Source organism: Rhinoderma darwinii, chromosome 2, assembly GCF_050947455.1.
Source record: "Rhinoderma darwinii isolate aRhiDar2 chromosome 2, aRhiDar2.hap1, whole genome shotgun sequence".
NCBI classification, from domain to species: Eukaryota; Metazoa; Chordata; class Amphibia; order Anura; family Rhinodermatidae; genus Rhinoderma; species Rhinoderma darwinii.
This window is the reverse complement of record NC_134688.1, coordinates 321,871,361-322,015,539: the sequence shown is the minus strand read 5'-3', so window position 1 is coordinate 322,015,539 and position 144,179 is coordinate 321,871,361. Positions and strand designations below refer to the sequence as shown.

General features: G+C 44.2%; 1 protein-coding gene across 1 annotated transcript; it reads right to left on the bottom strand.

Annotated features, from left to right (window-relative positions):
* Window positions 1-48,784: 48,784 nt before the first annotated feature.
* On the bottom strand, window positions 48,785-141,292 carry OPTC (opticin). Its single transcript, XM_075850648.1, has 6 exons — window positions 141,071-141,292; window positions 107,924-108,059; window positions 102,738-102,896; window positions 100,338-100,540; window positions 100,086-100,181; window positions 48,785-48,889 (listed from the first exon to the last, which is right to left on the bottom strand). Exons 1-6 carry the CDS (start codon window positions 141,290-141,292, stop codon window positions 48,785-48,787), a joined length of 921 nt encoding a protein of 306 aa, XP_075706763.1.
* Between the last annotated feature and the right edge of the window lie 2,887 nt (window positions 141,293-144,179).

The window sequence follows — 144,179 nt, the reverse complement described above, 5'->3', positions numbered from 1 at the left end:
ATCAACTCCTTGAGGCTGTAAACTCCATCATGGTCCGACTGGAGAAACTCCCTGTTCCACCTCCGGTTACTCCTCCTGAGACTGCTGCCATTCCACTACCAGCTACTCCTCCTGTTTGTTCTGGATCCACAGTTTCACTGCCTCTTCCTCCTCACTATGATGGTGACCCTAGAGCTTGTAGAGGGTTCATCAATCAATGCACTATTCATTTTAGACTCCGAGCTCATCTCTTCCCCTCTGAGGAGGCCAAAGTAGCATTTATTATCCCCCTCCTCTCTGGCAAAGGCCCTTGCATGGGCAAACACCATCGCGGAACAACAGAGAACTGAATCCTCGGACCTAGCCTTGTTCCTGCAATCGTTCCGTGCTGTGTTCGAGGAGCCGGGCCGAACATCTTCTGCCGCAGCAGCACTGCTAACCCTCAAGCCAGGAGGCTCCACAGTAGGAGATTATGCCATCTCCTTTCGTACCCTGGCAGCAGAGTTGGCATGAAACAATGAGGCGTTAGTGGCGACCTTTTGGCAGGTACTGTCCTCACACATCAAGGACGAGCTAGCAGCTCGCGATCTTCCTTCTACCTTGGATGCCCTCATCCTGTTGGCCACCCGGGTCGACATGAGGATCCAGGAACGCACTCAGGAGGTTCGACAGGAGAGCCGGTTTCACAGACAAGCACTCTTGGCCCAGAGACCACTATTGCCTTTCCCTGTTGTGCTATGTGAAGAACCGATGCAGGTAAACAGAGTCAAGTGGTCCGAGCAGGAGAAACAGCGCAGACGCTCTTCTGGTTTATGTCTGCATTGCGGCCTTAAGGGTCATTTCGTGCGCCAATGTCCACAGAAGTCTGGAAACTCCAGCACCTATGGTTGGTTGGAGAGGCAACTCTACGGACGACGACTCCAAGCATAAAAACCTCTTCCAAATGATCTATTCCTGTGACCATCGTCTCTGGAGAGAAATCACATTCCTCCTCTGCCTATCTTAAATCCGGAGCAGCTGCATATTTTATCCAGCAGGATTTAGTGGATCGTCTACAGCTGCCCACAGTTCTTCTAGAGAGACCCCTGGCTGTTGCCTCTGTAAATGGACTACCATTGCCCGATCCTATATATTTGGATGGGTATTACCCCCGTACAATTTATATATAATATATGTCGGAGTAACTCACACTAGGTGTACACCACCGATTGTCAATGTATGATTGAAGGAACAGGGGGAGTAGGAAAAGTAGTGTGTTTCATAGATATAAAAAATAAAAAATACTTTATTATTAAATTGTTATTAAAAACAATGTTGGATGTAATTTACGTTGCGCCAAAGTCCCCTAGATTGGCACAATATGACAATTTATGTCTAAATTAAATTGCTCCAATTCTATAGTAGTATATTGATTTATATAGACGACTGACCTCTCAGTGTTGGTGAGAAAACAGTCAATTGCAAGCAAAAAATTATTATTAAGGTTCCTCCAACGGGCTGTAGATAAAGCCCAGCGATGGGGAAACCCCTACATCAATCTTGCTGCAATGGGTTCCATGTACATGCATATAACTGCATAGATTGCATGCACAAATATCCTGTGTGAGCAGACACGACACAGCAGAGTCGAAACTGCTGCGTGCCAGCAACTACACAGGAGTAGGAAAGGAACAAGCCCCAACAAGTGACAGCACTGTTGAATTGCCTAGATAGTGACCTGTGAATGATGTATCAGCAAATACTCTGCCCTGTCAGGCAGTCAATGACTTGCGAATCACAGCTTGTGTGTTATCATGTATGTGTATCTCGGCATAGCAGATTTGAAACTGCTATGCTGTGACAGCTCTGCAAGGGGGAGTAACAGATCGGCCGTGCTCCCGGACGGGCGGCCACACAGGCAGTGTGCCTGAACAACGAGCTCCAGTGCCTTGCAGGGGTGAGTACTCTGCCTGTCAGGCAGTTAGTATACTGAAGCACAGTTTCTTTATTATTTGTTATGTAAGTTGAGCTGCCAGGTCATTCACACACACGTGGTGAGGGCTGGGGGAAGGAGAGCCGCTATCAGCTGTCTGTGTACGGACTTTACTCAGACACAGCTCGGCTCCGTTCCACTGTGCAGAGCAAACTAAATCAGCTGCTCAGCGTGCAGCCTCGGCAGGCCATTGTCCCTAACTAAAGCAGATATTCTGCAGGGTAGATGGTGAATAGAACTGCTAGTAGGCAGTACGGAGCAATATTAAGCATCCAACATTGACAGTGGTATTTAAAAGAACACCCGACGCGCGTTTCGCCGGTACTTCCGGCTTCTTCCAGGGGTGGTGACCGCCGGAATCAGAGGCCAGATATGCAAAAAAATTCCTGATTGACAGGAATGGTGACCAATCCAAACAGTTTAGGAGTGGAGACAAAGTAACAGTGCAACATGATACTTCCGTTTAGTTCCAGGATTGTATCCATGCTAGAATAACATTGCCCAAGCTCAAACCTATCTAGTTGTAACAAGAAGCTAAGTTAGAAGTTAGATCCAGACACTATAATATATAATTAGAGTACACACAGTGTTATACTGCAGGATCGATAGTTTGAATGTGAATATAATAACGATGTGACAGAAAAGGTGGAAGGGAGAAAAGGGGAAAGGGAAATGCATGACAAAAATCATCACCATAAGCCATCCCTGGATAATGCCAGAACATATTGTATAAATATAGTCCATTAGTCATTTTATTGATGACAAAAACAGTACTAAAAAGATCAATCTCAATCACTCATAACCATGGGTGAGACGAGAAAATGAATGAGTTTCAAAAAGAGACTACTGTCAATGGGTATAACCATATCGGGTAAGGATAAACTCATAGATCCATAGTACTGAACTATGTTAATAATTCGGTATGTATCCCAAGGTACAAATTATGGGTATAAAGCTCAGTAGGTTCATAATTAAATAATTAAAGATCTTCCTTATCAGAGATCCTAGATAGTTCCGGGTTCAAAGGAAGCAACCAAAGTTGAAATTTTCGTTTAAACCAGATGGTTTAACGGAATTCATACGGAATATCCACTCGCTTTCTCTCTTCAATAGGGCCTCATCGAGGTTGCCCCCTCTAATACCCATATTGAGTTTGCAAATGGCCCAACCTTTCAAGGTCTGCCATTCCAGATTGTGTCTCTTTTTAAAATGTTTGGCAATTGGAGTGGGTGTGAATATTTTATTTTGGAATTTGCATTCTCTCTCAGTTTTGTCATAATTTACGATTGTCCTGATATGTTCTCCCATACGTATTTTGAGTGCTCTGATCGTTTTACCCACATACCTCAAGCCGCAGGGGCACTCCAAACAATACACAACTCCTTCAGAGCCACAATTCATATGTTCTTTGATCTTATACAGTACTCCAAAACCATCAGTGAACTGCTTGGTTGTGGTCAAAATTCTACACGCCTTGCATAGCTTGCAAGGGAAAAACCCTGCATTTTGGACCCTCCTGTTACCTTCACCCCGCGTGAAATGGCTTGCAACCAGAAGATTCGAAATACTGGTTCCTTTACGATACCCTGAAAGGGCCCTCTCTCCCAAAATTGTGTTAAGATTAGGGTCAGATTTAAGTACATGCCAATGTTTGTTTATGATCTGCATCATACTGTCCCAGTCTGCATGGTAGTCCGTGATGAATCTAGGCTGTGTTGGAAATTCACAAGTTGAGACAGCTTTCACAGATTGTGTCTTTTTAGAAGTGAGCAATTCTTCACGGTTAGTTCTTAATGCTATGTTATAGGCCTCCTTGATGTTACGATTAGAATAGTGTCTCGCCTGCAGCCTAGCCTTCAATTCAACTGCTCGTTTTTTGAAGTTGATAAAGGTTGAGCAATTGCGTCTCAATCTCAAAAATTCCCCCTTTGGTATTGCCCTGATTGTGTTTTTTGAGTGTGCACTTTCAGCAGCTAATAGGCTGTTGGTGGCAGTCACCTTTCTATAAAGATCCGTGTGTAGATTCCTCTCTGAATCTGTGTAAATGAGGACATCCAAAAACGGAATCGACTGCTGATTATAGTCAAGGGTCAACTTCAGATTAAATTCATTGTCATTCAATTTATGAATGAAATTTTCCAAATCCAGAACGGAACCCCCCCATATGACGAATATGTCGTCAATGAAACGCCTCCAAAGACAGACACTATCCGTCAGGATTTTTAGCTCATCACAAAAAACAATTGCCTCTTCCCACCAACCAAGATAGATGTTAGCGAATGTAGGGGCCACAGCTGCTCCCATCACCGTGCCCCTAATCTGCAGGTAAAACCGCCCATCAAATATAAAATAGTTCCGTGTGAGGATAAATCTCAATGCTTGAAGAATAAAGTCCTTCCTCACAGGGTTCAGACTCAAGTTTCTAGATAGATAGTAGTCTACCGCTAAACAACCTCTAGAGTGATTAATGCTGGTATAAAGGCTTTCCACGTCACAGGTTACTAAAATTTCATCTTGGTTGAGACTGATTCCATCCAATTCTTTAAGTATTTGCATAGTGTCTCTGGTGTGGGAAGGTAAGTTGGACACAATATCACGGAGTTCATTATCAAGCCACTTGTTGCACTTTTCCGTGAGATTTCCCACACCAGAGACAATAGGCCTACCTGGAGGGTTCACAAGATTTTTGTGAACCTTGGGGAGCATATAGAAGGTGGAAACCCTAGGATCCTTGATGGAGAGAAAGCTTTTTTCATTGGGAGTGATCGCTCCCACTGTGAGAGCTTCTGAAATCATTAAATTATATTCACTCAAGAATTGAGCTGTCGGATCCCCCCATAATGGTTTGTAGCACTGTTTGTCAAGTAACTGCCTCTTTGCTTCACGTATATATTGATTCTTAGGCCAGATAACAATATTACCCCCCTTGTCCGATTGTTTAAAGACAACGTCATGCCACAATCGGAGTTGCTGTAATGCATGACGTTCCTCTTCAGTGATGTTGTTCTCTATTCTATGATATGGGAGTGACAATAGGTCTTGACTCACCAAGTCTAGAAAAACTTTCACCGCTGGACAAGTGTCCATAGGGGGCATAGTGATTGATTTTGCTTTAAGATGTTTTCTGCTCTGAGGTTCTGACATGTGTACATCTCCATCGGTCATGTTGTCTGATAACAGTGCTTCAAGATCTCTCAAGGTTGCTGCCTCCTGTCCTGTAAAGTCCAGTGAATCTGGAAAATATGGTGTCAGTTCTTCTGCAGGGTTACTGGGGTAAGTATCTCTTGCTGAAAATATCTTTTTATATATCAATTTCCTACCAAAAAGGTGCAAGTCTTTGATCACTGTAAATTTATTAAGACGCGTCGTGAGACAAAAATTAAGACCCTTCTGCAGGACTTGTGTTTGTGTGTCAGTAAGGGAATGTTGCGATAAGTTGATCACTCTCATGGAATCTCCCAGAGAATTGGTCATTTGTGAGGTCATCTTCTCTGTTGATCTTTTCTCTTCCCTTTCCCTCTCTGGGACCCTCTGAAGCCCCATCTCCCTCTGTCCCGTAAAAAAGGGACTTCCGGGACGGTATTGTAATCAGTCCTTGAGGCTGAGTGTCTCCTCGGGGAATTTGCCTGACCTTTGTCCTGGTCAAAATTTCTGATTTCTGTATCTGACCCAGAGGCCTCAGTTAGATCAGTGTCAGTATCTGAGAAATCATGGGTTCTCTTGGTTTTGGACTGTGGGTGCATGTTTTTAGTGTCTAAGCGGTTGGATTTCATCTTGCCCCAATTATATACCTCGCCCTTTGTATAGTCTAGTTTGTCTCTCATGTATTTCTTCTTTTTCCTATTTCTAACCTTAGATTCCACTGTATCTATGTGTTCCAACGTTTTTGAGAAGGCCTCCTCAAAGCCATACGATGTCTCTTGGGCTGTCAGTTTAGGGGTTAGGACTTCCAATTCTCTTTCCACATTATCTAAGATATGTGATTCATCATCAATAAGGACAGCCATAAGTGCCCTGGAACAATCTGTCAATATCGTTTCCCATCTATCTTTAAGGCCTGGTTTGGACAATTCATAGGATGGAAAAAGGGGTACACGGAGCCCCCTAGAGATAAGATCTTGTTCTAAGTATTGTTCCAGGGTTGACTTCGTCCAAGTTGATTGTATCTGTCTTATCTGTAGATCTTTAAAACGTCTAAGGAGGTCCCCCACATCTTCACTCCCATTTTGTCCTGATGATTCAACCTCTTTTGTGGCCGTGAACACATTAGAAAGTTCTTGTTTCTGCCGTAAATTTCTTGACTGTAACTTTTCTGTTATCATAGATTGAGCCATCTGAAAGGCTTGTGCACTGATAGATGAGGGTAAAGACCCAGAGTTGTCCAAGCAGGACAAAAAGTAACGTTATATATTTGGATGGGTATTACCCCCGTACAATTTATATATAATATATGTCGGAGTAACTCACACTAGGTGTACACCACCGATTGTCAATGTATGATTGAAGGAACAGGGGGAGTAGGAAAAGTAGTGTGTTTCATAGATATAAAAAATAAAAAATACTTTATTATTAAATTGTTATTAAAAACAATGTTGGATGTAATTTACGTTGCGCCAAAGTCCCCTAGATTGGCACAATATGACAATTTATGTCTAAATTAAATTGCTCCAATTCTATAGTAGTATATTGATTTATATAGACGACTGACCTCTCAGTGTTGGTGAGAAAACAGTCAATTGCAAGCAAAAAATTATTATTAAGGTTCCTCCAACGGGCTGTAGATAAAGCCCAGCGATGGGGAAACCCCTACATTTTAATAACAATTTAATAATAAAGTATTTTTTATTTTTTATATCTATGAAACACACTACATTGCCCGATCCTGTTGTGTCCATCACAAAACTATTGACCTTACAAATCGGAGTTCTTCACTCATAACAGAACACCATCCTTGTCCTGCCTAAAGCCATCAATCCTGTCCTGTTGGGCCTGACTTGGCTCCGACTACATGCTCCAGTTCTCGACTGGAGCTCCGGTGAAGTCCTCCAATGGGGTCCCAAGTGCCTTGTCCCCTGCATGCCACAGGTTCGTCCTGTTTTGCTGCCACTGCCTCAGTTACTCTCCGATCTACCAACCCAGTATGCCAGTTTTGCAGACGTCTTCAGTAAGAAGGAGGCAGAGACGCTTCCCCCCATCATATCTACGATTGCCCTGTTGAATTACTTCCTGACCCCTTGCCACCTCGAGGTTGAGTTTATCCTCTGTTCCTGCCAGAGACCCTAGCCATGTCTGCCTACGTTCAAGAGAACCTCGAGAGAGGGTTCATTCGGAAGTCATCCTCCCCGGCAGGAGCCGGATTCTTCTTCGTGAAGAAAAAGGACAGATCTCTTCATCCATGCATCAACTACCCGGGGTCTGAACCAAATAACGGTCAAGAATAAGTACCCCCTGCCACTCATCTCCAAACTTTTTCATAGAATTTGTGGGGCCAAGGTGTTCACCGAGCTGGATCTACGCGGAGCTTATAACTTAATCCGTATCCGCAAGGGTAACGAGTAGGAAACGGCATTTAACACTCCAGACGGCCATTATGAATACCTCGAGAATAACACGACAATTGGGTGCAACTTCTGCCTTGGGTGGAGATCTCGTACAATAATCAAATGAGTCTACTGCCTCGTCTCCCTTCTACATCGTGTACAGCCAGCATCCTCGAGTTCCTCTTCCTGTGCCAGCCATGACTCAAGTAACTGCAGCGAATTCCTAATTTGGGACTTTTATTCACATCTGGCAGCAAACTAAGTCTGCGATCCTCCAGGCAGTGGAACGCATGAAAAAGCATGCCGATAAAAGAAGAAAAAGTTCCTCCTCAGTACTCTCCTGGATCCAAGGCCTGGCTTTCCTCAAGGAACATCCGTTTTAAGGTGCCCTCATACAAATTTGCCCCAGGTTCCTCGGACCCTTTGAAATCCTACAACAATTAAATTCTGTCTCCTATAAGCTCCGGCTGCTTTCTAGCCTCAGAATCCACAACTCCTTTCACGTGTCCCTCCTGAAACCTGTGGTTCTGAACTGCTACAGTAAGACTCCTAGACCTGCAGTGGCTCCCAGTGGTTCATCTGATGTGTTTGAGGTGAAGGAGATACTGGACTGCAAGAGGGTAGGAGAAAGGACACTCTATTTGGTGGACTAGAGAGGGTTTGGTCCTGAGAAGAGGTCTTGGGAACCAGAAGAGAACCTTAATGCCCCTACACTCATTAAGAAATTCCTCTCTCGCTCTGGTCCCATGAAGAGGGGGCATAAGAGGGGGGATACTGTAACGTCCATGGCCGAGAAACTTAATGCCCTTACCCTTGTTAAAAAATTCCTCTCACGCTTTGGATTCAAGAAGAGGGTGTAAGGAGGGTACTGTAATGGCCACGGTCACAGACCGCAGCCTTCCCTGACCTGCAGACCTCCTCTCTATGGCCAACATCTCCTTCGCCAGCCGCTATGTCTTGCAATGGCCGAGAGAGGGCGCGCGCAAGCGATGTTTCCCGGCATTAAAGGGCCAGCGTGCACATATGTAATTAATTATTTCCCATACCACCGTGGACTATAAAAAGTGTATTTTTCCCATGTATGTATTGCAAATGGTCCCTTAGTGTTTTCCTACTTCTAGTGTTCCCTTGTTCTGCCTCCTCTATCCTGTATCCCATGCTGTGCCTTGTTCCCGAGCCTGTATAGTACCTGAGCTGTGCCTTGCTCCACCTGCTGCAATACTCCACGTCTGCTGTTGCCGGTCATCCCGGATACCATCCGCTATATCTGGCGCAACCCACCAGCCCCGTATGTGCTAGAGCCCTTGCCGCCATCCAGAGTATCCCAGGTACCCTTGTGCTATACTCCTACCATAGACTTTGTGCATAGACTATGAGTTGGTCCGCTACGGCGGAGCGGCTTAGTGGGTCCACATACCCCTAGATCATGACAATATCTTTACCTATGTATTTTATATAATAAATAAGCATTTTATTCACATCATTGTGAGGAAGCTTTTTCATCACCAACAATCTGGTAACTCGACGTGCGGGAGCGCCTTCATCAAGGAGTATTTCTTTCACCCTTGTACTTTAAACATTATGTCGTTTTTTTACACTTTTACTAAATAAAACCCCAAGAAAGTGGTTTTATTTTATTTTTACTGTAATCTTTGTATTATTTTTTTTTTTTCATAAACTATATTTAACTGCTCTACATTTTTTTTAGTCCCACTAGGGAACTTCACTTTGCAATCTTCTAAGATTGCATGAAGCTGATTGGTCACTGATTGGTCAGCCTCATACACTTCTTTACAACACCCACTTGGTCAAAAGTAAAAACACGCCCAGTTGGGCATTAAGAAACTAAATCTAAAATTGCTCATAACTTGCTCAAAAATGATCGTTTTTCAAAATAAAAACCACTGCTGTTATCTACATTCCAGCGCCGATCAGATTATGTAGTAGATAGAGCACTTATAATCTGGTGACAGAGCCTCTTTAAAGGGGTTTGCCAGCCATTAAAAATTGATGGCCATTTTTCAGGATAGGCCATCAAAATCTGATGGGGCGGGGTCCGACTCCCTGGACCCCCGCTGATCAGCTGTTTTGAAGGGGCCGCAGCGTTCGTACGAGCGCTGCTTCCCCTTCATTTCTGCTTGCTAACTGTGAATTGTCGAGAAAGAAATTAAGTGGCGGTACACAGTATTACAGCCTTTTCTCCTATTCACTTCAATGGGAGAAGGCGGCTAAAATACCTGTGGATCGCCACTAAATGCGTGTCGACGATTCACAATGAGCAAGTAGAAATGAAGGGGAGTCAGTGCACTCCCATTGCGTCACTGAAGTGCCTGGCAGTGCCGTGGACCCCGCTGCAGCATGAGAATTCCCCCTAGCCCGGCACATAACATTTATGTGCCGGGCGGCCTGGTTGCGTCTATAGCACCGGGGTGGCGGGGTGTTAGTAACTGCCACATTCACTGGTCTCTGCATCCTCGGGACGCAGATACAATCGAATAGTATAGGCTCCAGGCCACGTTAGGCCTGCAGCCAATAAGACACTGGGACAGAGTCCCTGCACAGGCCGGAGTGATGATGTCACTGTATCATGCTGTTCTGCGCATATGTCCTGTCTGGAGGCCGTGAAGCGGAGCACGGGAACTAAGCTGGGTAAGTAAAAAAAATCTGGGGGCGGCACCAAGCAGTTAATCTAAAACAGGAGGAAATTCTGTGTGCCACTATCTACAAGGGGGGCTGTGTATCTAAAACGGGGGTGGGGGAGAATTGCTGTGTGGCACTATCTACAAGGAGGGACTGTACGGCACTACACAGCGAGGAGTGCTGTCTGGCACTATCTACAAAAGGGCTGTCTGGCATTATCTACAAGCGGGGTGTGTGCCACTTTACAGGGGAAGGGCTGTTTGGCAATATCTAGGGGTACTGTATGGCACTATCTACAAGGGGGGATGTGACACTATCTACATGGTGTGGCTGTGTGGCACTATCTACAAAGGGGGGCTGTGTGTGGCGGTAGCTACAGGGGCTCTGTGTGTGGTGCTATCTACAGGGGACGCAGTGGCACTATCAACGGGATACAAAGGGGGCATTATTACTTTGTGAGGGCACAATGGGGGCACGGTTACTGATGGGGCACTTTTAATGTGTTGAGCACTGAGGGATCATTATTACCATCAGGGGCACTGTGGATTACGAGTTTGTTCACAGGATGGAGTATAGGTGTGGACAGGGGTGGGATTTAAATTTTTAACAGATTCCCTGTTTTTCGGACAAAGACATGCGGATTGGTTCACGGTGTTTTGTGTTGTATTGCACCATTGAAAATGATTCTAATAATAAAATAAAAAAATTATGATATTCCAAATACCCCCTACATTAACCTCTACCCGCCGCAGCCCTTTTTCAGATTTTCACTTTCGTTTTTTCCTCCCCACCTTCCAAATGCCATAATGTCTTTCTTTTTCCGTCGATATAGTACTATGAGGGCTGGATTTTTGTGGGACGAGTTGTAGTTTTTTGTCGCACCATTTATTTTGCCATATAATGTACTAGGAAATGGTAAAAAAATTATTTGTGGGGTAGAATATGAAAAAAAACAGCGATTCCTCCATGTTTTTTTGCGCGCCGTTTTTACGGAATTCACCGTGCAATTAAAACAACATGTTAACTTTATTCTGTGGGTCAATACAATTATGGCGATACCAAATATATATAGTTTTTTCTATAATTTACTACTTTTACAAGTAAAACCTAAGTGTAAAAAAGAAAATTTATTTTGTGTTGCCAAATTCCGAGAGCCATAACGTTTTTATTTTTCCGTCAATTAAGTGGTATGAAGGCTTATTTTTTGCGTGACAAGCTGTAGTTTAGATTCTGGAGTTTAGAATTATATTTTTTTTTACGGCGTTCACCGTGCAGGTTAAATAATGGTATATTGTAATAGTTCAGACTTTTACGGACGCGGCGATACCAATTATGTTTATTTATAAAAAAATTTACTATGCTCTAGGGGGAAAATGGGGAAATGTTTTTATTTTTTATTTTTAATATATATATATATATATATATATAGAAGATCCAAACATAGGAGCAGCACTGTGTCAATAGCCAGAAACGGTTGGTGCTAGCTTCAAAATATCAAGGAGTGACGAGCTCCTCATGCATATATCCAAGAAAAAGAGACTGGAAGCAGCACTCAGCAAAAAAATGTGAATTTATTCACCCAACACAGCAACGTTTCACTTCCTCCATGGAAGCATTTTCAAGCTTGAAAATGCTTCCATGGAGGAAGTGAAACGTTGCTGTGTTGGGTGAATAAATTCACATTTTTTTGCTGAGTGCTGCTTCCAGTCTCTTTTTCTTGGATATATATATATATATATATATATATATATATATATATATATTTTTACACAAATAAAACTTTATTTAACTTATTTTTACTTTTTGTATTAGTCCCCCTAGGGGACTTCAACCAGCGATCGTTAGATCACTTGCACCATATACTGCAATACTAATGTATTGCAGTATGTCGTGATTCTGACAAGGCATTTATTAAGCCCTGCCGGAGGCGCACAAAGATGGCGGACCTGGGGGCATTCATTAAGCCCCCAGGCAGCCATATCAACTATCGCCCCCCCCCGCAATTGCGTTGCGGGGGGCGCGATGAGCTGTTAGAGTGGATCGCCCCCCTCTTTCTAACGATTTAAATGCTGCGGTCGCAATTGACCGCAGCATTTAACTAGTTAAACGAGTGGGATCACGCTCGAGCGCGATGCCGCTCATTACTCTGAAGTGTCGGCTGTAACAAACAGCCGATACCGGCATCATATGGAGCGGGTTCACTCCGTGAGCCCGCTCCATACTTCCCCTAGCCGACTTTGCCGTATGGATACGTCAAATGTCGGGAAGGGGTTAAAGTGAACTCTAAATAAAGAAATTCCCAGTCCAGAATGTTTTAGTATGGATTGCCACACTATTTATATAATTACATAAGCGTACAGACCTACCCACACATTATATTAAACTCATCCATTACGTATAGGTCTATATGCGCACAATCAATATCCTAAGCGTGCTGAGCCCATTTAGTTAGGCTGTGCACATGAGAAGGGTGGAGGACACTGCGGCGTGTGCAGTAAGCCGCAACAACTCTCCCAGCTAATGCACAGATACAGTGCCAGGAGCAAGCTCAGTACATATATACAGCACCAGAACCAGGCTCAGTACATACATACAGCACCAGAACAAAGCTCAGTACAAATATACAGCACCAGAACCAAGCTCAGTAGATAAATACAACACCAGAGCAAAGCTCAGTACATATATACAACACCAGAACCAAGCTCAGTACATATATACAACACCAGAACCAAGCTCAGTACATATATACAGCACCAGAACAAAGCTCAGTACATATAAAGAGCACCAGAACAAAGCTCAGTATATATATATATATATATATATATACATATATATATATACATATATACAGCACCAGAGCAAAGCTCAGTACATATACACAACCCCAGAACCAAGCTGCTCAGAACATATATACAACTCCAGAACTAAGCTCTGCATATAAATACAGAACCAAGCTCAGTACATATATACAGCACCACAACAGTGTTTAGTACATATATACAGCACCAAAACCAAGCTCAGTACATAAATACAGCCCCAGAACAAACCTCAGTACATATATACAGCACCAGAATAAAGCTCAGTACATATATACCAAAAAGACCAAGCTCAAAACATATATATATATATATATATATATATATATATATATATATATATATATATATATTTATATATATATATATGTTTTGAGCTTGGTTGTTTTGGTATATATGTACTGAGCTTTATTCTGGTGCTGTATATATGTACTGAGGTTTGTTCTGGGGCTGTATTTATGTACTGAGCTTGGTTCTGGTGCTGTATATATGTACTAAACAGTTTTTAGCTTCTCTTTGGTGCTGTATATATGTATTGAGCTTGGATGTTATGATGAATACAACTCCAGATCCAAGCTCAGTACATATATACAGCACCAGTACAAATACAGCTCAGTGCAGAGATAATTTGAAAATTTAGTTTAACCCCTGCCATATAAGTTTTTATGGCATAAAACTACAGTTCCCAGTATAGCCAGAACGATGGTAAGGATATGCTGGGAGTTGCTGTTTCACAAAAACGAACGATACACACATCACCTCGCTGCAGATCATACAGTGACTACAGTACTGAGGAGTCACAGGGAGAATAAACATTTACATTTAGTGACTCACCGGTGACGACTTTTCAGATTCTAGTCGTTCTTTTTATTTTTCCGTCTGGTCCAGAACGCTATGATGCCTCCTGGCCATGACCCATTACTGCGGAAATGGATAAATTTGCTGCTCATATGTCTTCGGAAGCTCACTTTTCAACATTTCTGCACCTATAAACGAAGAGCAAATTCTTATGGTACCACACTCTATGCCCCCAAATATAATAGTATCATACACTATGTCCCCGAATATAATAGCACTACACACTGTCCCCTAGAATATAATAGTAACATACACTGTGCCCCTGAATAAAATTGTGTCAAACACTGTAAAGTAATGCACTACACACAGTGCCCCCTGTAGATAGTGCCCCCTGTAGATAGTGCTCCCAGTAGAGTCCTTTGTAGATAGTGCTCCCAGTAGAGCCCTCTATAGATAGTTCTCCCCATAGAGCCCTCTGTAGGTAGTAGCGTTCCATGTAGCTAGTGCCCCCTGTAGCATTCCCTGTAGATAGTGCCCCCTGTGGCATTTACTGTAGCGTTCCCTGTATAGTGTACACTGTAGCGTTCCCTGTAGAGTGCCCCCTGTAGCGTTTCCCTGTATAGTGCCCCCTGTAGCATTCCCTGTATAGTGCCCCCTGTAGATAGGTCCCCCTGTGGTGATCCCTGTGGATAGAGCCCCCTGTGGCGTTCCCTGTAGATAGAGCCCCCTGTGGCGTTCCCTGTAGATGGAGCCCCCTGTGGCGTTCCCTGTAGATAGAGCCCCCTGTGGCGTTCCCTGTAGATAGAGCCCCTTGTGGCATTCCCTGTAGATAGAGCACCCTGTGGCGTTACCTGTAGATAGAGCCCCCAATGCCCCTGTGGCGGTCCCTTTAGATAGGGCCCCATGTGGCGTTCCCTGTAGATAGAACCCCCTGTGGCATTTCCTGTAGATAGAGCCCCCTGTGGCCTTCCTGTAGATAGAGCCCCTTGTGGCGTTCCCTGTAGATAAAGCCCCCTGTGGCGTTCCCTGTAGATAGAACCCCTTGTGGCCCTGTGGCAGTCCCTGTAGATAGGGCCCCATGTGGCATTCCCTGTAGATAGAGCCCCCTGTGACATTCCCTGTAGATAGAGCCCCCTGTGGCGTTTCCTGTAGATAGAGCCCCTTGTGCCCCTGTCGCGGTCCCTGTAGATAGGGCCCATTGTGTTGTTCCCTGTAGATGGGGTCCCCTGTGGCGTTCCCTGTAGATAAGGGCCCCCCTGAGGCATTCCTTGTAGATAAGGGCCCCTATATAGTCCCCTATAGTTAGTTCCCTATATAGTCTTCTGTAGTTCTCATTCCCTGTATAGTCTCCTTTGTAGTGCCATATAGTGCCCACAGTAGAAGGAAAAAAAACCACATTTTCTTACCCTCACCTGGTTCTGCGAACCGACAGTCATTTTAACAACCGGTTCGGGAGAACCGGGGCAAACCGGCCGGATCCCACCCCTGGGTGTGGAGGATGCTGGAAAAGTGAGAAACCAACATGTCTGTTTGTCAAATTCTGCAGAGATGAGTCGTGGCTGGAATCAATCGCCAGAGTGGTCTGAGCCAGGTGGAGAAAAAAGGGAAAGTGAACGACTCTAATCAGAGAAAACATCACCTGTGAGTCACTAGATATAAATGTGCTGTAATCACTTATATCGTCTGCAGAGCTTCTGTGTATAACTGGCATCTACCACTATATGTTCGCTATGTAGTATTAATATTATATGGTCTGCAGAGCTCCTGTGTATAACTGGCATCTACCACTATATGGTCACAATATGGTGGTAATATTGATCTTTGTTTAGTGTTTTTTATTCAGTAACAGTATGGGGGTATTATTTAGTCACTATGTGGTTATGGTGTGGTGGTATTATTCAGTAACATTATGGGGGTATTATTAAGTCTATGTGGTTATGGTGTGTCGGTATTATTCAGTAATTGTATGGTGGTATTATTCAGTCACTATGCGATTATACTGTGGCTGTATTATTCAGTCACTATGTTGTTATCGTGTGGTGGTATTATTCAGTAACACTATAGTGGTATTTTTCAATCACTATGTGATTATGGCGTGGAAGTATTATTCAGTAACAGTATAAGGGTATTATTTAGTAACAGTATGAGGGTATTATTCAGTCACTATGTGGTTATGATCTGGTGGTATTATTCAGTAACAGTATATATATATTTATGTGTGAGAGGGGGGAAATATGCTTTGGGGCTTGCAACACTCCTAGACAAGCTATAAATCAGTGATGCAGTTCTCTGCACACCGCCTTCTGAATTGATTGCATTATTGATACAATAATTTAGCATTTTGGGTCCTAATTTTATCTTCGCCCTTTAAGAAAAAAAAAAGATGTTCAATAGGATGCAAAAACGTGATGCAAACCCAGGCTAATTCAGACAAACGATCTGTAAGCTTTTTCTACTTGGACCATCAACTCAGATATATATTGTAGGAGTACAGAGAAAACATGTCCAGTAAGCCAAACGTAATGTAGGCGCAGCCGTAATGGAGAGAGCGCATGACAACGTGGTTTGGGGTTTTAGGCTATTACGTTTGAGGCTATGTGTATAGGGAGTTAAAGGGTTAAGTACAGGGGGGCTGGTGTGAAAATATAGCTATATGTGGTGGGAGGAGTATAGTGTATATAAGTCCATGCGGGATAGAGGCAGTCCTCTTTCCCGCTGGACAACAGGAGAAAAGATTTGTGTGTGATACTTTAAAGGATCTGGTAGACACCACTTCTGTGTCGACGCCCATAGGTAATCAGTCTGCACCTGCTTCTATGTCTGTGACACTGACTCCATCTTCCACCACTCAGGATGGCAGGCTTAGGAGTGGGAGAGCCTATCACAGCCTGGCCAGATGGAGCTAGCTCCCGCCCTCTGTCTATTTATACCTGCCTTTCCTGTTCCTCCTTTGCTTGTGATTCTTCTCTGCTGGTTTCCTGGCCCTGCTGCAGCTTCTTGAACTACTGATCCTCTGCTTGTGATTGACCTTGGCTTTACTGACCACTCTTCTGCTCTGTGTTTTTGTACCTCGCTCATCTCCTGGTTTGACTCGGCTCGTTCACTTCGCTTGTTGCTCACGGTTTCCCCGTGGGCAACTTCCCCATTTCCCTGGCTTCTTTGTACCCTTGTCTGTTTGTCTGTCGTGCACCTATTGAGTGTAGGGACCGTCGCCCAGTTGTACCCCGTCGCCTAGGGCAGGTCGTTGCAAGTAGGCAGGGACTGAGTGGCGGGTAGATTAGGGCCCACCTGTCTGTCTCCCTACCCCGACATTACAGATACTGTTTTAAAAAAATAAAAAAAAAGACAGTTTATTCACTTACCTTATCATGGAGGCTTCACTTGAGACCATGATGGCCAGGATCACAGACGCAGCGCTGCAGCACGGTCCTGGATGGCTGGAGCAGCTGTTCTCTGGGGCTCTTCCTCCGGATACAGCGGCAGGAGTGGAGAGTGTGGAAGGACGCGGCAGCAGGCGTTCCAGGCCTCCGGAGATGAATGAAAAAGTGGAAAGAAGGATGGATCTTTAGGAGGCGCTGCTGCGTGGTCTGATCAAGGAGATATCAAGCAGGTTATTTGGAAATAAAATCTCTTTCATTCGAGAAGTAGGTGGCTACGCGTTTCGACGCTGCACTAGCGTCTTCCTCAGGCCTCCGGAGAGGCCTTCACCTGAGGTAATGCCTCAGTCCCGTCGGTGCCGTGGGAGCCCCTCCAGGGACCCTCCTCCTCCAGGTCCTGAGCGATCGCCATGCACAGGGCCTCGAAGGTCGGAGAGGAATCCCGGCAGGCGGGCGGGATTGGAGGTGACAGGAGGGGGGGCGTGGCCATCTTCTCTCCTCCTGTCTTCAACGACAAGACCGGAAGTGACGGCGGGACCGGAAGTGACGGCTCTCTCCGGCGCCGAGGTTCCTGGTGCCGGAGGAGCTTATCAGAAGGACGAGCGGACGCCAGGCCCGACTCGCAGGAAAAGGCGGGGCGAGCTCCAATTGGAGGATGTGGTCGCCTCCTGCTGGAGCAGGGAGGCGTGCGGCGGGGACCGGAAGTACCCGGTCCAGGTCTGTCGGTGACGTCGGGGACCCTTCCGGGAGGGAGGGGGCAGCGGCCATCTTGCACGCATTGGACGGGCCGGCTTCTGCTGGGCCTAGGGCGTCATCGGCCAGGATATCAGGCAGTTACGGGGAGCGAGGGGTGCAGGAGCAACAATCCCCTGGATCGAGGAGATTGACAGCGGGATCGTCTGGATCGGTGGATACGGCTGCTGGGAGGCCCCCCCCCCGCACGGACGGCCGGGTGAGTCTACCACTGTTGTGGTGCCGGGGATGGGTGGGGGGGATGTGGGGGGGATGTTTTCTGTGTCTCATATGCAACTGTTTTTTAGGGGTATGCAGGAATATTTTACTAAAGGTTTGGGGGGTGGAGAGCAGTCTCCAGCGAGGGTGGGGGGCGCTGTTAGTGAGGTGTGTGGAAGTGCGGCTGCGTCAGGGGTTGCGGTGGCTAATGACATGGTGCCGGCTGCGGGCGTCGTGGTGGAGGTGGATAAGGCTGTTGATGCGGGGGCTGGTACTCCAAAAAAGTGGTGGAGGATGTGCGTTTGGCTGACGCTGCGAAGGGCGAAGTATATGTGTGTTCTGAGGGCCCGCTTGGGGAGCATTTGAAGGCTGAGATTAGGGAGAAAATCTGGAAGGATGAATATGTGGAGATTTTTTCTTTATTGCCGTTGGAAAAGTTTAACCTGGACAGGTGGAAACCGGATGAGAGTAAGAAGGAGGAGGAGGAGCGGCGTCGTTATCACTTGATTCATCGGACGTTTGCAAACTGGCTGCAGGGCTTCGCTATTTTGGCTAGCGTGGTGGGTGAAAAGGCGCCAGAGAATTGTTCGGCGCTGTTTTGCTACATGGATTCAGTGGGAGAGGCGTACCAGGTATACAGCGGTAATGCCTGGTTGCGGTATGACGAGCAGTTTCGTTAGCGTAAGTCGGTGCGCCCTTCGTTACGATGGGATCACAAGGACATTAGTCTGTGGATGCGATTAATGTCGGCTCCAAAACAGGGTTATTAGCGGCCGGCGGGCAGGGGTCAGCAACGGGTCGGTCAGCTTCCTCGGGAAAAGGATGTTGCTGGCAGTTCAACGAGGGGCATTGTAAGTTTGGACCAGACTGTCGGTACATGCACGAGTGCTCCGGTTGTGGAGGCGCCCATGGTTTGTCCAGATGCTTCAAGAAGCATAAGGGCAGGCAGGGAGATGCTAAGCAGAAGAGGGGCGATGCCGGTGAGGGTGGAAAGGATGCTTGCGTTTTTAACCCCTTAATGACCGGGCATGTTTGTACCTTAATGACCAAGCCAGATTTGTCAAATCTGGTATGTCTGACTTTATCAGAGAATAACTCTGTGAAAGTTTTGAATATCCAAGTAATTCTGACATTGTTTTTTCGTCACATGTTGTACTTTATTTTAGTGGTAAAAGTAGACTGATACGATTTGCGGAAATTAATTAAAAAATAGAAAAATGGAAGAAATTTTGTAAAAATTACCATTTTCCCCTATTTTTAACTGCAATATGTCACATATGTACACACATACTGTACAATTTTTTTAATTAAATATATATTTCTATCTCTTTACTCCATTTTGGCAGCACTTTTGAAAAAATTAAATAAATTTTCAGCAATTTAGAGGACTTACAAATTGAATAATAATTTTATAAATTTTGAAGTACATTTTGTTTTCCTGCACCAAGCCAGGTTTTCAGAGGCTCATAGGTGTCAGAATGGTGGAAACCCCCACAAATGACCCCATTTAGAAAACTAGACCCCTTAAGGTATTTACCTAAGGGTATAGTAAGTATTTTGACCCCACAGTTTTTTGCTAAATTTAATACATAGCAGGTGAAAAAAAAAATAATTTCAGTTTTTTTCATAAAAGTATCAGTTTGAAGACCAATTTCTTTGTAAAGCGACCATGAGAATGAAGAAACACACCACAAAATCTATCACCCTGTTTCTCCTGTTTTCAAAAATACCAACATTGTGGCCCTAATGCGCTGCCTGGACACACGGCAGGACCCAAAAGGAAGGGAGCACCCGGAGGCTTTCAGGACTCATATTTTGCGTGAAAATGTTTTAGGCCCCACTGTACATTTGGAGAGGCTTTGAGCTGCCAGAACGATAGAAACTCCCCATAAACGACCCCATTTAGAAAACTAGACCCCATAAGGTATTTATTTAGGGGTATAGTAATTATTTTGACCCCACAGTTCTTTGCTAAATTTAATGCATATCAGGTGAAAAAAATAATAATTTCACTTTTTTCATAAAAGTATTTGTTTGAAGACCGATTTCTTTGTAAAGCGACCATGAAAATGAAGAAACACACCCCAAAATCTATCACCCTCTTTCTCCTGTTTTCAAAAATACCAACATTGTGGCCCTAATGCGTTGTTTGGACACACGGCAGGGCCCCAAAGGAAGGGAACACCCGGAGGCTTTCAGGACTCATATTTTGCTTGAAAATATTTTAGGCCCCAATGTACATTTGGAGAAGCTTTGAGCTGCCAGAATGATAGAAACTCCCCATAAACGACCCCATTTCGAAAACTAGACCCCTTAAGGTATTTATCTAGGGGTATAGTTAGCATTTTGACCACACAGGTTTTTCGCTAAATATATTGAAATTAGTCTGTAAGAATTAAAATGTACTTTTTTTCTGAAACAACATAGAAATTTTTATTATTTACAAGGAATAACGAAGAAAATGCACCCCAACATTTGTAAAGCAATGTCTCCTGATTACGACAATACCCCATATGTGGTAATAAACTGCTGTTTGGACCCACAGCAGGGCTCAGAAGGGAAGGATCGCCATTTGGATTTATGATTTTGCTGGAATGGTTTTCGGTGCCATGTCGCATTTGCAATGCACTGGAGGGACCAAAACAGTGGAAACCCCCCAAAAGTGACCCCATTTTGGAAAAACCTTCAAGGAATTTTTCTAGGGGTATAGTGAGCATTTAGACCCCACGGGTCTTTTGCAGAGTTTATTAGAATTAGGGCGCGAAAATTAATATCAACATTTTTTCCACTAAAATGTTGCATTTTCTCATTTTCACAAGGGATAAAGGAGGAAAAAAACAACCATTTTTTTATAAAGCAATTTCTCCCGAGTACGGAAATACCCAACATGTTGTCATACGTTTTTTCATTAGAAATGAATTAACCCTTTCAGGACTGATCCATTTTTTGCTTTCATATTTTAGATTTTCACTCCTCGCTTTCCAAGAGCCATAACTTTTTTATTTTTCCATCAATAGAGTGGTGTGAAGGCTTATTTGTTGCGGGACAATCTGTAGTTTTCATTGGTACCATTTTGGGGTACATGCGATTTTTTTTGATCACTTTTTATTCAATTTTTTTGCAATCCTGAGCAAAAAACAGGAATTCTGACACAGTTTTTTAGGTTTTCTTTTTGCGGCGCTCACCGTACGCTATAAATGACATTTTTACTTTATTCTGCAGGTTGGTACGATTACGGCGATACCATATGTATATAGGTTTGGTTCTTTTTTTTTGCGTTTGCGCAATAAAATGACTTATTTATAAAAAAAAAAATTTCTGTGTCACCATATTCTGAGAGCCATAATTTTTTAATTTTTTAGTCAAAAAAGCTGTGTAAGGGCTTGTTTTTTGCGGGACGGATAGAAGTTTTTATTGGTACTATTTTCGGGTACATGCGACTTTTTGATCACTTTTTATTCTTTATTTAGGGAGCGGTGGTGACCCAAAAAATTGCGATTCTGTCGTAGTTTTTTATTGATTTTTTTTGGGGTGTTCATCGTGCGGGAAAAATAACATTACAGTTTTATAGTTGGGTTCGTTACGAACGCGGTGATACCAGATATGTGTACTTTTTTAACGTGTTCATTTTTTTTCTATAATAAAAGTCTTATTATAGGAAAAAAAGCATTTAGTGTTTATAGAACTTATAACTTTTATTTTTACACTTTCTAAAACATTTTTATTACTTTTTTTTACTTTTTTAACTTGTCCCACTAGAGGACACTTAGTCTTGCAGCTTTGATCGCTGCTAGAGTACATTACACTACACACGTAGTGTAATGTACTCTAACTGTCATTGTGACGTGACTGTCACACTGACAGGAAGCAGAGGAGGAACGGCCGGACGCTGTTCCTCCGAGGCTTCCGTGCATGGCAACCCGGAGGTCATTATCTGACCTCCGATTGCCGTGACAAGCATCGGTAGCCCCCACGATCACTTCGTGGGGGCTGCTGATGTGCTTCAAACCACTTAAATGCGGCGACGGCAATCCGTCGCCGCACTTAAGGGGTTAACTGCCGAAATCAGCGGCGATGGTCCGCTGTCCGGCAAGACTGATGTCTCAGCTGTCGGGGACAACTGTCAGCGCGGGTCTGTCACTCTGTGTTTACACAGAGTGACAGTTTGAAATGCGGACGAAAATGAACGTCATGGTGCGGGAACTAGCAGCCGACCATGACGTTCATTTTCGTCCTTGGTCGTTAAGGGGTTAAAGGAGTATCCAAATAAAAAAGAGTTGTTGTTTTGGGGTTTTTCGGAGGGTTTTAGGATTCCTTGTATGTCGGCCGGACGTGATGGGGTGGTCCGTAATTTGTCGTCTGCTTTGGCGCGTCCTGATCTGGTTACAGATAAGTTGATGAAGGAGGTGGCATTGGGCCGCATGGCTGGCCCATTTTCTTGCCCACCGTTGCCTGGTTTGCGGGTTTCCCCGCTGGGTTTGGTTCCTAAAAAGGAGGTTAATAAGTTCCGCCTTATTCATCCCTTATCTTATCCGGAAGGGGAGTCGGTGAATGATGGCATTGATCCTGCCCTGTGCGCGGTTAGTTACACTTCCTTTGATGCAGCGGTTGTTTGGGTTTGCAAGTACGGGAAGGGATCCCTGTTAGCAAAAACAGACATTGAGGCCGCGTTTCGTTTATTGCCGGTGCACCCAGACAGTTTTTGTTTGTAAGGTTTTTTATTGGCAGGATGGATATTTTATGGATTGTTGCCTTCAGATGGGCTACTCCATTTCCTGCGCCTATTTTGAAATGTTTAGCACATCTCTGGAGTGGGTGGTTCGGCGTGAGGCGCAAGTGCAATCAGCGCTGCATTATTAAGATGATTTTTTGTTTATTGGTACGCCGGCTACCTATGTGTGTGCAAGATTGCTACATACTATGAACGAGTGGCTAAGGAGATTGGGGTACCTCTGGCGCCCGAGAAAACTGAAGGTCCTACAACGGTAATCAAGTTTTTGGGGATAATTATTGATTCGGACAAAATGGAATGTCGCTTGCCAGAGGACAAATTGCTGCAGTTGAGAGAGTTGGTGGCGAGTGCGTTGCGCAGGAAAAAGATACAGTTGCGGGATTTGCAATCATTGTTGGGTCATTTGAATTTCGCATGTAGGATTATGCCCATGGGGCGGGTGTTTTGTAGGCGGTTGGCTAGTGCTACCGCAGGGGTTCATTCTCCACATCATTTTATTAGGTTGTCAGGGGAGTTGAAAGCGGATTTGTTGGTATGGGGAGAGTTTTTGCAGAGCTATAATGGGCGGTCTGTGCTCATGTATCGGCCGGTGTCTAGTGTGGACTTGGAGCTATTTACAGATGCGTCAGGTGCTTGTGGATTTTGGGCATAATTCCAGGGGCAGTGGTGTGCGGAGGTTTGGCCAAGTGTATGGCATGAATGTGGTTTCGTCCGTAACTTGAACGGTAATCAAGTTTTTGGGGATAATTATTGATTCGGACAAAATGGAATGTCGCTTGCCAGAGGACAAATTGCTGCAGTTGAGAGAGTTGGTGGCGAGTGCGTTGCGCAGGAAAAAGATACAGTTGCGGGATTTGCAATCATTGTTGGGTCATTTGAATTTCGCATGTAGGATTATGCCCATGGGGCGGGTGTTTTGTAGGCGGTTGGCTAGTGCTACCGCAGGGGTTCATTCTCCACATCATTTTATTAGGTTGTCAGGGGAGTTGAAAGCGGATTTGTTGGTATGGGGAGAGTTTTTGCAGATCTATAATGGGCGGTCTGTGCTCATGTATCGGCCGGTGTCTAGTGTGGACTTGGAGCTATTTACAGATGCGTCAGGTGCTTGTGGATTTTGGGCATAATTCCAGGGGCAGTGGTGTGCGGAGGTTTGGCCAAGTGTATGGCATGAATGTGGTTTTGTCCGTAACTTGGCTTTGTTGGAATTGTTCCCGATTGTGGTGGCTGCAGAGTTGTGGGGGCATTGTCTGAGGGACCGGCGAGTGCGTTTCGTGTGTGATAACTTGGGTGTGGTTCAGGCCGTTAATGCCCAGACGGCTAAATCTCCGCCGGTCGCGCGACTGTTGAGACATTTGGTTTTGAAAGGATTGGTTTTGAATTCGCATTTTGTGGCAGTTCATGTTCCAGGGGTGCTTAATTCAGTGGCTGATTCCCTTTCTCGTCAACAGTGGGACAGGTTTCGTCTGCTGGCGCCGGGGGCGGAGATTCATGGCCTGGCTTGCCATCTTTGGAAGGTGGTATGACGATGGCGATGTCGCTCGTTGGGAAGTCAGTTAGTGCGGTTATGTGGAAGAGGTACGGTGCGGTATGGCAAGCATGGGAAGCTTTGTTGGAGGATGCGCAGGTGGGTATTTCGGATCGGCCGGCGTGCTTGTTATACTATATAGGGAATGCTTACAGTGCGGGGGCGTCTGCGGCAACTGTCGCTCAGAGTTTGTCTGCCCTGGCTTTTTGGTTTAAAATCAGAGGAGAAGAGGACGTAACTAAGTCCTTCCTGGTCCGGCAGGCAATGAAGGGTTTCAGGAGAGGTTCCGCTGTTAGGGATCATAGGAAGCCGGTATTCTTTTGAGATCTTGGAAGCGATTTGTGAGCTAATGAAGTCTGTTTGTGTGTCAGGGTTTGAGGTGCGTTTATTTAAGCTGGCTTTTTCTTTAGCTTTTTTTTTGGTGCTTTCAGGATATCGTAGTTGGTGTTGGCCAGTAAGTGTGTGGCGGGGGGCTTATTGTACGCGGTCGTTGAATTCGATGGCTCCTGCTTATCTTGTTGCTACGTAGATCAAAGACGGATCAGGAGGGAAAAGGTTTTTTGGTGCGCTTGTATGAATTACAAGGATCTATGGTGTGCCCGGTTCACTGTTTTCAGGATTTTGTCCCGGTGAGGCCGAAGGGGTCGGCATCCTTGTTGGTTCATGCAGATGGTCTGTCTTTTTCGAAATTTCAGTTTTCACAAGTTTTCAAAAAATGTATCCTGTTGTCGGGCAGGGGTGGAGCAGGGTTTAGCTCTCATTCGTTTAGGATTGGTGCGGCTACTGAAGCAGCTAGGTGGGGTTTATCCCCGGGGATGGTCAAGAAGATCGGTAGGTGGGAGTCAGACAGATATAGGCTTTATGTGCGGCCTCATTTGCTTTGAGGCGGTGGGGGGTAAATTGGGATAGAGGTGGAAAATGGAGTTATTACCTTACTATTTTGTTTTGTTCTATGTGCGGGCCCCTGCTTGGTCTGGATAATGGGGCATTCCTACGTGCACTGGGGAGGTGTTCGGGCTGATGTTCGTCCGGCTGGACAGCAGTTGGGTTTGGACCAATCGGAGGTTCAGATTGTTGCCAGAGCTCCAGTTCTACGCAGGGTTGGATAGAGCGCCTGATATTTTGTTCGTGCACCTTGGAGGCAATGATTTGGGTATACGGTCGTCTAGGGATTTGATGCGGGACGTTAAGCTGGATTTGTTCCGGTTATGGTCATCATTTCCAGGATTGATTATTATTTGGTCAGATATTGTTGCTCGCAGGGTGTGGCGTCAGGCCCGTTCGGTACACAGTTTGAATAAGGCCAGAGCAAAGGTTAACAAAGTGGTTGCAAAATTTGTGGCGCGCAATGGTGGTATTGTGGTGCGGCATAGAGAGTTGGAGGGAGGTGAGGTTGGTTTTCTGCGAGCGGAGGGCGTTCATTTGAATGAAGTAGGGTTGGATATGTGGACCCTGGGCATCAAGGACGGCCTGGAAAAAGCCCTGCGGTTGTGGAGGGACGTTCATGTGTAAGGTGTCACACATGAATGTCGTGGCGGCAGGAGGAGGGGTCTTTGAAGGCACGTAATGGGAAGAAGGTGAACAACATAGAAGATTGTTGAAAAAGAACTCGGGGCGTTTAACCCTGGGTAGTATTGGAGGGGCTGGGGAGTGGTTACCCAGCTGGTTTTGCATACATTCCTGATGGGCAGGGTCCCCAGGAAGGGAGGTCTTGGAGATGGTTGGTGCCCTCGGGTCAGGTGCAGTACGGCTGTAGGGCAATAAGTCCAGACCTGACAAAGAAAAGGATAGAGTTTTTGAAATATGATGCCTGAAGTGCCTTCAAGGATCCTTTAACTGGAGAATTTTGGAAGAATTGTGCAGGATGTTAATTTATGGAGTGTTTTTTATGATATGTAATGATTATACTATTTTATTGCATAAAAAGTTGTGTATTTAATAAATGGCTGCTGTGGCCTTTAATTCACTGAGTGTTTGAAATAACTAGTTTGTTTTCCCTAGTAAGGTTTTGATTTGTCACTGGTTTATGTCTTTAGGGATATATACTGCTGTGGCCTTTACACCAATTTCAAGTTGTGGTCTCCTATTGGTATTGGGTGGTGGGAGGTCATAGATTGCAAAGGCATCAAACATACCTTAAGTCAAGTAAGCCCAACGTAATGTAGGCGCAGCCGTAATGGAGAGAGCGCATGATAAGGTGGTTTGGGGTTTTAGGCTATTACGTTTGAGGCTATGTGTATAGGGAGTTAAAGGGTTAAGTACAAGGGGGCTGGTGTGAAAATGTAGCTATATGTGGTGGGAGGAGTATAGTGTATATAAGTCCATGCGGGATAAAGGCAGCCCTCTTTACCGCTGGACAACAGGAGAAAAGATTTTTCCGATATTTTTACCTCGAGTTAGCCATCTGCAACCACCACCAACTATTTACCTCCAGCCGTAAACCAGCTCGGAGGCACCGCTCACCTCTGCAGATGGCTCCAACCACCAGAAGATCACTTCAAAGGGAGAACACCCTATGAAGTCTTCAAATAATATACCTTTTTTGGGAGACACATACCCCCGATGCGACCCCCCCCCACCATTTCGTACTGACCAACCTCAAGGACTCCCCCCGCCAGCCGCTATGACACCTGGACCTGCTCCTAAATTTGAAAACAACAAGTTACATGAGAATAGACCATAAGTACGAATGAGCATAGACAAACACACACATAAAAGACAAAACACAAAGGACACAACCCAATTAAGGGCGGGAGGGTGGGAGCTTGTATTTTTCTTGTTCTTCCTACCGCTGCTTACGGCTCAATGCCGAAAGCAGCGGGAAGAACAGATACCCGTCCCCTAACTCCTCCCTTCCCCAACTCCTCCTTGTACTCCCTCACTTCCCTAACTAATTAACACTTTCCCTCCTATGTCAGTCATGGAGGCTTCCCCTTAAGCCCTCCATGCTGCGTCCAGCTTCTTCTTGACTTGCCTAAGTAGAGTCATGTATTATTGAACATTTTCTTTCCCCTTTTCCCACCCATTCACCCAAGAAAAAGACATGTGACAACCGAGGTTGGATGTGAAATGGCCACAGCAGCCGTTTATTAATTTACATTGTTTATAAAATGCAATTTAATCTGAAACATTCGGATAACTACTTAGGATTTCAACCAGAGAATTCCTCCTATAATTCACATGACCCAACATGTGAATCAGTAATAACAATCAACATTAACACTAAATCAGAGCAGGGGAAGTCCTTGAAGCCCTTTTTCCGATATTTTTACCTCGAGTTAGCCATCTGCAACCACCACCAACTATTTACCTCCAGCCGTAAACCAGCTCGGAGGCACGGCTCACCTCTGCAGATAGCTCCAATCACCAGAAGACCACTTCAAAGGGATAACACTCTATGAAGTCTTCAAATAATATACCTTTTTTGGGGGACACAAACCCCCGATGCGACCCCCCACCATTTCGTACTGACCAACCTCAAGGACTCCCCTCGCCACAGCGAAACCGGCCTTGACCACCTTAAGCCTGTGAGTTCTGCCACACCACCACCGCCCTTTCAATTCCTTCTGCTAGTGCCAGGCTCCACAAATCAATCCCAACCTCGGTCAAATGCACTCCATCACTCCTCCAGTAATTTCCCTCTCCTGACTCCAAATCCCTGTGCCGCACACAAATACCCCCATTCTTGGCCACAAAACGTGACACCGCCCGGTTCACTTTAATGCGGACTTTGTTAAGCCTCTCCACAGACTGTGCCAGCCGCCAATGCTTCCTCGCAACTATGTCGGACCAAACTATCACTAGGCATGGATAAGATGCCCATAAACACAACATATCGTGTTTGATATCCTGCACCAACTCCCGAAAGGGGCGCACCCCCAAATCATTTCCCCCCACGTGCAATACCAGGTCCTCCGGAACCCTATCCAGCTGAGAGTATTTCTGAAACTCGGTCAAAAACACGGAATGCGCAGCTGACGGCCATCGGGGCGAACGTCTGCCCGCAGGGCCCCCCAATGCACATAAGAGTGTCCTAACAGCCACACCAGGCAAGGACGCTGATCTGAAACGAAAAGAAAGACAAGCACACACGCATTTACCACCTCCAACAAGCAAATAACAACACGACTCATAACAAATGAGGGCGCATGTAAGTCCGAAACCTGTTGGACTCCCAACGGCCAATGCGACGCACACCGTCGTCATCCAACCCCCAACGCCCAGCCTCAGTCAATCCGAAATGAGTGAGAAGAGTAATGACCCACACCGACTCCGTCCGCAGCTAAGCATTTTTGAAATACTGCGCCAAATTGATATCTGGACAAAAACGATCCATTCTCGTGATGCAGCAACGGCAACTCGGGCACCCCCACCCGTGACTTGAAAGCAAGCATACAAGCGACCGGAAACATCGCCGACCCCGGGAGGGCAAACAGAACTATGTGCTTCCCCCTTCCCATTTGGTCAGTTTTTGACCGCCGCAAAAACAACTCGAGTTTGTCCCCATATAGACCCACATCTTCCAGTCTCAATCCCCCTGCCCACACTGTACTAGGAGAAACCAACTCCCCAATTCGAAGTGCTCCAAAGAACACTAGGGAAAAGCTAGCTGAAGCAACTCCACCTCAAAAGGAGAATGACAAACAGACGTGTCGCTGCAGAATTTACATTGTCCATTAACGTTGGACATAATCTGCATTTGTCTATGAGGTCCAAATTAATGAATGCTCTCTCAATAGTGGATCGGAGAGAGGCCGGCCGGGGAGACCATGACACGCAGCTTCAGTGTTCAAACAGTCTCTGCCATGGGGGGCAGATGCATTTTTATTTATAATGAAGAGAGAGAAGGTGTTACCCTCATGCTTACACATATACATACCACATATGGTAAAACATAGAGTTCCAAGCTTATCTTAATATATATATTTAGTAAATGGATTGCAAGTGTTATTGGGTTTTGTCATGTCAGCCCTTGTATCAGCTGAACACAAGGTCATTAGGTCATAAAGCAGAAGTCTTAGAATAGAATACTCATCCCCCTCTGTAGGCTGTTGTGTCAGGAGATCTTTGAGCTTCAGTGACAACGGTCCATGTAAAGCAATATATGTTCACACATATAAAGATAGTTAAAATATTTTTGACAATTCCCTTCTTTTGAACATAAAATTGCTTAGCCATGTATTAGAATATTCATCCGAGATTACGTTCTGGTCAGCTCCCCTGATCCAGGGCACCATGTGCCATTCACTGCGACATGAATACTCAGTATACGTGTCTAGCAATAGGTGCGCGTACAGCGTTACATACTGTACACACCTGAAGATTTAGGGAGTTACAGGTTTCACAATTCGGGCAATACCATCTATCTCGCTGGTTTTCTATGACTTGACAGATAACTTTATCAGGTGTGGAAGCATTTAGTGTCACATAAACAGGTGGCTCTGAATGTTTCCTTACTCCTCGGTTCTTTGGGTGGTCTGGAACTCATGCACTTTAATATTGTGTGATGTTTTCTTAACTGCTGATACTTTTGCAATCAAACATATTACAAGTTTAAGGGCTTATTCAGACGAACGTTGCGTTTTTGCGCACGCAACAAACGCTGCGTTTTGCGCGCGTGTCAGCAGCGTGTGACATGCGTATTTGGGCCATGTGTGCGTGTATTACGCGCGTAAGACATGCGTTTTTCCTGCGCGTGTAAAAAACGCAGGCAGGTGTTCTGTTTTCGCCAGCCTACAAAAAGGCCAAGAATGCAACTCCCCTGCTTGATGTGCGCACCTGTGGTGCTGAATTTGTGAGCTTTTGGTGCAACAGAGTGTTCGAACGAGTATTTGCGGTTACTTTGTATGCCCCACTGCATTGATGCCACCTAGCTCTCTGGCCCGTGTCCTCTTAGCATGGATGATTTCCCGGAGGTTTGGCCAACGCCGTAGCATGCTACTGCCACACCGGCGGAGATCAGGTAGGATGTGGGTTTACCCAATACTGGCCCAACGCACCTCTAAAGGGCATTTTCATACCCTGTATGCTGACCTCCGTCGTCACCCAGATAAATTTCGCTCCTTTTGTCGCCTGTCTGTGCCTGCCTTTGATATGCTGCTGGAGCTGGTTCGGCCAGGAATAACCAGGACACCAACATGCGGCACTGTATTTCCCCAGAGGAGCGTCTCCTTGTCACCTTACGGTATGTGCTGTTTCTTAATCCAGGTTACACATTGTTTTATGTGCTTCATGTCCTACCTAACATGTTGGCTTTGTGGTTTGTGTTCCTGTAGATTTTTGGCGACAGGCAATAGCTACCATTCCCTTCATTTCGAATTCCTTCTTGGAGTGTCCACTATTTCCGGCATTGTCCCATCAACCTGTGTGGTCCTGTGGCTGAGATTGAAGAGCAGCGTGATGCCTCAGCCTACGGCCCAACACTGGCTTCGAATAGCCTTACTGTTTGAAACCAACACTCAATTTCCCCACTGTATTGGTGCACTCGATGGGAAGCACATCCGTGTCCAGAAACCTCCCCACTCTGGGTCTCGATACTTCAACTACAAGCAGTTTTTTTCCATAGTCTTGCTGGCCTTGTCGGACTGTAATTTGTGCTTTACCATCGTCGACATCGGGTCCTATGGAAGCTCTGCGGATGCCCGCATATTTCGCTCGTCCAGAATGGGCCAGCGTCTAATGTCTAACCAACTTGATGTTCCCGAGCCTAACATCCTCCCTGGCACCAGCGGTCCACCCGTTCCTTATGTTATGGTTGCAGATGAGGGTTTTGCCCTCAGCAGACAAGTCATGCGTCCATATGCGCGGAGGGGCATGGATAACCATAGGCGCATTTTCAATAACCGGCTAGGCAGAGCACGGAAATTGGTGGAAAGCGCCTTTGGCATCATGTGCAGCAAGTGGGGGTCCTGATGACAGCAATGCAAATGTCGCCGGCCAATGTGACATCTGTGATCAAAGCCTGTGTTGTGCTGCACAACTTTACCCGCATCCATGATGCCGCTCATGATTGGCCGACATCTGGCCTGCGAGTGCGCAATTTGCAGAGTACTTTGACAGCCAGCCTGGAGATGTACCCTGGCAGAACGTAGCCATTTGAGGTGTGGTGAAGTTAGTATTCTTTTGTCGAACGTCTATTTATCCCTCTAGTCCTTTTTTGGTTTGGGGGGGGGGGGGGTAGGGTAGGGTTAGGGACTCGCAATACTTGAGGCCCCTTGACGTGGGTTGCGAGCTTAAACCTCGGGAGGAGTTTGGAATTCCCTTTTTTTAAGCCACCAATTCCTTGACATAACATCCTCTTGTGTAGACAAAGGATTTCCTGCCCTATGTCAGTGCCCCTTTCTGCGTGAGTGAAGCTAGGTATGGCCAAACAATAACTATACTAATAACACCTCAGTTCCTGGTATTCCAAACCCCTTCCGATCAACGAAGGCCTCAACGATGTGGTGGAGAAATGTCATACCGTCCAAACCTCTTACGCCATGGCACCTCATAGAAATCGGTGAGCTATGTAACAGAAGGATTGTCCACACGGGAGTGAAATATATAACTTTGGCGTTTATGTTATTTGCACATACACTCCATAACACAAAAAAAGAGACGGGGGATTACATATCCCAACAAAAATTGGCACCAACATGATGCATTGCAGATAGTAACCAGGAATGATTACAAGGCTGTCATGGCTTTTGGACATTTGGCCTTAGTATACACGCGCCCCTACAGATTGTGATAGGCATGGGGCGGCGATGTGTATGCAGACATATCAGCACCACTATGCTGTCCCCAGGCCTGATGTGGATGTTCCTGAGCAGCATAGTGGTGCTGATACTGTGGCTGGTAGCCGTGAGGCTGGATGGGAGCCTGAAAACTTGGGGCAGGTAGGGAGTAGGGAGGGAAGTGACGGACAGGGCCAGCCATTGGGCCAGGGGAAAGGTATCTTGGCCCTGGAGGATATTGCGGCATCTGCGATATGGCAGGTGCAGGTTGTGAGTGCCGTGGCAAATGGACCCCCGCGGAGGGCATAAACACACTACGCCACTGCTCGATAGCAGTGAAGCGCCGCCCTGGACTAAGCGGGGGTGTAGCACTGTCGAGGAGCGACAGCATGTTCGATTGCAGGCGCGCCAGCCTATGCTCTGGTACCCAGCGCATTAAAGGTGCAATGCTGCGACAAAAGTAGTCGCAGTTGTTCTCATCAGCTGCACGCCGCAGGTACTCCAGAACACGCACGTCCACCTGTGCACCTGAGGACGGGTTCACAGGGCGTCTGCGGCGGGGTGTTGCATGGGTAGGTGCCACTTGGTCCGGTGGGCCCGCTTCTGGCGCTGAGGCGACTGGGACAGGATCCTCTCTGGTGGGGTCCGGGGTTAGGGTGACCAGGGGAGCGGCGGCTTCGGACGCCTGGGTAGACTCGGCCCGTGCCTCCTCTTCCGACGCGTCAAGATTATCGCTAGTTCTAGAATATAGGGGAGACGTCAGTTGAGGAACACAATTTACTGTTCAAACAAAAAGCATATTTGGCGTATATGACATTTTTGGGAGGTCACGTTTGCAAAAAGGGCCAACAACGAGTACTTACGGTCGCATGTCCATTATTTCCCGCAGGAACAACAGCTGATCGTAATATATATAGCGGCGCTTCCTGGTGCCACCTTCTCCGCTGCGGCCACTGGAACCATATTCTCTCCGGAACTGGTCCCTGGAACTTCGCCACCGTCTCTTTACATCGTCCACTGTATAAATAATAAAGAACACATCATTCAAGCAACACACCAGATGTTACTGCGCACACAGACACTGCATATAAAACGACAGTACGACACCACCACACAAGAACACACCTTACTTTCAGCTACTATAAAGATGCCACTGAACCGAAACGTTGCCCATGACAGGCATTGTTTCAACAGTGACGCAATAGGCAATATGGATGGCATCATACACGTATATGTCGACACACATATATACACTCACCAATGCATTGGCGGTCACGGGTGCGGCTGTCGGCCCACTCCTGCTCAAACAGCGCCTCGGCAATATGCTCCCATGCAGCCTCCTTGAGTGTGCGGTCATGGTATGACTTCGCATGGGTGTTCCATACCTCCGGCCGCTCCTGAACTAATACGATTAGCGAGGCATGGCTGCAAGCTGCTTGTGGTGCAGGAGTAAACGGTTTGGCCTCTTTTTGAAAACCTGGTCTCTAAGCTACTTCCTGCTTTTCTGCTGGTTTCGACTAGTTAGCTCAAACTCCTTAGCATAGAGACAACGTGTCCTGCGTGAAAAACGCTCGTTCCACGCAGGTGCCTCCGTATGACATGCGTGATTTTCACTCACCCATTGACTTTAATGGGTGCGTGATGCGCGAAATACGCAGAGATATTGAACTTGTCGCGTTTTGTACGCAGCGAACAAACGCTGCGCAAAAATCACGGACTGTCTGTACTGCCCCATTGACTTCTATTGGCCTGTGCGTGGCGCGCAAAAACAACGCGCCCTGCACGGACGCAAATCACGCTCGTGTGAATCCGTCCTAAACCTAATATGTCTCTATCTAAGTAGCTGATTGTAGTCTGGCTCGGGTACATACTCCTGGTCTCCTGGGTGGCAACCACTTATATGCTTTACAACCACTTATATGAAGTATATGTTGGGTTGAAGCACATCGCTGGAGTGATTTAACACTCCTGCAATCCAGTAGAACAAGATCATGTCCCGTCCAGTGGCATTCATCGATGCCACCCCCTTTATTAGTTAGATTACCTCGTGTTACACCCTCTAGACCCTGCGTCATCCATTTTCTAGCTGTCTCGGAGCACTGGGAGCTGCCGGCTGCTTTTATCCCCACACAATATACAGATTTTGTGTAATTTCCCTCACAATCGGTGAGGTTTACAGCATCAAACAACAGGACATTCTTATTAACCTGACCCATGTTTACACATCACATGGTGTCATTGGGGTAACATCTAATCATGGACGGCAGTATTCCAGGACTGAGATCTGTTTTTCACAGCGCTTCCCTCTTTGAATATCTTACACGGTTAAACAGCCAGGGAACCAATGCCCCAATTCTGCTATTACACGAGGGACAACTCCAGGAGAGTAAGGGTTAAGCGCTAGAGAAAAGAGATGGGGCTGCAGGGCCAAGCAATAACTTCATCTATCTTCAGATATGGCATCGTCTTTGAATAGAGACATATACAACAGTCCAGAAATTCAGTCAATACTGATATCACTTGATGTTTGATAAACTTGTCATTAAACTCTTCTTCTAGCTCATAATTTAGACAATAGGTAAAGTAGAGATGACGGAGAAGATGAAGGTCAGCTGGAGCTTGACGAGACCCACAGTTCAGCCTCGTGATTGAGGACCTGTCAACAGTGACTGGCGTTTGTCCAAGTTCTTTCCTTCCAATTTAACGGATGTGGAAGTTGTGAGTCGGACTTGGTGCGGACGTCACAGTGCGGCTGTGGTGCTTTACGGTGTCTCTTTAAACAGGCCCAGTCCCTGGCTGTAAATAATGTCCTCCTATCACTTAGGATCTGGAATGGAATCATAAACATATTTATACATCTGTGTGAGCTCCCACATAACTGGTGAGGTCAGAGGGCAATAGGCAGGCGCTCAGTCCATAGTTTATGGGTTTCAGCCATGACCTTCTACCTTCCCACTGCTCTTGGTATACGGGGTGTGAAAAGCTGCTCTCTGCCCAGGACATGCACGATTTGTTGGAGTTCCTCTCCAGTAAAGTGAGTTCCTCTATCACTTTCTATTGTCTCAGGGACCCCATATCTACATACCACTTCTGAGAGCCATCTTTTACTTTTGCTGTGGCCCACGTTACTGGCCATGCCTCAGGCCACCCAGAGAACAGATCTACACAGACCGGTACATGTTCATACTGTCCCACCTTTGGTAACTGAGTCAATCTGCAGTCGCTGATATGGGTAGTCTGCCTTTACCATATGCCTTTTTGCAACCCGCATAGTTTTGCCTATGTTATGGCAGACACATATCATGCACCTCTGGACTAATCTGGCAGCAGCACTTGCTGAACCCCGGGGGTACCCACCATTTGGTCACCATTGCACTCATTCCTTCTCTTGACACCTGCGTTGGTCCGTGCATTAGTTGGGTTATCATGGGGAAGAGGACTTTGGGTAGGCACATCCTGTTACCCACCTTCCAAATTCCATCCTCCCCTTCACTGGCACCTTTTGTCTGCCAATGTCCTTTTTGCTTTGTGGCTAGACTTTGTAGTCGACTTAATATTATCATGTCTACGGCACCAGATGCTTTGCTGGTCAGGAATACTACATCCTCCTCTATGAGGGACATGAGAGCCGCAGCTTTCACAGCCTCGTTTACTAGTCTATTTCCCCTCGCTTCGAGGGTAGCTTGCATTTTAGTAAGAGCTGGCATTTTGAGTATACCTACATGCTTTGGCAGTGTCAGAGCCTCAAACAATTCTCTCACTCTCTCAACATTATGGGTCTACCCGTGGATCCAGAAAAATCCCTGCTCCTCCAGATTAGGCCATAATCATGTGCAATACCAAAAGCATATCTAGAGTCAGTATATATATTTGCGGTTTTACCTTCAGTCAGTCTACACACCTCAGCGAGTACCTTCACCTCCACCTCCTTTGTGGACACGGAGGATGGGAGTGGTTGTTACTTTATTACCTCTGTTTCGGTAGTGACAGTACATACCCAGTCTTGTAGCATGGTGGTACCTGGAACCATCTACAAAAGAAACTCAAAAGCTGGATTAGATATTGGATCCCCTGTTACATTTTCATCTCTATTTTCATTAATTCAAGACAATTATGTTGATGATCTTTGTACTAGGGAATCAAATCACTGTCTACTATTTCCTGCGACCAGGGGCGTAACTAGGAATGACTGGGCCCCATAGCAAACTTTTGACTGGGACCCTCCCTCCCCCGGGTGTTACACAACCCCCCCTTGTAGATAGTGCCTTTTTTACAAACCCCCCCTTTTGATAACGCCATACAGCCCCCTTTGTAGATATCTACAGAGGGGGCTGTATGGCGCTATCTACAGAGGGGGCTGTATGGCGTTATCTACGGGGGGGGGGAGCTGTGTGGCGTTATCTACGGGGGGCTGTATGGCGTTCCCTACAGGGGGGGTGTATGGTGTTCCCTACAGGGGGGACTGTATGGCGTTCCCTACAGGGGGGGAGTATGGCATTCCCTACAGGGGGGGACTGTATGGCGTTCCCTACAGGGGGGGACTGTATGGCATTCCCTACAGGGGGGGACTGTATGGCACTATCTACAGGGGGGGCTGTATGGCGCTATCTACAGGGGGGCTGTATGGCGCTATCTACAGGGGGGCTGTATGGCGCTATCTACAGGGGGGCTGTATGGCGCTATCTACAGGGGGGCTGTATGGCGTTATCTACAGGGGGACTGTATGGCACTATCTACAGAGGGGGAACTGTATGGCGTTATCTACGGGGGGACTGTATGGCGCTATCTACAGAGGGGGGACTGTATGGCGTTATCTACGGGGGGGCTGTCTGGCGTTATCTACAGGGAGTCTGTATGGCGCTCCCTACAGGGGGGGCTTTGTAGAGAATGCCATACAGCCCCCCCTGTAGGGAACGCCATACAGCCCCCCCTGTAGGGAACGCCAAACAGCGTCCCCCCTGTAGGGAACGCCATACAGCGTCGTCCCCCTGTAGGGAACGCCATACAGCCCCCCCTGTAGGGAACGCCATACAGCCCCCCTGTAGGGAACGCCAAACAGCCCCACCTGTAGGGAACGCCATACAGCGTCCCCCTCTGTAGGGAACGCCATACAGCGTCCACCCTGTAGGGAACGCCATACAGCGTCCCCCCTCCCAAAAAAATGCGACCTACAGTGTGTCCTAATAAAAGACATGTATCCCCTATCCACAGGACAGGGGATACATGTGTGATCGCTGGCAGTGATAGGGAGAACGGGGGACTGAAAGTCCCCTGAAGTTCTCCATGACTAACCTCTGACTTCCGGGGTCTTCGCAGCTCACTAAAAATGAAAGGAGCGCTGGTCACGCATGCGCACAAGCGTGACCGGCTCTCCATTCATTTCTCTGGAGCTGCCGACACAGACCCCGGAAGTCCGAGGTTTGTGATGGAGAACTTCAGGGGACTTTCAGTCCCCTGTTCTCCTTATCGCTGCCAGCGATCACACATGTATCCCCTGTCCTGTGGATAGGGGATACATGTCTTTTGTTTAATGGCAGAGCGGGGAGATACCTCCCTGCTCTGCCGTAGTGTTCAGTGGCGTCCCGCTGTAGCAGCCATAGCGGCTGCTAGCGGAGCCTCCGGCCATGGTGGGGGCCCGTGCCGGCGAGCGACACAGGCCCCCTCATGCCGCGGGCCCCGTAGCAGCCGCTACTGATGTTACGGCAGTAGTTACGCCACTGCCTGCGACTTATCCCATTCCCTCAAGTGTCCCATTGACCATATATCCTTCTCTTCCTCCTCTGTTGAACCCTGCGGAAGCAATGTAGTAGGGTTTAACACTGTACACTGTACATCAATGTATGGTTAGTTTTATATGGGGCCGTGGGACTTGTCTTATACTTAGTAGCCATGTGCTTAGTGTGTGCTTGATGAAGAATCTCACTAACAGCATGGGGCACCCTGAGAACTAGAGGCTAATCTTAGCACTATGTCTGTTGTCTTGTCTTTGAGAAAAGCAGCTGTTGCTACTACACAGATACAAGACGGAAGGTACAACGTTGTTTGGCATTCTTAGGGAGTGGGGCTTATTATTGGAACATACACATTTCTTCAGTACCCCTGCCTCCAAATACTGTCTTATCTGGTTATCAATACTTTTCAACTGTGGGAGGCTCGGAGGGCGCTGCTTCAACTGAAGTTTGGGGCTGTTTGCAAGCAATTTTAACAGTCACAGGGGCCACAGACATGCGTCCTACATATGTTTACCCTGTGCCCAAAAGAAGGACAGGACCGCCCTCAATGCCTGAGATGTGAGGTCTTCCTCCTCTCAGTGCAATCCCCATAGAGTGCAGCACACATAGAATTTAGCACATCATCAGTAATTTCAATCTTTCCATCAGACATATTGAATGACAACCTGAATTTCTGCAAGGATGTCAGAAACTATAAGATTGACTGGACAGGAATCTGACACCATAACTATGACAACAGCTCCTGTGAATGCTGTAATCTTATTGTCATTTTCATTTCATAAAATATATTCCCAATATGTTAGTGTGTGTGTTTGTGTGTGTGTGTGTGTGTGTGTCTGTCTGTCTGTCTGTCCGTGTGTGTGTGTGTGTGTGTGTGTGTGTGTGTGTGTCATGTGCATATGTAATGCATATACCATCATTAACCAGAAAGGATTCTCTTATAAATTAATAAGAGGTTTCCAAAATAGCAAAATATCTCTTTCCTTAATTAGTATATGTCAATATTAAATAAACCAATCTATTAACACAAATGATGAAACATATTGTGCACTATATGCGTCATCATTTGCCAATAGAAACTTGTTAATATCAAATAATCATCGACCTATTAAAATGTAACATATAGTGCAAAATAAGAACTGTAACTTAATAGATTAAAAAAAAAAAAAAAGCTTGATAAGATCACAGGATGAGTATTATATGTTTTATGTTTATATGTTATATGTTACGTTATATGTGTTTTACACGGTTAAAATGTAACAATGACATATAAAAATCTTTCTTGTTGAATCACTTATGTGGTGATTTCAAATAAACCATTTCCTTTTAAAAAATAGTTCAGCACACACACCAGTCACTCACAATACCGGCTGTTCCCAGACACTCTCAGTACTGAGAATCCAATCTCACACATATATACCTTTTGTGTGTGACCTTTGGTAAAACAAGTATATAACTAGAATGACTGTGTATAAACTCCTATTCTATTATTATTCATCCAATGAACTATAATCTTCATTTAGTAATGGGCGTCATATTAAATTTAAATATGAATGTGAAGTTTTTCATTGTGGTCGACACATAAAACACATATAACTTAACATATAACATATAAACATAAAACATATAATACTCATCCTGTGATCTTATCAAGCTTTTTTTTTTTTTTTTTTTAAATCTATTAAGTTACAGTTCTTATTTTGCACTATATGTGCACTTTCTGCAGACACAGTTATACTACAGATAACAAAGAATGTAGCATTAACCCCTTACTAGCCAAAACTTATCAGCTACAAGGTCAAAATGTCACCATGTGCTCCTGTCAATCAATGACAAAACCTCTTCACATGTTTTTTTTTTTCCCCGATAGTGGATATCTGAGGCATTCTCTTGTATGTAACACATTATTCTCTTATCATTAGTTCTATTAGTCTAACACGATTACTATAGATTAACAATATAGCTTGTTAGATATTCCATGCAATTATTAAAATGACTGTTAAATAAACCAAAAAGGAAAAAGATTTACAGTAAAGTTTAAAATGTCTTGGAAAAACACCTATAACGAGAGGAAATTTCATTAGTGACAATTTAGGATAGATGATATACAGTATATTCAAACAATCATATCTGGATAGAAATACATAAGAATCTTCACTTTATCAATCTCACTTCTACTTCTACAATCCTTGGTCATTACACTTAAAATTATCCTATTGGCTTTAACTCTATTTCTAGCCAATTCCTAATTCACGTCTCATTATCTCTCTATCAATAATCCCTGAACATTTCACCCAATGTTCCCTTTTTAGGAAGTGAAGAGTTAATTGATTCCTTTATGAATTTAGATGACGCCTTTCTCTCTATGTATGGCTAATAACTGATCGCATGTCACCCCTGGAAACCTCTTGTTTCTGTAAACCTTTGGTTTATAAAGCTGTACATAGAATAATTATACGTTGGCACATTCATTTCTACTGGAATGTCACTATCTATAGAATTAGACGCTGGTTAATTCTTACTGACAACTGTGTTTCGTTTTTTTTTTTCCTTTTGTTTATTTCTGGTGCATTCAATCACTTCTATCTGTTCTCTGCAACTCTGTCTATTAATCCAGGGCCTATCATCTCTCAAGAAACCATCCCATCCAGTATAACTGAGGACTCCACTACTTGGACATTCCCGCCTTTTTTTGTTATTTTTTCCAGGTTCTTTACTGCACCGTCCCCGCATCGGTTTTTGACAATATCTGCTGCTGTTTGTCCCCACCCTGTCCCTTGGTTGTCATGCCCCCATTCCCGGCTGGCCAGCACTTTACCTTGGGCATACTTTGAGTCAGAAGTCCCCATGCACTCTGCTAGACTTTCGGCTTTCTTATTTTTAGTCTGTCAATGAGGATTCCCCTGGCACTCTGCTAACCCCTGTGTTTAGTCTGTCCGTAGGGCTCCTCGAAGCACTCTGCTAAATCCTGGGCCTATTTCTAGTCTGTCATGGTGGTTACCCCTTACGCACTCTGCTAAATATTTTAGACTGTCATGGGATTTTCCCCCCACGCGCTCTGCTAAATATTTTAGACTGTCGTTGGGCAACCACGTCTCTGATCCTGTCTCCTAAACAGCAGCCAAATAACTATTGTCAACAAGATCACAATTATTGCAAGTCCCTCGGTGCAGTGTACGTTAACCTACTTTATGTTGTATTTAAAAGGGATGGCTGTGATTTATAACTATCTCACTGTCTCAGGGGCCCGTGGATATTCCATAAACTTTCTAGTTACAGAGATGTTACTTAATGATCAGCAACTCATTCAGATTGGGCGTCCGAGGATTAGCCCACATACGTACTCTTACTTCCGGCCAGGTGCGCCTCCTATGGGTCACAGTCTGGATGCGCGAAAGTCCTAACAATCACTTGGGCGGGGATGGTTACCCGTCACTTCTGCAAGGATCAATTTGCAACCTGATCTTAATACACACTAAACCCAGGGGCCGGTGGGAACACTTCGGACAGGCCGTTTAGTGTTATCTCGGTATTTGGTTGTTTCTGTATGTCTTGGGATCAGAAAACAAACGCTCCCTTATCTCAGCCTCTCACAGATACACTCACAGATTCATTTCTACTCACACGCCTATTTCTATAATTCATACATACAACTACTCATAGACAAATGGTGTTCATGGTTCCCAAATAGTCAAAAGAGACAATACCTGGACGGCAGCTAAAACAAGAGAGAAGTGCACAGTAAGAATAACATTTCTTACTCACCGGTTTTGTGTGCAGTTCTCCGTTATCTTAGCCGTCAGCCACCTTCGATTGTCGCCTTCGATCTGTGTTGAGAATCCTGGACAAGCCCCCAAGAAATGTCGCTGCAGAATTTTAGATTGTCCATTAACGTTGGACATTATCTGCATTTGTCTACGAGTTCCAAATTAATGAATGCTCTCTCACTGGTGGATCTGAGAGAGGCCGGCCGAAGAGACCATGACACGCAGCTTCAGTGTTTAAACAGTCTCTGCCATGGGGGGCAGATGCATCTTTATTTATAATAAAGAGAGAGGTGTTACCCTCATGCTTACACATATACATACCACATATGGTAAAACATAGAGTTCCAAGCTTACCTTAATATATATATTTAGTAAATGGATTGCAAGGGTTATTGGGTTTTGTCATGTCAGCCCTTGTATATGCTGAACACAAGGTCATTAGGTCATAAAGCAGAAGTCTTAGAATAGAATACTCATCCCCCTCTGTAGGCTGTTGTGTCAGGAGATCTTTGAGCTTCAGTGACAACGGTCCATGTAAAGCAATATATGTTCACACATATAAAGATAATGAAAATATTTTTGACAGACGCTAGCGATAATCCCAAAGAACCGAGGAGAGTAAAAGACACGGGTCGCCTCTGATCTGCTTCGGCCCTGCCTCGACGCAAACCCTTCAAAGCTTGCCCTACCAAAAATTCCTTGAACACATCCCTTAGACCCCGTAATTTAAAACCAAAAGCCGAGGCATAGACAAAACGATTAACCCTGGCCAGGGAAAACCCCGCCTCCCAAGCGTCCCCCAACCAATAGCGTCCCCCAACCAATACAATAATGCCACCAACCTGTTTTGATTCGTGCTGATGTTACCCAAACCTCTTACCCACTCTTCCCACTGCCTCCAGCAAGCAGAATAAGCACTCCACATCGCACTTGCCAACGACCTTTTTATCAGCCGTTCTGCGGAACCGAAACCAGATCCCAGAGATGTTCCGGACAAGCTAAACCGAACAGATCCGCTGCCGGTGTCAATTGACGGAATCGATCCCACTGCGAGCGAGAAAGAGCATCAGCGATACAATTGCAAACCCCTGGCACATGCACCGAAACCACCCACGCGTTTAAGGACAAGCACAGAACTAAATGTCGCAACAACTGAACTACAGGAGGAGAAGATGCCAATATGTTATTAATTGCTAACACCACCCCCATGTTGTCGCAGTGGAAACAAACCTTTTTATCCCTGAGCCTATCCCCCGAAATGGTCACCGCAACCACCATAGGGAACAGCTCGAGCAGGGCCAGATTCCGCGTAAGTCCACTGACCACCCAGCTAGCCGGCCAGTTCCCCGCACACCATTGACCTCCACCATACGCGCCAAACCCACCTGACCCAGCCGCGTCAGTAAAAAGGTCCAACTCGCTCGTATCCTGTACTGGAGACATCCATAAAGATCGACCATTATAATGCCCGAGAAAATCATCCCACACCTGAAGATCAGCCCTATGCTCCTCCCTGATCCTCACAAAATGATGTGGTGCACGAACCCCCGCTGTTGCTGCCGCCAATCGCCTACTAAAAACCCTACCCATTGGCATAATCTGACAGGCAAAGTTCAACTTCCCCAGCAGAGACTGGAGATCGCGCAACGTGATCTTCTTCAAACGACAAGCCTGCCGCACCTCCTGACCCAATGACCTTAATTTATCCTCGGGAAGTCTACACTCCATCGAAACCGAATCAATCTCTATCCCTAAAAAAACAAATGGTGGAGACAGGGCACTCAGTCTTTCCAGGCGCTAGAGGAATCCCAAATTCCCTCGCAACTTTCTGCAAGGAATACAATAAATTACCGCAAATAGGCAAACCCCTAGGCCCGATGCACAAAAAGTCGTCAAGGTAATGTATCAAAGAATCAACCCCGGCTACGCCCTTCGTCACCCATTCCACAAAGCTACTAAATGACTCGAAATATGCGCAAGAAAGGGAGCACCCCATAGGAAGACACCTATCCACATAAAACCCCCCGTTCCAGAAACAACCTAACAGCCGCTGGCTCTCTGGATGGACTGGCAGCAAACGAAAAACCGCCTCAATGTCAGTTTTTGCTAACACCGCGCCAGGCCCCGCCTCACGAACTAACACCACTGCCTTGTCAAAGAACGTGTAAACTACCGAGCATAAATTATGATCGATCCCATCATTCACCGACGACCCCCTGGGAAAAGACAAATGCTGAATCAAACTAAATTTGTGGGGCTCGCGCTTTGGCACAATTCCCAAGGGGGATACCACAAAATTCTCCATTGGCGGATCAACGAAGGGCCCCGCCATGCGACCCAACGAAACTTCCTTAAAATTTTTTTTCGAAAAGACCTCCGAGTGCAAATAAGCACTCTTAAGATTGCGCTGTGTAACCGGAACCTCATAAGGAGGAGGGGGAATAACAAAACCAAAACAAAACCCCTCATAAATTAACTTGGCCGCAACCCTATTTGGGTACTCATTTAGATACGGGGCCATCTTTTCCACCCTCACCGGCGACAAACCCTTGACCAGTTGAGGAGGACTGGTTACCTGACCGCCTCCGTTTTCGCATACATTTTGCAGCCCTGTGCGAGGATCCGTTACATTCCGAACACATTTGCTTAAATTTACATGTAGCCCCGAACTTACACTGGCCATCATTGAATTGCCAGCAAAACCCAAGTTTTGACCCCGAACCCTTCCTGGCCTGGTTAGACTGACCTCCTTGGCCAACGCTTCCGGGAAAGGACTGCTTAACTGGAGCCGTCACCCTCAACCAAAGCACAATATCCTTCTGGTCCCACCGAATCGCCGGCCGAACCGCCTTCCGCTGGCGAAATTGCTTATCGTACCGCATCTACGCCTGACCCCCATACACCCTATGAGCCTGACTGATGGCATCGAAATAGCAAAATAACGCCGAGCAATTCTCAGGCGCCTTATCCAAGATGACACTAGCCAAAATAGCAAAAGCTTACGACCAATTGACGAACGTCTGCGGGATAAGCCTATACTGCCGACGTTCTTCTTCCTCCTTCTTACTCTCATCCCGCTTGCCCTTATCTAAATTGAATTTTGCAAGCGGCAGAAATTTCCACGTACTCGTCTTTACAAATCCGCTCGCGAACCTCCTGTTTAAGGTGGGCCCCTAAAGGACCCTCGAAACATACGTAAACCTCACCACGAGCACGATCATCAAGCCGAATTCTATCCCAATCTTTCTGCGCCTCGGTTTGAACTGACACCGCGACCGCTTCCCTGGACGCCCCCAAAACTTCCCCTACCATGGGACGCGACTGTAACACCCCAACATCACGAGAACCTTCCCAGACTACCGCCGGGGACCCCGCCGGTGCTACAGGCGCCGCAGCCCTATCTAAGCGCCCGACTAACTCCCGCAAACAACCCACTAAATCCGATAAGCCGTCACGCCCGGCAACACCACTACCGACAGCGGATACCACCTCCGACACCCGACATAAAAATTGCTGGATACGGCAAAGAAGGAGTTACGCACTCACCAGGCTGCCCAGGGACTGTGTTCCCGCCAGCCGGAAAACCCTGACCGCGCTGAGACTTGTCCAACTCTCCATCTTCCAGGTCTTCTCTCGCTGACGATTGGCAATCGCACCGACATCTCTGACACGGGGACCCTGACATGCTGACAGATGGGCCGGCGACCTGCCGCCCGACCGCAGGGACCCAGACTTCCGACCGGACCTGTTGCCTCGTCGCCGCTGATGATCTAGGCGTCCACCCTGAAGATCTCAAGGAAGCCAGCCCCCTGGCCGGAACATCACCATGCGGGGCGGTCGTGGACTGCTCCCTGGATACGGCATCTGAAGGAGATTGCGTGACAGGGAGCCCGGCCTGCGACTCCCTGTGGACCGCCGAACCCCGTCGCGGCTGGGGATTCCTGCCAGGACGCAGGTCCTGGGAGGAGGCGGCCTTCCCAGCTGCCTGGCCTGCAGCGTCCTTAGAAGGGCTCCCCCTGCGACGCCGGGCCCGCGGGACCACCTCTGGACTGAGCCTCTCTGGAGGCCGAGAACGCTGGGAGTGGCGGGGTAACCGTACCTGAGCAACCGCCGCTCCCGACGTTGCCCTCTGCTTCATTCCAGCAGAAGCAACCTTTTCAGACTCCCCCCCCCGCCGCCATATCACCGGTTAGAGAGAGGGGGCCGGGAGAGGGGAGCACATCCGGCCCCGCAGCAGACACGGAGCGCCGGGCTCGGCGCGAAGAGGGGCCAGCCTGAGGCATCCTAGCCAGCGCCGCAAGTGTCTCCTCCAGCCACCCGGACCGTGAAACTCAGCTGCCGCACGCAGCTGTTCCAGCATCCGGTCAGCGGTCGCCATGACAGGTAAGAGCAGGAGCAAAGGGAGCTTGTATTTTTCTTGTTCTTCCTCCCGCTGCTTCCGCTCAATGCCAAAAACAGCGGGAAGAACAGATACCCATCCCCTAATTCCTCCCTTCCCCAACTCCTCCTTGTATTCCCTCACTTCCCTAACTAATTAACCCTTTCCCTCCTATGTCAGTCATGGAGGCTTCCCCTTAACCCCTCCATGCTGCGTCCAGCCTCTTCTGGATGTTAATTTATGGAGTGTTTTTTATGATATGTTGTGATTATGCTATTTTATTGCATAAAAAATTGTGTATTTAATAAATGGCTGCTGTGGCCTTTACACCAATTTCAAGTTGTGGTCTCTTATTGGTATTGGGTGATGGGAGGTCATAGATAGCAAAGGCATCAAACATATCTTAAGGCAAGTGTAACCATCTGTACTGTAAAAATCTTTTCCATGGCTCCACGGTTGTCAGCTTTTGAACTGATATGCCAGATCTGGATCTTTGGTTTGATGAGACCGCCTCATCTACATTTACATGTGCTTCTTAGGGTGCATTCATACGGTGGTACATTTTTCAATGTGGTTTTAACCGCACCCCAACCACAATGTCTGAATGGACCCTGAGTAAGATGCAGACAAATTAAAAAGCCACATCAGAGCGACAGCTGCCTGCCATTAATAATTTACCATGTTTTAACAATATTAATTTAATAATTCTTGTTTCTCCCATACTTAAGTCATGAAGAATCTCCAGCCCTGTCTAAGGCAAACCAAGTAATCTCAGAACACAATAGAAAAAAATATTCTGGCACTACCTGCTTTTAGTATGCCCTAATGATTTGTTGAGCTTCCTGACAAAGCTGCAGCTCAGCCCAGTCGCAGCCTTGCACACAGATTAGTAATCACAATTTGTATGCCAGCTAGCTCCAGCTATGGACAAACTGTCAGGCCATTAAAAAGCAGATTACAGAGTTGGGTGGACATCAATAACCTTAAAGGTAATGTGTCGCTAGAAAAACATTTTTATTTTTTTTTGTTAAACAGTTAGTGTATAAGTGATTAGACATTGTTCTAATTTTTTTATTTTTTTCACGAGTCAGGAAATATTATAAATTAGATTCTAATTTATAATATTTCCCAGCGCTGGTCACTAGATGGAGCAATTCCCAAAATTGCAGCATTGCATGTGGTAAAGCAACCACATTGCTTTATGCTGCAAAATTTGAGAAAACTCACTCGCTCTAGTGAGCTCTCAGAACCCCCCCTCCTTTATCCTGGCTAGTGCCGGGAGAAACGAGGGGATTGAACAGTCAAACCTCCTACACTGTGTGTCGCCATTTTTTGAGCTAACACACAGTGTAGTAGGTTAACATACAGTAGTAAACACACACTAAAACACGAACATACATAGAAATAACTTACCTGCTCCTGCCGCCGCCGCTCCCTCCGGTCCGTCCGCTCCGTCTGCTACCGCCGCTCCAAGTGCACAAGTCCGGAAGCCGCGACCGGAAGTAGTAATCTTACTGTCCGGCCGCGACTTCCGGTCCACAGGAAAATGGCGCCGGACGTCGCACAGTTCAACTTGGACTGTGTGGGAGAAATGGAAAAAAAATGGCAGCCCCCATAGGGAAGAAAAAGTGAAAAGATAAAAAGAAAGTAAAACACAAACATACAAATAAATAAAAAAAATTTTAATAACACACTAAAGTCAAATTGATCTAAAAATATTTTTTTTCGTGACACTGGTCCTTTAAGGACAGAGGGAATCCTGCTTCTATCAGTGTACGGAGGAGCAAGTAGAGTTACTATGCAGGCAGAAACAAGGTAAACTAAGGTTTGAGGCAGGAAGTTTAGGAACCACGCATATGCTCTTGTTGCCCAATCTATGCCTTTCATACATAACATTGAAATAAAGCCTGATGCTTGTTTTCTTTGTTAGAAGCAAACATGTATACTTGCAAAGGCAAACCAGCATCTTATTATGAAACTATTTTACAATGAACCATGTCTTGGGATATGTACTTCCCAACATGACAGAAATATAGAATAGGGGGAGGAAACCTCCAGCTCACCAGTCCAACGCCCGACACCTCTGCCTCGTTCGGATCTCCGCAACGGTCCACGGCAAACAATAGTAGAATGAAGAAAGTTGATCCGGCGCTGCAGGTATGTGGTTTAAAAAGGAACGTATTCCCAATTTTATTGTATCAAAAAAGCTTTAAAATTCGATATCAGGTGCATTTTGGCATCAAGGCAGTAATAGGTGGGTATTTGGCGCTAAATACCCACCTATTACTGCCTTGATGCCCAAATGCACCTGATATCGAATTTTAAAGCTTTTTTGATACAATAAAATTGGGAATACGTTCCTTTTTAAACCACATACCTGCAGCGCTGGATCAACTTTCTTCATTCTATGACAGAAATATACTCTAAGTAATGAATGACAAGACATACACACAATATGACAGGATTATAGGGGTATTCCAGCAGTTAACATCCATCTACATGTGCACTGCAGCTTCACACACATACTGAAAAATTCGAAGGAACTGGGATACCCAGTTCTAGACGGACCCCTACAATCTAACATTTATCACGTATTGTGTGGATGAAATAGACTTAAATCTCTAGATATCATGTCTGTTGATGCCTTTGAAGTTGCATCTCAAAAAGCTATTATAAAAGAAAAATATAGAAAATATTATGGTTTATTCTAATCCTAGTAATGATATACAGAAAAACAAAAAAAATGTGTTGTAGCAAACTAAATTTAGTTCTGTAGATTGGCAACTTGCTCTTCTCAGAAGTATTGCCCAGTGGGAAGTCTGGGTAAACAGAAATAATCATTTGCAAATTTGCTGAGGTTTATTGGGTTAGCATCCAGTCGGATATCCTACAAAGCACGCCTGATGAAAGTAAGTTCCTGCTATCACAGAAGGTATCTTTATGCAATATCTGGATGTCGTTATTCTGTGAATAGAAAAATAAATACGTCACTGAACTGAAAGTATATTTTAGAAAAATTGCCAATACTACATGCATCTTAGAATTTCATCCAATATGTAGTAGTTTGTGTTTGCATGGGTTTTCCTTGGGTACTCTGGTTTCCTCCCACATTCCAAAACATACAGATAAGGAATTTAGATTGTGAGCCTTAAAGGGGGCAGTGAGTGAGGACCAACTCTGTACAGTGCTGTGTAATATGGTGATGAGTAACAGAAAAAAATATGCAGGGTTGCCCATTTTGGACAACTTTTCATCTCAGGCCACCCAGCCTTAGCTTGTATGGCACCATGTGCGGAATCTTAATTTAGCACCCCCACTCATCATAAGAAAAAAATGGAGATTATATATTTATATATATATATATATATATATATATATATATATATATCCACACACATACAATGAAGGAAATAAGTATTTGATCCCTTCCTGATTTTGTAAGTTTGCCCACTGTCAAAGTCATGAACAGTCTAGAATTTTTAGGCTAGGTTAATTTTACCAGTGAGAGATAGATTATATAAAAAAATAAACAGAAAATCACATTGTCAAAATTATATATATTTATTTGCATTATGCACAGAGAAATAAGTATTTGATCCCTTTGGCAAACAAGACTTAATACTTGGTGGCAAAACCCTTGTTGGCAAGCACATCAGTCCGACGTTTTTTGTAGTTGATGATGAGGTTTGCACACATGTTAGATGGAATTTTGGCCCACTCCTCTTTGCAGATCATCTGTAAATCATTAAGATTTCGAGGCTGTCGCTTGGCAACTCGGATCTTCAGCTCCCTCCATAAGTTTTCGATGGGATTAAGGTCTGGAGACTGGCTATGCCACTCCATGACCTTAATGTGCTTCTTTTTGAGCCACTCCTTTGTTGCCTTGGCTGTATGTTTCGGGTCATTGTCGTGCTGGAAGACCCAGCCACGAGCCATTTTTAATGTCCTGGTGGAGGGAAGGAGGTTGTCACTCAGGATTTGACGGTACATGGCTCCATCCATTCTCCCATTGATGCGGTGAAGTAGTCCTGTGCCCTTAGCAGAGAAACACCCCCAAAACATAATGTTTCCACCTCCATGCTTGACAGTGGGGACGGTGTTCTTTGGGTCATAGGCAGCATTTCTCTTCCTCCAAACACGGCGAGTTGAGTTAATGCCAAAGAGCTCAATTTTAGTCTCATCTGACCACAGCACCTTCTCCCAATCACTCTCAGAATCATCCAGATGTTCATTTGCAAACTTCAGACGGGCCTGTACATGTGCCTTCTTGAGCAGGGGGACCTTGCGGGCACTGCAGGATTTTAATCCATTACGGCGTAATGTGTTACTAATGGTTTTCTTGGTGACTGTGGTCCCAGCTGCCTTGAGATCATTAACAAGTTCCCCCTGTGTAGTTTTCGGCTGAGATCTCACCTTCCTCAGGATCAAGGATACCCCACGAGGTGAGATTTTGCATGGAGCCCCAGATCGATGTTGATTGACAGTCATTTTGTATGTCTTCCATTTTCTTACTATTGCACCAACAGTTGTCTCCTTCTCACCCAGCATCTTACTTATGGTTTTGTAGCCCATTCCAGCCTTGTGCAGGTCTATGATCTTGTCCCTGATATCCTTAGAAAGCTCTTTGGTCTTGCCCATGTTGTAGAGGTTAGAGTCAGACTGATTAATTGAGTCTGTGGACAGGAGTCTTTTATACAGGTGACCATTTAAGACAGCTGTCTTTAATGCAGGCACCAAGTCGATTTGGAGCGTGTAACTGGTCTGGAGGAGGCTGAACTCTTAATGGTTGGTAGGGGATCAAATACTTATTTCTCTGTGCACAATGCAAATAAATATATATAATTTTGACTATGTGATTTTCTGTTTTTTTTTAAATATAATCTATCTCTCACTGGTAAAATTAACCTAGACTAAAAATTCTAGACTGTTCATGACTTTGACAGTGGGCAAACTTACAAAATCAGCAAGGGATCAAATACTTATTTCCTTCACTGTACATATACACACACACACACACACACACACACACACACACACACAATGCATTCGGAAAGTCTTGTGCTAAAATGACGAAAAATCTAGTTTTTCCTCATCATTCTGCACTCAATACCCCATAGTGACAAATAATTTGCCAATTTTTTGAAAAGGAAAAACTAAAAAATTGCATTGACATAAGTATTTAGACCCTTTACTCAATACTTAGTTGAAGCACCTTTGGCAGCGATAACAGCCTCTGGTCTTCTTGGGTATGATGCCACAAAGTTTGCACACCTGGATTTGGTGATTTCCTGCTATTCTTCTCTGCAGTTCCACTCAAGCTCTGTCAGGTTGGATGGGGACCGTCAGTGGACTTTTTCAGGTCTCTCTAGAGATGTTGGATTGTGTTAAATTCAGGGCTCTGGCTAAGCCACTCAAGGACAATCACAGAGTTATTCCTAAGTCACACCCATGTAGTCTTGGCTGTGTGCTTAGGTTTTTTGACGTGTTGGAAGGTGAACCTTCGGCCCAGTTTGAGGTCCAGAGCACTCTGGATCAGGTTAGCATTAAGAATATCTCTGTACTGTGCTCAATTCAACTTTTCCTCTATCCTGGCCAGTGTCCTTGTCCCAGCTGCTGAAAAATAGCCCCACAGCATAATGCTGCCACCACCATGAGCAGTGTCTGATTTCCTCCATACATGACGCTTAGAATTGAAGCCAAAAAGCTCAATGTTGGTTTCATCAAACCACAGAATCTTTTTTTTGCAAACGCCAGACGGGCTTTCATGTGTCTTTTACGGAGGAGAAGCTTCTTTCTGGCCACTCTGCCATAAAGCCCATATTGGTGGAGTGCTGCACTGAGCGTTGACCGTCTGGAAGTTCCACCCATCTGCACATAGGAACTTTGGAGCTCAGCCAGTGTGACCATTGGGTTGTTGGTCTCTTCTCTTACCATAGCCCTTCTCCCCCAATTACTTTGTTTGGTGGGGCGGCCAACTATAGAAAGAATCATGTGTCTAAAGGAGTGAGACAAGGTGTCAGCCTTCAAAGTCTTATCTCGAACACACATTTCTCGAATTAAGCATATAGGCGATTCACCCAGAGATGTTGGTCACAGGAATAGATAACTTGGGAGAGGCTTTGACGTTTGGCATCGTCCCACCTAAGGTTGTCTCTCCAACCAAACCTAGGTGCTGGAGTTTCCCGGCTTTTGTAGACACTGGCGCATGAAATGACCTTTAAAGCCGCAATACAGACACAGACCTGAAGAGCGTCTGCACTGTTTCTCCTGCTCTGACAATTTGATTCGGTCTATCTGCAGAGGTTCTTCAGGTAGAGTAACAGGAGGAGGCAATAGTGGTCTCTAGAACGAGGGTGCCAGTCTGTGGAAACGTCTCTACCGCCTAATCTCCTGAGCATGTTCCTGGATCCTCATGTTGACCCGGGTAGCCAACAGGATAAGAGCATCCAGGCTAGATGGAAGATCACGGGCTGCTAACATGTCCTTGATGTGCGAGGACAGTCCCTGCCAAAACGTCACTCATTGTTCCAAGCAAACTATGCTGCCAGTGAACGGAAGGAGATGGCATACTCTCCTACCTTTCAAGCAAGGGGAGTGGCCACTGCAGAGGATGTTCAATCCTCAAACACAGTACGAAAAAGTCTCTAGGTAAAACGGCAGGTCAGAGAATTCAGGGCCCTCTCGTTCCAAGTTTGGGTTTGCCCATGCCAGGGCCTTACCAGTGAGAAAGGAAATGATGAACGCTACCTTGGCCTCATCAGAGGGGAAGAGGTGAGCACGCAGTCTATAATTGACGGTACATTGGTTGAGGAAACCTCTACAGGCTCTAGGGTCACCGTCATAGCGGGGAAGAAGGGGCAGCGAAACTGTGGATCCGGAACAGAAAGGAGGAGTAACAGGTAGTGGAGTGGCAGCAGCAACCTGAAGAGGAGCAGGGGACTGATCCAGTCGGGCGATGATTGAGTTTACTGCCACGAGGAGTTGATCCTGGCATGCACGCAGGTCACCCACATCTGATTGCATCACCTAAACACCGGCCTTAGGTTAGCCAGAGGGTTCCACGGCCTGGGCGTACTGTCATGATCTAGGGGTATGTGGACCCACTAGGCCGCTCCACCGTAGTAGAGTTGCAGCTGGCCAAGTCACAGTCTATTGCAAAGTCTATACAAGAGGTTCGTAGCACAAGGGTACCTGAGATAGTCCAGATGGTGGTGGAGGCTCTGGTACTGAGGGGGCTAGATTTGGCAGGTTGCGTCAGACGTGGCGGATGATACCAGGAGTGGCAGATAACACCAGATGTGGTGTATACCAGCAGGCGGCACAACACGACTCCAACACTAGACAGGCTCATGAACTAAACACAGCACGGGATACAGGATACAGGTAGCAGGGCACGGGAACACTGGGAGCAGGACAACACTATGGGACCATTTGCAATAGGAACATGGGAAAACTACAACAACGCTCCAGCAAGGAGTGAAAGGGCAGAGCCCTTTTTATAGTCCATGGTGATTATGGCTACTTAAAGAGGCTCTGTCACCAGATTTTCAAACCCCTATCTCCTATTGCAGCAGATCGGCGCTGCAATGTAGATAACAGTAACGTTGTTGTTTTTTTAAAAACAAGCATTTTTGGCCAAGTTATGACCATTTTTATATTTATGCAAATGAGCCTTTCTTAAGTACAACTGGGCGTGTTTAAAGTTAAGTCCAAGTGGGCGTGTATTGTGTGTGTACATCTGGGCATTTTTACTTGTTTTACTAGCTGGGCGTTGTGAATGGAAGTGTATGATGCTGACGAATCAGCATCATCCTCTTCTCTTCATTACCACCCAGCTTCTGGCAGTTCACAGACACACAGCGTGTCCTCGCTCATCCGACGCGATGAAGTTCCTGTGGGAGGAAGTGAGTGACATCACAGCGTGATCTCGCGAGGACACGCTGTGTGTCTGTGCACTGCCAGAAGCTGGGTGGTAATGAAGAGAATTGGATGATGCTGATTCGTCAGCATCATACACTTCCATTCACAACGCCCAGCTAGTAAAACAAGTAAACACACCCAGATGTTACACACAATACACGCCCACTTGGACTTAACTTTAAACACGCCCAGTTGTACTTAAGAAAGGCTCATTTGCATAAATATAAAAATGGTCATAACTTGGCCAAAAATGCTCGTTTTTGAAAAAAAACCACGTTACTGTTATCTACATTGCAGCGCCGATCTGCTGCAATAGGAGATAGGGGTTTGAAAATCTGGTGACAGAGCCTCTTTAACCATATTTTACATGTGCTCGCGCTAGCCCTATAAGGTTGGGCATGAGCACGAAAGCGCACACACTATGGGACACTGCAGAGAGGACCGGAAGAGAGTGCTGGCGTCTCCTAGGAAGGAACTGCCGGCCAGCACTCACAAGTTCATGGCCACGGCCATCGAGGGGTGAGAAGGAACGACGGTCCACGGCGGTGGACGTTACATCCTGGTTGTTTCAAACTTCTTCCATTTAAGAATTATGAAGGCCAGTGTGCTCATGGGAAGTTTGTGCCGAAACATTTTGTTTACCCTTTTCCAGATCTGTGCCTCCACACAATCCTGTCTCTGAGCTCAACAGGTAGTTATTTCCTCCTCATTACTTGGTTTTTGCTCTGATATGCATAGTCAGCTGTGTGACCTTATATAGATAGAGGTGTGTCTTTCCAAATCATGTCCAATCAAATGAATTTACCACAGGTAGGCTTGAATCAAGGTGTAGAAACATTTCAAAGATGATCAAGTAAAATGGGAGGCCCCCCCAGAGATACATTTTCAAGAGTCATAGCAAAGGGTATGAATACTTATGTCCATGCAAAATTTGAGTTTTTCATTTTGCAAAAATTTCTACAATTCTTTTTTCAGGAGATGGAGAAAAGGCAGGAGTTACTAAATGGGTTCTTTGCTCTTTCTTCTGTTGTATATGCAGAGCTAGCTGATGTAGCCGGTGCCGGTGTTGTTGATACATAAATTAATATACAGAATTGTCTGAATGTAGATATGGTCCATGCTAAGTTAAATAAAATAAACGTGCACAAGGCTCCGGGACCATATGGGTTACACCCAAGAGTCCTTAAAGAAGTTAGTTTAGTTATTTCTGTCCCCCTCTTCTTCATATTCAGAGATTCTCTAGTGACTGGTATAGTGCCAAGGGACTGGCGCAGGGCAAAAGTGGTACCTATTTTCAAAAAGGGCTCTAGGTCCACCCTGCATAATTATAGACCAGTAAGCTTAACATCTATTGTGGGAAAAATGTTTGAGGGGCTATTGAGGGACTATATACAGGAGTATGTGACAATTTTTTTTTATTATAAGGCCTGATTTACACGAGCGTGAGCGTTTTGCGCACACAAAAAGCGCAGCGTTTTGCGTGCGCAAAAGGCACTTAACAGCTCCGTGTGTCATCAGCGTATGATGCGTGGCTGCGAGATTTTCTCGCAGCCGCCATCATTATGACACTCCGTTTGGATGTTTGTAAACAGAAAAGCACGTGGTACTTTTCTGTTTACATTCAGAGTTTGACAGCTGTTGCGCGAATCACGCAGTTCGCACAGAAGTGCTTCCGTGTGGCATGTGTGCTTTTCACGCACCCATTGACTTCAATGGGTGCGTGATGCGCGAACAGCGCACAAAGATAGGACATGTCGTGAGTTTTTTCCAGCGGACTCACGCTGAGCAAAACTCACGGACTGTCTGCATGCCCCCATAGAGTAATATAGGTGCGTACGACACGCGTGAAAAGCACGCGCCGTCTCACGCACGTATATCACGCTTGTGTAAACGAGGCCTAAGTGACAGCCAGCACGATTTTACTAAGCACAGAAGTTGTCAAACCAACCTGATTTGTTTTTATAAAGAGGTGAGTAAAAGCCTAGACAGAGGGGCCGCTTGAGATATAGTGTTTTTGGACTTTGCAAAAGCATTTGTCACTGTCCCTCACAGACGCCTAATGGGTAAATTAAGGTCTATAGGTTTAGAAAGAATAGTTTGTAATTGGATTGAAAATTGGCTCAAGCACCTTATCCAGAGAGTAGTGATCAATGATTCCTACTTTGAGTGCTCGCCGGTTAGAAGTGGTGTACCCCAGGGTTCAGTGCGGGTAGTGGCGGATCATCATTCGGGCAATTCAAACCACATCGGCCACCTCATGCCCGGTGGTGTTGCTAGCACCGGAGGGGGTCCCATTGCTAGTGACCGCCACATTTACTTGTATCTGCGTCCTCAGGATGCAGATACAGATGAATACTATAGGCTGCAGGCCATGTTGGGTTTGCATCCTATAAGATGCTGGGAGGACTCCCTGCGCAGGCTGGTGTGATGATGTCACTGAATCACGCTGGTCTGCGCATGCATCCTGACCAGAGCCTGTGCAGCCCTCCATCCGTCGCGAGAATGGGGTAAGGTAAGTACAATATATTTTTTTAAGGGGGGGGCTGTGTGGCAATATACCGGGGGGGGGGTGCTGTGTGGCACTATATACAAGGAAGGGAGGGCTGTGTGGCACTATCTTTTAGAGGGGCTGTGGCAATATATACAAGGGCGGAGGACTGTGGCGCTATCTGCAGGGAAGCTGTGTGGTGCTATCTGCAGGGTGCTGTGTGTGTGGCGTTATCTGCAGGGGGCTGTGTGTGTGTGTGTTTGTGTGTGTGGCGCTATCTACAGGGGGCTGTGTGTGGCGCTATCTATAGGGGGCTGTGTGTGGCACTATCTACGGGGGGCACAAAGGGGGTATGGTTACTGATGGGGCACTTTTACTGCTTCGAGCACTGAGGGACCATTATTACAATCTGGGGCACTGTGGATTATGAATCTGTTTAAAGGATGAAGTTTAGGTGTGGGGGCTGCTGGAAAAGCGAGAAACCAACATGTCTGTGTGTCAAATTCCGCAGAGATGAGTGGTGACTGAAATAAGTCGTCACAGGGGTCTGGGCTGGATGGAGAGAAAAAAAGGGAAATTGAACGACTAATCAGAGAATACATCACCTCTGAGCCACTAGATATAAATGTGCTGTAATCACTTATATCGTCTGCAGAGCTCCTGTGTATAACTGGCATCTACCACTATATGGTCACTATATGCAAGTAATATTGTTTTTTGTATAGTGGATTTTATTCAGTAATATTATGGGGGTATTATTCAGTCACTATGTGGTTATGGTGTGGTGGTATTATTCAGTAACAGTATGGGGGAATTATTCGGTCACTATGTGGTTATGGTGTGGCAGTATTATTCAGTATCAGTATTAGGGTATTATTCAGTCACTATGTGGTTATGGTGTGGTGGTATTATTCAGTAACAGCATGGGGGAATTATTCAGTCACTATGTAGTTATGATGTGGCAGTATTATTCAGTATCAGTATTAGGGTATTATTAAGTCACTATGTGGTTATGCTGTGGTGGTATTATTCAGTGACAGTATGGGGGTATTATTCGGTCACTATGTGGTTATGTTGTGGTGGTATTATTTGGACCTTATATTGTGTTATTATTGGTAATATTGGTCTTACAATAGCACATTGTGTTCAGCAACATTATGCAGGTAATATTTAATCTGGTGTAGTTGTATGATATAATAACTGTATATGTGTATAGAAATTTTTTTTGTGTGAGAGGGGAACATATGATTTGGGGCTTGCAACTCTCCTGGACGGGCTAGAAATCAGCAGTTTTCTGCACACCGCATTCTGAATTGACTGCATTATTGATATAGTAAGGGTGTGTTCACATCTGCGGCGGGGTTCCCTTGATTGCTTCTGTCAGACCTTTCCATCGGAGGAACCCATCAAGGGAAAGGCAAACGGAAAATGTAACTTCCGTTTGCATTACCAATGATTTCAATGGTAATGTTTCCTTTGCACATGGTTTAAGTTTTTCTCCCCTCCATAAGCTTTCTGTTTTTTTGGCAGAATAAATAGCGCAGTGGACTCATAGTCTTTCTAATGAGAGCATACACTGCTCGGAGGAATGCCGATCAGAAACAAAGTGGCACAGCGCTCACCGGAGCTCTCACCCGAGACCTTCCGCTTTGTTTAAGCGATCAGTGAGGGCCACAGCACTTGGACCCCGACCGATCAAAACTTCTGACTATGACATGTAAAACTTTTTTTTAACAGTTTAGTTAAACTTTAAAGAGAGGTGTTAACATTTTTAATTTGATATGTTAAAGGCTGTGTGCACCTTTTAAAAAGTACTTTTTGATATACAGCCACTTTGTATCCTGAATACAGAGCACCTGTATCTAGCACTAAAACCTGTACCGTCAGGTCCGCAGGACTGACTGGTTCAGTGACAGCGAGTCCTGTGTGGATCGAGCGGTTATTGATCACATCTAAGTTCATACACTACAGTTTTATATTTAAAAAAAATTATTAATAGGTATGTTTGTTTTAAAGTTTTAATAACATTTCAAAGAAGAAAATCGTTGTTTAGGCATCTCTCAAAGGGAAAACAGGGTGGGGGGTTGCATTGCGTGTAAGGAAGAAGGAGGGCACCCATGTTGTGTCGACAGCCAGGGGCCATGGTACACATAATCGGCCACTAAGTGCAGGGACCACTATTATTCAACTTATTTATTAATGATGTAGAGGATGGGATCAATAGCACTATTTCTATTTTTGCAGATAACACTATGCTATGTAGTATTGTTCAGTCTATGGAAGATGTTCGTAAATTACCAGCAGATTAGGACACACTGAGTTATTGGGCATCCACTTTGCAAATCAGCTTTAATCTATATAAATGTAAAATTATGCATCTGGGTACCAACAATCTGCATGCCCTAGAGGGAGCTATACTGAGAAAATCACTTGTTGAGGAGGATCTGGGCGTACTTGTAGATCATAGACTAAATAACAGCATGCAACGTCAATCTGCTGCATCTAAGGCCAGTAAGATATTGTCATGTATTAAAAGAGGCATGGACTCGTGGGACAGGGATATAATATTACCACTTTACAAGGCATTCTAGCCTCATCTAGAATATGCAGTTCAGTTCTGGGCTCCAGTTCATAGAAAGGATGCCCTGGCTGTAAAGGATCTGCCAGGCACAGCTTCTGTGTCAACGCCCACAGGTAATCAGTCTGCACCTGCCTCTATGTCTGTGAGACTGACTCCATCTTCCACCACTCAGGATGGCAGGCTTAGGAGTGGGAGAGCCTATCACAGCCTGGCCAGACGGAGCTAGTTCCTGCCCTCTGTCTATTTATACCTGCCTTTCCTGTTCCTCCTTGCTTGTGATTCTTCTCGTTTGGTTTCCTGGCCCTGCTGCAGCTTCTTGAACTATTTGTCCCTGCTTCATACTGACCCTGGCTTACTGACTACTCTCCTGCTCTGCGTTTGGTACCTCATACACTCCTGGTTTGACTCGCCTTGTTCACTACTCTCCTGCTCTGCGTTTGGTACCTCGTACACTCCTGGTTTGACTCCGCTCGTTCACCACTCTTGTTGCTCACTGTGTTGCCGTGGGCAACTGCCCCATTTCCCTTAGCTTCTTTGTACCCTTGTCTGTTTGTCTGTCGTGCACTTTTTGACCGTAGGGACCGTCGCCCAGTTGTACCCCGTCGCCTAGGGCGGGTCGTTGCAAGTAGGCAGGGACTGAGTGGCGGGTAAATTAGGGCTCACTTGTCTGTTTCCCTACCCCCATCATTACATAATCACAAGCCCATATACCTAGTCTCCCTGGTCCCTGACACTACTATGGACCCCCTTGAGACCCTGGCTCAGCAAATGCAGGGTCTCTCCCTACAGGTCCAGGCCCTGGCTCAGAGGGTCAACCAGCCTGATGCTACCATGGTAGTGCCCCTCACCTCACCTCTTGAACCCCGCCTCAAGTTGCCTGACCGGTTCTCAGGGGACCGGAAGACTTTTCTCTCCTTTCGGGAGAGTTGTAGGTTCTATTTTCGCTTAAAGCCCCACTCCTCAGGTTCTGAGAGCCAGCGGGTGGGTATAATTATGTCCCGGCTCCAGGAAGGGCCCCAAGAATGGGCCTTCTCCTTGGCTCCTGACGCCCCTGAACTTTCCTCCGTTGATCTTTTTGACGAGACTGACAAGACTGCCTTTGCCGAGAGTCAGCTGGTGACCTTACGTCAGGGTAAGAGACCTGTTGAGGAGTATTGTTCTGACTTTAGGAAGTGGTGCGTATCTTCTCGGTGGAATGACCCTGCCTTAAGGTGCCAGTTTAGGTTGCGTCTGTCGAACGCCCTGAAAGACCTGCTAGTTAGCTATCCCTCTTCTGACTCCCTAGACCAGGTTATGGCTTTAGCGGTACGACTTGACCGACGTCTTAGGGAACGACAACTTGAACGTTTTTGTGTTTTCTCCTCTGACTCCCCCATGATGCCTCCCGAGGTTCCGTTGCTTCGTTCTTCCACGGAAGACTCGGAGGTACCTATGCAACTCGGGTCCTCCGTGTCCCCCCAACAACGTAGAGAGTTCCGCAGGAAGAATGGTCTCTGCTTCTATTGTGGGGATGACAAGCATCAAGTTTGCTCTTTCTGAGCTTGGTGGTTTAAGTGGCTTGTGAACTAAGTGGAGTTCTAAAACCGGATTGTGTTGCTGTACTTCTGTATTGTGTTGCTGTATTTCTGTGTTTGTGAATCTGTTTTGATTGCTAGCAAATAGAAGATAGCAAAAACTCACACAATTTTAAAAAAAAAAATTTGTAAATTTTTTTTTTTTTTTTTTTTCCCTTGCAGATTCGTTCCAGCTGAACAGCTGACGAGGGGGAAGGGGTTAACTGGACACAGATTCGTTCCAGCTGAACAGCTGACGAGGGGGAAGGGGTTAACTGGACACAGGTGGTATAAATTAGTCAGCAGACCTCATTTTGAGCTTGCTCTTTCTGAGCTTGGTGGTTTAAGTGGCTTGTGAACTAAGTGGAGTTCTAAAACCGGATTGTGTTGCTGTACTTCTGTATTGTGTTGCTGTATTTCTGTGTTTGTGAATCTGTTTTGATTGCTAGCAAATAGAAGATAGCAAAAACTCACACAATTTTAAAAAAAAAAATTTGTAAATTTTTTTTTTTTTTTTTTTCCCTTGCAGATTCGTTCCAGCTGAACAGCTGACGAGGGGGAAGGGGTTAACTGGACACAGGTGGTATAAATTAGTCAGCAGACCTCATTTTGAGCTTGCTCTTTCTGAGCTTGGTGGTTTAAGTGGCTTGTGAACTAAGTGGAGTTCTAAAACCGGAGTTGAAAAGAGGAGTTGAAGCCCCAGTAAGTACTCTTCTTTTCTTTTACTTTGACAATTGTTCGCTGTTTTGGTGTAACTTGGATAATGGATAGCAAGATTGGAGGTTTTCTTCAGTGCACAGTTTGTCATATGTATACACGACTGGAGCCGGAGTTCCAGGGTGAATATCTCTGTGGCAGATGTGAGCATGTTGTTCACCTGGAAGCTCGTATTAGAGATCTGGAGGAGCAGAATGCAACACTGAGGAGGATAGACAATTTTGAGCGGAGCTTGCTGCTCACAGAGCATGCAGTTAGTGGGTTAGAACTGGAGGGTGAAGACATGGGTGAGCAGGATCAGGTAAGTAGCTGGGTTAATGTAGTTAGGGGCAGTAGAAAGGGGTCAAAGACAAGGAAGGCCGATCCGGTTTCTGGCATTCCAAGCAAAATTGCCAGGTTGGGTGATGATGCGAGGGTGTCAGTCTCAGAAAAGGCAGCCCTAGTGGATACTGATCTCCCTAACAGCCGGGAGAACAGCCCAGCTAGTAGTCGGCGGGATGGTAATGCAGGCAAGCCAAGACAATTGATAGTTGTAGGGGATTCTATAATCAGGAAGACGGATAGAATAATTTGTCGCCAAGACCGCCTCAACCGAATGGTTTGCTGTCTCCCTGGTGCCAGGGTTCGGCATGTGGTGGAACGGGTGGACAAATTGCTGGGAGGGGCTGGTGATGATCCAGCTGTCGTGGTCCATGTCGGTACCAACGACAGAATAAATGGTAGGTGGAGGAGCCTTAAGAATAATTTTAAAGAACTAGGCTACAAGCTGAAGGGAAGGACCTCCAAGGTTGTATTCTCAGGAATACTGCCTGTGCCATGCGCATCACAGGAAAGACAGCGGGAGCTTAGGGAGTTAAATGCATGGCTGAAGTCTTGGTGTAGAGGAGAAGGATTTGGGTTCCTAGAGCACTGGGCTGACTTTTCATTGGGGTACAAACTGTATTCTGCAGATGATTTGCACCTAAATGGAAGGGGGTCCGCTGTGCTGGGGGAGAGAATTCTAGCTGGGGTGGCGGAGTATTTAAACTAGGGCTGAGGAGGGAGGTCAATGTAGAAAAAAAAGGGGTAGCCAGGTTAGAGAGGGGTCAGACTATATTGGTGGGGGGAGAAACAGAATGTGGGGAGAGGACTAGACAACAAGATAAGGAGATCCTTTCGTTGCAAAACATCAGTGTAAATAAAAAGGACCGATTAATGTCAAATCACATTTCTGATAATAAAAGTGAAAAACTGACAGGCAAGTTAAAGTGTATGTTCACAAATGCCAGAAGTCTAGCAAGCAAAATGGGGGAGCTGGAGGCCTTGATACTGGAAGAAAATATAGATATAGTTGGTGTTGCTGAAACATGGCTGGACTCTTCACATGACTGGGCTGTAAATCTACAGGGTTTTACACTTTTTCGTAAAGACAGGACAAATAGGAAAGGTGGTGGTGTATGTCTGTATGTGAGAAGTGATATGAAGGCGAGTGTGAAAGAGACAATAGTGGGTGAAGACTGTGAGGAGGTTGAAACCTTGTGGGTGGAACTAGAAAAAGAGGTAAACACTGAAAAAATTACTTTTGGTGTAATCTATAGACCCCCCAATATAACTGAGGAGATGGAAGGTCAGCTATATAAACAGATGGAGCGGGCTGCACAGGCGGGTACTGTAGTGATAATGGGAGATTTTAATTTCCGGGATATTAATTGGTGTCATGGTTCGGCTTCAACTGCAAAGGGGAGACATTTCCTCAACCTGTTGCAGGAAAATTTTATGGGCCAGTTTGTGGAAAACCCGACTAGAGGTGAAGCTCTGTTGGATCTGGTCATTTCTAATAATGCAGATCTTGTTGGGAATGTCAATGTTCGTGAAAACCTCGGTAACAGTGATCATAATATAGTTACATTTTACCTATACTGTAAAAAACAAACGCAGGCTGGGAGGGCAAAAACATTTAATTTTAAGAAAGCCAATTTCCCCAGGATGAGGGCTGCAATTCAGGATATAGACTGGGAAGAACTAATGTCAAATAATGGAACAAATGATAAATGGGAGATTTTCAAATCTACTTTGAGTTATTATAGTGCAAAATTTATTCCTACAGGTAATAAGTATAAACGACTCAAATTAAACCCCACATGGCTTACACCTTCTGTGAAAGGGGCAATACATGACAAAAAAAGGGCATTTAAAAAATACAAATCTGAGGGTACAGCTGTAGCCTTTGTAAAATATAAAGAGCTTAATAAAATCTGTAAAAATGTAATAAAATTAGCAAAAATACAAAATGAAAGGCAGGTGGCCAAGGATAGTAAAACAAATCCTAAAAAATTCTTCAAGCATATAAATGCAAAAAAGCCAAGGTCTGAACATGTAGGACCCCTAGATAATGGTAATGGGGAGTTGATCACAGGGGATCAAGAGAAGGCAGAGTTACTAAATGGGTTCTTTAGCTCTGTATATACAACAGAAGAAAGAGCAGCTGATGTAGCCGGTGCCAGTGCTGTTAATCTATCAGTTGATATACTGAATTGGATGAATGTAGAGATGGTCCAAGCTAAATTAAATAAAATAAATGTGCACAAGGCTCCGGGACCAGATGGGTTACACCCTAGAATTCTTAAAGAGCTTAGTTCAGTTATTTCTGTCCCCCTTTTCATAATATTCAGAGAATCTCTAGTGACTGGTATAGTGCCAAGGGACTGGCGCAGGGCAAATGTGGTGCCTATTTTCAAAAAGGGCTCTAGGTCTTCCCCGGGTAATTATAGACCAGTAAGCTTAACATCCATCGTGGGGAAAATGTTTGAGGGGCTATTGAGGGACTATATACAGGATTATGTGACAATAAATAGCATTATAAGTGACAGCCAGCACGGTTTTACTAAGGACAGAAGTTGTCAAACTAACCTAATCTGTTTTTATGAAGAGGTGAGCAGAAGTCTAGACAGAGGGGCCGCTGTGGATTTAGTGTTTTTAGACTTTGCAAAGGCATTTGACACTGTCCCCCATAGACGCCTAATGGGTAAATTAAGGACTATAGGTTTAGAAAATATAGTTTGTAATTGGATTGAGAATTGGCTCAAGGACCGTATCCAGAGGGTTGTGGTCAATGATTCCTTCTCTGAATGGTCCCCGGTTATAAGTGGTGTACCCCAGGGTTCAGTGCTGGGACCACTATTATTCAACTTATTTATTAATGATATAGAGGAAGGGATTAATAGCACTATTTCTATTTTTGCAGATGACACCAAGCTATGTAATATAGTTCAGACTATGGAAGATGTTCATGAATTACAGGCAGATTTAAACAAACTAAGTGTTTGGGCGTCCACTTGGCAAATGAAGTTTAATGTAGATAAATGTAAAGTTATGCATCTTGGTACCAACAACCTGCATGCATCATATGTCCTAGGGGGCGCTACACTGGCGGATTCACTTGTTGAGAAGGATCTGGGTGTACTTGTAAATCATAAACTCAATAACAGCATGCAGTGTCAATCAGCTGCTTCAAAGGCCAGCAGGATATTGTCGTGTATTAAAAGAGGCATGGACTCGCGGGACAGGGATGTAATAATGCCACTTTACAAAGCATTAGTGAGGCCTCATCTAGAATATGCAGTTCAGTTCTGGGCTCCAGTTCATAGAAAGGATGCCCTGGAGTTGGAAAAAATACAAAGAAGAGCAACGAAGCTAATAAGGGGCATGGAGAATTTAAGTTATGAGGAAAGATTGAAAGAATTAAACCTATTTAGCCTTGAAAAAAGAAGACTAAGGGGGGACATGATTAACTTATATAAATATATTAATGGCACATACAAAAAATATGGTGAAATCCTGTTCCTTGTAAAACCCCCTCAAAAAACAAGGGGGCACTCCCTCCGTCTGGAGAAAAAAAGGTTCAAGCTGCAGAGGCGACAAGGCTTCTTTACAGTGAGAACTGTGAATTTATGGAATAGCCTACCGCAGGAGCTGGTCACAGCAGGGACAGTAGATGGCTTTAAAAAAGGGTTAGATAATTTCCTAGAACAAAAAAATATTAGCTCCTATGTGTAGAAATTTTTCCTTCCCTTTTCCCTTCCCTTGGTTGAACTTGATGGACATGTGTCTTTTTTCAGCCGTACTAACTATGTAACTATGTAAGTGAACAATTGTCCTAGGCGTAGGAATAAGCAGCCGGAAAACTTCCGCGCCTAAGTGATCATCGGGGAGGTCACATGGGCGCACAGGTATTTCCCGTAAATATGAAACGTAATAAAATCTTGCTTCCCTTTCAGGTCTCTTTTGGTGGTAGGTCTGCTACCGGCAGTGCCTTCGTGGATTCAGGGTCTTCTGCTAATATCATGTCTGTGGAATTTGCTATGTCTCTAGCTATGCCTTTGATTGATTTGCCTAAACCTGTCCCGGTAGTGGGTATCGACTCCACTCCTCTTGCTAATGGTTATTTTACACAGCATACCCCTGTTTTTGAACTCCTTGTTGGGTCCATGCATTTGGAGCAGTGCTCTTTACTGTTGATGCAGGGATTATCGTCCGATTTGGTTTTAGGCCTTCCCTGGTTGCAGTTGCATAATCCCACGTTTGACTGGAATACTGGGGATCTTACCAAATGGGGTAATGAATGCTTGATGTCATGTTTTTCTGTTAATTCTATTTCTCCCCCTGAGGAGGTGAACACGCTACCTGAGTTTGTTCAGGACTTCGCTGATGTTTTCTCTAAGGAGGCCTCCGAAGTGTTACCTCCTCATAGAGAATACGATTGCGCTATCGATTTGGTACCAGGAGCTAAGCTCCCTAAGGGTAGGATATTTAATCTCTCTTGTCCCGAGCGTGAAGCCATGAGAGAGTATATCCAGGAATGCCTGGCCAAGGGTTACATTCGCCCCTCTACCTCTCTGGTAGGTGCTGGCTTCTTCTTCGTAGGGAAGAAGGATGGTGGTCTTAGGCCATGCATTGACTACCGTAACTTGAATAAGGTCACTGTAAGGAACCAGTATCCCCTTCCTTTGATTCCTGATCTCTTTAATCAGGTTCAGGGGGCCCAATGGTTCTCTAAGTTTGATCTACGGGGGGTGTATAACCTTATCCGCATCAAAGAGGGGGATGAGTGGAAGACTACGTTTAACACACCCGAAGGTCATTTCGAATACCTCGTCATGCCCTTTGGTTTGTGTAATGCTCCCGCGGTCTTCCAGAATTTCATAAATGAGATTTTCGGTTCAATCATTTTTATTGTTTTTCAAAGTAAAGAACAAATGCTTAAATCAACAATACAACTTGCAGCAACATTACAAGAGAAAAGCAGCAGTTCAACAGAGTATATAATTTTCAGCAAATTTGTTTTGCGAGTAATTATATTTATTATCAAATATATACTTTTTATACTTTTTTTTAGGGCTATATTTTAATGCATAAAGGATTATCCGACCAACACTTCCAAGTTTCAGTAAATTTAGGATAAGAAAAGTTCCCATAAGCTATAATCTTTTCAAATGCATAGGAGGTATTTATTAACGTTATTAATTCTTATAGAATAGGTGATTCTGCACTCTTCCAGTATCTGGTCACTACCAATAACCATAACCAAAATTTTACAAGTTAACATTCTGAATTTGGCAGAAACAACATCCATTCGGAGAAGAAGTAAAGCTAGATGAGGGGATGGCGGGATCTTGATATTAATCAGTGATTCCATCAAGTTAAACACCCCTTGCCAATAGTTTGTTATCCTAGGGCAGTCCCACAAAATGTGTAATAGCGAGCCTTTGTGATCGCATCCTCTCCAACACTTATCCTTTACATTTGGGAACATTATGTGTAACTTATCAGGAGTGTAATACCATTGTAAATTAGTTTTAATAGCAGCCTCCACCTGAGAGCTATATTGCAAGGAGCTGTGAATTAATTTATAAGCTTTCTTCCATTCTCCTTCGTTAAAGGTTGCGTCTAGAGATCTCTCCCATGCTCGCATGTTACGAGTTTTATAGAATTCTGCATTGACATTCAATACATTAAGAATCCCCTTCAGTAACTTAGCGGATTTGTTAAGCGTAACAAACAGTGTCAGGTTGCATACTGGGTGTACATTGTGCAGCGTAGCCATAAAATGTCTGATCTGTAGATATTTAAAAAATTCTGTCTGTGGAAGAGAAAAAGTATGCTTTAAATATTCAAAGGAGCCTAAGCCTAAGCTTCCGTATAGATGTGACATCCGGGATATTCCTCCAGACTTCCAGTTCGCTAAGTTTAGGTCAGGTATAGCTAGTTCTAGGATGTCAATAGGAATGTGTGAATTTTGAAGAGGACGGCGGTCAGATGAGTGTTTATGAATATAAGGCCAGCAATCTAAAGCCGCTTTAGTTAGTGGGGAAATATTGGAGGGTATGGTAATATTCCATAGTTCTAAAAACAGGAGAGCTTTCAAATTTGAAGGGAAAACATAGGACGATTCAATCTGAACCCAATGAGTAGTGAGGTCTTCCCTCCATCCCGTGCCCAGAAGTGTTACTAAAGTGGACGAGTAGTAATTATAGATGTCTGGGATCCCCAGTCCTCCTATTCTTTTATCTCTGATTAGAGTATGGGATGAGATACGTGGTTTGTGATAGGACCAGATAAATCCTAGTATAGCCTTTTGAATACATTTGAATTTTTTTTTAGGAACAGCAATTGGAACCGTTCTAAATAGGTATAAGAGCTTGGGTAAAAGCAGCATTTTGAAAGCAGCAATTCTGCCTATCCATGAAACTTCCGTTTTGTGTAGCCTAGTCATTTCTGCTTGTACACTTTGTTGGAGGGGTTCGTAATTAGCTTGGTATAAAGATTTGTGTGACGGCATCAGAGAGATACCTAAATACTTAATGTTACGCTCCTGCCAGTCAAACGGGTGTTTATTCTGGAGAAAATGTAGTGTTGAGACTGAGATCTTTAGTGGGAGTATTTGAGACTTCTGTGTATTGAGTTTATACAAGGAAATCTGACCAAAATTTCGGATACATTCCATAGATGCTTCTAAAGAGTCTTCCGGTGAAGATAACGAAAGGATAATATCATCAGCGTATAGCAAAATCGTGTGGGTTCGGTTTCCTATACGAATTCCATGGATATTAGGGTGTGTTCTAAGGAGTTGTGCTAGGGGTTCCATTGATAGAATAAACACTAGGGGGGAGAGAGGACACCCCTGTCTGGTGCCATTTGAGATATGGAAACTATCCGAAAGTACTCCGTTGGTGAACACCTTAGCTGAGGGACAAGAATATAGTGCTCTAATAGCCGCAAGAATTCCACCTTTAAACCCCATTTTTTCTAATGTGGTGAAAGCATATTTCCAATGAATGCGGTCAAATGCTTTTTCAGCATCAAGCGCTAACATTACTGCAGGTGTGTGTGATCGTTCGATAGCGTGCAACAAACCCAAAACTCTACGCGTGTTATCTGACCCTTGCCTTCCTTTTATAAACCCAACCTGATCTTCTCCTATTAGCAATGGCAATAAAGTGAAGCGTCTCAAGGCCAAAATCTTGGCGTATATCTTAACATCTACGTTTAGTAGAGATATAGGGCGAAAATTTTGAGGAGTATCCATAGATTTCCCTGGTTTTGGAATGGTAACGATTAACGCCGTTTGGTTTTCTGCTGGCATAGACCCTGAGTCCATGGCTGTCCGATAAAATCTACCCATAAATGGCAGTAGAATTTCCTGCATTGATTTGTAATACATGTTGGTAAGTCCATCTGGACCTGGAGACTTTCCCATTGGCATCGACTGGATTGCCGCTGATATTTCCTTATCCACTATCGGGGAGTTTAAGGTTTGTATTTGACTCTCAGAAAGTTGTGGTAAGTGTATTTTACGGAGGAAGGACTGGATGTCCTCCTCGGACGGATGGGGTGAGAAAGGATCATTTCTCAGATTGTACAGGGACGAATAGTATTCTTTGAATTGGTTTGCAATATCTGTGGGATGAATGCGCTTTGCTTTGGTATGGGGATCTATCAGGAATAGGATCCTGGACTTTTGATATTGCAACTTAAGCCTTGACGCTAACAATTTACCTGCTTTATTGTTCTGAGAATAATACCTAGCCTTTGTTTTTTTAAGATTCTTTTCATATTCAGAGAGCAAGCTATATCTAAGTTGTTGTCAAAGGGTAACAAGCCATTCAGTTGTGATGGAGGAAATTGCCGCTAGCCTTTGTTTTTTTACTTTATGGCCTAATCGAATTAGAGTGCCTCTAATAAATGCTTTATGGGCATTCCAAAGGGTAAAAGCATTAATTTGTGAAGTATCATTTTTTTGGAAATATTCTCGAAGGTCATCCACTATTACTTGTTTATGGTCCGAATGAGACAGAAGGAAGGGATTACATCTCCAAAGATATGTTGGGGTACACGTATTATTATCTACCAGGGTCAAAGTGATTGCTGCATGATCAGACCATTTTATGGACTCAATAGTTGTGTTCTTAGCAGTAAGGAGCAATTCTTTCTCTATTACGAACATATCAATACGGGAATAACTATTGTGAACTGAGGAATAATAAGAGTAATCTCTTTCTGTGCTGTGTTGTGCTCGCCATACATCATATAGCTCATGCTGCCAAAGCAAAGGGCCAAGCTGTGACTGTAGTTGCCTTACGGGGTTTGTTGTATCCAAGGAGGTATCTATTATAGAGTTGAAGTCTCCGCACAATATTACTTTGCCCTTTCTGAATTTGTTTATAAGCCTAAATATTTTATGGAAGAAGCGACTTTGATGCCTGTTGGGGGCATATACATTAACCAAGGTATACGTTACATTATTAATTATGCAAGTCAGTATAAGAAATCTACCCTGTGGATCAGTATGGTTCTGAATCAGTTGGAACGACACAGTATTTTTTACAGCAATCAGAACCCCTCTTGACTTACTATCAAAGTGTGACTGGAATATGTGTGGGAAAACCTGATGGTGAATACGAGTCGCATCTTTTGACAGAAGATGCGTCTCCTGTACACAAAAAATATCACAGGCTAGCGATTGTGATTCTCGCCACATATGTGCCCATTTATGTGGGCTGTTGAGGCCATTAACATTCAATGATGCTAACTTCAAAGCCATTTTTTACAATGTAAAGTAGCTGATGACAGCAGTCCTACCAAGGACGTGTGTATCTCCCTATTTAGCCCCTTAGGATAATAAGTAATACTATACAAGCCTGTCTGATGCTTGGAACTTCTGTTATACCTGCTGCTGAAACATTAATAAAAAGAGAAAAAACACAGTAAACAAAAAAACTGTATAACACAAGAACAGATCACACTGTTTAGCTCATTGGGGGGAAAAAAAATCTCAGTCAGCTTGAAGTCAAAACCAAGTAGCCACTACTGCACCAAAGTAGTTGGGCCTCCATAAGGATCCGTCGACTAACTCATTCCTGACATAACTGACTTGGACAAATGTAATATAACACAGGCAAAGAAGTGTCCTTTCAACGTTTCCTTTGCTTGCGATGTTTAGCCTGCCGCCAATCTTCCTGCACTCTAGTGGGAGGGCGGATAGGAGGTTGATCCTGAAAAAGTGCCTGAATGTTCCATGTTTTCAATATAGCCACTCCTTCATGAAGATTTCGATTTATGTGGAGAGTATCATTGCGATGAATCAGCAAACGGACCGGGAAACCCCAACGATATAGAATCTGGTTATCTCGTAGTGTACTGGTAATTGGGGCCAGTTGTCTTCTTAGTTGCAACGTGGTAGCTGATAGGTCCGCAAAAACAGAGATTTTGTTGTATGGGGATGGTATTGCATCCTTATTCTTGAGAGATGTCATCAACTGCTCTTTGATGTGATAGAAGTGAATGCGCGCTATCACATCAAGTGGTATCTCGTCTGCCAGGTTGTTAGGCCTTGGGAGTCTATGCACTCTATCTATGATAATATCTCTTGGCGAGCACTTCGGGATCATGATTTTGATGAAGTCTTGAACATACATAAGCAGATCTTTCATTCCAACATCCTCTGGAATCCCTCTAAATTTTATATTATTTCTACGGGATCTGTCTTCCAGATCCGCCATTTTGGCCTTCATCTGTGAGACTTCGTCTTCTAAGTCATAGTGGGCATCTATTAATTCGTTGTGTGAGGTAACAAATTCGCTTATTTTAGTCTTAGCATGATGCACCCTCTGTTCTACATCTTGCACTGTTACAGATAAGGGGTGAAGCAATTTAGCAAACCCAGCCTGCAGAGAGGCACTAAGAGCTTGTAACATTATTTTCATGGCCAGTTCTGTAACAGGGGTGTCTGAGGAGGACAGGTTATTCAGCTCCATTCCCATTCCCAAAACAGGGGATTCATGAGGTGTTATGTCCCCTACCTGATCGTTTGACTCATCTATGGAAGCCCTGCGTTGTTTTTGCCGTTCCGGGCTCTTAGATCCTAAAGATGTCTGCGAGGAGGAAGCAGTGCCTGGAGCAGTAGACATAGGAGGGCGCCCACGTGTACCAGCTAAAAAGGTTTCTGCCGTGTGCCGCGTTCTCATCCTGAGTATCTGTGTACAATGGAGTCAGTCCCGGGACAGAGGCACTTCTTCTGGGCATAGGCGCTGCATGTGAGGACTTTGTAGGTGAGAGAGCCGCAGGCTCTGATAAAGATCCTCTCTGCGATCTTGTCTCTCCGCCATCTTGTCCTCCCTCCGCATGGCGAGGAGGATAGAAGTCGGTGAGCCGGGCTGGTCTCGTCACCGGCCTTTTTCGTCTCGGCATCCTGAGTGATTCCGTATCACTCACTGCAGCTGTCGGTATGTGACGGACCTGTTTAGGAGGCTTGCGATGCTTAGGAAGTGTAGATGGTGCCGGAGCTCAACACTCACGCGGCCATTCGGTTCAACAGCCAAGCCACGCCCCCCATAAATGAGATTTTAAGAGATTACCTTGGGGTATTTCTTGTAGTGTACCTTGATGACATACTTGTGTTTTCTAAGGACTGGTCCTCCCACATTGAGCATGTCAGGAAGGTGCTCCAGGTCCTTCGGGAAAATAAACTGTTTGCGAAGACCGAAAAATGTGTGTTTGGGGTGCAGGAGATACCATTTTTGGGACAAATCCTCACTCCTCATGAATTCCGCATGGACCCCGCCAAGGTCCAGGCTGTGGCGGAATGGGTCCAACCTGCCTGCCTGAAGGCGTTACAGTGCTTCCTGGGGTTCGCTAATTATTACAGGAGATTTATCGCTAACTTCTCGGTCATCGCTAAGCCTCTTACGGATCTCACTCGCAAAGGTGCGGATCTCCTCCACTGGCCTCCTGAGGCTGTCCAGGCTTTTGAGATCCTTAAAAAAGTGCTTTATCTCGGCCCCGGTGCTGGTTCAGCCCAACCAAATGGAGCCATTTATCGTGGAGGTTGATGCGTCCGAGGTGGGAGTGGGGGCTGTCTTGTCCCAGGGTACCAGGTCCCTCACCCATCTCCGTCCCTGTGCCTACTTCTCCAGGAAGTTTTCGCCCACTGAGAGTAACTATGATATTGGCAACCGCGAACTCTTAGCCATTAAATAGGCATTTGAAGAGTGGCGCCACTTCCTGGAGGGGGCTAGGCACCAGGTAACTGTCCTTACCGATCACAAGAATCTGGTTTTCCTAGAATCTGCCCGGAGGTTAAACCCGAGACAAGCTCGATGGGCGTTATTTTTTACCAGATTAAACTTTTTGGTTACCTATAGTGCTGGGTCTAAAAATTTTAAGGCTGATGCACTGTCGCGTAGCTTCATGGCCAGCCCTCCTTTGGAGGAAGATCCTGTTTGTATTTTGCCTCCAGGTATAATCATTTCCTTTATTGATTCTGATTTAGTCTCTGAAATTGCGGCTGATCAAGGTTCAGCTCCCGGGAACCTTCCTGAGAACAAGCTGTTTGTTCCCCTGCAATTCCGGCTAAGGGTACTTTGGGAAAATCATGACTCCGCACTATCTGGTCATCCAGGCATCCTGGGTACCAAGCACCTCATTGCCAGAAACTATTGGTGGCCTGGGTTGCCTAAAGACGTTAAGGCCTACGTCGCCGCTTGTGAAGTTTGTGCTAGGTCCAAGACTCCCAGGTCCCGACCAGCGGGCTTACTACGTTCTTTGCCCATTCCCCAGAGACCTTGGACCCATATCTCCATGGATTTTATCACCGATTTGCCTCCATCTCAAGGCAAGTCGGTGGTGTGGGTTGTAGTAGACCGCTTCAGTAAGATGTGCCACTTTGTGCCCCTCAAGAAACTACCCAATGCTAAGACGTTAGCTACCTTGTTTGTCAAACACATCCTGCGTCTCCATGGGGTCCCTGTCAATATTGTTTCTGACAGAGGGGTACAATTTGTTTCATTGTTTTGGAGAGCCTTCTGTAAAAAGTTGGAGATTTATCTGTCCTTCTGCTCTGCCTTCCATCCTGAAACAAATGGCCAAACTGAGAGGACTAATCAGTCTCTAGAATAATATATAATGTGTTTTTATCTCTGACTGTCAATATGATTGGGTCTCCTTCATTCCCCTCGCCGAATTTTCCCTTAATAACCGGGTCAGTAACTCATCAGGGGTCTCCCCCTTTTTCTGTAATTTTGGGTTTAATCCACGGTTCTCCTCCATTTCGCCTGGTAGTTCCAACAATCCCGAGGTAGAGGTCGTTTATCGGGAACTGTGCACAGTCTGGGCCCAGGTTCAGAAGAACCTAGAGGCGTCCCAGAGCATACAAAAAACTCAGGCAGATAGAAGACGTTCTGCTAACCCCTTGTTTATGGTCGGGGATCTGGTGTGGCTATCGTCAAAGAACTTGCGCCTTAAAGTCCCGTCCAAGAAGTTTGCTCCCCGGTTTATAGGGCCATACAAGGTCATTGAAGTCCTCAATCCTGTCTCCTTTCCGACTGGAGTTGCCCCCATCTTTTCGAGTACACGACGTGTTTCATGCCTCCCTCCTTAAACGCTGCTCCCCGTCCTTGGCTCCCTCGAGGAAACCTCCTGTCCCCGTTCTCACCCCTGAGGGGGTAGAATTCAAGGTGGCCAAGATTGTGGACAGCAAGATGGTCCAAGGCTCCCTCCAGTACCTGGTCCATTGGAGAGGATACGGGCCTGAGGAGAGGACTTGGGTACCCGCCCGGGATGTTCACGCTGGTGTATTGGTCAGGAGGATCCACCTTCGTTTCCCCAATAAACCAGGTCCACCTAGAAAGGGTCCGGTGGCCCCTCATAAAAGGGGGGGTACTGTAAAGGATCTGCCAGGCACAGCTTCTGTGTCAACGCCCATAGGTAATCAGTCTGCACCTTCTTCTATGTCTGTGAGACTGACTCCATCTTCCACCACTCAGGATGGCAGGCTTAGGAGTGGGAGAGCCTATCACAGCCTGGCCAGACGGAGCTATCTCCCACCCTCTGTCTATTTATACCTGCCTTTCCTGTTCCTCCTTGCTTGTGATTCTTCTCGTTTGGTTTCCTGGCCCTGCTGCAGCTTCTTGAACTATTTGTCCCTGCTTCATACTGACCCTGGCTTATTGACTACTCTCCTGCTCTGTGTTTGGTACCTCGTACACTCCTGGTTTGACTCGCCTTGTTCACTACTCTCCTGCTCTGCGTTTGGTACCTCGTACACTCCTGGTTTGACTCGGCTCGTTCACCACTCTTGTTGCTCACGGTGTTGCCGTGGGCAACTGGCCCATTTCCCTTAGCTTCTTTGTACCCTTGTCTGTTTGTCTGTCGTGCACTTATTGAGCGTAGGGACCGTCGCCCAGTTGTACCCCGTCGCCTAGGGCGGGTCGTTGCAAGTAGGCAGGGACTGAGTGGCGGGTAGATTAGGGCTCATTTGTCTGTTTCCCTACCCCCATCATTACACTGGCGTTGGAAAAAATACAAAGAAGAGCAAAGAAGCTAATAAGGTGCATGGAGAATCTAAGTTATGAGCAAAGATTAAAAGAATTAAACCTATTTAGCCTTGAAAAAAGACGACTAAGGGGGACATGATTAACTTATATAAATATATGAATGGCCCATACAAGAAATATAGTGAAAACCTGTTCCATGTAGAACCCCCTCAAAAGACAAGGGGCTCTCCCTCCGTCTGGAGAAAAAAAAGTTCAATCTCCAGAGGCGACAAGCCTTCTTTACTGTGAGAACTGTGAACCTGTGGAATAGCCTACCGCAAGAGCTGGTCACTGCAGGAAGGCTTTAAAGAAGGCTTAGATAATTTCCTAGAACTAAAAAATATCAGCACCTATTTCAATGTGTAGAACTTTTGTTTTATCCCTTCCCTTTTTCCCATACCTTGGTTGAAGTTGGACATATGTCTTTTTTCAACCGTACTAACTATGTAACTAACTAGAAAAAGTACTATGCACACCACTTGGAGTAAATGCAAAGAGTTTATTTATTTTCATGCCAGTGTGGACATTTTGGTCTAATCCTAGTTCTTCCTCAGGCACTATGGTCCATCATACCATAGTGCCTGAGGAAGGTCTAAGATTAGACCGAAACGTCCACACTGGCATGACAATAAATAAATAATTTGCATTTACACCAAGTGGTGTGCATAGTACTTTTTCCACATTTATATCGGGTTAGGCCCCTTTTTATGCACCCATCGGAACCTAGTGCTATCTGAACCTCTACAAATTAACTTTGTAACTTTGTCATTATGGGGTATTGAATGCAGAATGATGGGAAAATACTAGAATTTATATTTTATTTTAACACAAAGTTTCAACATAATATAATGAAAAAAAGGGAAAAGGACTGAAGACTTTCTGAATGCACTGTATATGATATACGAGGGTTCTGTCTCCCCAGTCACTGCTGTGCAGGTTTGAACGGGTTACGTTCGCTTATTTGTTTCTCACACTGCGGTGTGAGAAACAATGGCTGCTCCACTTGTAATTTGCACAAAAGAAAAACAGCTGGCAGTGATTAGTTTTTTGTGGTCGGAGGGTGTGTCTGGTTCCGATATTTATTAAAGACTTTGTGCACAGTATGGAGAAAGTGTTTTGTCGCGAAGAAGTGTGAATGAATGGATAAAGAAGGTCATGGAAGTTCGCACAAGTGTCAGCCATGAAGAAGGAGCCGGATGCTCATCCATGTCCACGACTGATGACAACAATGAGCGTGCACGCAAACGGATTGTATTGGATAGACTATCACCTGTTTGTTCCCCTGAAAGAAGCCCTACCAGGATGAAGATTCCCGTCTGATGAAGAGGTGAAGACAGTAAGGCATTTGTGGCTCGCAGCTCAGCCTAAAAGATATTTTAATGAATACAAAGCTTGTTGACAGATGGACACTGTATTGAAAAGCAGGGAGATTATGTCGAAAAATTATGTATTTGTCTTTTCTAAAAGTCGATTAAAATAAATTCTACAGCCAGAGTGGGCAGTAACATACATGGGCAGCAGGGTAAGACAGCAGTGAACAGCTTGGGTAAGGAATAGGTGCATTAAAACTTTATTACATGTCAGGAAGTTTTATTAAATGTAATGGTGGTAATGGCCTATCCTTAGGATAGGTTATCAATATCAGATTGGTGGATGTCTGACCCCTGGCACTCAAAGCTTACCAGGCACTGCGCCATACTCATCCGTAGAAGCTGTGCCTTGGATTGCAGTCCTGGTCCCATTCAAGCGAATGGAACTGAGCTGCAATCCCAGGCACATCCGCTACAGATGTGTATGGCACTGTGCCTGTTAAACATTGAAGAGGCCACTGCGTTTGTCGCCACGGCCTCGTCAATAAGCTGGTTGTTGGCGGTGCTGGGAGTGGGACACCCATCAATCGGATATTGATGACCTATCCTAAGGTAAAAAATGTCCAGAGAACCCCTTTAAAATAACCATACTCCAAACTAGACCCTAAAATTATTCAGACTCAGACCCAAAACGAACTCAGACCTCAGAGCAGATCCCTAACTCACCCCTTCTCTGCAGTGCTTGGGTGCAGGACCTAAGTCATGTGACCATGATGTCGCAAAAGGTTCTGTACCACTACAGTAGTTGCGGTTTTGCACAAAATCACACAAAAAATGTATGCATTTTTTACACGTTTTGCGCAAAATCACGCAAAAAGGTGACATGTGAAAATATGCAGGGGGCAGCATCTTTATATTATTTTTCTGCCCCCTACAGTCAGGGAAGAGCACCACAACGGAGGGACAGTGATACAATGCAGGAGAAGGAGGTATGGACAGCTGAACAGGCTATCAGAGAGGGAGTCTCCCATTACTCTCCAACACTGTTCTCTAAGGTGCAGTGCAGCAACCGCTTAGGCTGCTCTGCTGGCATAGCAGCTTTGCACACCTTCACAGGGGGCTCACACACCCTCAAGGTTGGTCCTTATCACAGACATTGGTGGCATATCGCTAGTATATAAAACCAGTCAGATTGGCAGTGGACAGTTCTTTCTGACTCCCGCTCAGAGGCGTAGCTAGGGATTTAGCACAGGGGGGGCAAAACATATCTGTGTGGGCTCCCCCTAACGCATGTTTACAACTGAATAGGTGCATTCTAATTATATACCAGCCATCATCTGTGTATATATCTCCCATCATCCGTGTATATAACCCCATCATCCATGTATATTACCCCTATCATCTCTGTATATACCAGTCGCGCTAATATATACAGGTAAAATGGGAGTTATAAACAGGGATGATGGCTGGTATATACAGGGATGATGGGGGTTATATACAGGGATGATGGGGGTTATATAAGGGGATGATGGGGTTATATAAGGGGATGTGGCTGGACTACCCACCATCTGTGTATATAACAACCATCAGCCCTGTATATAACAAGCATCATTCCTGTATATAAACCCCATCATCCTTGTATATACCATCCAGGCAACCCCTGCCCTAGTTGTACAGCATACAACTACTTCTCCCAGCATGACCAAAACAATGGTAAGGAGTTGCTGTTTAAAAAAAAAAAGAATACATACCACCTATCATCTCGCTGCAGAACATACTGTGACTACAGCACTGATTAGAGGTAGAATAAAGATTTACATTAAGTGACTCACCGATGACGTCTTTTCAGATTATAGTTGCTCTTTTTCTCTTTTCTTCTCCATCCGGTCCAGACCTCTATGATGACTTCTCCCAGGCAACAGCCCATTTCTGCAGTTTGCCGCTCAGATGTCTTCAGCTTCTCACTTTTTAAGCATTTCTGCACCTATAAACGAAGATAAAATTCTCATGGTGCCACACACTACGCACCTAAATATAATAACGCCATACACTGTGTCCCTGATTATAATAGCACCATACACTGCAATTCTAATTGTAATAGCACAATAAACTTTGTCTCCGATTATAATAGCACGACATTGTGTCCCTGAATATAATTGCACCATGCACTGTTTCCCACACAAATACAGTGCTCCCTGTAGATAGTGCCCCCCATAGATGCTCATGTAGATAGCGCTCTACATATAGCCCCCTTGGAGATAGTGCCCCACATATAGCCCCCCTGTATATTGTGCCCCACAAGTAGCCCCCCTGTAAATTGTGCCCTACATATAGCCCCCCGTAGATAGTGTCCCACATATAGCTCCTCCCTGTAGATCATGCCAATCACACTTTTAAAGTGAAAAAAAACCAAAAACTTTACATACTCACCTTGATCCCGTCCCCAAGCCGTTCTGTGTCAATGCAAGCCTGCGCTTTTCTTAGCACGTCTGCTGGGGCTGAACGACACTTGCGTCGTTGAATGGCGCAGATTGGCAGGGCAGGATGAATTGCCCTATCAATCAATGCCTTTCAACAACAGAAGCGGCACGATGATGTCATTGTTCCGCTATCATAGTTGAAAGGCGCTTGATTGGCGGGGCAAGATATTCTGCCCTGCCAATCAGCGTCATTGTAAGGTGCTGAATGGTCGGGCACGGAGCGTACCTGACCATACAGCGCTTATGCATGTAATTATAACTGCGTGCTATAGACGCAGGTAAAATAAGTGCAGGAGAGGTTGGCGGCAGCTGGTTTCATTTGCGCCGCCACCACCTCAGGCAGGCAGCCCTGCGACATGACCATGGTGGGGGCAGCGGGAGCAGCGGTCAATGGGGGGTAGGGTTGGACACGGTGGGCCTCACCATCTGAGTGTGCCCGGGGCCACCGCCTCGCCTGCCACCCCGCTAACTACGCTGCTGCTCCCGCTAATTGCTAGAAGATGATTTCTGTGGGGATGAGAAAGCACAGTGTCCCCTTATCTCCTGTTGGCTGATTTTAGCAATTGGCAGGGGTCACAGTAGTCGTATCTCTACTGATCAGACATTGGTGGCATATTCTAGTGATATGCCAGCAATGTCTGTAATGGGACAACCATATCTTGATTTCAAAGTATTTCCCATATTAGAGTGTTGCACCTTTCTCAGCTCTTGACCTTGGCTAATTTAGGTTGTCCTAAACAATAAGGCATACAGAGCCAAGCAACCTTTTTATAGTTAATTGCAAATTCTAATATGTCGACATAAATATATACACATGCACTGTATGGACAAAAGTATCACCTCTTAATCATTTAATTCAGGTGCTTCATTCAGTTAGATTGCCACAGGTATATAAAATCAAGCACCTAACAGTCAGTTCATAAAAACGTTTCCCTTCAAGATATTCCTTGATCAATTGTTAGTGCTATTATTGCAAAGTGGAAGCGTTTAGGAGCCACAACAATGACGATGATGGATAGGATAACTTACTCCTCCAATTACAACTTCTCTGTACATAGGTACAAAAACCAAACAATTAGCCAGCCGATAACAAAACCTGTTATCATAATGAACATAAATTAAAATAAAATTAAACATCTCACCCGGAAGGGGATCGTCTTCATGCCCCACCCAGTTTACAACTGAGTGAGCATTCACTTTTTTTTTAGCCTACAACACCCCCCATGCTGGCTAACCCCCCGCCTTGACAAATACAAAAGCCACCGAACAATCCCTCATTTGAAATAGCCCAACAGCAAGGCAAACACATCACATACAAACAAAACAAGTAAATGACAAAGGCCACTCAGTACATATATCCAATTTGAATTGACACCAGCTTAAGATGTAACTTCAAATGTTCCATCATTTTCTTTCAGTTTCAATCTTTTTTCTTTTTCTTTTTTTCTTTTGTACTATTTTTTTATTTTTTTGATAAAGAAAAAACAAACAAGTGATACAAAAATAACAACTGTACAGCACAACCCATACACAGCAATACAAATCCCCCTCACAATCCATCACGGTGGGTGGCGGGAAAACACTCAGTCACCTTTCCTTCGTTCGCCGCTTCTGCCAAACTCCACCTTCTCTCCCTTCACGTTCAAGCCGCTCCTCCCCCAACGAGACGCCGGTCCGCAGCTCCCATGACCGATGGATAGGATAACTTACTCCTTCAATTAATTAGCAAACCTAATTGAACACTATCTTGAATAACATTTTGGCCAAGGCGATTTATTAATTACAACTTTTCTGCACATATGTACAAAAACAAAAAAATTTGCTAGCCAATAACAAAAGCTGTTATGATAATGAACATAAATTAACATAAATTAACATAAATGAAACTAAAATTAAACATTTTACCCGGAAGGGGATCGTCCTCATTCCCCACCAAGTTTAAAACTGAGTGAGCATGCGTTCAGACTCCCGTTTTTCATCCTACAGCACCCCCATGCTAACTAACCTCCCGCTTTGACAAATACAAACACAAAAGCCACTGAACAATCCTCCATGCTGACTAACCCCCGCCAAGAGCTAGCCGTATGACAACTTATGCCAGCTGCGCTCTTCAACCCATCGCCAAGGCCTCTTCCCGACCATCCTGCAGCCCCACATTGAAAATGTCCAAGCTAATTTCCGTTAGATGGACCCCATCAGCATGGAATAAATCGGTCGTCCTGCCTTCCAACAGACGGTGACGCACCACCACACCCCCAAGGAGATGCACAAAATACACCATCTTCTCGTTAACCGTGCCACGAAATTGGCATAATGCCACAAGATCCCTGGCGTACCTCCACACCTTCCGGGGCAACATCTCCGACCACACTAAATTAACGCCGGGTAACGGGACCAGCAGACGAACCACGTCCCTCTTCATGGTCTTGAGCAGATGCCTCTGGGTCCGTTTCCCCAGATTATTACCTCCGACATGTAACACCAAAATCATCAGATGACCAACCAATCCGGCCAGACGGACAACTTCGCTCACCACGTTTTCCCACCGAAGACCGCTGTAGCCGAAGCATTTCAAATCCAGGCGGTCCCCTTTCAGTCTCATTATAGCCCTCCGATGAGCCCAGATAAAAGAGTGTCCTACGATCCAAACCTCCGTCGGAGAGGAGTCTGTGAACAAAAGCAAAGTCACCACCTCCAACAAGCAGAAAACCCCATCACACCACACCATTCATCAAACCACGGAGGCCAATTTCTTTTTGCTTCAGGGGCCCAACCATCCTCGTCCAGGGGCCTTACCACCGAACTGGAAGCCACTACAGCAGATCCACAGTCCTCCCCACCTGCCGCTCGTCCTCTCTCAACAGGAACCACCGTACCGCAGGAGGCCCGACCCTCCCCGGCAGATCCCGAAACCACTTGCCTGACTTCAACAGGAGACTGATTCCTCTTCACCAGTCCACGTTCCAACGACATCGCTGGTCCAATCTGGCCTCTTTCTCCAGCTGCTCTCTTGTGGCCATCCATCTGACGCTCAGGGCTCGCGCTCCTACGCCTCCTAGTAGGCCGCATCAGGCTGGGGCTCAAACGCTCAGGATTCCGGGAGATCCTCACTGGCCGACTAGACGCCACAACAGCAGACCTCATTCCCGACACCTGAGCCGCCAATTAAGCAGAACCTTGATCCGAGGCCAAAACCCGCACTTTCTCCAACAGATCTTCGATCGACATTGCAGCTCCTCTAAAGTCTTTCACCTTTCATTCGTTTAGCGCTTCTGCCGAACTCCACCTTCTGACGCATGCACAGCATCTCCCTTCATGGTCAAGCCGCTCCTCACCATGGGTCCGTAGCTCCCATTCTGCCACATGTTCTGTGGAGTGGCGAATCACTCTTATTTATCTAGCAGTCTGATGGACGAGTCTGGGTTAGGCGAATGCCAGAGCGTGACATGCCTGACTGCATTCGGCTAACTGCAAAGTTTAGTGGAGGAGGGATAATGCTATAAGGGCTGTTTGTTCAGGTGTTGGCCTACAGTAGGCCCCTTAGTTCCAGTGAAGGAAGATCTTAATATTTCAGCATACCAAGACATTTTAACCCCTTAAGGACGCAGCCTAGTTTGGGCCTTAAGGCTCAGAGCCCATTTTTCAAATCTGACATATTTCACTTTATGTGGTAATAACGTCGGAATGCTTAAACCTATCTAAGCGATTCTGAGATTGTTTTCTCGTGACACTTTGGGCTTCATGTTCGTGGTAAAATTTGGTCGATATATTCAGTCTTTATTTGTGAAAAATTGCACAATTTAGAGAAAATTTACAAAAAATAGCATTTTTCAGAATTTAAATGTATCTGCTTGAAAAACAGACGGTTATACCACCCAAAATAGTTACTAGTTCACATTTCCCATATGTCTACTTTAGATTGGCATCGTTTTTTGAACATTATTTTATTTTTCTTGGACGTTACAAGGCTTAGAACATAAACAGCAATTTCTCATAATTTTCAAATTTCAAATGCCTTTTTTTGAAGGTACCAGTTCAGTTCTGAAGTGGATTTGAGGGGCCTATGTATTAGAAACCCCCATAAAACACCCCATTTTAAAAACTAGACCCCTCAAAGTATTCAAAACAGCATATAGAAAGTTTTTTAACCCTTCAGGCATTTCACAGGAATTAAAGAAAAAGTGGAAATGAAATTTGCAAATTTCATTTTTTTCTGCTGAATTTCAATTTTATTAAATTTTTTTCTGTAACAGAGAAGGTTTTACCAGAGAAATACTACTAAATATGTATTGTCCAGATTCTGCAGTTTTTAGAAATGTCCCACATGTGGCCCTACTGCGCTCGTGGACTAAAACACAAGCCCTAGAAGCAAAGAAGCACCTAGTGCATTTTGAGGCCTCTTTTTTATTAGAATATATTTTAGGCAGCATGCCAGGTTTGAAGAGGTGTTGAGGTATCAAAACAATGGAAACCCACCAGAAGTGACCCCATTTTGGAAATTACACCCCTCAAGGAATTCATTTATGGTTTTTGTTATCATTTTGACCGCACAGTTTTTTCACAGCACCTATTTGAATTGGGCTGTGAAATGAAAAAAATTATATTTTTTCCAATAAGAGGTCATTTTTTATCAAAATTTCTTATTTTCACAGGGAACAACATACCCCATTTTGTTGCCCAATTTGTCCTTAGTGTGGCAATACCCCATTTGTGGTGATAAACTGCCGTTTGGGCCCATGGGAGGGCTCAGAAGGAAAGGAGCGCTATGTGTTTGTTGGAGTCCAGATTTTGCTGGATTGGTTTTCGGGTGCCATGTCGCATTTGCAGAGCCCCAGAGGTATCAAAGCAATGGAAACCCACCAGAAGTGACCCCATTTTGGAAACTACACCCCTCAAGGAATTCATTTATGGTTTTTGTTATCATTTTGACCGCACAGTTTTTTCACAGCACCTATTTGAATTGGGCTGTGAAATGAAAAAAATTATATTTTTTCCAATAAGATGTCATTTTTTATCAAAATTTCTTATTTTCACAGGGAACAACATACCCCATTTTGTTGCCCAATTTGTCCTTAGTGTGGCAATACCCCATTTGTGGTGATAAACTGCCGTTTGGGCCCATGGGAGGGCTCAGAAGGAAAGGAGCGCTATGTGTTTGTTGGAGTCCAGATTTTGCTGGATTGGTTTTCGGGTGCCATGTCGCATTTACAGAGCCCCAGAGGTATCAAAGCAATGGAAACCCACCAGAAGTGACCCCATTTTGGAAACTACACCCTTCAAGGAATTCATTTAATGTTTTTGTTATCATTTTGACCGCACAGTTTTTTCACAGCACCTATTTGAATTGGGCTGTGAAATGAAAAAAATTATATTTTTTCCAATAAGAGGTCATTTTTTATCAAAATTTCTTATTTTCACAAGGAAAAACATACCCCATTTTGTTGCCCAATTTGTCCTTAGTGCGGCAATACCCTATTTGTGGTGATAAACTGCCGTTTGGGCCCATGGGAGGGCTCAGAACGAAAGGAGCGCTATGTGTTTGTTGGAGTCCAGATTTTGCTGGATTGGTTTTCGGGTGCCATGTCGCATTTGCAGAGCCCCAGAGGTATCAAAGCAATGGAAACCCACCAGAAGTGACCCCATTTTGGAAACTACACCCCTCAAGGAATTCATTTATGGTTTTTGTTATCATTTTAACCGCACAGTTTTTTCACAGCACCTATTTGAATTGGGCTGTGAAATGAAAAAAATTATATTTTTTCCAATAAGATGTCATTTTTTATCAAAATTTCTTATTTTCACCTCTTTTGACTCTTTCCCTTTCCACCGGTTTGGGGAACTTCTCCTGGAAAGTGTTGCCCTGGTACGATGCGTGTGGCCTTGCTTCCAGAAGTACTGGGTGCCCCCCTTCCTGGTCCCTAAAGATTAGATCTTGAAATTCCAGGAAAATTCCCCTCTGGCCTGCACATCGACGTAGCACGTACGCATTGTACAAAGCCATCTGTATGATGTGCCCGGCCAGCTTCTTATACCACACCGCATGGCGCTGTAGGGCTTCAGGACTTGATTTGACAAGTCCATCCTTCCCATGTACCTATTGTAGTCCAGGATGCAGTCTGGTTTGGGCGTGGCCTTTCCTTCATATATCCTAAATCTGTAGGTATACCCTGATGCACACTCGCACAGCTTATACATCTTCACGCCATACCTTGCCCTCTTACCCGGCAGGTACTGGCGGAATTGAACCCTCCCTTTAAAATGTACCAGGGACTCATCAATAGAAATACACTTCTCGGGGGTGTATGCTTGGGAAAACCGGGCACTGAAACGGTCTAATAGGGGTCTCCGTTTATACAAACGGTCAAAACTGGGGCCATCTCGGGGTGGGCACGGCTCATTATCAGTATAATGTAAGAAGCGAAGTATTGCCTCATTTATTTATTTTTTTAGGTTCCAGTTCAGTTCTGAAGTTGCTTTGAGGGGCCCATATATTAGAAACCCCTATCAAACACCCCATTTTAGAAACTAGACCCCTCAAAGTATTCACAACAGCATTTAGAAAGTTTATGAACCCTTTAGGTGTTTCACAGAAATTTAGAGCAAAGTAGAGGTGAAATTTACTTTTTTTTTTTTTGTCAGAAAATCCTCTTTATACCCTTTTTTTTATAACACAAAAGGATTTATCAGAGAAACGCAACTCAATACGTATTGCCCAGATTCTGCAGTTTTGAGAAATATCCCACATGTGGCCCTCGGGCGGTAATGGACTGAAGCACCGGCCTCAGAAGCAAAAGAGCACCTAGTGGATTTTGAGGCCTCTTTTTTATTAGGCACCATGTCCGGTTTGAACAGGTCTTGTGGTGCCAAAACATTGGAAACCCCCCAAAAGTGACCCCAATTTGGAAACTAGACCCCTTGAGGAATCCATTGCAGTTTTCATGTCATGCATGCGGCTTTTTGATCAGTTTTTATTCTATTTTTAGGTGGCGTGGTGACTAAAAAACAGCAATTCTACGATTGTTTTTTTATTCTTTTTTTTTCACAGCGTTCACCGTGCGCTATAAATGACACATTCACTTTATTCTGCGGGGCGATACGATTACGGCGATACCAGATGTTTATATGTTTTTTTTATGTCTTATGGCGTTTGCACAATAAAATACGTTTTGTAAACAATCATTCACTTTTTGTGTTACCTTATTCTAAGAGCCATAACGTTTTTATTTTACAATCAATACAGCCGTGCGAGGACTTATTTTTTGCGTAACGAACTGTAGTTTCGATCAGTACCATTTTTCGGTACATGCGACTTTTTGATCTCTTTTTATTCAATTTTTTGGGAGGTGAAGTGACCAAACAATTGTTATTGTGGTATGGTTTATTATTTATTTTTTTTACGGCGTTCACCGTGCGGGATAAATAACAAAATAATTTTGTAGTTCAGGCCGTTACGGACGCGGCGATACCAATTATGTATAGTTTATTTGTTTATATATTTTTATTAATAATAAATGACTGATAAGGTAAAAAGGGGGATTTTTACTTTTAAAACTTTTATTTTCTTATTTTTACACAACTTTTTTAAACTTTTTTTTAACTTTATTACTTTGTCCCACTAGGGGACTTGAGGGCAGGAGGCCCTGATCGCTATTCTAATACACTGCACTACATGCGTAGTGCAGTGTATTAGAACTGTCAGCTACTCACTGACAGCAAGCATAGTGGGTCCTGACGTTGTCAGGACCCACTAGGCTTCCGTCTATGGCATAGCCGGACGCCATTGTTTGGTGTCCGGTTGCCATAGTCACCATCGCCGGCCGCTATCGTGTAGCAGGCCGGCGATGGCGGATTAACCCCTAAGAAGCCGCGATCGCTATTGAACGCGGCTTCTGAGGGGTTAATCGGCGGGTGAGCTCCGCGATCGGTCCCGGCACATTGAGCAGTGATAGTCTGCTGTCGGAAACAGCAGCTATCACAGCTCATGAACGCGCCCCGCACGAACGGCGCCGTGTTTACTCCATGACATACTATTATGTCATGGAGCGCGAACGATGCACTTACCATGACATAATAGTATGTCCTGGAGCGTTAAGGGGTTAAACAATTGTATGCTTCCAACTTTGTGGGAACACTTTGGGGAAGGCCCTTTTCTGTTCCAGCATGAATGTGCCCCAATTCACAAAGCAAGGTCAATAAAGGCATGGTTGGGTGAGTTGGGTGTGGACGAACCATGCACTCTAGTCCAACATCAATGTTTGACCTTACAAATGCTGTTATTAGTATTATTAATAATAATCTTTATATAGCGCAAACATATTCCGCAGCACTTTACAATTCAGAGGAAACACATACAAACAATATCAGACATTACATAGTTACAAAACTAATTTACAATACAAACAATAGAGATGAGGGCCCTGCTTGCAAGAGCTTACAATCTAGGAGGAAAAAGGGGAGAAACAAAATGTAAAAAAGTGCTTGTTAAGTACAATGGTCCAGCCATCTTTTTTATATATATATATATATATATAAAACCAGCCAGTATTTGTGTATGATTGACATTAAAGGGGTTTTCCACTTTCTGACAACTGATGACCTATGCACAGGATAGGTCATCAGTATATGATCGGTGCGTGTCCGACACCCGAGCCCCGAATCGATCCGCCATTTCAGCTGCCTCCGGCCACCAGACATTGTGGCCGGAAGCAGATGGCTCCAGTCATAGAATAGCGGCCGAGCTGCAGTATTGCAGCTCTGCTCCTTTTCAAGTGAATGCAGTGGCATGATCCGATATGCAGTGGCATGATCCATTTGCCTCCGGCTCCAACTATTGCATCCCGTTCCAAACATCCGGTGCACGGATGCAGCTGGAGTTGCGGATCGGTGCGGGGTCCGGATGTTGGATACGCACCGATCATATACTGATGACCGATACGGGGGATTGGTCATCAGTTTTCAGAAAGTGGACAACCCCTTTAAGTGCATTAGGGTGCAAGGAGTGTGGGGAGCTACTGCTGAATGAGGGGGTGAAGTTCTGATGACTAATGTAAAAGGGGGGTCAGGGAAAGGAGCCACATTAGGGAATGATATAGGCCTGTCTAAAAATATGTGTTTTCCAGGCACGTTTAAAACTGTAAATGTTGGGAACTAATCGAATTGTCTGGGTTAGTGCATTCCAGGGAACTAGTGCAGCGTGAGAAAAATCTTGGAGATGGGAGTGGGAGGTTCAGATTATGGAGGATGTTAATTTACGGTCGTGGTCAGAATGTAGAGCACGGGTAGGGTGGTAGACAGAGATGAGGGAGGAGATTTAAGGAGGTGCAGCACTGTGGAGAGTTATGTGGGTGGGTTTAATTCTGAAGGGGATGAGCAACCAGTGCAGTGCCTGGCACAGGGTAGAGGCATTGGTGTAGCGGTTGGTCAGAAAGATGAACCTGGCTGCTGAATTAAGTTTAGATTGGAGAGGGAAGACCAATTAGTATTGAGTTATAGTAGTTAAGACGAGAGTGAATCAGAGCGACAATAAGAGTTTTGGCTGTTTCCACAGTAGAAGGTTGGATTCTGGAGATGTTTTTGAGGTGAATGGGCATTCATCTTCTGGGTGAATGTGCGAAAATCAAAGGGTGGAAGCTGTTTTTAGCTGCAAAGGTTGGACCAACTCAATATTAATGCATATAGATTTACAATAGGATGACATAAAAGCTCCTGTAGGTGTAATATGTACATGTCCCTGTACTTTTGTCCATATAGTGTATGTATATACACTCCTCATGGAATTGCAACACCAAGAATGGCAAGCCGTAAGGTAATGAAAATCTAAGAAACAGCAAGTGTCGCTAAGATCTGCTAATGATTAAATTTTCAAGCACCTAGCTCCAATCTGTGGCACGTGGGAGGGGCATAAAAGCCAGATTGAAAGCAACGTTTTTTTAGCAACATGAAACCTCAAAAATCTGATCAAGTAGTGTGGGATGATTGTGCGATGCCTCCTGTTCGTTGATGTGCCAGTTATCATCACTTGTCACAAACTGAAAGGGATAGAATCCTTGAATTGAGAGATCTTGGTTTATCACTCCGGCAGATCGCTACGTGCCTAGGATGAGAGCGCTATTCAAAGTTGCTTGTCCCGAAGGTTGGGAGAACAACAACAACAAACCGGAATGACAGCAAGAGGTATGGGAGGCGAACGTCTGCACAGACTGATCGCCTGGAAGAATGGCGCATAGTGATCCATTTTGTACTGCAAGTGAAATTGGACATCACATCCCAAGTCTGGGGCAGCAACCAGTATTGACACAAACCTTCAGAAGGCGCTTGGACGACATTGGACTATGAGCCAGACGTCAAGCTACAGGTGTTTCATTGACCACATGCTACCGCTCTCAAATACTATCATGCTGCACAGTAAGACTGCAATAGAGGCTGGAATGGAGGTCTATCCTCTTCAGCGATGAGTCCTTTTGTCTCAGATGCAATCGTAGCCGGAGATTGGTCTGGAGACCACGTGGGCAGCGCTATGAGGTGGCCTTCACAAGGGAACGTCACATTGGTCCTACTCCCGGGATTATGGTGTGGCATAACGTATGGTAGCAGGACCCCTCCAGTCTTCATTTCAGGTAGACTAACAGCTCAGCGTTACAGTGATTTGGTCATGGATCGAGTGGTACAGCCATTTCTACAAAGTATCCCAGAAGCAGTTTTTCAACAGGACAACGCTAGGACGCATGCTGCTCGTGCTACTGTAAGCAGCTTGCCTGGCCTAAACGTGTTACCATGGCCTGCAGTGCCCCTGGACTTGTCTCATAAGGAGCAAATCTGGGACGTCATTGTTCTTGCAATTGTAAAGGGAGCTGCCAGCAGCACATTTTGATGATTTGCGTGTCCAATTGCGTTCAGTGTGGCATAATATTCCTCAGACAACCATTAATCACCTCATTGACAGCATGCCAAGGCGTGTAAGTGCGTGTATTTCTGCATGTGACGTTCATACTCGATAATGAGTAAATTAAGATGTTCAGAATATTTTGTTTCTATATTTTTATCATTTGCATATCATTAACATGTCTATCGATCATGTGGTTTCCACAATTCCAAAACTTTTTATTCTTGGTGTTGCAATTTCAATGTTGAGGAGTGTATAAAGCCATCTAAAGTGGTTTCCACCCCACTATTTTGTTTTTATAAATAAACTTAAAATAGGTAAAAATAACAAAAATGTACGTAAATGTACTTAAAGGGAATGTGTTGCCAGAAAAACATGTTTTGTTTTTTTTAATTAAACATTTAGTGTGTAGGTGATTAAACATTGTTCACATCTTTTTTATTTTTTTCACGAGTCAGGAAATATTATAAATTAGATTCTAATTTATAATATTTCCCATTGCTGGTCACTAGATGGAGCTATTCCCAAAATTGCAGCATTGCAAAATTGGGTAAAAAGCTCTCGCTCTAGTGAGCTCTCAGCATCCCCCCCTCCTTTATCCTGGCTAGTGCCGGGATAAACGAGGGGTTTGAACGGTCTAACCTCCTACACTGTGTGTCGCCATTTTTTGAGCTAACACACAATGTAGTAGGTTTACATACAGTAGTAAACGTACACAAACACGAACATACATTGAAATCTCTTACCTGCTCCTGCCGCCGCGGCTCCCTCCAGCCCGTCCGCTCCGTCTGCTGCCGCTGGTCCAAGTGCACAAGTCCGGAAGCCGCGACCGGAAGTAGTAATCTTACTGTCCGGCCGCGACTTCCGGTCCACAGGAAAATGGCGCTGGACGGCGCCAATTTCAAATTGGACTGTGTGGGAACGGCGCATGCGCCGTTCCCACACAGACGGCGTACACAGAAGTGGATGGGACGGGAGCCGTTCGCAGTCCCTATGGGACTGTGGCTGCCGTATTCCATGTCTGTATGTGTCGTTAATCGACACATACAGAAATGGAACAAAAAATGGCAGCCCCCATAGGGAAGAAAAAGTGTAAAAATAAGAAAAAGTCAAACACAAACACACAAATAAATATAAAAGTTTTTAATAAAGCACTAACATCTTTAACATATGAAAAAAAAATTTGTGATGACACTGTTCCTTTAACTTTCAAATTCCCCACTCTTTGTTTATGCAGCAGCAGTCGATATGTGACCGTGGTATCCAAACGCCAGCCATAGTAGCAATGTGTGAACTTTACTTGCACTTTATGGACAAAAGTATGCGGACACCTGACCATCACACCTATGTGAACTTGTTGGACAACCCATTCCGAAATAATGGACACGAATATGGAGTTAGGCCTCTTTTTGTTGGTATAGCAGCCATCACTCTTCTTGGAAGACTTTCGGAGTGTGTCTGTGGGAATTTGTGCCTATTCAGCCAAACGAGAATATGTGATGTTAGACAAGAAGATCTGGCTCGCAATCGGTATTCTAACTCATCCTAAAGATGTTTGATTAGGTTCAGGGCTCTGTGCAGGCCACTCGAGTTCCTTCACACCAAACCATGTGTTCATGGACCTTGCTTTGTCCCCAAACTATTGCCTGAAAGTTGGACGCATACAATAGTCTAAAATGTCTTAGTTTACTGTAGTATTATAATTACTCATTACTGTAAATAAGGAGCTCAGCATAAACCCTGAAAACAGCCCCAGAGCATTATCTCTCAAAACTCACAGTAGGCACTATGCATTACGGAAAGTAGTGTTCTCCTGGGATCCGCCTAACCCAGATTCATCCATCAGACTTTCAGATAGTTAAACATGATTCATTGCTCCAGAGTTTGCATTAAAAAAAAACGGGCGTAAAAAACGCAGCGAAAAACGCGAATTTGCTTAAAAAACGTCTGAGAATCAGGAGCTATTTTCCCTTGAAAACAGCTCCGTATTTTCAAATGTTTTTTGCTAAGCATGTGAACATACCCTTAGGGAACGTGCACACACAAAATCAAAATCGTCTGAAAATACTGAGCTGTTTTCAAGGGAAAACAGCTCCTGATTTTCAACCGTTTTTTATTCAGTCGGAGCAGTTTTGGAGCTGTTTTTCTATAGAGTCAATGAAAAACGGTTCCAAAAACGTCTCAAGAAGTCATATGCACTTTTTTCACGGCCGATTTTTAAGCGCCAGTTTTTTCAAAATGGCCGCGAAAAAAAACGGCCCGTCGAAACAGAACGGTGCTGGGCAGATGTTTGGAGGCGTTCTGCTTACGATTGACTCTTTGGCTGTTTTTTGGCCGTTTACGGACAGAAAAACGTCCGAAAATAAGCCGTGTGAACATACCCATAAGTGGCAATATGCTTAACACCACTCAAGCCATTGCTTGCCATTGCATATGGTGATCTTAGGTTGCTGTGCAGCTGCTCGACTATGCAAACCCATTTTATAAAGCTCCAGACACGGACTCTGGAAGTGATATCAGCCCAAGGACTGTTTGGAATTCTGTAGCAAGTGATACAGCAGAGGATACTGTAGGCGATTTTATGTGCCTCACACTTCAGCACTCGGTGACCATGCTTTGTGAGTTTGCATTGCCTACCATTTTGTTGGCTGTAACGTTGTTACTCTTACACATCGAGATGATGGGAGCCCAGGGTCAGTCCCCCAGTGGTGGTGTTTCGGTTTCAACTGTATCTGCATTCCCAGGATGCAGATACAGTTGAATTCAATGCAGGAGCAGGGAGCTGACGGTTCCTTGCTCCAGCATTCAATGTGCAACGCCAACTCCAGCTATGAGTGGCTCGATGCAGACAGGCATGATGTAGTGATGTCATCACACCTATTTGCGCAAAGCCACACACAGCACAGAGCGGAGAAGCTGAGGGATCTCTGGGAATAGGGATAGGTAAATATTTAGGCACTATGGGGCATTATACTATGTGATGGCAGCAAAAAAAATAATTATACTGGGTATGGGGGGGAAAGTATACTGTATGGGGGTAGCTTTGGGGGCATTATACTGTATGGGGCAGCTATGGGGGCATTATACTGTATGGGGAGCTATGGGGGAATTATATATTGTACGTTGGCAGCTATGGGGCATTATGCTGTATGTGGCCAGCTAAGGGGGCATTACACTGTGTGGAAGGCACTATGAGGGAATTATACTGTGTAGGGGCAACTATGGGGGCACTATACTGTGTAGGGACAGCTATAGGGGCATTATACTGTGTAGGGAGAGCTATAGGGGCATTATACTCTGTGGGGACAGCTATAGAGGCATTATACTGTGTGGAGGGCAGCTATGGGGGCATTATTCTGTGTGGGAGGCACTATAAGAGCATTATACTGTGTGGGGGCCGCTAAGGGGTCATTATACTGTGTGGGGACCACTAATGGGCCATTATACTGTGTGGGGGCCGCTATGGGAGCATTATAATGTGTGGGGACACTAAGGTCATTATAGTATGTGGGGGCAGCTATGGCAGCATAATTCTGTGTGAGGGCAGCTATAGGGGCATTATACTATGTGGAGTACACTAAGGGTCATAGCTGAGGTCAGGGAGGACAGAAACCTCCCAATGAGCAGAAGGGCAAAGTATACTGTATGGGGGTAGATGTGATTTGTCCCCCCATGTGCTAAACCCGTAGCTATGCCTCTGGTCAATAAGCATTTCAGAACAACCGATACTACTACCTATGTTGGTCTATAGAGATGAAACGACCAGTACTCAATTATGAAGGGCAGGGCCGCCATCAGGGGGGTATTAGGGGTAGTGGTGTGAGGGGCCCGGCCAAACCTAATTGAAAGGGGGGCCCGGCAACTGCCTCGACATTCTTTTGGTAGAAAAAAACGGGCCCCTGCAATGGGGCCCGTTTTTTTCACCAAAAGAATGTCGTGAGCTGCTGCTGCTGCTGCGGGCCCCCTCCCCTCGTCATGGGGGGCCGTCAAACCGTCCGCCCGCGCGCGCGCACCCGATCGCGCGCACAATGAAACTCCCGCGCGTGCGCACTCGCGAGCGCGCATCCACGAACGCCCGCACTGGAGAACGCCCGCGCGCGCACCCGCGATCGACCGCGCGCGCACCCGCGACCGGCCGCCCGCGCACCCGCGACCGGCCGCCCGCGCACCCGCCTCCTGGGATGACGCTGTAGACCATGTGACCGCTGCAGCAGTCACATGGGAAGAAACGTCATGACAGGAGGCGGGGCTACGCTAAGAATAGAGGATCGCGTCACCAGGACTACGGCCGGGGTATGTCTAAACTTTTTTATAAATTTAAAAAAGTGCCTTTTTTTTTTTTTCTCATTTGTGATTTTTGCGGCAGAACCGCAGCATTTCTGCAACAGAGGAGCGGCGATTCCACAGAATACATTGACATGCGACTTAAAAAGCCAAAAAGTCACACTGCAGGTCCATTTTTTTTGCAGCGTGTGGATGAGATTTGTTCATATCTCATCCACTCTGCTGCGACTGTAATACGCTGCGGATTTTACACAATAAAATGTGTTGCATAAAATCCACAGTGTTCATGCCTAGTGTGTTCCTACCCTAAGGCCGGATTTACACAAGCGTGTGCTTTTTGCGCGCGCAAAAACGTGGCGTTTTGCGCTTGCAAAAGGTCCATAACAGCTCCGTGTGTCAGCAGCGTATGATGCGTGGCTGCGTGATTTCCGCGCAGCCGCCATCATTATGACACTCTGTTTGTATGTTTGTAGCACGTGGTGCTTTTCTGTTTTCATTCATAGTTTATACGGCTGCGGAAGCGCTGGGCGTGATTTTCACGCACCCATTGACTTCAATGGGTGCGTGATGCGCGAACAATGCACAAATATCGGACATGTCGTGAGTTTTACGCAGCGGACTCGAGCTGCGTGAAAATCACTGACAGTCTGCACGGCCCCATAGAGTAACATAGGTCCGTGCAAGGCGCGTGAAAATCACACACGTTTCACGGACGTATTACACGTTCGTCTGAATAAGCCCTAACAATAAGGCCCAGTTCAGAGTTTTTGGGCCTTGATATTGACTCGGACACTGCGTCAGAATCAGCACCAAAAAACTTCCAAAACCGCCTCCCATTGATTTAATCTGAAATCAATGGGAGCCAGTCGCGGAAAAAAGAAAAAGCAGCACGTCCTTTCTTGCCGCGGTTCTGCCTCTGACCTCCCATCGAAATCAATGGGAGGCAGAAAATGCATTTTTCGCTGCGTTTTCTGTCTGCTGTCCTCAATCGCCGCAGGCAAAAAACGCGGCAAGATAGTGTGGGCAGTTCAAAATCTGCCTCAAAATTCGCTGCGCGGTTCCAGGCGGTCGCCGGTGCGCATGCGCGGGAGTTTGCGGGTGCGCGTGATCGGTCGCACGGGCGGCGGTGTTTGACGGCCCCCATGCTACCCAGGGCCGCCATCAGGGGGGTATTAGGGGTACTGATGTGAGAGGCCCGGCCAAACCTAATTGAAAGGGGGGCCCGCAGCTCATGACATTCTTTTGGTGAAAAAAACGGGCCCCATTGCAGGGGCCTGTTTTTTTTCTACCAAAGGCAAGTCGCGGCAGTTTGCCGGGCCCCCCTTTCAATTAGGTTTGGCCGGGCCTCTCACATCAGTACCCATAATACCCCCCCTGATGGCGGCCCTGGGTACCATGATATAGTACTGGACGGAGTACCGTTAACAGGCGGTGCCACGGTAGGGGGGCCCAGAAAATGTAGCTGTAGGGGGCCCTGAAATTCCTGATGGCGGCCCTGATGAAGGGTGTCCACATACATATAATGTACAATATGTCAACACTGTGGATATTGATTAGCTGCCATGGTCACATGTCAAAATGAAACATCATTGTGCACAAAGCACTTTGCAGCATTGTGAACAAACAGCATGTCGAGGACCTTTTTCTTCTCTATGAAGGAGCCGCCTCGATGGCACAATTGCCAGAGACATTAAAACCTGAAGTTCTCAGTCGTGCGACCTGCATGACCATCACCCCAGGTTTCGTTACACTGTTCTCCCTGTCCTCTAACGTTCGTCAACAGTTCTGAGGGGTCACAACTACTGACAGATTCCTTTTAAGGTGTTAGTTTTTAATGAGTGCATGATGGCTTCCCAAAACCCTTTCTGCCAGAGGCACCACTTATAGCTCCTGGGTACCAAAGCAAAATCTGTATCTGGAATCCGCCACCTACCATGTGTCATTTCTAATACTTGTGTCTTCTTAGGTGGCAGCGGGGCCTCTGGGCCCCCTAAGGCACCAGGGCTTAGATGATACTGCTACCTTTGTTTCCGGCAATGTCTGCCTGATCTGAGACGGAGGCTCCTAATGGAGTTTCCAACATAGATGTAAACAGATGGAATTGTCTGACATTCAATTGAGTTATTTAAAGGAAGCTTTGCAAAACTTCAATTTTCAACTCTAGGAACACTATGGAATTTATTCATTGACAGAACTATATGAGGGGGGGGGGGAACTTAAGACATTTGTGGAACTGAGCGAAGCATATACAGTGAAGGAAATAAGTATTTGATCCCTTGCTGATTTTGTAAGTTTGCCCACTGTCAAAGACATGAACAGTCTAGAATTTTTAGGCTAGGTTAATTTTACCAGTGAGAGATAGATTATATAAAAAAAAAAAACAGAAAATCACATTGTCAAAATTATATATATTTATTTGCATTGTGCACAGAGAAATAAGTATTTGATCCCCTACCAACCATTAAGAGTTCAGCCTCCTCCAGACCAGTTACACGCTCCAAATCAACTTGGTGCCTGCATTAAAGACAGCTGTCTTACATGGTCACCTGTATAATAGACTCCTGTCCACAGACTCAATGTATCAGTCTGACTCTAACCTCTACAACATGGGCAAGACCAAAGAGCTTTCTAAGGATGTCAGGGACAAGATCATAGACCTGCACGAGGCTGGAATGGGCTACAAAACCATAAGTAAGACGCTGGGTGAGAAGGAAACAACTGTTGGTGCAATAGTAAGAAAATGGAAGACATACAAAATGACTGCCAATCGACATCGATCTGGGGCTCCATGCAAAATCTCACCTCGTCAGGTATCCTTGATCCTGAGGAAGGTGAGAGCTCAGCCGAAAACTACACGGGGGGAACTTGTTAATGATCTCAAGGCAGCTGGGACCACAGTCACCAAGAAAACAATTGGTAACACATTACGCCGTAATGGATTAAAATCCTGCAGTGCCCGCAAGGTCCCCCTGCTCAAGAAGGCACATGTACAGGCCCGTCTGAAGTTTGCAAATGAACATCTGGATGATTCTGAGAGTGATTGGGAGAAGGTGCTGTGGTCAGATGAGACTAAAATTGAGCTCTTTGGCATTAACTCAACTCGCCGTGTTTGGAGGAAGAGAAATGCTGCCTATGACCCAAAGAACACCGTCCCCACTGTCAAGCATGGAGGTGAAAACATTATGTTTTGGGGTGTTTCTCTGCTAAGCACAGGACTACTTCACCGCATCAATGGGAGAATGGATGGAGCCATGTACCGTCAAATCCTGAGTGACAACCTCCTTCCCTCCACCAGGACATTAAAAATGGCTCGTGGCTGGGTCTTTCAGCACGACAATGACCCAAAACATACAGCCAAGGCAACAAAGGAGTGGCTCTAAAAGAAGCACATTAAGGTCATGGAGTGGCCTAGCCAGTCTCCAGACCTTAATCCCATTGAAAACTTATGGAGGGATCGGAAGATCCGAGTTGCCAAGCGACAGCCTCGAAATCTTAATGATTTACAGATGATCTGCAAAGAGGAGTGGGCCAAAATTCCATCTAACATGTGTGCAAACCTCATCATCAACTACAAAAAACGTCTGACTGCTGTGCTTGCCAACAAGGGGTTTGCCACCAAGTATTAAGCCTTGTTTGCCAAAGGGATCAAATACTTATTTCTCTGTGCACAATGCAAATAAATATATATAATTTTGACAATGTGATTTTCTGTTTGTTTTTTTATATAATCTATCTCTCACTGGTAAAATTAACCCAGCCTAAAAATTCTAGACTGTTCATGTCTTTGACAGTGGGCAAACGTACAAAATCAGCAAGGGATCAAATACTTATTTCCTTCACTGTAACATACCACATTCACAGATCTTTTACCATCTAAGACTTCACTCCCTTTTAAAGGGTTGTGGAATAATTGCGAAAATAAGAGCAGCTAGAATTACATTTCAGGGGTATAGTGGATACTTTCACTCGGGTCAAAAAAACAAAGTAGGCATTTCTGCTATTTATAGAGATATTATTGATTTTAAGGTGCAGGGGCAGCTCACCTACATGCTGAGTTGGGAGAATGAGTTTAAAAAGAGCTATCCATTGAAAGTCTGACATCAGGCAATAATACAATGAAATAAGTATTTCTATTGTATTAATTACATAGAAGTCACAAGAAACATACAACTAAGGTGGCATCTGTCTCCATTGAAACGAAAAAATTATGTATCCAAAATATCAGGGTAAGTTTCAGAGAAAATGCAATGTAAAGGGAATCTTAAACAGATATGGTGGGAATGTCCCACAGTTAGGCTGGGTTCACACGAGCATGTTACGTCCGTAATGGACGGACGTATTTCGGCCGGAAGTCCCGGACCGAACTCAGTGCAGGGAGCCGTACTCCTACCATCGTAGTTATGTATGACGCTAGGAGTCCCTGCCTCTCCGTGGAACTACTGTCCCGTACTGAAAACATGATTACAGTGCGGGACAGTTGTCCAGCAGCGAGGCAGGGACTCCTAGCATCGTACATAACTATGATGCTAAGAGCCCGGCTCCCTGCACTGAGTTCGGTCCGGGACTTCCGGCCGAAATACGTCCGTCCATTACGGACGTTAATGTGCTCGTGTGGACCCAGCCTTACACATTTTTGGAAAGAGATTTTCAGTCGAATATCTCAAATTTGTAAGCGAAATATTTCTCCAACACCGGAGTTGGCGATTTTAAATATATTTTTTGAAAATATCTCTTTGGAGTGCAGATGGATAGCTAATCAGATTCTTATTGCTGCATGATCACTTATAGCTTCTAATTGGAAAGGAGATACAATTTTGAATATTCCAATGGTAATTGGTAAAGTGAACCTGTGCTATACCTATGAAGTGTGTTTAGCAGAAAGTGGAATACTAAATACTCAACTAACTACTAGAAAATGGGCTAGATGGCCATCATTGAGGGACTTAGAGTCTGGACTACGAAATAGTTTATATTTTTATTATGGCTTATGGCCCTTTTTTCCTTTTTTTTTCTTTCTATTATGAATTTTTTTTTCTTTTGGGGGTCATGGGTGTTGGTTTATGGGAAATATTTGAGAGCATTTTTATGCTATTGTAATGTACTTCTTATTTTGGTAATATTGAGAATATGAATAAAGTGTTTTTAGGAAGATGTGAACAGAGCCTAACGTGTATCTCTGTGTATACCAGTTGCTAGTGGAGTCTTGGTCATCGTTGTACACACAGATCGAATTGCCATAAATTTTTTATCTAATGGCCTCAATTATCAAAACTGTCTATCAGAAAAACTGTACTTGATGCCTATAGCAACCAATCACATTTAGTACTGTTAATGAAAATGTTCATTATCTGTGTAAAAAACATGATTTTATTTCTTTTTACACCCAAGTATGGCTCTATTCACATTGTGAGTGGAGTGTGTGTTCGACATATGCACAGGAAAAGCTGATGGCATGTAAGCTGAGTGTATCCATAGAACACCAAAGAACTGATGGGTGGGGAGCAACCTGCATCGCATTCCTATACAATTAGTCACCGCGAAAAAACGGATATTGGGAGGCAATACATCATTTTAACATGGCATTCTATGGAATGTGCTGTATGTAACAAAGGGCAAGGGTGAACATAGCCTAAGATAAACAAATACTACTAATATCAACATATAGTATGGACATTTGAGCTAAATGCTATGTGTCGGATTAAAAGATATTTTTATTTTACTGTCCACTTTTTTTTCAGTGTGCGTTTTGATTACTCTGGCAAGAGTTTGTCCCATAAAATTAAATAGGATCCATTGACAGATCCACCATTTTCACAAAAGTATAATGCAAAAATAAAAAAAACACTAGTGTGGAGGTGCCATTATTCTGCATGATTGAAGAATCAAAGTGGTACTTTAAGAAGTTGGGCCTGTATGAAAACGAGTGCAAACAAGACCTAGAGGTGTTTTTTCATTTCAGTTTCTATTTTTGGTCTGAAAATGAAAACAGTGATCAGATACCTTTACATCCTGTCTACACTATTTTTCCACAAATGAGGCCTATTGTAACTTAAACCTAAACCTAAATAACAAATAAAACGTATGTCTAAATACAGTACCTGGACATGTAGTGAGCGAAGACTAGCAGGAAGGGGAACAGGTATGTAATCCAGTTTGTTGTTTGAAAGGTACAGGAATTGCAGATGTGTAAGGTCGTAAAAAAAGTAAAAGATAAACAAACTTTCACTATGTGTGTATATATATTGTATGTACATTATATAATCTAATTTAATGCAAGTAGCAGGTAGCAAGAGGAAGAGATTGAAAAAAAAATGTATGCAGCTATATAGACTTATTGTAGAGTAGGTCACCTTAAAGGACTTGGTCTGAATTCCAGAACTTTGAAGCTGATTGTATTGGACATTCAGTCTAACAAGACTTGATGGCAACTCAGGCAAACGCTTGAGTTGGATCTCAGATAGGATGAGTTCCTTTAGGGTTGGCAGCAGGTGAAAAGCATCATCATCAATCTCATCTAGAAAGTTACTTGAGAGATCCACATGCTTCAGTTTGTCTATAAAGAGGGGAATTATAAGGTCATGGATAAAACTGTATTCGTCATAAATCTACATGCGTATATGTAACAGAATATATTTGCTTCTTGATTACATAGCAGAAATGAACTATCGTTTAAAAGCCAGTGTGTCACTTTGGCCTTAATCACACAAGAGCATCCGATTTACATCTGCAAAAAAAAGGACCGGTTTCATACATATGAATGACTGTACTGCGACCGTGTGTCCGTTTTTCACATCCGTATGTCATTGGATTTTCTCATCTGCAAACAATGGAAGTAGGTCTAGTTTTGTCAGTTTTGTCACAATTTTGTCCCAACTCGCTAAAAACACCCACAGGAAGGTCACAGGACCACCATTTTGTATTGCTTTTACAGCATAGAGAGCTTATTTTTTTCTGCATCGCTTAGCAATGGATCAGTGAAAAATGGACAGCACATGAATTCCCAGCAATGGGGGGAACTCATTACGTTTTCTACACCAGTTTTATAGTATGAAAGTAATAAAAATGGCACAAAAGTCGCAAATCTGCAGCAAAAATTGTGACTTTTGTGTCATTTGTACCTCTCATTGCATTCTTCTAAAAAGTGGGCAGTGCTTAGTGGAAGGGGCGTGGCCACTCACAGCCGACAAATTCTACACAGCCGCAAATCTACACCAGCTCATGTCTGGCGCAGATTTCACATTCTGGCGCACTGACGACCAGAGATGCACCTATATTATTAAGAAGCGTGTGCTTCTTAATAAATGAGGTGCATTTTACTCCAACTTTTTTTTATATTAAAACTGGCTTATGAAATGGCAGTCTTAATAAATTCCCCCCTTAGGGTATGTTCACACTCCAGCCTCCGTTACGGCTGAAATTACGGAGCTGTTTTCAGGAGAAAACAGCTCCGTAATTTCAGACGTAATGGCAAGTGCAGGCGCTTTTAGCTGCGTCTATTACGGATGTAATTGGAGCTGTTTTTCCATGGAGTCAAGGGAAAACAGCTCCAATTACGTCTCAAGAAGTGACAGGTACTTCTTTGACGTGGGCGTCGTTTTTAATGACCGTCGGCACAGAACATCGTAAAACCCATTCAAATGAATGGGCAGATGTGTGCCGACGCTTTGGAGCCGTATTTTCGGACGTAATTTGGGGCTAAAACGCCCGAATTATGTCCGTAAATAGTGTGTGTGAACCCAGCCTTAGACTTCAATGGGTGAGTCCGGTTTGCAAAAACTGGCATGCTGCCATTTTCTCGCAATGGACACATACTCTGTTGAATAAAGAACTAATTTGACTTGCATTGGTCAGTGTATTGTTACTTTAATTTAGTAAACCATACAGTTGTGCAGTATTTAATATTTCTTATCTTTAGGAGATGCTATTGTAAAATGTATTTCCTTGCCACTCTTAAAGAGGTATTTGATAAGAGAGAGAAAAGCACGTCCTCGCCCAATATATATATATATATATATATATATATATATATATATATATATATATACATATATTTATACATATATATATATATATATATATATATATATGATTATCAGGATTGTGCCTTTTATGGCTGGAGTTCACACGGGGCGGATACACTGTGCAATAGCACGCAGCATATCTGCCCTGTGTGCCGCAGGGAATTCCGGGTGAATAATCGCACCAAACTGTGGTGCAGTTTTATGGCCGGAATGTCCGCTGACATCTCATCCCAGGAGACGGCTGCATCCTATGATTGGCTGCAGCGGCGGTCACATGGGATGAAGCATCATCCAAGGAGGCCGACCCTCTGACGTCACCCAGGTAGGCCACCTGGGATGACGTTTCATCCATGTGACCGCCGTTACAGCCTGTGAGTGCTTGAAAAAACTCCTAATGTTGGACTGAAACGTCGCACCGCTGTATGTTGGCTTGAATAAATCACAGTTTTTTTTCATTCATCCTGTTGGAGTGCTGCAAGATTTATTTCATCTGAATATTGATACAGTCCTAGGATCTGGACTGCTTGCTGGCACCCGTTCACATATGTAAGCTTTCTCTCATTGAGATTGAGTGCTGCTGCTTTCTCTGTTTGAATATATATATATATATATATATATATATATATATATATATATATATATATATATATATATATATATATATATTCCTATTACTCTATGTACACAAGCTCAAGAGTCTATAGAATTGTGAACTGTGGAATTACATACCAAGTTCTGCAAAGTTTTTGGATTGGACGTGACTAATCTTGTTATATCGGGCATACAAGTAGGTAGTCTCCTTTGGTAAAGGAGGGAGAGTTGTCAGATCCACATCATCACAATAAACAGATGTACCGAGACATACACATACAAGGCAAGTTGGAAGACCTACATTTAAGGGGGAAAAAATAATGATATGCTAAGTACCTGATTAAATTAGAACATGAAAGTTTAAGCGTGGAAGGAACATTTTATGTAAATAGATTTATTTTATTTTTTTACAAAGCTATATAAATGTTTTTCATTCAGTAATTCTCGTATTGCAAAAAAATAAATAAAAAATTCAGTCTACTATTAGATTGTTTCTCTAAGGCCCCATGCACACGGCCGTGCCCGTAATCACAGTCCGTGATTACGGGCACGACCGGCGGATAGACACTCATTTGCGGGTCATGCTCCAATATAATGTACAGGAGTATATTTTTTGCAAAGGCTTTCTACGGCACGGCCACCTTCCTGTAAATATACGGGAAAGTGTCTAGTGGTCACTTTCCTACTTGCTCGCACCAGATCTGTTCTCTTTGCTAAGAGGAAGCTTTGTCACATGGATCTCATGAAACTTCTGGCTCCTGCACTAAACTTTTTGATGCAGGAAGGAGGTAATTGACAAGCTGTTACCCAGTAGCTGTTTCAAAAACGAATTGGAGAAAGCAGCTATAATTGGAGTTCTTCTATACTTACATGCTATACTTCCATACTTCCATGCTCACATTAGGGGCAAATCTTGATGACTATTTCTTGAAATGGGTAAATGCCCTTGCACTTCACGATTCAAGAAGGGGAAAAGATCGACAAGGCTCTCCTCCTGAGGTGCTTGCTGCATGTCTCTGACAGGGGCTTTGTGGGGGGCAGAAGGGGAGACAAAGTAGGTGGCAGGAGCTCTCTGGGGGGCATCGGGGAGGCAGTAAGTGGCAGAGACAATGTGAAGACGGTAGGTGGCAGGAGTTCTGTGAGGAGTAAAGGGTGGGCAGTAGGAAGCAAAAGCTCTATTAGGGGCAAATGGGGACAGTAGGTGGCATGGGGTCTGTGTGGGGGCTAGGGTGCAGGTGCTTTGTGAAATGAGGAAGAATGGAGGAAACAGAAGGTGGTTCTGTGGTGAGAGGTGGGGCAAGGGGAAACAAAGCAGCAGGGTCTCTGTGGGTATGTGAGATAAGATGGAGAGTAGGTGGCAGGGGCTCTTTGCTCAGACTGAGGAAGTGACCATGCTTCACTACATTTTATTTTGACAATTAAAATTTGACTAAAGCTCTACCTACCGCTGCTCACTCCTGAATGTTCCTCTGGATTCCTGCCGCTACAGTCTGCCTTAAGTCTCTGTCCCTCTGTCCGCCCCCCCCCCCCCCCGCCCCAGGCAGCATATCATGTCACTGTAAGGAGTAGGGGAGAAGAGGGGGCAAGCACTGAGATGCTTGTTCAGCTCGGGGACCCTGTTTTACTTAAGTAGGGAGAGCTAGGTGGCCCTGCAGGGCCCGGTAAGGCCTTATCATAAGAACTTATAATTGTAATCCTCTTAGGTCCCCTTCTTTAATATGCCATGTTGATGGCCCTTACATTTACTGCACGAACAGTCTATTTAAACAGCCAATGGGAAGCCCTCGGCATGTATGGGACATTTTCATCTAATATGCACACTGGAGAATTCTAACAGGTATTGATGTCTTCTGTCAGGACAGATATGTGGCCTACCTCACTGAATCTATGCCATTTATTTGTCATGTGGTTTCGTAGTCAGGAGCCACAAACAAAAAAAAGAAAGAGTGATGCAATTCCAGTAATTAAAAATATAGGCTGCAAAAGCAAGCTGTGGATGGGCATTATAAAGATGCACACCTGTTACAGGCAGATGCTGCATGTGTTATTGAAGTGCAGATGCAAAATTGTGTTTTTCATTAACCCCTTCAGGACGCAGCCTGTTTTGGCCTTGTGGCACAGCCGATTTTTTCAAATCTGACATGTGTTACTTTATGTGGTAATAACTCCGGAATGCTTTTGCCTATCCAAGCGATTCTGAGACTGTTTACTCGTGACATATTGGACTTTATGATAGTGGAAAAATTTGGTTGATAAATTCAATATTTATTCGTGAAAAACACCAAAATTTAGAGAAAATTAGCAAAAATTAGCATTTTTCTAAATTTAAATGTATCTGCTTGTAAAACCGATAGTAATACCACACAAAATAGTCACTAGTTACCATTTCCCATATGTGTACTTTATATTTGCATCGTTCGTTTGAACATCCTTTTATTTTTCTAGGACGTTACAAGGCTTAGAACTTTAGCAGCAATTTCTCACATTTTCAAGAAAATTTCAAAAGGCGATTTTTACAAGGACCAGTTCAGTTCTGAAGTGGTTTTGAGGGCCTTATATATTAGAATACCCCAATAAATTACCCCATTTTAAAAACTGCACCCCTCAAAGTATTCAAAACAGCATTCAGAAAGTATTTTAACCCTTTTGGCGTTTCACAGGAAATAAAGCAAAGTAGGGGGGAAATTTACAAATTTCTCTTTTTTTAGCCGAAATTCATTTGTAATAAAAAAAATTGTGTAACACAGAAGGTTTTACCAGAGAAATACAACTCAATATTTATTGCCCAGGTCCTGCAGTTTTTAGGAATATCCCACATGTGGCCCTAGTGCCCTAATGGACAGAAACACCGGCCTCAGAAGCAAAGGAGCACCTAGTGGATTTTGGGGCCTGCTTATTTTTAGATTATATTTTAGGCACCATGTCGAGTTTGAAGAGGTCTTGTGGTGCCAAAACACTGGAAACTCCCCAAAAGTGACCCCATTTTGGAAACTAGACCCCTCAAGGAATTTATCTAGGGGTATAGTTAGCACTTTGACCCCACGGGTATTTTGCTATATTTATTGGAGTTAGTCTGTGAAAATGAAAATCTTCTTTTTTTCTGAAATAACATAGACATTTTTTATATTTACAAGGAATAAAGAAGAAAATTCACCCCAACATTTGTAAAGCATCTTCTCCCGATTACGGAAATACCCCATATGTGGTAATAAACTGCTGTTTGGACCCACGGCAGCGCTCAGAAGGGAGGGAGCGCCATTTGGATTTTGGAGAGCAGATTTTGCTGGATTGGTTTTTGTGCCATGTTGCGATTGCAACGCCCTGGAGGGACCAAAACAGTGGAAACACCCCAAAAGTGACCCCATTTTGGAAACTATACCCCTTAAGGAATTTTTCTAGGGGTATAGCAAGCATTTATACCACACAGGTCTTTTGCAGAATTTAGTAGAATTAGGCCGTGAAAATGAATATAAACATTTTTGTCCACTAAAATGTTGAATTTTTTCATTTTCACAAGGGATAAAGGAGAAAAAGTCACCCTAAATTTGTAACGCAATCGCTCTTGAGTATGACAATACCCCACATGTGGTAATAATTAATTTTTTTAATAGAAATTAATTAACCTTTGCAGGACTGATCCTTTTTTGCTTTTCCATTTTAGTTTTTCACTCCCCGCCTTCCAAACGCCATAACTTTTTTACTTTTCCATGAATTGAGCGGTGTGAGGGCTTATTTTTGGCAGGACAAGCTGTAGTTTTTATTGGTACCATTTTTTGGTAGATGCAAATTTTTTATCACTTTTTATTACATTTAATCTAGAGCTTTGGTGGCCAAAAACAGTGATTTTGGCGTTTTAAATTCTTTATTTCTTACGGCGTTCATAATGCGCTATAAATGACAATTTTACTTTATTCTGTGGGTCGGTACGATTACGGCGATACCATATGTATATAGTTTTTTTTATGTTTTGCAGTGTTTGCACAATAAAATCACTTCTTTATAAAATAATTTATTTTCTGTGTCACCATATTCTGAGAGCCTTAACTGTTTTATTTTTCAGTCAAAAAAGCGGTGTAAGGGCTTGTTTTTTGCGGGAAAGGTTGTAGTTTTTATTGGTATTATTTTCGGGTACATGCGGCTTTTTGATCACTTTTTATTCTATATTTTGGGAGGGGTGGTGACCAAAAAATTGTGATTCTGGTATTGTTTTTAGTTTGTTTTTTTTGCGGCGTTCACCGTGCGGTAAAAATAACATTATAGTTTTATAGATTGGGTCGTTATAAACGCGGTGATACCAAATATGTGTACTGTTTTTTAACGGTTTAATTTTTTTCCTATAATAAGAGACTTATTATAGGAACATTTTTTTTTTGTTTTTACACTTTTGTAAAACATTTTTATTAACTTTTTTTTATTTTTTATTTACTTTTTACACTTTCTTTTTTTACCTGCAGCTCTGATTGCTGCTAGGTAGTGTAACGTATTCCAACTGTCAGTGTGACGTCACAGTCACTCTAACAGTTAGTCTACGAGGACCAGCCAGAGGCTGATCCTCATAGGCTTGCATACATGGCAGACCCGGGGGCCGTTGTCTGGCCCCCGGGTGCCATCACAAGCATCAGCAGCCCCCACAATTGCATGGGGGCTGCTGATGTGCTATAAACCCTGTACATGCGGAGATCGCAATCGAGCCCCGCATGTAACGGGTTAATTGCCGAAATCAGCAGCAATGAGCCGCTGATCGGCAACTAGTGGAGTGTCAGCTGTCAGGGACAGCTGACCTCCCGGTTCCTGATGCACACTGTCGCCGACACTGTCACAGACACTGCCATCGACAGTGTGCATCGCGAACGGCAGTGACGTCCTGTCACTCTGACAGGAAGTCTATCAGGAGGCTGATCCTGATAGGCTTCCGTACATGGCAGGCACGGAGGCCATTACTTGGCCTCCGATCGCCATGCTAGCCATCTGCAAACCTCACGATTTCATCGTGAGGTCTGCCGATGAGCTAGAAACCCCTGAATGCGGTGTTTGCAATCGATCATCGCAATCAAGTGGTTAATTGCCGGAATCAGCGGAAATAAGCCGCTGATCGGCATACAGTGGAGTGTCAGCTGTCAGGGACAGTGTGCACCGGGAACCACGCAGTAACTGTACATCCCTGTGCCTTAAGACACTGGCCACATGGACGTACAGTTGCGTCCTGGTGCGCCTAGGGGTTAAAACTTTTCATCAACATAGTATTTACACTGGTGATGAGGACTACATATAGTAAGTTTATTGATAAAAGTGCAGGCTTTTAGAGGATTAGATACTGTACTGACCTTGTTTAGTCAAAGATTCAAAGATGTCGGGTTCAGCTAGCTTTGTTGCAATGGGAGCAAGTGTGGTAATTTTTGGTTCTTGGTTTGTTGCTAGCTTTGTCTTCTTATGCTTAGGAGCAAGAGTAGCTACTTCAATCTATGAGGGATCAGAATAGAGAACTGAAATTATGACAAACAAAATAGTGGCTTGCATTATAATGTTGGATTATGTAATAATAATAATAATAATAATAATTCTTTATATAGAGCCAACAGAATTATGCAGCACTTTACAATTGATGAAGCAAAAACATGTAAAATGACACACAATGAAAGCAAAGTAAAAAACAATGAGACTACAGGAGAGAGGTCCCTGCCCCTAAAAGCTTACAATCGAAAAGGAATAGGAGGAGTGACGCAATAGCTACATGTTGCTTATTTTATCCAGGGACCTGCACCCTTGTATTGGCAATGGCAATATAAATAAAGTTGCATGAAACCAGTAACCCATCAATTATTTCAATCAACACAGATATAAAGAGCACAGTGATGCGACAAGGGTAGCAAGTAGTGGATATAGGAGAGTAAAGGCTCTATTACACGGCCCAATGATTCATATAAACGCTTGTTCCCGTACATTGCCTTGTGTAATCAGGGCAACGATCAGCTGATGAATAAGCAAACGCTCGTTCACCGGCTGAACTGCTCTTTTATGCAGCATTAAAAATCATTGTTGTAGGCATCACATCCGCCGACATGATGAAAATATATGACCACGAACAATTGGAGTAACGGGTGCAGCACTTGAGATTTATAGGTTGTAATAAGCGAATATGAGAGGTGTAGTTCATTGGCTGAGTGAAAAGCATTAGTGGGTTGACAGATGGAGAATAAAGCATAATTGTATGACCGTGCATCAATGTGATGAGCTTTGTAGACTAGTATTTAGAATTTTGAATGTAATCCTAGAAGAGAAAGGTAACCCCATTCACATATGTATGTCCAAAGATCCTCTTTTGTTTCTGTTCCCTGCCAGGGGGAAACTAATGCCAGAACTGATCCCTTGCTTTGCTATGTGGGCAGTTTTGACATCTGATGCATCAGTTGTGATGCTGGACCCTCCCTGCACCAGACAGGGTGCAAGCAGAATTGTCATGCTATTGACACTTGACTGATATTTGTGAACCCAGCCCAACCTGTGTAATAGGTTATATACTGGATGATTGGCTTATGCCTACAAAGCAGATACAATCTGAAACCCACTAACTGACCATACATGCTATTATGTGTTCAGAAGTATCAGAAAGTGATTATCATATGAGAACATGCTTGGTCCAAATATAAATTTTATGTTCTCTAACTACAGAGATAAATTCAGTGACTATATAGATTCTATCTATCATCTATCTATCTATCTATCTATCTATCTATTTATCTATCATGTGCTTGAAAATCAAATCAGAGGTTTTGTTACTTGATGCACATGCCATGAGTTATGATTTGCTTTTGTGTGACCTCAAGCGGGATATGGGCAAGCAAGGTGAAAACAACGTATTGACAAAATACCATGTCATCAAATACATACATTGCAAGTAATAAAAATATATTCTCCTTTAGGCATCATGCAGATTTTCATCCTTAATTACACAATACGTAATTTCACAATTCGTAATTACGGATGACATTGCGAACCCATTCATTTATATTGGCCACGAACACCTTTCATTATATATACGGATGTGTGTCCATGCCTGAGAAATGATCCACAAATTATAGGACATGTCCTATTCTTGTCCGCCATTGCGGCAAGGTCTCACCCATAGAAGTATTTCCGTAGCCGTCGCATCTGTATTTGCGGTCAGCAAAATTACTTTCGCTCGTGTGCATGAGACCTTAGGAGCTGTCTATCTACACCTGTATTAATCTTTCACTGCCAATATTTTGCTTTTATATATACAGTCTGGATTACGGAACAGTTTAGAACATTTTAATGAGTCTACTAATTCTCAGTTTATAGAATATTGTTTAAAAGAGGTCCTGTCCCCTGTGGGTTTCATAAAAGGGTATGTTTTTGTAAGGATAGAAAAACACAATAATTTTGCGCTCCCTAGGCTAGTAAGCTTTCTCATTTAACTTAATTATATAACAGTTTAGTACCCTATAAGGATGTGTTGCCATGTCCCAGACTCACTGCGTAACGTCCAAAGGGGTTGTGGATCCACAGGGCTACTCCACCGTAACGGAGTAGCTGCTGGCGAGACAGGCGTTAAACAGTCACATGTAAATGGTACCTTGGTGGCAGCTGGGTACAGTCAAATTGCAAGTAGTTGAAGCAAGCTGGTGCCAGATTACTGGAAGCAGGCTGGTGTCGGATTACTGGAAGCGGCCACAGGATAACGACTGGTCACGGACAAAGGATACTGGCTGGTCATGGACACAGGATACCGACTGGTCATGGACACAGGCCCTTTAAGAGACTGCCGTAGCGCACGTGCGCACCCTGCAGGCATTGACTTCTGTGCCTGACACAGCTCAGAGCTCGCCGGAGTCCTGGAGGAGGCGGGCGCCGGTGAGCACAGTCCAGCTGGCGGCCGCGACTGCCAGCAGGAGGGGAACATCGGCGGTCAGCAGCCACTACATACGATTCATAGTTCAATAGATTTTAGTTCCTTTCCTCCTGAATTATGATAGCTTTTCCTAACAAAATATTTGCTCTTCAGGGTTGAGGAGTCAAAAGATGCAGGGCTGCTATTTAGTTGGTCAGGGAAGACAAATCCCAAGTTTCCATCAATGACCAACAGCTCTCCAGTGTGAGAATCTTATACGAATGCTTCCTATATACCAGTTTACTGGACTCTTAGGCCTCATGCACAAACTTATTTTTTTTCCTCCTGTAAATACTGGCGTAAATACGGGTCCTTGGTCACACGTATTCGACCTGTATTGCACCAGTATTTACGGACAAGTGCCCGTAAATACGGGTCCGGTGTCACCAGTATTCCACCCGTATTTACGGGCACGTTTTCGCTGCAAAATTGCACTGCACTAATCAGTGCAGGATAGAGAGAAGGGGCAGCCCTTTCTGTAGTAAAAGTAAAAGAAATTCACACTTACCCGTGTGAAGGATGGTTTATTTTCTTATATTCTCTGTATGAAATTACATTATGAATGATCAAGCAGGATGCAGAATTACTAAGATATGTATTATGTGAAAGTGATTATGATAATGTTTAAATGATTTAGTTTCGTGCAGCAGCCATCTTGTCTGGAGTTCCCATCTTGGTTCTTTTGTAGTGTATAGGAAAGTCATTGTTCCTTTAATACAAGTAATGTTGATTTGGTATGTTTTATCTTTGACCTTGGTTCCCATGCGAAGCTTGTAGAGAAGGAACAGGGAGTGAGAAGGGAGGGCCAAAATATGTGTGTGAAGAGTCTCCCAAGAGAGATAAGGCCACCTGCAAACCTAATGTGTGAAGAATTATAATGATGTATCTGGGATGTATCTTATTGTATGCTTTTTACTGAATAACAAATATTGTCATATTGTCTCTGATTGTTTAACCTCAAGCCTACACCCCTTCTGAATTTCAGTATTATAGTTTGAGTTTGGAAATAAACCTTCAGAGGAGTATTTTGAGCATATCAGCAGCGTCTGTGTGTTTTCTTCTCCTCTCTCGATATATATCGGTGAAATATCCTAATTGGGATACTAAATAATGGGGCCTGGCCTGAGAGTCTGTTTGGACTCGTATAAATTTCAGTCTAATATATTTTGAGCCATTGATTTCCACGACACCCGGTCGTTGTCTTGGTGACGCGTCCCTCTTTCGACATCCAGCCCGCCCTCCCTGGTTGACGCGGCAGTCCATGTGACCACTGTAGCCTGTGATTGGCCTGTGATTGGCTGCAGCGGTCACATGGGCTGAAACGTCATCCCGGGAGGCCGGACTGGAGGAAGAAGCAGGGAGTTCTGGGTAAGTATGAACTTCTATTTTTTTTACACGTTGATCTATATTGTGATCGGTAGTGACTGTCCAGGGTGCTGAAAGAGTTACTGCTGATCATTTAACTCTTTCAGCACCCTGGACAGTGACTATCCCCTGACGTCGCCTAGCAATGCTCCAGTAATTACGGGTGCACACACATAGTCACCCGTAATTGCGGAAGCCCCATAGACTTACCGTTATTACGGCCTGAAATAGGACATGTTCTATATTTTTCAACGGCACGGGCACCTTCCCATAACCATACGGGGAGGTACCCATGGCCAATATAAGTCTATGGGCCCGTAATTATGGCCCATAATTACGGGCGTTTTTACGTTCGTGTGCATGGGGCCTTAGGAGTGTAAAATGTTGGAGGATTTGAATATTAGGTTAACAGCAATTAACCTATAGAAATGGGAACATTTACCGCTACTGAAACTAAATAGTTTTAGAAGTCACCAAGTCCTATGACTATATAAAAGCACAAGGTCATAGACTAAATGCATTTATACATAGTTAGATTGGTTGAAAAAAGACACAGATCCATCAAGTTTAACCTTTCTCAATAAATTACACGTCATTCATTACTTGATTAATTATAACCCTCAATGCCATTTGTTAGTAAATAATCATCTAGCCTTTTTTAAATGCTGACGTAATATCTGACATTGCTACCTTTTTGGGTAGAGCATTCAAAGTTTGACCACTCTAACGGTAAAGAACCCTTTCCTATATTGATGTCTGAAGCGTCTTTCTTCCCCACACAATGAATGTCCCCATGTCCTTTGTAGAGTCCTTGGAAAAAGCAGATTATGTGCTAATAAAAAGAAAAAGTAACAAAGTTACGTTTTAAAGTACTAAAAGTTCAAAAAAAAACCTCTTTTCACTTTTTTTTCCCTAAATCAATGTTAAAAAAAAATTAACATAACTGGTATCGCCACGTCCGGAAAAGTCTGAACTATCAGAATATAGCATTGTTTAACCTGCTCCGTGAACGCCGTAAAAAAAAAATACATATATATAAAACACGCAAATTGCTGGGTTTTTAATCACCTTAGCACTCCAAAAAGTTGCATATACCCCGAAATGGTATCGGTGAAAACTACAGCTCGCCCTGCAAAATTTAAGCCCTCACATTACTAAATTGATGCAAAAAATAAAAAAGATATGGCTCTCAGAATATGATGACAAAAGCTTTTTTTAATTTATCAAATAGTTTTACTTTTTTTAGAAGGGTAAAACATAAAACTAAACATATCAATTTGGTATCACCGTAATCATATCAACCTGTAGAATAAGGTGAATATGTAGTTTTTACCGCCTGATGGACGCCGTAAAAACAAAACCCCAAAAAATATGGCGTAATCGCTATTTTTTGCCCATTTCACCCCACAATTAATTTTTCTTTGCCTCCCTGTACATTATGCGGTACAATAAATGGTGCCATGAAAAACTACAACTTGTCCCGCAAAAAACAAGCCCCATATGGCTATGTAGACGGAAAAAAAAAATAGCTTTTGGAAAGTGGGGAGGAAAAAGTTAAAGTGAAAATCCGAAAAATGGCTGAGAAGGGAAGGGGTTAACTAAAGGCTAGCATGTGTTGAATAGGCAGGAACCCAAGATCGTTCTTCTGGACCATACCCCTTCCAGTGTACCAATTACTTGAGAGTACCCCTGACCTTTCTGGAATCCACAATCCTCTGAATCGTAAACTTTATATCTCCTTCTACCTGAACAGCCCCCTGCATTTCTGAAAAAGTCTCCATTCTTGAGAAGAGATAGTGGAGCCCAACTGCATGGGCTCTTGTGCATCAGATGAAGGGACTACAGTGCAGGGAATGGGAGAGGCCATTGCTGATCTTTAATTTTTGTGCTCTCGTAGTCGTCAGTCCAGACATACAACAAGAGTCATAGTATCCTCTAAAGTCAAGGGCGGAGGGTAATTTATTAGGAGATCTTTTAAGGTTTCAGAAAGGCCTAATAGGAGTGGACCACGGCCGTTTTTAGAGCTGTTTTCAATAGAGTCTATGAGAAAACGGCTCCAAAAACGTCCCAAGAAGTTTCCTGCACTTCTTTTAACGAGCCGTATTTTGACAGCGACGCGTAAAATGACAGCTCGTCTGCATAGTACATCGTAAGACCCATTACAAGCAATGGGCAGATGTTTGCTGACGTATTGGAGCCGCTTTTTCAGGTGTAATTCGAGGCTTAAAATGCCTCCATTACATCTGAAAAGAGGTCATGTGACCATAGCCTTAGAGAGCGGGCCTGCGTTGCTAGAGGACGGTGCGGGAACAGGATCAGGTGACCATGTAATGTTTGTTTTTTAAGTTAAAGGGGTTGTCCACTACCAGACAACCGATTACCTATCCATCGGATAGGTCATCAGTATATCATCAGTGTGGGTCCGAAATCCGAACCCTGCACCGATCAGTCGCTCCGCTGGCCTGCAGGCACCGGATGTTATTGCCCATTATGCGATGTACGGAGCCGGAAGCAGTTGACTCCGTACATAGCATAGCGCCCGTGCTTCAGAACAGCAACTCTGCTCCTATTCACTTGAATTGTACTGCAGCTCAGCTGCAATTCCGTGGCCGGAGCCAACTGCTTCCGGCATGTACGGCCAATGCACGAAGGCAGCCAGAGTGGCTTAACGGTGAGGGGTCCAGATGTTGGACCCCCACAAATCATGTACTGATGACCTATCCGGTGGATAGATCATCAGTTGTACGATAGTGGACAATCCCTTTAACAGTGTGAGTGGCATTATCTACAGGGGCCTCTAACGGGCAATATCTGTAGTGTACAACCAATCTCTATAACTATAGTTCCAAATATCAAATAACAAAATGAGAAGTTCAATATCATTATTAACCCCTTCCCGCTATTGGGCGTGACTGTATGTCCAAAATCTAAGTGAGTTCCCGCATTCGGGCGTACAGTCACGCCCTGCAGATAAAGCGAGCACAGGAGCTGTGCGCGCTTTATCTTCAGCGGCTGTCAGCTGTTATACACAGCTGACATGCCGCTGCAATGGCTGCGATGGCAGTTACCGCCGGTCGCAGCCATTTAACCCCTTCAATGCGGCTGTCAATGACGTCCGCTGCATTGAAGTGGTTACAGAGGGAGGGAGCTATGGCCGTTACTAGGCTTCCTGGTTGCCAAGGTACGGTAGCCTATTAGGTCCTGCCCGAGGCAGGACCTAATACACTAACTGTCAAATGAAGAATGACAGTTACGATGCACTGCACTACATAAGTAGTGCAGTGCATCGTACCGGGGATCAGAAGACCAGATCTTCAAGTCCCCAGGTCAGTGTAAAAGAAAAAGTAAAAATTTTTTTAAAAATGTGAAAGAAAAATAAATGAATAAAAGTTAATAAATAATAAATAAATAATAAAAACAACACTTGCCCTGTTTCCCTGATCAACTCCTTTATTATTCGAAAAAAAATTAAAACATGAAAAAAAACGATACATAATAGGTATCGCTGCGTTCGGAATGGTCTGATCTATAAAAATATCACATTATTTTTACCGCACAGTGAACACTGTAAAAAATTTACATGAAAAACAATGACAGCATTTTATTTTTTGGTGGTCTTGTCTCAAAAAACATGTAATAAAAAGTGATCAAAAAGTTGCAAGTAACGCAAAATGGTACCAATAGAAACTACAGTTTGTCACGCATAAAACAAGCCATCCCTGATCAACTCCTTTATTATTAGAAAAAAAATTAAAACATGAAAAAAACGATACATAATAGGTATCGCTGCATTCGGAATGGTCTGATCTATAAAAATATCACATTATTTTTACCGCACAGTGAACACCGTAAAAAATTTTCATAAAAAACAATGACAGCATTTTATTTTTTGGTGGTCTTGTCTCAAAAAACATGTAATAAACTAAAAATATCAACTAAAAAATAAAAAAGTTATGGCTGTCAGAAAATGGCGACACTAAAACATGATTTTTTTAGAAAAGAGTATTTTTATTGTGGGAACGTAGTGAAATGTAAAAAAACAATATACATTTGGTGTCGCTGTAATCGTATCGCCCCGCAGAATAAAGTTAACATGTTGTTTATACTTCACGGTGAACACTGTAAGAAAAAAACAAAAAAGAAACGTGCTAGCATTGCTGTTTTTTGGTTTCCACATCTCCACAAAAAATGTAATAGTGATAAAAAAATTGCATGTACCCCAAAATGGAGCCAATAAAAATTACAGCTCGTTCCACAAAAAACGCGCCCTCACACAGCTCCGTCAACGGAAAAATAACATGTTATGACTCTCAAAACGCAATGATTCAAAATGATGGCCCAGACTCATTTTTAGGTCCAGTAGAATTTCACTAAATACCCCACATCATTTGCTGGACCCCACAGGTGGACCCCGTAGATGCAGCGGAGATGAGGAAACTTTAGGGCCTTGTGCGGCTTATAGGGCAAGTGAAGAAGTCAAAGATTAGGCAATACTGGAGCGCAGATATTTTGTATAATACCCAATAAACCCGGCCTGTGCATAAAGGATTGGTCCAAAGCGTACCACACCAATCCATGGATTATTCATTCACCCCATTATTACATCATCCTATTATGCCCTGATGTACTCCGCCCAGCTTACATATACCCTGATGTACTCTGCCCAGCTTACATATGCCCCCACATTATAAGCTGAAATACCACTAATGCACCAAGCAAAATCTGCGCTTCAAAAGCCAAATGGTGGTCCAACTGAGCCTGGCAGTGTACCCAAACGGAAATTTATGACCACATATGGGGTATTACTGAATTCTGGAGAACCCGCTTAACAATTTATGGGATGTGTGTCTACGGTGGTACAAGCTGGGCACAACACATTGGGCACTGAAATGGCATATCTGTGGAAAACAGCCATTTTCAATCTGCAACATCAATTGTTTACTCATTTTTGAAAAACACTTGTGCGGTCAAAATGCTCACTACACCCCTAGATCAATTCTTTGAGGGATCTAGTTTCCAAAATGGGGTAATTTTTCCGGAGTACCACTGTACTGGTACTATAGCTCAATGCAACATGGTGTCAAAAAACGAATCTTGTAAAATCTCCACTCCAAATACTAAATGGCGCTCCTTCCCTTTTAGAGCCTTGCTGTGTTTCCAAATAGCAGTTTATGACCACATGTGGGGTATTTCTGTACTCCGGAGTAGTTGCTTTACAAATGTTATGGTGCTTTTTCTCTTATTTGTTGAGAAAATGAAAAATTTTGAACTAATGCTTCGTGTTATTGGAAAATAATGTAATTTTTCATTTTCACTGCCTATTTTAATAAAATCTATGAGACACCTGTGGGGTCAAAATGCTCACTACACCCCTAGATGAATTCCTTAATGGGTGTAGTTTGCCAAATGGAGTCACTTTTGGGTAGTTTCCACTGTACTGGTACCCAAGGGGCTTTGCAAAAGCGACTTGGAGCAGAAAAACCAATCCAGCAAAATCCTCTCGCCAAATGGCGCTCCTTCCCTTCTGAGCCCTGATGTGTATTCATACAGTACTTTATTACCACATATGGGGTATTGCCATACTCTGGAGAAGTTGCTTTGCAAATGTTACGGTGCTTTTTCTCCTTTATTTGATGAGAAAATGAAACATTTTGTCCTAAAGTTACATCTTAGTGGAAAACAAATGTAATTTTTAATTTTTACTGCACAATTCTAATGAAATCTATGAAACACCTGGGGGGGGGGGTCAAAATGCTCACTACACCCCTAGATGAATTCCTCTTGGGGTGTAGTTTTCCAAATGGAGTCACTTTTGGGGGGTTTCCACTGTACTGGTACCTTTAGGAGCTTTACAAATGCGACATGGTGCCGAGAAATCAAACCAGCAAAATCAGTGCTCCAAAAACGAAATGGCGTGCCTTCCCTTCTGAGCCCTGATGCGTATTCATACAGTGGTTTATTACCACATATGGGGTATTTCCACACTCTGTAGAAGTTGCTTTACAAATGTTGGGGAGCTTTTCCTCATTTATTTGTTGAAAAAAATAAAAAGTCTGAGGTAAATCTTATTGAAAAATAATTTTCATTTTCACTGCCCAATTCTAATGAAATCTATGAAACACCTGTGTGGTCAAAATGATCACGACACCCCTAGATGAATTCCTATAGGGGTGTAGTTTCCCAAATGGAGTCACTTTTGGGGGGTTTCGTTTGTTTTTGCACCACAAGACCTCTTCTAACCTGACATGGTGCCTGAAATATAATTTAAGAAGAAGAAGGCCGAAAAATCCACTAGGTACTCCTTTGCTTCTGGGGCCTTTGTTTCAGACCAGTAGTGCACTAGGGCACATGTTGGATATTTCTAAAAACTACAGAATCAGGGCAATAAATATTCAGTTGTGTTTCACTTGTAAAAACCTTCGGTATTACAGGGAAAATGGATTAAAATGGAATTTCTGCAAAAAAAAATGAAATTTGCAAATTTCCCTTCCACTTTGCTTTAATTCCTGTGACACGCATAAAGGGTTTAGAAACTTTCTAAATGCTGTTTTGAATACTTTAAGGGGTGCAGTTTTTAAAATGGGGTGATTTGTGGGGGTTCCTAATATATAAGGCCCTCAAAGCTACTTCAGATCTGAACTGTTCCCTAAAAAATTAGCCTTTTCACATTTTCTTGAAAATATGAGAAAATGCTGCTAAAGTTCTAAGCCTTGTAACGTCCTAGAAAAATAAAAGGATGTTCAAAAAATGATGCAAACATAAAGTAGACATATGGGAAATGTTAACTAGTCACTATTTTGTGTGATATAACTATCTGTCTTACAAGCAGATACATTTGAATTTAGAAAAATGCTAATTTTTGCAAATTTTCGCGAAATTTTGGTGTTTTTCACAAATAAGTATTGAATTTATCGACCAAATTTTTTCACTAACATAAAGTACAATATGTCACGAGAAAACAATCTCAGAATCGCTTGGATAGGTAAAAGCATTCCAGAGTTATTACCACATAAAGTGACACGTCAGATTTAAAAAATGAGGCTGTGTCATATGGTCCAAAAGTGGCTGCGTCCTTAAAGAGGCTCTGTCACCAGATTTTGCAACCCCTATCTGCTATTGCAGCAGATAGGCGCTGCAATGTAGATTACAGTAACGTTTTTATTTTTAAAAAACGAGCATTTTTGGCCAAGTTATGACCATTTTTGTAGTTATGCAAATGAGGCTTGCAAAAGTCCAAGTGGGTGTGTTTAAAAGTAAAAGTCCAAGTGGGCGTGTATTATGTGCGTACATCGGGGCGTTTTTAATACTTTCACTAGCTGGGCGCTCTGAAGAGAAGTAACATCCTCTTCTCTTCAGAACGCCCAGCTTCTGACAGTGCAGGTCTGTGACGTCACTCACAGGTCCTGCATCGTGACGGCCACATCGGCACCAGAGGCTACAGTTGATTCTGCAGCAGCATCAGCGTTTGCAGGTAAGTCGATCTTAAAAACGTTACTGTAATCTACATTGCAGCGCCTATCTGCTGCAATAGCAGATAGGGGTTGCAAAATCTGGTGACAGAGCCTCTTTAACCCCTTCGCGCTCAGGTCAGTAATAGTACGTCCTGCTAAGTAGAACGTTCGCGCTCAGGTCAGTACTATTACTGACCTGAGTAAACACGGCGCCATTTAATCCCGGCGCGTGTCTGAGCTGTGATACCTGCTGTTTCCGACAGCAGGCTATCACAGCTTAGAAACAAGAGGATTTGGATCCAGCGTGGATTTGTTGAGTAAAATGGAACGAAGTTCCAAGTTTAATGAAAAAATTGTTCGATTAAAAATGAAAAGAGACAGCATCAGCCATGACTAAGGACGCGTGTAGCGTTTGAAACGCGTAGGCTTTACTCCAATACGGATATCTTCTCCTACACTACCAGGATTGCACACTTTTTCACAATTTTTTTTTCCTGGTGTCTCTTTTCATTTTTAATCGAACAATTTTTTCATTAAACTTGGAACTTCGTTCCATTTTACTCAACAAATCCACGCTGGATCCAAATCCTCTTGTTTCTACTACTGTTTACGTATCGTGTGCCGACACGAGGATCCGTGCCGGATGATTTATATCTGCTATATAAGGTGAGCTGGAGGTCTCCATTTTTCTATTTTTGTCTATCACAGCTTAGTGTGCAGGGACCGATCGCGGTGGTCCCCGCCGATTAACCCCTTAGAAGCCGCGTTCAATAGCGATCGCGGCTTCTTAGGGGTTAAGCTGCCATCGCCGGCCTGCTACACGATAGCGGGCCGTGATGGCTACTATGGCAACCAGAATCCTAACAATGGACTCTGGCTACGCCATCGACGGAAGCCTAGTGGGTCCCGACAAAATCAGGACCCACTATGCTTGCTGTCAGCGAACAGCTGACAGCTCTAATACACTGCACTACGCATGTAGTGCAGTGTATTAGAATAGCGATCAGAGCCTCCTGCCCTCATGTCCCCTAGTGGGACAAAGTAAAAAAAGTGTAAAAAAGTAAAAAAAAGTTGTGTAAAAATAAGAAAATAAAAGATTTAAAAGTAATAAAAGTAAAAGTCCCCCTTTTTCCCTTATCAGTTCTTTATTATTAATAAAAATATATAAATAAACAAATAAACTATACATAATTGGTATCGCCGCGTCCGTAACGGCTTGAACTACAAAAAGATGTCGTTATTTATCCCGCGCGGTGAACGCCGTAAGAGAAAATAATAATAAACCGTACCACAATCACAATTGTTTGGTCACTTCACCTCCCAAAAAATGGAATAAAAAGAGATCAAAAAGTCGCATGTACCTAAAAATGGTACTGATCGAAACTACAGTTCGTTACGCAAAAAATAAGTCCTCGCACGACTTTCCTGATGGAAAAATAAAACAGTTATGGCTCTTAGAATAAGGCAACACAAAAAAAAATATATATTTTACAAAATGTATTTTATTGTGCAAACGCCATAAGACATAAAAAAACCTATAAACATCTGGTATCGCCGTAATCGTATCGCCCCGCAGAATAAAGTGAATATGTCATTTATAGCGCACGGTGAACACTGTAAAAAAAATTGAATAAAAAACAATAGTAAAATTGCTGTTTTTTTAGTCACCACGCCACCTAAAATTAGAATAAAAACTGATCAAAAAGTCGCATGCACCCCAAGAAAACTACAATGGATTCCTCAAGGTCTCTAGTTTCCAAAAAGGGGTCACTTTTGGGGGGTTTCCACTGTTTTAGCACCACAAGACCTCTTCAAACCGGACATGGTGCCTAATAAATTAAATTAATTAAATGTCACCTCTACTTTGCTCTAAATTCCTGTGAAGCACCTAAAGGGTTAATAAACTTTTTAAATGCTGTTGTGAATACTTTGAGGGGTCTAGTTTCTGAAATGGAGTGTTTGATAAGGGTGTCTAATATATGGGCCCCTCAAAGCAACTTCAGAACTGAGCTGGAAACTAAAAAATAAAATAAAAATGAGGCAATACTTCGCTTCTTACATTATACTGATAATGAGCCGTGCCCACCCCGAGATGACCCCAGTTTTGACCGTTTGTATAAACGGAGACCCCTATTAGACCGTTTCAGTGCCCGGTTTTCCCAGCATTCACCCCCGAGAAGTGTATTTCTATAGATGAATCCCTGGTACATTTGAAAGGGAGGCTTCAATTCCGCGAGTACCTGCCGGGTAAGAGGGCAAGGTATGCCGTGAAGATGTATAAGCTGTGCGAGTGTGCATCCGCGTATACCTACAAATTTAGGATATATGAAGGGAAGGACACCAGTACTCAGCCCCCAGAATGCCCCCCCTTACTGGGAGTTAATACAAAAATTGTGTGGGATTTGGTGCACCCACTGCTGGACCAGGGTTACCACCTCTACCTGGATAATTTTTATACCAGCGTCCCACTCTTCAACTGCCTCGCTTCCAGAAGTCCTGTGGCATGCGGCACTGCTAGAAGAAACCTGAGAGGCCTCCCTACGACTCTGCTTGGGCAAACACTCAGAAGGGGTGAGAGCAGGGCACAATCTAGCAGCAACATATTGTGTGTCAAGTACAAGACCAGGGAGATGCCACACCAGTACCCATGTACCTGTACGAGGTACCAGTACAGGGACCCCCAAACTAGACTGCATCCTGGACTACAATAGTTACATGGGAGGGGTGGACTTGTCAGATCAAGTCCTGAAGCCTTACAGTACTTCTGGAAGCGGGGCAACAGGCATCGTACCAGGGCAACACTTTTTAGGAGAAGTTCCCCAAACTGGCAAGAAGGGAAAAAGTCAAAAGAGGTGCAGAGTCTGCTATAAGAGGGGGATAAGGAAGGACACAATATATCAATGTGACGCGTGTCCCGAAAAACCAGAGCTCTGTATGAAAGAGTGTTTTCAAATTTATCATCCATCCCTTTATTTTTAATTTACCCCAGTTTTACTCGCTCTGATCCACTTCGCACAGCTTACCCCTCCTCATCTTTCCCCTCTGAGCCCTGCTGTGTGCCCAGGCAGCTGATAACAGCCACATGTAGGGTATTGCCGTACCCGGGAGAGCCAACATTACAGTTTATGAGGTGTATATCTCCGGTGGCACATGCTGGGCACAATATATCGGACACTGAATTGGCATATATGTATAGAAAATTGCAAATTTCGCTCTGCACCAACTGCTGCACATTATCTTTTACACAATACCTGTGGGGTCAAAATGCTCACTACACCTCTAGATGAATTCCTTAAGGGGTGTAGTTTTTAAAACGGGGTCACTTCTCGGGGGTTTCAACTGTACTGATACCTCAGGGGCTTCTGCACACACGACTTAGCACCAGAAAATTCCCAGTAGGCCACATGGTGGTCCTTTCCTTCTGAGCCCTCCCATGGGCCCAAACGGCAGTTTATCACCACAAATAGGGTATTGCCACACTCAGGACAAATTGGGCAACAAAATGCGGTATTTTATTCCTTGTGAAAATACGAAATTTTGAGCCAAAACTACCTCTTATTGGAAAAAAAAATTTTTCTTTTAATTCACAGCCCAATTCAAATAAATTCTGTGAAAAAACTGTGGGGTCTAAATGGTCACAACACCCATAAATAAATTCTTTGAGGGGTGTAGTTTCCAAAATGGGGTGACTTCTGGTGGGTTTCCATTGCTTTGATACCTTTGGGGCTCTGCAAATGCGACATGGCACCCGAAAACCAATCCAGCAAAATCTGGGCTCCAAAGAACACATAGCGCTCCTTTCCTTCTGAGGCCTCCCATGGGCCCAAACGGCAGTTTATCACCACAAATGGGGTATTGCCGCACTCAGGACAAATTGGGCAACAAATTGGGGTATTTTATTCCCTGTAAAATAAGAAATTTTGAGCCAAAACTACCTCTTATTGGAAAAAATTAAATTTTTTTGAATTCACAGCCCAATTCAAATAAATTCTGTGAAAAAACTGTGGAGTCTAAATGGTCACAACACCCATAAATGAATTCCTTGAGGGGTGTAGTTTCCAAAATGGGGTCACTTCTGGTGGGTTTCCATTGCTTTGATACCTTTGGGGCTCTGCAAATGCGACATGGCACCCGAAAACCAATCCAGCAAAATCTGGACTCCAACAAACACATAGCGCTCCTTTCCTTCTGAGGCCTCCCATGGGCCCAAACAGCAGTTTATCACCACAAATGGGGTATTGCCGCACTCAGGACAAATTTGGCAACAAAATGGGGTATTTTATTCGTTGTGAAAATAAGACATTTTGAGCCAAAACTACATCTTATTGGAAAAAAGTTTTTTTTTTTAAATTCACAGCCCAATTCAAATAAGTTCTGTGAAAAAACTGTGGGGTCTAAATGGTCACAACACCCATAAATAAATTCCTTGAGGGGTTTTGTTTCCAAAATGGGGTCACTTTTGGTGGGTTTCCATTGCTTTGATACCTCTGAGGCTTTGCAAATGCGACATGGCACCCAAAAACCAATCCAGCAAAATCTGGACTCCAACAAACACATAGCGCTCCTTTCCTTCTGAGGCCTCCCATGGGCCCAAACAGCAGTTTATCACCACAAATGGGGTATTGCCGCACTCAGGACAAATTGGGCAACAAAATGGGGCATTTTGTTCCCTGTGAAAATAAGAAATTCTGATCAAAAATGACATCTTATTGGAAAAATTGTCATTCTTTTAATTTCACAGCCCAATTCAAATACGCGCTGTGAAAAAACTACGGGGTCAAAGTGGTAACAACAACCATAAATTAATTCCTTGAGGGGTGCAGTTTTCAAAATGGGGTCAGTTTTGGGGGATTCCTACTGTTTTGGCACCCCAACACCTCTCCAAACCTGGCATGCTGCCTAAAATATATGCTAATAAAAAAGCACCACCAAAATGCACTAGGTGCTTCTTTGCTTCTAGGGCTTGTGTTTTAGTCCACGAGCGCACTAGAGCCACATGTGGGACATTTCTAAAAACTGAAGAATCTGGACAATACATATTTAGTTGTGTTTCTCTGGTAAAACCTTCTTTGTTACAGAAAAAAAATAGAATAAAATTGAAATTCAGAAAGAAAAATGAAATTTGCAAATTTCCACTCCACTTTGCTTTAATTCCTGTGAAATGCCTAAAGGGTTAAAAAACGTTCTAAATGCTGTTTTGAATACTTTGAGGGGTCTAGTTTTTAAAATGGGGTGCTTTATGGGGGTTTCTAATACATAGGCCCCTCAAAGCCACTTCAGAACTGAACAGGTACCTTAAAAAAAAGGCTTTTGAAATTTTCTTAAAAATATGAGAAATTTCTGTTTATGTTCTAAGCCTTGTAACGTCCAAGAAAAATAAAATAATGTTCAAAAAACGATGCCAATCTAAAGTAGACATATGGGAAATGTGAACTAGTGACTATTTTGGGTGGTATAACCGTCTGTTTTTCAAGCAGATGCATTTAAATTCTGAAAAATGCTATTTTTTCTAAATTTTCTCTAAATTTTGCAATTTTTCTCAAATAAAGACTGAATATATCGACCAAATTTTACCACGAACATGAAGCCCAAAGTGTCACGAGAAAACAATCTCGGAATCGCTTGGATAGGTTTAAGCATTCCGACGTTATTACCACATAAAGTGAAATATGTCAGATTTGAAAAATGGGCTCTGAGCCTTAAAGGCATGGTGTTGCCCCAAAAACATGTTTTTTTTTTAAAATTTAAACATTTAGTGTGTGGGTGATAAAACATTGTTCAAATTTTTTTTATTTTTTTCGCGAGTCAGGAAATATTATAAATTTTTTCAAATTTATAATACTACCCATTTTTGGTCACTAGATGGAGCTGTTTGGAGCTAGTTCCCAAAATTGCAGCATTGCAACATTGGGTTAAAAGCTATCGCTCTAGTGAGCGCTCAGCATCCCCCCCTCCTTTATCCTGGCTAGTGCCGGGATAAACGAGGGGTTTGAAAGGTTTAACCTCCTACACTGTGTGTCGCCATTTTTTGAGGTAACCCACAGTGTAGTAGGTTTACATGCAGTAGTAAACACACACAAACACTAACATACATTGAAATCGCTTACCTGCTCCTGCCGCCGCGGCCCGTCCGCTCCCTTTGCTGCCGCTGTTCCATGTGCACTTGTCCGGAAGCCGCGACCGGAAGTAGTAATATTACTGTCCGGCCGCGACTTCGGGTCCACAGGAAAATGGCGCCGGACGGCGCCAATTTCGAATAGGACTGTGTGGGAGCGGCGCATGCGCAGTTCCCACACAGACGCCGTACACGGCAGTCAATGGGACGGGAGCCGTTCGCAGTCCCTATGGGACTGTGGCTGCCGTATTCCATGTCTGTGTGTGTCGTTAATCGACACACACAGAAATGGAACAAAAAATGGCAGCCCCCATAGGGAAAAAAAAGTGTGAAAAAAAGAAACAGTAAAACACAAACACACAAATGAAAATAAACGTTTATATTAAGGCACTAACATCTTTAACATATAAATAAAATATTTGTGATGACACTGTTCCTTTAAGGCCCAAACTAGGCTGCGTCCTTAAGGGGTTAAGGGGTTAATAATCCATTAAAAACAAGCCCAGCTGTAAACAGACAATTAAAATCAACAGAGTAGTAGGACAATGGTGGACATAGCAGGTTTGATATGTATGAATTCAATGCCAGGGAGCAGTATATACTGACACAAATACAAAAAAAGATATATATGCCATTTAGTCGGATTTAGGCTATACAGGTGTATATAATAATACTCCAAAATTAATCATCACTCTCAAATGTGTGCGTTTTTAGGTAGGTCACTAAATGATAGGGTATGCACAATTATTGTCAAATTTCCCACACAATGGTGATGGGTCCAAATAATGTATATACTAACTATGATTTGAAACCCCTATCTATATAAGGCGTCTTTAACACTAGCGTTAGTATCAGTTTACCTCTCTTCCGTCAGTGGAAGGGATCAAAACATTAAACGGAAAGCAACGGTTCCATTAGAATTACCATTGATTTCAAAGGTAATTCTTTTGTTTCAGTTGCTTTCCGCTTGTCTCCGTTTACTAGGTTTTCTATATTTATTTTTTTTAACAGAAGCTAAAATGCAGTCTGCAGAACTTATGTTTCCAAGAAAAAAATAATTTAGTGACCTACCTAAAAACGTACACATTTGGGAGTGATTTATTAATTTTGGAGTATTATTATATACACGTGTATAGCCTAAATACTACTCTTCTTCTTTGTACTATAATATTTGGGATATATATCTATTTATATATTGTATTCATATATCTCAAACCTACTGTGTCCCGCATTGTCCTACTACCCTGTTGATTTTAATTGTCTGTGTACAACTGTTCTTGTTTTCAATGGATTATTAATAAAGATGTTGATATTCTCATTTTGTTATGCTTTGATTTTTAGAGACTGGTTGTATATTTAAGTAGTACCTAGAATCCATATCACATGTTACTACCGGGTATGTACCTTCTGTTATTTATAGGTTGTCAATATCTAAAGGGGGCCCCTATTTACAGGGGGCACTGTGTGTGTGCGTTTGTGGGACACAGTGTTTTGGTGCTATTATATTCTTGGTGTAGTGTTTGGCAACATGAGAATTTTATCTTCGTTTATAGGAGCGGAAATGTTTGAAAAGTGAAAAGCTGAACAAATCTGAGCGGCAAACTGCAGAAATGGGCCGTGGCCGGGAGAAGTCATCATAGAGGTCTGGACCAGATGGAGAAGATAAGAGAAATAGAACAACTCGGATCTGAGATGTCGTCACCTGTGATTCACTCAATGTAAACGTTTATTCGTCCACTAATCAGTACTGTAGTCACTGTTAAATCTGCAGCATCTCCCAGCATATCCTTACCATTGTTCGACCCATGCTGGGAGCTGTAATTTTACACCATACAAACCTATACGGCAGGGGTTAAACTGAATTTGCAAATGATCTCTGTACTGAGCTGTATTTATGCTGATAATATATATATATATATATATATATATATATACACACACATACACACACATATACATACACTGAGCTCAGTTCTGGTGCTGTATATATGTACTGAGCTCAGTTCTGGTGCTGTATATATATATGTATGAGCTTGGTTCTTGTGCTGTATATATGTACTGAGCTTTGTACTGGTGATGTATATATGTACGGAGCTTTGTTCTGGTGCTGTATATATGGATTTGGCTTGTTCTGGTGCTGTATATATGTATTGAGCCTGCTTCTAGTGCTCTATAAATGTACTGAGCATGGTTCTGGAGCCGTATATGTCTGAGCTTGGTTCTGGAGCTGTAATTATATAGGATATATTTATAATAACAAAATTGCAGGGCAGATGTAATTGTTTTCAATTTATTGTATATTTAATGGGAACCTGTCAGATAGGTGTAACACCTTGAACCGCCACCATGCGGTAATACATTACCTGACAAGATTTCCAAACATTTTTTTTCAGATGCAGCAAAATATATCAAATCAATGGATTAAAATGGTGCATGCAATTTGATAATTACTCTATAAAGGGTCATGGGTCGGTGCCGCTATCCTGAAGAGTCAAACAGTCCTGACTCCAAACCCAACTTTCCATGCTTGATTGAAACCCCCCTGGCTGTTCTACATCACTACCAGTCTCCTCCAACTTTCCCTGATGCGCCATTGCATGGGCACGCACTGTGCAGCGAGGCGTTTTTTTGCCCGACTTTATTGCTGCACCGCACATGCCAGGGAAGTATAAGTCAATGGCGCATCCGAATGAGTTTGAGGAGGATGCTAGTTATGTAGAACAGCCTAGCAGGGGGGCGCTATTTCAATTTTTGCCTCAGGCAGCAGAAAAGCTAGAATCGGCCCTGTGTCCAGGCAAATGATAAATGCCTTGAGGGGTGTAGTTTACAAAATGGGGTCACTTCTCAGGGTTTTACACTCTACTCTAGTACCTGAGGGAGCTCTGAAAATGCGACATGGCGCCTGTACACCAGTCCAGCAAAATCTACACTCTGAAATCCAAATGACGCTCCTTCCATTTTAAGCTCTGACATGTGCCCAAACAGCAGTTTAGGGCCACACATGGGGTACTGCCGTACTCGGGAGAAATTGGGTAACAAATTGTGTGGTGTTGATTCTCCTATTACCCCTTGTGAAAATAAATAATTTAAATATTATTTTTTTCATTTTCACTGCCTAATTCTAATACAATCTATAAAACACCTTGGGATCAAAATGCTCACTACACCCCTAGATGAATGCCCTGAGGGGTATAGTTTCCAAAATGGAGTCACTTCTCAGGGGTTTCTACTGTACTGGTATCTCAAGGGCTCTGCAAATGCAACATGACACCCAAAAACTAATCAATCAAAATCTGTATGCCAAGTAGCACTCCTGCCGTTCTGAGCACTGCGGTGTGTCCAAACAGCAGTATTTGACCACATTTTAGGTATTGATGTACTCGGGAGAAATTGCTTTACAATTGTTGGGGTGATTTTTCTCCTTTATTTCTTGTGAAAATGAAAAAAAATGAAACATTTTAGTGGAAAGAATGTAGAATTTTATTTTCACTGCCTAATTCCAATAAATTCAGCAAAAAAACTGTGGGGTCAAAATGCTCATTATACCTCTAGATAAAATTCCATGAGGGTTGTAGATTGCCAAATGGGGTCACGTTTGGTGGGTATTCACTGTTTTGGCCCCTCAGGGGCCTTGCAAATATGACATGGCGCCGCAAAACATTCCAGCAAAACTTAAGCTCCAAAAGTCAAATGGTGCTCCTACCTTTGTAAGCCCTGCCGTGTGTCCAAACAGCAGTTTATTACCACATATGAGGTATTGGTGTGCTCAGAAGGGTTTGCTTTACAAATATCTATTGTGAAAATGAACAAATATGAACTAAAACGATATTTATTATAAAAAATTTGGATTTTCAATTTCACAAAATAATTCCAATAAATTCTGCAAAAACTTGTGGGGTCAAAATGCTAACTATAACCCTAGAAATATTCCTTGAGGGGTGAAATTTCCAAAATGGGGTCAATGGGGTTTCCACGGTTTTGGCCCCTCCAGGACATTGCAAACACGACATGGCACTGAATACTAGTCCAGCAAAATCTGCTCTGAAAAATTCAAATGGTGCTTCTTCCCTTGTGAGCCCTGCCGTGTGTCTAAACAGCAGTTTATTACCACATAAGAGGCATTGTCGTAATCGTAAGAAGATGCTTTACAAATGTTGGGTTGCTTTTTCTCATTTATTCCTTGTAAAAATGTCTTCATTTTTGCAGACTAATTCCAATAAGTTTAGCGAAAAAACTGTGGGGTCAAAATGCTAACTATACCACTAGATAAATTCCTTGAGGGGTGTAGTTTCCAAAATTGGGTCACTTTTGGGGGTTTTCCACTGCTTTGGCACCATAAGAACTCTTCAAACATGGTGCCTAACATATATTCTAAAAAACAAAACAAAACAGGAGGCCCTAAAATCCACTAGATGCCGCTTTGCTTCGGAGGCCTGTGCTTCAGTCCATAAACGCACTAGGGCCACATGTGGGATATTTCTAAAAACAGAATCTGGGCAATAAATATTGAGTTGATAAAGAAAAAAAATGTATTACCAATGAATAAAAAAAAAAAAAAAATGAAAATTGTAAATTCCACCTCTACTTTGCTTTAATTCCTGTGAAACACCTAAATGGTTAAGAAACTTTCTGAATGCTGGTGTAAAGGATCTGCCAGGTTCTACGTCTGGGTATACTCCCGGGATTAATCAGTCGACACCTGAGGCCAGACCTCTTAGACTGACACCGGCTCCCACCAACCAGGGTGGCAGGCTCAGGAGTGGGAGAGCCTATCGCGGCCTGGTCAGTCGGAGTTAGCTCCGCCCCCTGTCCATTTATACCTGCCGTGTTCTCTTCCTCAGTGTTTGTTATTCTTCTTGGATTCCTGGCCCCACTGCTGCCTTGCTCCAGCCTGCTTCTGCCGTGCTTCTGCCTTGCTTCAGTTCCGTTTATCCTGCTTCGCTTTGCCCCTGGCTTGCTTCCTGCTCCGTGCTCTCGTTGGCATACTCCACTTCATCCTGATCCGGACTGACTCATTCACCGCTCTGTTTCCTCGCGGCGTTCCGTGGGCTACTGCCCCTTCCCTTGCGTGTTCCCTGTTTGTACTCCCTTGCACTTAGACAGCGTAGGGACCGCCGCCAAGTTGTACCCCGTCGCCTAGGGCGGGTCGTTGCAAGTAGGCAGGGACAGGGCAGTGGGTAGATTAGGGCTCACTTGTTCCCTTCACCTCCTTCCTGCCATTACATAATAACAAGCCCATACCTAGTCTACCATTTCTCCTACGCTGACGATATCATGGACCCCCTTGAGACCCTGACCCAGCAGATGCAGGGCCTCTCCCTACAGGTCCAGGCCCTGGCTCAGAGGGTCAACCAGGGTGACGCTGCCTTAGTAGTACCCCTCACCTCACATCTAGAACCCGACCTCAAGTTACCTGACCGGTTCTCAGGGGACCGTAAGACTTTTCTCTCCTTCCGGGAGAGTTGCAGACTTTATTTCCGCCTAAAACTTCACTCCTCAGGTTCCGATAACCAGCGGGTGGGTATCATTATATCCCGACTCCAGGAAGGGCCCCAAGAGCGGGCCTTTTCCTTGGCTCCTGACGCCCCTGAACTTTCCTCCGTTGATCGTTTTTTCTCTGCCCTCGGACTCATTTACGACGAGACTGACAGGACTGCCTTAGCCGAGAGTCAGCTGGTGACCTTACGTCAGGGTAGGAGACCTGTTGAGGAATACTGTTCTGATTTTAGGAAGTGGTGCGTAGCTTCTCGGTGGAACGACCCGGCCCTAAGGTGCCAGTTTAGGTTAGGATTATCTGACGCCCTGAAGGATCTGCTGGTTAGCTACCCCTCTTCTGACTCCCTAGACCAGGTTATGGCCCTAGCAGTACGACTTGACCGACGTCTCAGGGAACGTCAGCTTGAGCGTTTCAATGTGTTCCCCTCTGACTTCCCTGCGATTCCCCCCGAGGTCCCGTCTCCTCGCTCTTCCACGGAGGACTCGGAGGTACCTATGCAACTCGGGGCCTCCATGTCCCCTCGACAACGTAGAGAGTTTCGCAGGAAGAATGGTCTCTGCTTCTATTGTGGGGACGACAAGCATCTACTGAACACCTGTCCCAGGCGCAAGAATAAACAGCCGGAAAACCTCCGCGCCTAAGTGATCATCGGGGAGGTCACTTGGGCGCACAGGTATTTCCCGTTAATATGAAACGCAATAAAATTTTGCTTCCCTTTCAGGTCTCGTTTGCTGGCCGGTCTGCCACGGGCAGTGCCTTAGTGGATTCTGGCTCATCTGCTAATATCATGTCCGTGGAAAATGCCTTTTATTGATTTGCCTTATCCTATCCCGGTAGTGGGTATCGACTCCACTCCTCTTGCTAATGGTTATTTTACTCAGCATACTCCTGTTTTTGAACTCCTTGTTGGCTCCATGCATTTGGAGCAGTGCTCTGTACTGGTGATGCAGGGATTATCGTCCGATCTGGTATTAGGTCTTCCCTGGTTGCAGCTGCATAATCCCACGTTTGATTGGAATACTGGGGATTTCACCAAATGGGGTAGTGAATGCCTGATGTCATGTCTTTCGGTTAACTCTATTTCTCCCCGGGAGGAGGTAAACACGCTTCCTGAGTTTGTTCAGGACATCGCTGATGTGTTTTCTAAGGAGGCCTCCGAGGTGTTGCCCCCTCATAGAGATTACGATTGCGCCATCGATTTGGTGCCTGGTGCCAAGCTTCCTAAGGGTAGGATATTTCATCTTTCATGTCCTGAACGTGAAGCTATGAGGGAGTATATCCAAGAATGCCTGGCCAAGGGTTTCATTCGCCCCTCGACTTCTCCTGTAGGTGCTGGCTTCTTCTTCGTGGGGAAGAAGGATGGTGGTCTTAGGCCGTGCATTGATTATCGGAACCTGAATAAGGTCACCGTAAGGAACTAGTATCCCCTTCCTTTGATTCCGGATCTTTTTAATCAGGTTCAGGGGGCCCAATGGTTTTCTAAGTTCGATCTACGGGGGACATATAACCTTATCCGCATCAAAGAGGGGGATGAGTGGAAAACTGCGTTCAACACACCCGAAGGTCATTTAGAATACCTGGTCATGCCCTTTGGGTTGTGTAATGCCCCTGCCGTCTTCCAGAATTTAATAATGAAATCCTGAGAGATTACCTGGGTAATTTTCTTGTAGTGTACCTTGATGACATACTGGTGTTTTCCAAGGACTGGTCCTCCCACGTGGAGCATGTCAGGAAGGTCCTCCAGGTCCTCCGGGAGAATAATCTGTTTGCGAAGACCGAAAAATGTGTGTTTGGGGTACAGGAGATACCATTTTTAGGTCAAATCCTCACTCCTCATGAATTCAGCATGGACCCTGCCAAGGTTCAGGCTGTGGCGGAATGGGTCCAACCTGCCTCCCTGAAGGCGCTACAGTGTTTTTTGGGGTTCGCTAACTATTACAGGAGATTTATTGCCAACTTCTCGGTCGTCGCTAAGCCTCTTACGGACCTTACTCGCAAGGGTGCTGATGTCCTCCATTGGCCCCCTGAGGCCATCCAGGCTTTTGAGACCCTCAAGAAGTGCTTTATCTCGGCCCCCCCGTGCTGGTTCAGCCCAACCAAAGGGAGCCATTTATTGTGGAGGTTGACGCATCTGAGGTGGGAGTGGGGGCCGTCTTGTCCCAGGGTACCAGCTCCCTCACCCATCTCCGCCCCTGTGCTTACTTCTCTAGGAAGTTTTCGCCCACGGAGAGTAACTATGATATTGGCAACCGCAAACTTTTAGCCATTAAATGGGCTTTTGAAGAGTGGCGTCACTTCCTGGAGGGGGCCAGACACCAGGTAACGGTCCTTACTGACCACAAGAATCTGGTTTTCCTAGAATCTGCCCAGAGGCTTAATCCTAGACAAGCTCGTTGGGCACTATTCTTTACCAGATTTAATTTCTTGGTTACCTATAGGGCTGGGTCCAAAAATATTAACCCTGATGCACTGTCACGTAGTTTCATGGCCAATCCTCCTTCCGAGAAGGATCCTGCTTGTATTTTACCCCCTGGTATAATCGTTTCTGCCACTGATTCTGATTTAGCTTCTGACATCGCGGCTGATCAAGGTTCAGCTCCAGGGAACCTCCCTGGGGACAAACTGTTTGTCCCCCTGCAATACCGGCTAAGGGTACTCAGGGAAAACCATGACTCCGCACTATCTGGTCATCCTGGCATCTTGGGTACCAAACACCTCATTACCAGAAACTATTGGTGGCCTGGGTTGCCTAAAGACGTTAGGGCTTACGTCGCCGCTTGTGAGGTTTGTGCTAGGTCCAAGACCCCTAGGTCCCGACCTGCGGGCTTACTACATTCCTTGCCCATTCCCCAGAGACCTTGGACCCATATCTCCATGGATTTTATCACCGATTTGCCTCCATCTCAGGGAAAGTCGGTGGTGTGGGTGGTAGTAGACCGCTTCAGCAAGATGTGCCACTTTGTGCCCCTTAAGAAACTACCTAACGCCAAGACGTTAGCTTCGTTGTTTGTTAAACACATCCTGCGTCTCCATGGGGCCCCAGTCAATATCGTTTCTGACAGAGGGGTACAATTTGTTTCCTTATTTTGGAGAGCTTTGTGTAAAAAGTTGGAGATTGATCTGTCCTTCTCCTCCGCCTTCCATCCCGAAACTAATGGCCAAACGGAAAGGACTAACCAATCCCTGGAACAATATTTAAGGTGTTTCATCTCTGACTGTCAATTTGATTGGGTCTCATTCCTTCCCCTTGCCGAATTTTCCCTGAATAACCGGGTCAGTAACTCGTCAGGGGTCTCCCTGTTTTTCTGTAATTTCGGGTTTAACCCAAGGTTCTCCGCCGTTTCTCCTGGTTGTTCCAATAATCCCGAGGTAGAGGACGTTCATCGGGAACTGTGCACAGTCTGGGCCCAGGTTCAGAAGAACCTAGAGGCGTCCCAGAGCGTACAAAAGATTCAGGCTGATAGTAGACGTTCTGCTAACCCCCGGTTTGTCGTCGGGGATCTGGTCTGGTTGTCGTCCAGGAACTTGCGCCTTAAGGTCCCGTCCAGGAAGTTTGCTCCCCGATTTATTGGACCTTATAAGATCATTGAAGTCCTCAACCCTGTATCCTTCCGTCTGGAGCTGCCCCCATCCTTTCGCATACATGACGTCTTCCATGCCTCCCTCCTTAAACGCTGCTCCCCGTCCTGGTCCCCCTCGAGGAAACCTCCTGTTCCCGTTCTCACCCCTGAGGGGGTGGAATTCGAGGTGGCCAAGATTATGGACAGTAGGATGATCCAGGGCTCCCTCCAGTACCTGGTCCATTGGAGAGGATACGGGCCGGAGGAGAGGACTTGGGTACCTGCTCGTGATGTTCACGCTGGGGTATTGATCAGGAGGTTCCACCTTCTCTTCCCCACTAAACCGGGTCCTCTTAGTAAGGGTCCGGTGGCCCCTCATAAAAGGGGGAGTACTGTAAAGGATCTGCCAGGTACTACGTCTGGGTATACTCCCGGGATTAATCAGTCGACACCTGAGGCCAGACCTCTTAGACTGACACCGGCTCCCACCAACCAGGGTGGCAGGCTCAGGAGTGGGAGAGCCTATCGCGGCCTGGTCAGTCGGAGTTAGCTCCGCCCCCTGTCCATTTATACCTGCCGTGTTCTCTTCCTCAGTGCTTGTTATTCTTCTTGGATTCCTGGCCCCACTGCCTTGCCTTTCCAATAAGACATAGCATTAGTTAAAAAATTTTCATTTTGTCAACAAATAAAGGAGAAAAAGCACCATGACATTTGTAAAGCAACTTCTTCAGAGTAGGGCAATACCCCACATGTGGTTATAAACTGCTATTTGGACACACAGCAAGGCTCTAAAGGGAAGGAGTGTCATTTAGTATTTGGAGTGGAGATTTTACATGATTCGTTTTTTGACACCATGTTGCATTGAGCTATAGTACCAGTACAGTGGTACCCCCGAAAAATTACCACATTTTGGAAACTAGATCCCTCAAAGACTTGATCTAGGGGTGTAGTGAGCATTTTGACCGCACAAGTGTTTTGCAAAAATTAGTACACACTAGATGTTGCAGATTGAAAATTGCCGTTTTCCACAGATATGCCATTTCAGTGCCCAATGTGTTGTGCCCAGCTTGTACCACCGTAGACACACATCCCATAAATTGTTAAGCGGGTACTCCAGAATACAGTAATACCCCATATGTGGTCATAAATTGCCGTTTGGGCACACTGCCAGGCTCAGTTGGACCACCATTTGGCTTTTGAAGCGCAGATTTTGCTTGGTGTTTTACTGGTATTTCAGCTTATAATATGGGGGCATATGTAAGCTGGGCGGAGTACATCAGGGTATATGTAAGCTGGGCGGAGTACATCAGGGCATATGTAAACTGGGCGGAGAACATCAGGGTATATGTAAGCTGGGCGGAGTACATCAGGGTATATGTAAACTGGGCGGAGTGCATCAGGTCATAATAGGATGATGTAATAATGGGGTGAATGAATAATCCATGGATTGGTGTGATACGCTTTGAACCAATCCTTTATACACAGGCCGGGTTTATTTGGGTATTATACAAAATATCTGCGCTCCAGTGTTGCCTAATCTTTGACTATTTCACTAGCCCTATAAGCAGCACAAGGCCCTAAAGTTTCCTCATCTCCGCTGCATCTACAGGGTCCACCTGTGGGGTCCAGCAAATGACGATGTGGGGTATTTACTGAAATTCTACTGGACCTAAAAAAATTAGTCTGTGCCGTCATTTAGCATAATTTTGCATCATTGCGTTTTGAGTCATAACGTGTTATTTTTCCGTTGACGGAGCTGTGTGAGGGCTTGTTTTTTGTGGAACAAGCTGTAATTTTTATTGGTTCCATTGTGTGGTACATGCGATTTTTTTTATCACTATTTATTCCATTTTTTGGGAGAGGAGGAAACCAAAAAACAGCAATTCTAGCACGTTTTTTTTTTTACAGTGTTCACCGTGCAGTATAAACAACATGTTATCCTTATTCTGCGGGTCGATACGATTACAGCGACACCAAATTGAAATTGTTTGTTTACGTTTCAATACGTTCCCACAATAAAAATACTATTTTCTAAAAAAATCATGTTTTAGTGTCGCCATTTTCTGACAGCCATAACTTTTTTATTTTTAAGTTGATACCGCTGCGGGAGGGCTTTTTTTATGCATGACAAACTGTAGTTTCCATTGGTACCATTTTGCGTTACTTGCAACTTTTTGATCACTTTTCATTGCATTTTTTTTGAGACAAGATGACCAAAAAATAAAATGCAGTCATTGTAAAAATAATGTAAGATTTTTATAGATCAGGCCGTTCCGAACGTGGCGATACCTATTATGTATAGTTTTTTTTCATGTTTTCATTTTTTTTCTAATAATAAAGGAGTTGATCAGGGAAACAGGACAATTGTTGTTTTTATTAGTTGAAACTTTTATTTATTTATTTTTCTTTCACATTTTTTTTTTACTTTTTTTATTACACTTACCTGGGGACTTGAAGATCTGGTCTTCTGATCCCCGGTACGATACACTGCACTACTTATGTAGTGCAGTGTATCGTAACTGTCATTCTTCATTTGACAGTTAGCCTATTACGTCATGCCTCGGGCAGGACCTAATAGGCTACCGTACCTGGTAAATGCCATCGCAGCGGGATGTCAGCTGTGTATGACAGCTGACAGCCGCTGAAGATGAAGCAAGCACAGCTCCTGTGCCGGCTTCATCTACAGGGCGTGACTGTATGCTCTTGTGCAGGAAAGCACTTTGTATCTGGACGTACAGTCACGCCCAATCGCGGGAAGGGGTTAAGGTGTTAAACAATCGGTCATTTTCTGACCATACAAACAAGTGCTTTGTTTTTTTTTAAATTCCAACTAGGGCACTTTTTCTTCTTTAAAGAGGCTCTGTCACCAGATTTTGCAACCCCTATCTGCTATTGCAGCATATCGGCGCTGCAATGTAGATTACAGTAACGTTTTTATTTTTTAAAAACGAGCATTTTTGGCCAAGTTATGACCATTTTTGTATTTATGCAAATGAGGCTTGCAAAAGTCCAAGTGGGCGTGTTTAAAGTAAAAGTCCAACTGGGCGTGTATTATGTGCGTACATCGGGGCGTTTTTACTTCTTTTACTAGCTGGGCGTTCTGACGAGAAGTATCATCCACTTCTCTTCAGAACGCCCAGCTTCTGGCAGTGCAGATCTGTGACGTCACTCACTTCCTGCCCCAGGTCCTGCATCGTGTCGGCCACATCGGCACCAGAGGCTACAGTTGATTCTGCAGCAGCATCAGCGTTTGCAGGTAAGTAGCTATATCGACTTACCTGCAAACGCTGATGCTGCTGCAGAATCAACTGTAGCCTCTGGTGCCGATGTGTCCTCGCTCGTCCGACACGATGCAGGACCTGTGAGTGACGTCACAGCGTGATCTCTCGAGAACACGCTTTGTGTCTGCACTGCCAGAAGCTGGGCGTTGTACGCACATAATACACGCCCAGTTGGACTTTTACTCTAAACACGCCCACTTGGACTTTTGCAAGCCTCATTTGCATAAATACAAAAATGGTCATAACTTGGCCAAAAATGCTCGTTTTTTAAAAATAAAAACGTTACTGTAATCTACATTGCAGCGCCTATCTGCTGCAATAGCAGATAGGGGTTGCAAAATCTGGTGACGGAGCCTCTTTAACTAAAAAGTACTTACCTAAGTCTATATGCTTTTATAATAATGTACACAGGCATCTTTTAGGGTATACCTAGACTTTTCCCCTAACAGGCACTGTCACAAGCCCTACATGCTTTAGTCATTCCCCAGATGGCTGTCTATAAGCTTGAACCCCAGCGATTGCAGTTTCTCTGATAGAGACTTTGATACTCAGTGTGGGATTGTAGCGGACAATCACAGCTGCTCTCCAGCCATGGAGCGAACAAAACTGCTGTCTTTACAATCACCAAGACGTAAAATGTTAGTGGGCCCCCCCTAACGCATGTTTACATCTTAAGAGGCGCATTCTAATTATATACCAGCCATCATCCCTGTATATAACCCCATCATCCCTGAAAATACCAGCCATCATCCCTGTATATAACTCCCATCATCCCTGAATATACCAGCCATCATCCCTGTATATAACCCCCTACATCTCTGTATATACCAGCCTGGCTAGTATATAAATGTAAGATGGGGGTTATTACCAGGTATGATGGCTGGTATATACAGGGATGATGGCTGGTATACATAGGGATGATGGGGGTTAACGCAGGGATCATGGCTGGAATACCCATCATCCCTGTATATATCAATCATAATTCCTGTATATAACAACCATCATTCCTGTATATAACAACCGTCATTCCTGGAAATAAACCCTATCATCCATATATATCCCAACTAGGCTACCCACACCGCAACGGTTTGTGCGGCGTAAAACTATTACTCCCAGCATGACTCGAACAATGGTAAGGATATGCTGGGAGTTGCTGTCTCACAAAAAAAAAATCATACCACCCATCATCTCGCTGCAGTTCATACAATGACCACAGTATTGATTAGAGGCAGCATAAGCATTTACATTAAGTGACTCACCGGTGACGTGTTTTCAGATTCTAGTTCTTCTTTTCTTTTTTCTTCTCCATCCGCTCCAGACCTCTATGATGACTTCTCCGGCCGCAGCCCATTTCTGCAATTTGCCACTCAGGTGTCTTCAGCTTCTTACTTTTCAAACATTTCTGCACCTATAAAAACGAAGATAAAATTCTCATGGTGCCACAGACTACGCACCTAAATATAATAGCGGCATACACTGCACCTTTAATTATAATAGCGCAATAAACGGTTTGCCCGATTATAATAGCACCATACACTGTGTCCCCCACACACAGTGCTCCCTGTAGATAGTGCTCCACAAATAGCCCCCCTGTAGATAGTGCCCCACATATAGCCCCCTGTAGATAGTGCCCCACATATAGCCACCCCTGTAGATAGTGCCCCACATATAGCCACCCCTGTAGATAGTGCTCTACACAAGGCCCCTCTGTAAATTGCACTTTATATTTAGCGCCCCCTGTATATAGTGCCCCACATATAGCTCCCCTGTAGATTGTGGCCCACATATGGCCCCCATGTGATAGCGCTCTACACATGGCCCCCATGTAAATTGCGCTCTATATTTAGCACCCCCTGTATATAGTGCCCCACATATAGCCCCCCTCTAGATAGTGTCCCATATATAACCTCCCCTGTAGATTGTGCCCCACATATAGCTTTGCCCCATATGTAATGCAACTCACACATTTAAGTGAAAAAAAAAAAAACGCTTTACATACTCACCTTGATCCCATCCCAGCCATTCAGCTCTTATGCATGTAATTGTATCTGCGTCCTATAGATGCAGGTACAATTAGTGCAGGAGGAGATGGTGGCGGATGGTTTCAGTTGCACAGCCGCCCCCTCAGACAGACAGCCAGCCGCCTGTGTGGTGTGGCCATGGCAGGGGCAGCGGAAGCGGCGATTATGGCGTGGGCAATCGCGATGGGCCCCACCATCTCAGTGGGCCCAGGGCCAACACCCCCTCCTGCCTCCCCGCTAGCTATGCTACTGTGTAAATGATATTTTTTCAGTCTTTATATCCTTTTTCACTTCTTTATTTGTCATAATTTTGCCTTTCATATCTTCATGAGCAGCTCTGTAAATATCAGTATTTTGCACCTTCTGCTCTTTTCTTTGGTAAACACAGGGCTTCTTATTTTAGATCAGAGCGATCTTGCTTTGCTGTTTCATTCACCTGCCACACAGTTATTCTTTGCTTTGATCTTATTCATTGCTTTCTTCCCATGCATCTCTAGTTTATATTTTTCTGTCTTACACCTCTTGCATCCTTTTCACAAACATATCCATCATGTTTCATCTAGCATGTCTATGACAATTAAAAAGAAAGTAAATAAAATACAAGCCATCATGGGGCAATCCTTATCTAGAGCTTTAATCAGGTAGCCTGAATGTATTAGAAAATGAAGTGTAATCAAACACATTGCTCTTCATAGATGACTTGGCAACAGGAGAGATGTGCGCAACTCCCATCTCTTCTGTTCCTCCTTTTCTCTGTTATTTTTTTTTTCTCTCTCTTTCATCTGTATTTCCCTATTCCCTAGATTCATTTGCCTGTGACAGGTCTCTGCTCTCTCTGGCTTGTAGCTTCTTGCCCTGATCCGTCTGTCATGGCAGATGCTCACAAACAGGCTTTGATGATTGCTCAGCCCTGAGAGATCTTTTCAAACCCCCGCCCCCACCCTCACCACCGTTCCTCCATGCTCCTTCTCTCATCAGTCTCCGAGAAATAAGTATTCTGACAAACCTGCTGCAAAATGCAAGATCAGAGGTTTCTCAAGCGAAGACTTTATCCCTTTTCCCATTTCTCCATCTATTAATCCATCTCTAGAGGTCAGCCTATCTGCTATCCATCTACCTATCCATCTTGAACTATGCATTTATCTATCATAATTAATCATCTGTGCAGTATGTATGTATCTACCTGTTTTTCCTATTACTATCCATTTGGTTGACTGAAATATAAGATATCCATAGTAATATTCATGATTTGCATTTAACTTTTGCGCTTACCTCAGACTCCGGTTCGGAATAGTATGCATCTTCATAGTTGTTTAAGCCAACAGACTCTCCATAGTTATCCAGGCTAGGGTCGTAATTATCCAGATTAATGTTTTCATAGGAGATGCTCTCAATAGGTTGAAACCTATCGGAACTATACCTCCTAGTTTTTGTTGGGGGAGGAGCCACACATAGTGTGACCACAGAAAGACAGAGAGCCACTAACAGGTACATTGTGACAGCAGTCCTGTGGTACAGCAATGAGAAGTAAAAAATAAAGAAAAAAATACTTTTACAGGGGATTTGCTTTTATAGACATTCTCATGGCCATAATATTTCTATGAACTTTTCTTTTAGAGAGCCAAAACAACAACAACAACGCAGAAGCACATTACTAATTAGACTGTATAGTCCAGATAAAAATTCAACACACTGTCTCCAGGAAAAGTTCCTCACCATACCCAATATCAAGGAGATTAGATGCAGTAGATGAAGTATCAGAACACATAGTGTTTCTACTCAGTGGCGGATTAAGTAGACCATAGGCCCTGGGCTGTTACCCAAACTAGGGCCCCCCTTCCGCAACTATTTTTAACACTACCTTTTTGGGCAAGCATTTACAAATGGGTGTTACGACTCCCCTTGTCACAGAGCTGTGTCCCTACATACTGACAGTATCACACTGTGCTGGGACACATCCTCCTGGCAAGGGGAATTGTCTATCAGTCCTGGACTGCAGAAAGACTTTGTGAAATACAAGGATTTCCTATAATAAACATGTCAGGAGAGGTGACAGATTCTCTATAAATCTAGTGACTTACAGGTGACGACATCTCAGATTCTAGTAGTTCTTTTCCTCTTTTCTTCTCCATCCGATCCAGAACTCATGACTACTTCTCCCGGCCATGACCCATTTCTGCAGAATTTGCCACTCAGATGTCTTTGGCACCTCACTTTTCCAACATTTCCACACCTATAAATGAAAATAAAATGATCATGGTGCCACATACTGTGCCCCTAAATATAATAGCACCAAACACTGTGCGCCTGGATATAATAATACCATACACTGTAAAACACCACATACACACAGCCCCCCGTACATAGTGCTACACACAGCCCCCTGTACATAGTGCCACACACAGCCCCTGTAGATATTACACACCCCCATAGATAGCGCCACTCACAGCCCCTGTAGATATCACACGTCCCCCCTATAGCTAGCACCACACACATCCCCCCGTACAGAGTGTTACACACAGCCCCCTCTAGATAGCGCCATACAGCCCCCTGTAGAGAGCGCCACACAGCCCTCCCCCTCTTGTAAATAGCGCCACAGAGCCCCCCTGTAAAGAGCGCCACACACATACCGCTGTGGATAGCACTACACAGCCCCCCTTGTATATAGTTCTACACCGCCCTCCCCTTTGTACATCATGTCACACATCGCTCCCCCCTTGTATATAGTGTCACACAGCGCTCCCCCTTTGTATATAGGGCCACACAGCGCTCCCCTTTCATATAGGGCTACTTAGCGCTCCCCCTCGTATATAGGACCACGTAGTACTCCACCCTTGTATATATGGCTGCATAGCGCTCCTCCCTTTGTATATAGTGCCACACAGCTCTCCCCTCCTGCTTTTACATAGGGTCACACAGCACTCCCCCTCCCTGTATATAGTGTAACGGAGAAACCCCCCTTTGTATATAGTGTCACAGAGCACTCACCCCCTTGTATATAGTGTCACAGAGCACCCCCGCTTTCTATATAGTGTCACACAGTGGTCCCCTCCCCCATGTATATAGGCCCACACAGCACTCCCCTCCCCCTTATATATAGGCCCACACAGTGCTACCCTCCCCCCTTGTATATAGGCCCACACAGCGCTCCCCTCCCCCTTTTATATAGGCCCACACAGCGCTCCCCTCCCCCTTGTATATTGGCCTACACAGCGCTCCCCTCCCCTTGTATATAGGCCCACACAGCGCTCCCCTCCCCCTTGTATATAGGCCCAGACAGCACTACCCTCCCCCTTGCATATAGGCCCACACAGCGCTACCCTCCCCTTGTATATAGTTTAACAGAGAACTCCCCCCCTTGTATATAGTGTCACGGGGCACTCCCCCCCTCCTTGAATATATACACAGCTACCCCCACCAAAAATATATATATATATATATATATATATATATTTTACTTACCTTGCCCCATGGCGGCAGCTTCCACTTCAGCTGGGCACATGTGAATTCTCCGGACTAGACGCATGTGCAGACCGGCGTGATGCAGTACCTCATCACACTGGCCTGTGCAGGGAGTCTTCCCAGCGCCTTATAGACTGGAGGCCTAATGTGGCCTGTGGCCTATAATATTCATTTGTATCGGAGTCCTGAGGACTCCGATACAAATGAATGTGGCTGCTGCTAGCCCCGGGGGCCCCCTCCGGGGCTAGCGACATCACCGGGCATGAGGGGGCCCGTGCGGTCATGTGCAGTTCGGGCGGCCATGGGCACCCTGGGAGCCTTGGGCCCCGGACAGCTGCCCGAACCGCCCTAATGATGATCCGCCACTGTTTCTACTGCATGGTCTCCCAGCCTTCAGATAAAGTGGTTCTGCAGAGGATAAAAGCAGACAAATCTAGCGCAGACTGCAGCGTTTGATAAAATCTTTCGGTACTTGTAAAAGTGAATACAATATGTTTAATTGAGTCCATTTTAATAAGTATAGCTATGCCATTTTGGATTAAGTCTCCATTTTTTATTTTAAAATAATTCATTTTAGTGAAAAAGAAGTCAAGTTGCTTTAAGACGAGTATAAGACAAGTATATTAATGCTGATTTTGTTCCTCAACTGGTTATGTGTCGCTGAGTTTTTATCTAGGGTTTGATACGGACAAATGTGTGTTTGACCTTGGGGGGGGGGAGGGAGGGGTTGCAATTGTACGAACAAACTATTCATAAAGAAGAATGGGAGTGAGATGAGAATAAAATAGATACTTATGTGGTCTCAGCTCACAAGGATGGTATTGTATTTTTGCCAGAGAAGTAGACCAGGTGTTAACTGACGTAAGCATATCATGAAGAATTATATTACATTTTAAATGTATTGTATGATTGTAATTGG

What these genes read in the sequence shown, in the direction of transcription:
- OPTC (XM_075850648.1), bottom strand. Translation starts at nt 141,292, where the DNA reads ATGTACCTGTTAGTGGCTCTCTGTCTTTCTGTGGTCACACTATGTGTG. An exon ending in ATTCCGAACCGGAGTCTGAG is followed by an intron (nt 108,060 to 141,070) that starts GTAAGCGCAAAA and finishes GATCCCTCATAG; the next exon opens with ATTGAAGTAGCTACTCTTGC. An exon ending in TGAATCTTTGACTAAACAAG is followed by an intron (nt 102,897 to 107,923) that starts GTCAGTACAGTA and finishes CCTTAAATGTAG; the next exon opens with GTCTTCCAACTTGCCTTGTA.